Source organism: Hesperophylax consimilis, chromosome 28 (genome assembly GCF_061612785.1).
Source record: "Hesperophylax consimilis isolate HC1 chromosome 28, BYU_Hcon_1.0, whole genome shotgun sequence".
NCBI lineage: Eukaryota > Metazoa > Arthropoda > Insecta > Trichoptera > Limnephilidae > Hesperophylax > Hesperophylax consimilis.
This window is the reverse complement of record NC_142863.1, coordinates 7,092,724-7,228,641: the sequence shown is the minus strand read 5'-3', so window position 1 is coordinate 7,228,641 and position 135,918 is coordinate 7,092,724. Positions and strand designations below refer to the sequence as shown.

Here is a 135,918-nt window from a genome sequence, read left to right as displayed (position 1 = left end):
AACGTTTGAAATGGGTTTGTAAGTAGGAGATTTTGAAATTTTAGACAGTTTTCAAAGGCCTTTACATTTTTTTTCTGGGCTTATAAAAAGACTTATCTAAAAAATACTAAATAATTTCAACAGCCAAGATGTACCTATTCTACTCGCAGTATTTAATTAAAGCATCTGAGTCATTTCTAGCCGACCAAATTTTCAAACCAAATACACATGATTTTGCATTACTATCTATGGCATCGCCTTAATGAGTAAATCGGCATCGCATTTGAGTCCCACCCGGGCGTAGTGTGTTCAATTCCTCGGCTGGCTAAGTCCTCCATCACGACACAAGCAACATTTTCCGCTTACTGTGATGGTAGTAGAAGAATTTCAAATATTTTAAGATTATTCGTAACTTTGGAATATTTGTCTTTCTTTAAAAAAAATAATTTAAAAAACACCAAAATTAATCAAATAAAATTTACATGCGGACGCTGGGATTTGAGTCCGCGACCTTTATCCCACGACCACGAGCGCCGTCAAATAATAAATAAAATGACAAAGACGTACATACAATAGAAATAATATATTGTGTTAACTTCACCGTTTGAACACGAGCACCGAAATTAGTTTTTCCTGAAATGTAAAACCAAAATCTATGAACGCACACAGCTCCACAACTCCACGGCCCATTGTGATTCTTGATTACAATAATTCGTTCTACGTTTTCCTTTCTCATACAGCGCGCAATCCCACACACAACACAACAATAAGGGTTGGTTGGGGGGCTGAAGGAGGTGAAGGGAGGGGGCACAACGGGCGCCCAAAAGCGGCGTCTGTTCTGGAAAGGTGACGAGACGCCTTTGGAACGCCGATTTGGAACACTGCGCTGAAGTCAAAAGTTGTTTATTTATTATTCATGTAAATTGAAGAAAAAATCAGAGAAAACATGAATGCCGCCTGCGGGAATTGAACCCGCACCTTATGCTTGCCGGTCCATCAGGTCAGTTTTCAATATACATTTGTGTTTCAGGCTAATAATTATTGCTATAATAATTTTCTTATCCTTTGTGCTTTGCTTAAGAACCCTATCTTCTAAAAATATGTTTACCTTTTTAATAAATTAAAGCGATAAAGAATCATTCGTGACAGAGCGAGAAATAGCTTTGGAATTACCAGAGTGAGAAAAATAATAAACATTATGGTAAGGCCCCGTAGTAACCATTTAAAGATGGTTTGAAAGGAAGATATGTAAATACGAATGTTAGAGGGAGCGCGCTAATATTAAATAACGATAATAATTAAGCGAAATTATGTAGTAAAACACGATTCTTTTAAAATAGAGCAAAAATCTTTCGACAAATTCTTTAGTTGCATTTAAAGATCTACTATGATTTTTTGCATGCCTCTAACATATTAAATAACGGAAGAAATCATGTTTTTATTAATGAGTCGGGTCGAGAGTCAAAACAAGAGCGAAGAGTATATTATATAAGATGATGCATGAATGTAATTGAAGCGTGTGTGAATTTTTTTTTCTGTTGTTTTTTCGGGAAGTTCGGGAATTCACTCCTAGCGACTACTAGCGACAAAAACGTAAAGACATTTTGACAGCAGAGGAATTCCGCGTGACCTATTAGACCAACCTGTCTGATGCTCACTAGTCGAAAGGCTTTATGTTATTTGGCGGAGACTGTTTTGTTTGTTCAGTTTGTCACTTGTTCTGACCGGTGGGTGGCTGAGTTGACAAATGCGTCGGGTTTCCACCCATGTGTCTTGGGTTCAATTCCTTGGAGGTTTAATTGAAGTTCTCTATTATCACTGCACAAGCAACATCTTCCGATTTTAATGATGGTCATTCATAACCTGGGATAGTGTGTCCTTTTTTTAACAAAAAGATTCATGTGCTACAATCCTCGGAGATTCCAACTCGTGTCTAGAAATGTTAAAAAAGATTTGTGGGAATCAATTGAGAAAACATCATTTTAAAAATGTTAATATGAAGTAAAAGAAAACATTCTGAACATATAACACTGATACATTATCCTTCTTCTGATTCCTTCTACTATCGTAAGTCTATTATCATTAAGTCTATACAAGGTACCCGGAAACTCGTAGTACAAGCAGGAAACTGCTGAATCAATTACCAAAAATAAGAGTTTAAAAAACACTTGGTTCCAGGTCGTAACGACTTTTTTAAAATCGGATCTGAAAAATTCCAACTTTGGACAAGATATACACCAAAACGAAAGCTGTATTAAAGACAACAAAATCAACCGCAATTGTGATTTAATCTCACCACTTTTACGCTTTAATACGAGTTTTTGGACACCGTGTATAAATTAATATTATCCTACTTATCAAAAAAAAAACATTTATTTTGCCAATGGTACTTAGTTACATAATAATATATTTTTTCAATTTAATTAGTGACATAATAATATATTTTTTTAATTCAATCGGCGCATAGTCCACTAAATCATAAACACAGGACTTTGCCTTCGAAACCAGATGTAGTTCCTAACAGAAGGGGCGAGGGAGACGGCGGCAGTGACGGGCCCGCGGGAGAGAGGGAGAGAGGCGATCATCAAAAAGAAAATGGAATCCGCCGGGCAACGCTGAAATGTAAAATTGAAATGTTAAATACTTTTTGGGCAGAAAAATACATAATATAATAGGAATGTCGTCTGTTTTTCTAGTTTTGACATGACTTACAGCAATATATTATTAACCACACTTGTACTTACAGCAATATTTTACTAAACACATTTGTACCTACAGCAATATATTATTAACTAGAATTGTACCTACAGAAATATATTACTTACCACAGAGGTACCTACAGCAATATATTATTAACTAGAATTGTACCTAAAGAAATATATTACTAACCACAGAGGTACCTACAGCAATATATTATTAACTAGAATTGTACCTAAAGAAATATATTACTAACCACAGAGGTACCTACAGCAATATATTATTAACTAGAATTGTACCTACAGAAATATATTACCAACCACAGAGATACCTACAGCAATATATTATTAACTAGAATTGTATCTACAGAAATATATTACTAACCACAGAGTTACCTACAGCAATATATTATTAACTAGAATTGTACCTACAGAAATATATTACCAACCACAGAGATACCTACAGCAATATATTATTAACTAGAATTGTACCTACAGAAATATATTACTAACCACAGAGTTACCTACAGTAATATATTATTAACTAGAATTGTACCTAAAGAAATATATTACTTACCACAGAGATACCTACAGCAATATATTATTAACTAGAATTGTACCTACAGAAATATATTACTAATCACAGGTAAACCTGATAGTATCTATATATATAAAAATCACGTGTCTCCCAAATCGCCCAACCGATTTCAATGAAATTTTGTGAATGGTTGGTTCCAGCTTCAAACTTAGGATAGTTTTAACCTGATAGGTGGCGCTGTTGTCGAGATGTAAAAAAATTTCAACATTTTTTTTTTCAGCTTTATTATCCTATAACCACAAATTTCACCTTTCTACACCACCCCCCTCAATTTTTTATACGAAAAAGGGGTCGTAAGTCATTTTTAAGTTGTGTAAGCTTTATGTATTCATATTGGCAAAATACGGATTGACTAAAAATGCTATTCACCAAATCGCACTACATTCAATTCAAGTTCATTACTATATTAATTATTATTTTTTTGGTAAACCAATGTTTTTAAGACAAGATTTTTATGCATAGCACAAAGGGTAACAATTATTTTACAAGTAATAATTATTCGCCTGAAACACTCATCCACATTGATCCCGTTGGCGTCATGTATCTTTTATCAGGAGATTTTTCAATGTGGATGAGTGTTTCAGGCGAATAATTATTACTTGTAAAATAATTGTTTCATTACTATAATTGGAAACAACAATATTGTTTAGACTTAAGAATCAATCTTTATTTACCTCACAACATTTAATTTTTATCCATTATATAAGTGGAATAAAAAAAGAAAATATATGTATATATATATATATATATATATAGGTCCCACAACATTTATTGCGTCCGTGCGTAAATCCGTCTTTGGGCGTCCAGCACTTCTAGTTCTTTTTTTAAGATTTTTTTTGTGAATATTGCACTATGTTTTACTCACAATAATCGCAAATATCATATTTTTTTAATATTCATAATAATGCAGGGTTTGATGTTTATTGCACTTTCATACATTTCTAGCGTCACGTACATACTCACGTCCGGGTGTATATTTTTTGTATATTGAAGGTTCCTTTTAATATAGGTTTCACGTCCGTTCACTCTAATTTAATTGTTACGTCTTCCGTATATTTCTGACTATTCTAATAAAGTTTTCACGTCCATACTGAATAATTTATTCTGGCGTCCGAGTGTATATTATTTGTTTGTTACATGGCGTTTTGAAGGTCGATTTAATTTTTACGTCTTCCGTATATAAGGCCCTTAAGACTCTTGGATTTGTTTTGAGAGTTTCAAAAGGTACATTTAGGCCGTTGTTATGCCCCTTATATTATAAAACCCCTTAGGATTACATGACTTATTCTGATATGGGAGATATATTTCACATTCAATTCTTTTATATATCGAGACAAATAGACATCTATAATTTTTGCAATCTTTTGTTTATTTTGAATATCTACTTTTGTGAGACTTCTTATCATTTTTACCAATGTATCTTATTTTATTATACGCTTTTGTTGTAACATTTTTTTTTTCATTGTATTTTGTTTTCTCTATTGTTTTAATTTTGAAGAATTTATAACTGCGATACTCAACTATTAAACTAGAATGTAAACGTCTATTAGGTGTAATAAATAAATTAACAAATAAATAAACAACACGAAATATTTCTTACTTTTCTGGTGAAGTTTTCACGTTCATAGTGAATTAATTAATTAATTACAGCATCTGTGGTTGAGAGGTAAGACTCTCGACTCGCAATCCGAAGCCCGTAAATCTGACGGTCAAACCCGGCGTGCGCAAATAAATTTTTATTTGTTTGTGTTATTTCACAATTAATACATTAAACATAATATAAAGTGTGTTTGCAGCACGTTCCAGAGTGAAATATACTCTCAGTATCGCCCTGATGTGAGACCACCATTCCGAATGGAAACGTTATTTCTAAGCTTTTGCCGTGTTTGGTGACCAGATATAAATAGCCAGGTACTTTTCTACATTTCTCTTCCCCATCTTCTTCCCCCCCCCAATACCTTCACCCTAGTACTCAGATTGGGGATGCCACAGTCTCGCTGTTCCAGACGGGAGCGGTTGAGACTCTTGTGCGGTGTACCGGACAGCAGGTCGATGTACCTACATAATTATTAAAACAATTAAGGATATGGATATTTAATTTTATCACGCATTTAACGACGCCGAATCACCTTTGAAGCTTATCACCGGACACGTATCATGTGTCAAATGGGATTTAACCGTAGTAATTAAAATTTGGTTATTTTTCTTGGTTCCTTAATGTTCTCATGCATCCTGTTTAGAGATAAGTAATATAATTGCTGTACATTAACACGTGTTGGATTTGAACTCAATAAATATGCAAACAGCTGGCACAACCAGTCAGTTGTCCGACGACATTCGCAAGTTGTGTTTCTTTGAAAATCCTTACCTAAGGTACCCCTCCCGAGAGGAAACTGGCATTTACAGTCGATGTCACTGGCGTAGGTGTCCAGTACATGCGGTATATAAAAAATATATGTTTTATTTTTTGACATCCAGAAACACACCAGACCTGACAAAAAACTGTCTATTGATAGTGAGAATTTTGAATGAATATCTTGTTGCATCTTGTATACAAAAGTACCTACTGGGCGCAGGCGTGCGACAATCATTTTTACAACGATATCCTGAATAAAAATGTATCATTTTATTATTCGCCAGTTCGCTCCATTGCAGAGGGCGGTCGGACCTTTTTAGGTTGGGACATCAATTTACCGTCTACTGTAAACCATCTTACAAAAATGTCCACCCACGCAGGGTGATTTTTAATTCTGAGTGCTACGTGGCATCGTTGTAAATGAACTGAATGTTGCCAAATCTACCGTTTTGCTTCACCAAAGGCTCAAAAAATACATAACAATGTATATATTCGCAAACTGACACGAGGACGCAATACTATCGACGTAATGCGTGGACGCAGCACGGCCGTCGTTACGTATACAAAATAATATCTACTCGTAATCGGTCACGAGGATACAATACCATCGACGAAACACTTCCGTCGTTACGTATTCAATATAATAATATCTGTTTTTATATCTAACTTAATTAGTTCAACCTCAAATTGTAATATTTTAATTAATGAGTTAAACTTATTACTATCATTAAGTTAAAAATAAAAATATATATATTTTCTTAACATCTTTAGCGTTACAATATTTACTACATAATATTATGTAATATTTCAATCACTTTTCTGATAAATCAGATGCTTGTGCTTAGGAGAGGACAACTATATATTTTTACATATATTTATATTGCAAATACTATTACAAAAACTCTTAATAACCTTACAAGAAAATACAATAAAAGTAATAAAAACAGGTTAGATATAAATAATACCAAGAAATGATACGCAGAAACATAATATGTGGAGTTTATTAAGCAGAATTGATTTGAAAGTACATACCTACACGGCACACACGCTCATGTAATCTATTTAAAGAAAAACACTGTAAAACCAATTCAAATAAAAATGCTTGTCTTAGAAGAATATGTTCAACATATGTATAATAACATTCTCTCTGATTCTATCTTCAATGTAACCAAAATAAATTTAAAAACTCAATTTAAAATGTATTAAACGTGTACCAAACTGCATAAAATGTAATTATATTATGTAATGACTAATGACATATATTATGTTATAATAACCTCATGTTATAATAAGCTCCCTCTTGAATAACGTTATATTTTTTGCAAAATAAAACCGCACTTTGTTTTAAACCACTTTATATTTATTTATCACAATATTTGTGTTCAATCCAAACCGGTCAACGAAATATAAATTAAAATAAAAAACAAAGTATTTGTTTCATTTTGTATAATGTCAAGCTACAAAGTATTTGTTTTCTTCCATAAATTTTGTATTTTTTAGTTCTTGTAAGTATAGTGTTTAAATTTTTAGATGCATAATAGAATAGTATATTGAGGAAATCTGTAATTGGTTTCTTAGTTAGGTAAATTACACATGTATTAATGAACCACATTGTAAACTGTTGATTTCCCTGAAATAAAATAAATAATATCAAACAATAAGAAAAGTTATGAGGTGGTATTAGAGAATTTTAAATCAATTTTCTTTGCAATTAAATAATAATTTAACAATAACTTTGTAAACACCACTTTTATTTTTTATATTTTGTTTCGACCGGGTTTCGCTACCACCGAATGTTCTTCAAAAAACAATATTGTTTCGTTCTTCGTTCGATAATGATTTCAATGTAAAATAGTGTGTTTGTGTAAACTCCGCTCATACGAGTTTTGAAAACATAGTGTAGAGATATAATATAAAATAATAATCATCCTAGACATGAAGAAAAGTCAATAGGTGTTGCATATTAAGTAAAAATTGATAAATGTATCCAAGACTTTATCCAGATAGCATTTAGTTCGAGTTGAATCCGGCAATGATACATAAAGATAGCAGCCAATAAAAATATGCGTTAAGAAAATTAAGATTAAGTATGTTTTATTTTTATAGTGAATATCTCACAAGAGTCCCAACTGCTCCCGTCTGGAGCTAGTGAGACTATGGCATCCCCAATTGGGGTATATTGAAAGGGAAGAGAAAGGTGGGGAAGTACCTGGCTATTCAGATCTAGTTACTAAACACGGCTAAAGCCACTTGGAGCAACGTTTCAATTCTGAATGGTGGTCTTACACCAGGGCGATACTGGGAGTAACTTCCACTCTGTTGGTAATTCTTAGTCGAAGTATATTACAGTAAATATGACCGAATCAGATAGGGACACATTATCTCAGTTGGTAGGGTCACGGCTCGGAAACCCAAAGGTCCTGGGTTCGAGTCCCAAATGTGACAGTGCCTTTTTCAGATTTTTCCGTTTCAGATGTTCGATTGAGTTTCGCTAATATTGTCTTCATTAATTAAAAATAATACCTAATCTAGATCGGCCACGGGTACGCAATACTATCGATGTAATGCGTGGATATAGCACTATCATCGATATGTATTAAAAATAATATCTATTCGTGAACGGACGCAATACTACCAACGTAATGCGTAGACGCAGCACGATCGTCGTTATGCATTAAAAACCACGCAGGACGCTTCTTAGTTCTGAATGTGAAGCGGCATCGTTGTAAATTAACCCAATGTTGCCAAATCTGATGATTTACTCAACAAAACGCTCAAATAATAAATAACAATGCACTCGTGAATGGCCACGGGACGCGGTACTATCAAAATAATGTGTGGACGCAGCAAAACCGTCGTTATATATTCATAATAATATTTCAGCGTGATCAACCATGGGGACGCAATACTATCAAAGTAATGCGTGGATGAAGCACGACCGTCGTTATGTATATTAAATAATATCTACTCGTAATCGGTCTCGAGGACGCAATACTATCGACGTAATGCGTAGACGCAGTACGATCGTCGTTATGTATTGAAAATTATTTCGACCGTCGTCGTATATTCAAAATAATATCTACTCGTGATCGTTCACTGGGACGCAATACTATCGACGTGATGCATGGAAGCAGCACGATTGTCATTATGTGTTAAAAATAGTATATTCTCATGAGCGGCTACGGGGACGCAGTACTATCGACGTAATGCGTGGACGCAGCAAGACTGTCGTAATGTATTCAAAATAATATCTACTCGCGAACGGCCATGGGGACGCAATACTATCGACGTAATGTGTGGATGCAGTACGACCGTCGATATGTATATAAAATAATATCTACTCGTAATCGGTCTCGAGGACGCAATACTATCGACGTAATGCGTAGACGCCGCAAGATCGTCGTTATGTATCGAAAATTATATTACTTCGTGGACGCGGCAAGATCGTAGAAATGAATAAAAACATACACTGCTCGATATATAAATTGTGTAGCGAACCTGTCGGCAAAATGTCAAACGTTCAATATTCGTTTCCAGACATTCCGAGAGATTTTTTGCTTCCACAAAAATTTTTGCCATACGATTCTACATGGGGTAAGCATCGTTCTGGCCAATTTTGACGTCAAAACATTGCAGCGTCCGTATATCGGACGCTGTAAGTCGGTGGACGCTACAATGCTATGGAGTTTTTAGGGGTCGGACGCAACAAATGTAGCGGGATATATATATATATATATATATCCATATATATATTAATGCCAAATCACTATTTTGATTAATCTTTATAACGAATTGGTGTACATTATGAATACCAAAAAATATGCTTTAGATAAATTAAAGGTTTTCATATCGTTTCGCTTGAGTAGAATACAAATTGAAAAATAGATTACTCAATAAAAAATATAAATGCAAACTACTAAAAAAATATTTTTTCAATAGAAATGTATGAACGCATAATAAAAACAACTTTAAAAAAATACAGTATTATAGCTAAGATTATGTGCGAGAGTTTCACTTGATTTACTTTTTTTGCTTTCTTATAAAATTATTAACAAAATAAATAAAAACAAGTTTTGTGCATGAAATCGAACGTTTCTAGACTCTGTTTGTCAAGCAATTTTAATGCCTATCACCTACAATATAAGGTATACCAAGAATATACACATTTTTGGCTTAAAGTGTTTTAAGAGTATAGCATTTTGACTTATTTTTTAACGAACAATAATCACAATTTGCTGAAATGATCGATATCAAATGAAACGTCAAAACGATATCTACGATGGATGTGACTTGCGCATGTATTATATGTATGTCAAGTCATAAAATATCCGACAACAGATAAAAGGCAGCCAACATAAAATGAGGTCTATATAAAATGAGGTCTACGTAGAAGGCGGTCTATGGCAGGTAAACAACTGCCCGGGTCCACTAGTAGGTATATAAAAACGAACGCAACAGTGGTTCAAAATTTTAAAGCAATCGGTGCTATAATAATAACTTTACGAGATATAAGATTTTGAATAAACGAACATTAACATTTTTGTATTTATATAGACTTTTTAAAATAATTTTATAATTGTAGCAACTTTCTCCATTTAGAATTGACAAGTTTTTTAATGGTTTTAGCTGTGTTTGGTGGCCAGATCTGAATATCCTGTTACCAACCCCACCTTCACTTCCCTCATCTCCTTTCTCTCCCAACCTCAACTACATTCAGCCGCATAACATAGATCGATTGGGGATTCGATTGTATAACTGGTTCCAGAAACGATTGGATGCACTTTGGACTCACATTAAAAAAATGATTTGATTAAATTAGAGTGTAGGTAATACCGTAATACAGATATTTAAATAATAATTTTGTACATTTTCTAAGTCATCTGAGTCCACCCATAATAGCACAATATTTTTTTTAACCTGAAAACATGAGATTAGCAGTTTTCAATATATCATCAATCGACCTACTGATCATTCTCTTCAGGCGTCACATAGAGGGCTTTATCTTGTCAGGGTTTCTAGCATAGAACAACAATTATTTATTTTACTTTGAAAGCCGTTTTCTCAGGAAATATGGTGCTGAACGGACTGAAATTTTGGATACTTTCTGAGAAATATGGTTTGAAATGGAATCATTGACAAAATCTACAAAAAGTAGCACTTGTGGAAAAATCATCGTTCACACAGGAAGATTTTAGTTGATCAAGTCGGAGTTGAATGACACTTGAAAGCTAATCGACAAGTGTGGACAGCCTTTCAACAGAGTTGATCAAGTTTTTAGTTGAGCGACGAAAGATACGGTATTATTTTTTGGGGAAACTCGGTAAACGCTAAAGATGTTTTCATCATACAAAAGAGATGCATAAGAAAAATTACAAACTCTGATCGCTTAGATTAATGTAGACCTATGTTTAAAAATCTGAAAATTCTGACAGTCACAGACATATATATATTGGAGTTATGCATGTTAGTGCGATCATCTACAGACAAGTTCCCACTAAAAAACTCAACACATAAATACGCTACAAGGCTCACAGAAAACTTACTAATACCAAAAGCAAACAAAACAATATTCCAAAAAGGACCATACTACATGGCCATTAAAGTATATAACAACCTTCCATATAACATTAAACAAATACAAGATACACACAAATTCAAATCGTTACTAAACACTTTCCTTGTTAATAAATGTCACTACACGTTGAGTGAATACCTCACGTAAATGAAACACCTATTTTTATTGGTATATATATTTGTATTTTTTTATTTTTTCATTGGTATTTTGTTATTTTATCTGTATAAACATTGTAATTAAATAAATGTGGTTAGCTGGAAGAAATGGGGTCTACCCATAAGCTATACCTTTTGTAATTTTAATTTTACAATAAATAATTTTTGATTTGATTTGATGAAATCTACTTTTGTCGTTCAAGTATAAGTCATCTTTCTTACGGCCCTAAATGCAAGACTCGGGTTCAAATTTTGAAAGCCGTTTTCTCAGGAAATATGGTGCCGAACAAGCTTTTTTATTTATTTTTTTTTTTTTTATAGTGAATATCTCACAAGAGTCCCAACTGCTCCCGTCTGGAGCCAGTGAGACTATGGCATCCCCAATTGGGGGATGTTGTGAGGCTGAAGGTAAGTGGGGAAGGGAAAGAGGAAGGTGGGGAAGTACCTGGCTATTCAGATCTAGTCACTAAACACGGCTAAAGCCATTTGGAGCAACGTTTCAATTCTGAATGGTGGTCTTACACCAGGGCGATACTGGTAGTATCGTCCACTCTGGAACGTGCCGCAAATATACTATATATTATTTTAATTAATTAATTGTGAAATAACACAAATTAATCAAATAAAATTTATTTGCGCACGCCGGGTTCGAACCCGCGACCTTCGGAATGGCAGTCCAATGCGTTACCACTGGACTATGCCGGCCGTCATTATATTCTCACATATATTTGCAATTAGAGGCGCTACTTCGTACTAATATCTCATTAAAACTTGTTCCACAATTAGAACGCGATAAGCGGGGCACGTTGACCGGATTCAGTAGTTTTAGTTAGAGCAATGGAAGAGTTGAAGGTAAAAAAAGCGGAACCTATTTTTTCGCTTCGTGTCTCATCTAAATACAATACTTCAATGTTTTCTGACGAAATATGGTGCCGAACGGACTATGTTTTGAAATGGAATCAATGATAAAATCTGCAAAAAGTGACATTTGTGGAAAAATCATCACTATCAAATCCTAACCTATCCTAACCTAACCTAACCTAACCTATCCTGACCTAACCTATCCTATAATAACCTTCCTTTTTTTAAAAATATTTTTTTATTTTAAAACAGACCTAAATACCTTTATTTTACTTTTCAAGCTCGGTCAAAATAGTATCTACCTAGTATTTGGATAGAGTAAATGGTAAAAATTCTATCCACTCATATCAGGAATACCAACAAAAGAAAATATCATCAACAGAAATTATTCTGTCTGTCTCTTCATACAGCGAAAACGAATTTTCATTTTACGTAATTAGAAATTAAAATTCTAAAATTTAAAATTTCTCAAATGCAGTCGGATTCCTCATTAATATTTCGTATAATCCGTGGCCAGCGATTCCAAAATATTAGATTTTTTTGTTGGGAATCCAGTACTGAGAAATATCCCACACAAATCCATTACGAAATTGTAAGAAAATCAGAGTGAAATTTAGAGAACTAAAAATTTTGGGCATACTGCTGATTTTAGCACCTATAAATATTTTGTCTTGTTTTAATCAATTTCACTTGTGCCTTGGGAGAGGTTATCATAAATGACCTAATGAAAATAAAAGATGATAATTTTGGCTGGAAGGGTAAAGGCGGGAGAGATGCCACCATTTTGGGAAAAGAGTGCAAATAATAATTGCGAAATAAAATAAAAAAACTATTTTGCTATTGTAAAAACTATTTTTGCTATTTTGCTATTGTAATAATAATTGTTTAATTATCTTGCTTTTTAAATACATAACAAATAGATATAATGATGCCCTCAATGAGATCTCCCTTGCTGAAGATTTCATTTACGTACTATTAAAATTCACTAGTATGGATATTAAGAAGTAATTATAATAATATATTATGTAGTGTTTTTTTCTTAACTAATTTTAAATATATTTCATGGTGTTTTTAATGCAGTTGATTGGTTTCGGTTTCTGTTAGTATTTGGTGTCAGTGTATATTTTCTTTGTTTTGTATCAAGTTTTTTTGAAATTAATTAAATTGTTATGAGTTTTGAATGAGATTAGAATTCTGTTGTAGAAATTAGTGCTAAGGAAGCTTTTTGACCCAAATGTTGTTTTTGTAGTAGTTTGTTGAATTATGTTATTTCTTGTGTTTTGTATTTATGAATGTAATGAAGAATTGTTTTAGAAAGGAGTTATTTAATTAACATGTTACTTTTTTCGATGATCTCGTCAGAAAAAATTTCAATTTGGCTTTGTGGGTTTTAATGAGTGATTTTAGGATATTGTCATTTGCATTGGCTCATCCTATATTGGTTTTGAAAAAAATAGATTTGTTAAATAAAAAAGTATTATTTGAATTGTTAATGCGCTCAGTCCATTTAGCAGATCCACTTAGGTTTATTTTTTGTAAAAAAATAATGCATTTCTCACGTGTTCATCCTCTTCAAAGAATCCTGGTGATAATCAGTTTTTTTTTAAATGAAAGACAAACATTCCCGGGTTATGAATAACCAGAAAATATTTGAAAATCTCATAATACCACCACAGTAAGCGGAAAATGTGACTTGTGTTGTGATGAAGGACTTAGCTAGCCAAGGAATTGAACACATTACGCCTGGGTGGGACCCAAACGCGATGTCAACTCAGCCACCGACCGGTCAATTAATCCTTTTGGTTTCGCATTCTCAAGTATTTAGTTGGAATATCTTTGTCACAATTAATTGTATCCCAGATTGACAGTTCTATATCATTACAATAGAACACATTTTAGAAAGTTATATATAATAACAAATCTTATGAAATACCATCTCAAACCACAACTTGATCTACGTATTTTAAAAATAAACTACATTCAAAGTAAATATAATCGCTAATATCTCCGCCACATCAAAAATTATTACGACTGTGGCATCTCTCCCCCTGTGGTGTTTCTCCCGCATTTACCCCACGTCAGTGTTTGATAAAGACATTTATCAGAATAATTATTAACTTACGTTGTTGTGCGAAAACACGTCGACGCTTTTCAATACTTTCTTGTGCTGGGTCAAAATGTTGTTCCAGCCCTTTGCAAGCTCTTGTCTATTGTTTCTGGGTGAGTTGATTGTGTTACCTGTAAATTATTAGTTTTTTGAAACCAACTATCATAATTTAATGATCTATCTGTAATAATTCTTCACGTTTCTAAATAAAATTGACGGATATCATTATTGATACCGCAAAGTTTCATATAATATTAATATATGTACAGCTATAAGAATATTATATTCATTACACCGATAATACATAACACATCACCCTTCAGATTAATTTTCACGATAACAGCGCAACACTAGTAATTTGTCTAATAGTTTACAACTTATAAACAGTGACATTCCTCTTATTTTGAAGGTCAACTCGGCAAAGTTTCATCAATCTCGTATGAAAAACAAACCCATAGTTACTCTTCTTTATGTATTTAGAATAGGTGAAGTGAACCCGGCACTGTTCGGGGTTATTAAGGGTTTGGAGTCACGTTTTGAGGTTGTAAATAAACTGTGTGTAGTTTGAAGGTGTCCATAGTATTATTGCTGTTGTTTTTTAAGTATTCAATTCGCATGTCTTCCTCGAGCGTCCCTAACTTCTTCTATAATTCACTTCCACGTAATGTTATCTCGTTACATTCATTTCTTCAACCGTTCTTTATGCACAAACAATCTAAGCTTCAGGTAAGATTTGAGATTTTCACAGCGTTGTAGTGATTTATTTTGGGAGTATTATATTGTCTTGCGCTTGCCCCCTTTACCCAACTTTTCTGACAGAATTATAGTACCTATCCATCATCAGGGCATTTTATATATCCTATATATATTTTTTTCATGTTCTCGATTCTTTAGAATCATTTAAATTGAATGAATTTAAAGTTGCTGTTATTTATACAAATAGCGCCTCACAGTTGTTTATCTCAAATAGATGTTTAAAATGTTATCTGGCTATTACAGACATAGAGGCCTTGTATTTCCTTTAGGAATTATTTTTTACCTAAAAATTCTACTAAAATTGCATGTTTGTTTCGGAGCATCATATTCTTCAGCTTCAGCATTACCAGCAGCCAACCGATGCTATATACTACATACGTGTCTCTTTGTGTTATGTTGGGATTGGGATCCTTATTTTTTGGGAATTCCTCCACATCCTCCTGTGTAATAAGGCTGCGTAATAAAACTGCGGCTCATTTGGCCTTATTACTATTACCTTCTGATGGTTGTATTTACAATACTGATTTTACGTTACATTAATATGTTTCATGAGGAAACTTCTTAACTTAATAAAAAAACCTAATACAAATGACAGGGAAAAGAAAAAAATTATGTTCTGAACTTTTTACTCTATTTTGCCATTATGATTTACTGAATGTAAATATTTATTTTTTTAATCTTTGGGCTGCATATCTGTCTATCTAACTGCAGGGAGAAAAACATTTGGGAGAAAAACAGTATATGACATGAATAGGATACATTATTAATGATCTTCTTCTTCGTTGTCGCTGTCATCATTCTCATGGAACTTCGTGATGAGGTGTTTGGGCATCTTATGTTTGTAGTTGAAAGTGCTATCTGTTGTTGAGTTATAATTACCCAGTGCTTTAATTAACGGATTATCCGGATTTAGAGTGTTGTAAAGTCGTGATGTAAGTTGGTATGCGTGCTCCTGTGTGGGTATATCTTCTCGTTCGTGTAGCTTTTTGAGGTTTGTGTATCGCAGTGTGTTGTTATGCATTTGTTTTGTGTTACTTGATGTTTGTTATATATTGTGTGAGGTATGTTACTCCATACCGGTAAGGCGTGCGTAAGCGCTGGGCGAATTAGGCTGAGGTACAGATGAATTTTCTTTCTCTTTGCTAGCGAACTCTTTCTGTAGAATATTGGGCATATCGATCCTATTTCTTTCTAAGTCTTTGCTTTCGCTATGTCGATGTGAGCTTTAAAATTTAGTCGTGAGTCCATCGTGAGTTCCAGGTACTTAACTTTGGATTTCCGATCTAGTTGTTTTCCAACCATGAGAATTTTTGCTAGCGGAGTTGTTTCTTTGCGTTTTCGCGTGAAGGTTATTGCTTCAGTTTTTGCCCCATTTAATTTTAGCAGCCATTTTTGTAGTATTTAGTGAGCGTGTCGAGGTCTTGTTGCACGTACTTTACTGCCATGTCGGACGCGCTTGAGATATCATATACTGCCGCGTCGTCCGCATATATTCCCTTGTTGCAATTCTCATTTAGTGGAGGTATATCGTGGGATGAAAAAGTGTGTTTAGATATTTTTCTACTTGTAGATGTTGCATCGCCCACTTTGACTGAAGGTTCGGTTTTCTAAGTACGATTGCGCAATTCTGATGAAGTAAATTGGCGTGTTGTTTATGTACATTTTGTAGATGAGTCCTTCCATCCATACCGTGTCAAAGGCTTTTTCGAGAGCCAATGGCGCCATTACGGTGTAACGTTTATTATTAAATTCTCTGACTTGTGAAGTTGGAGGACCTGAGAATGTTTTTTCCGAAATTATTTTGCTAACTAACTAACTAACTAACCATCCCGCCGTTTCCCCGCAGGGGTAGGCAGAGAGGACGGACCGCCAAACAACTCGGTCTTGGCACACACTCCTTGCCTCATTCACATTCATACATCGTCTCATACATACTCTTCTATTGTTCTGACTCTTGACATGGCCCGACTCAAGTATCTGATTCACTTGGTCGTGCCATGTCTTCCTCGGGCGTCCCCGACTTCTGCTACCATTCACATTTGCATCGTATATTCTCCTTACACTCCTTTCTTCGCTCATTCGCTCTACATGCCCAAACCATCTAAGCGTCCCTTTCTTGATCTTACTCATTACGCTTACATCAGCCTTGCACTCTTTGCGGATATCCACATTCCTCACACGATCATACATGGTTTTACCACACATACGCCTCAGGGATCTCATTTCAACAGCATTCAATCTACTTTCATCCTTTCTTTGCCAGTTCCATGCCTCACTTCCATACATCAGGGTAGGTACCAGCACTCCATTGTGGACTGCTAACTTCGCTTCTTTGGACAATTTTTTTGTTAGAGTCAACTGCGTTCAGTCCTCCATTAATGGAGTTACCTGCATTTACTCTTCTTTCAATATCTCTGTCAGCCTTCCCATCTCTCGTAAACATGCTTCCTAAATACACAAATTCATCCACCTGCTCCAAGTATTCCTCATTCACAGCTATATTGCACACTGTTTTCGTACTTTCTCTTTCAAACACCATTACTTTAGACTTACTTACATTCATCATTAACTTATTCTTATTTTGCTAATTTGTTTATTTTATTTTGTCTTATTTTGCTTGTGGTTAGGTAGGTACCTATTAGCCTGGAGCACGGATGTATGAAAAAAAAAAATTTATGATTCAGAGTTCTAAGAGGGGGGGATTTGTGCCTTATGTTAAAATAAAAATACGTGGAATTTTTCATTTCATTTAATTAAGATCTTCTGCCTCCGCAGTGACCCCAAAAATTGAAAATTAGGGTAAAAAAGTTAAAAGTTTATAAGGCGATACATTATGATTAATTTAGTGGTAAGTAGGTGTTAAATGATAAACAATATATATTAAAATGTTTATTAAGGCATCGCTCTAAAAAAAAAATTGCAACATAATTATACATTTATTATTTAGGTTTAAAATCCTTTTTTAGTTTAAAATTTAGGTATTTTGTTCCGCGATTCCAGCCTGGCATCACCTAGCCGCGACTTTCTTGTACACTGAGAAATGGAAGCTTCTGTCGTAGTCTTTACAACTCTTGAAATTTGAAACAAACTTGAAAAATTATACGTTTATTATTGAGGTTTAAAATCCTTTTTAGTTTCAAATTTAGGCATTATGTTCCGCGATTCCAGCTTGGCATTTATGGCACCTAGTCGCGACTTTCTTGTGCACTGAGAAATGGAAGCTTCTGTCGTATTCTTTACAGCTCTTTCAACAGCTTGAGTATGGCAGGGAAGCCTTATAAACAATAGTTCGTTTTCTCCTCCAGATTCCACGATATTTTGAATTTCCTGGTCCGATAAGTTTTTCAAAATCAGTGGTTCGGTTAAGTTTTCCTGCCAATTTATTAAATCAATATATGTAGAAGCATTGAAATCTATCAATGGCACTTGAAACATTCTAGGTGTTGGAGGTTGAGCAGTACTGCGTGCCTTTAGTATGCGGCGGGCTGCCAGCTCTCTAACATGTTTTTTATCATCTGTTATCATCGCAATTAGAATCCCTTCAGGATGCGCAAAGTAGCCGTTTCTTTGGATAACAGGATCTTTTAGAGTTTCTGGCAGGTATCTGGAGGCCTTAACGATATTGAACAGATGACGCGTGCCATCTTTGCATGATGGTTTATTTTTTATTGAAAACCAAGACGGTGCGTAAACTTTGACCACAAAAGTAGCCAGAGTTTTCAAATTTTCAGATGGTTCTTCAGTAGATACATACAAACGTAGTATTCGGTTAGCACGCGTGATCCAACGGGCATGTGATAGTTTTCCTGGAGATTTATTGCCTAGGTCTTCTGGAAATTCACCTGAAATTACCGCCGAGACAATTTTATGCAAGTACTGTTGGTCTGAACTCAGATCTTTGGCCTTTTCTGGTAGCATTTGACCTTCGATGCGTTAAAATTTTTTAACAGGCAGCTTTTCACAGGTTTCCAGTGATTTTCCCAGTGGACCAATATAAGATTTAGGTCCCGAAGTACACCCATCGAGATGAAGAAACAAATGTCTCAAAGGCAGTTCATGTGAAGCAAACAAATTATCCACTGAAGTGGTTTTTGTAGCTTTTTCTCAAGCAGTCTTATAATTCCAGCATACTTTCCAGTATTTACATTCGTACCATCGCAACCAATTGCCATACTTCTATCTTGGGAAACTTCTTTATGTAACAGAAACCCTGTTATCGCGGTTTCTATTCCTTTTGCTGTCCCAACATCAGGTACCACGTATCCCATGTAAATGGATCCCGGCTCTTGAATTAGTGAGATATGTTCCTCCACAACCATAGTCCTGTAGCATTTACCACCCTTTTTAACAATATTCAAAGTTTTGTCTTTTTTCCCGTTAAAGTATAAGGCCAAGAGCTCTATAATTGTTGCATTTTCCGTTATTTTTTCTCTAGTTTTAGTTCTCTCTCTTCGTAACTTGTGCCGATCAATGACCTCAACATCAGACCCAATGTCGAACAAAACAGATGTTGCTATTGTTGCTGCTGCTCTGTCAGACACTCCATACCTATCACATGTCTTCGATAACGTAGGAAAATTAAGCGTCGATTTTTTTATTTTCTTTTTAATAACGCCTTTGATCATGAAGCAATCAGATTTTTCTGTCTCTGATGATGTCGCTGAAGAAATACTAGCATTTAAATCAGCTAACGTTGAAGTGCTTAAGGATGTGTTTCGGCGATTCTCTCGTTCATGGTTCCTTTTTAGAGTTTTTTGCATGTTCTTTGTAGCAGTTACGTCGATTCCGCTGATTACCATTATCCGAGACGTTCTTTGATCGGTCAAAAAAGTTTGCTCTCGTTTAGGAACCTTTTTATCCTTAGGACAGATACATTCAATTCTTTGCACTTGCATGCTGAAATATCAAAAAGTATCTTACTTCTTTGCTGAAAACTATTTAACTCGTCCGGGGAGAGCCTCTTGATAGATTTGAGTAGATTTTTGCACTTTAGATGATATGCTTTCAACATTTGAATGATCCTTGTTCGCGTCACTGTAGGAATAGATGCCGTTTGCCATATATTTTCAATTCTCGACGTTACTATGTCTGCTATCTCGCCAAAAATTGGTTCTTTTGCAGTTTCTAATTGCAATTTCAGTTGATGTCTCGTCCACTCATAGTATTTCACTACATCTTCATAAGTAGGTAGAACGTTTTCTTTCATCTCACAAACATCACCAAATAGAGGACATTTGAATACACTCCGAGTTCTTTGCATGGTTGCAACGAAAGATTATCGAACGTATTTTTAACGATAAACGAGCGTGCGACTGATCCGAGCCACGAACGATAGAGCACTGACGACGCGCGACTCGAGACGCGACAAGTGCAAGCAAGCTCAGTATCACCTCCCGCGCTTCCTCTCTCCCCTTATTTAAATTATAAAACACAAATTCGAACTTCTTTTTATTTTGTGTCAAATCTATATTATATCAAGTAAACTTTCTTGATAAAAATAGGTAGGTATGTTTATTCAAAAATATCGTACATAAACATTACTTCAAATTAGAGTGTAAAACCGATTATTTTCATAAATTCGATGCCGTTGCGGAGGCAGTTACCCTAAACCAAATGGTATAATATTTTACATGGCTTAAATTAAACCTAAAAGGCACCAAATTTTGACTTTTACATTACCGTCCAGTGAAAAAAAAGATTTCACTCCACTCTAGTACCTATTCAGGATGACTTGCTCTAGGACTTTGCTCAGTGTTGGTAATAAGCAGATAGGGCAATAATTTGACGGATTCGATCGATGTTTGTTTGGCTTGTGGAACGGTAGAACTGACGCATTTTTCCATAATGTAGGGAAGTGGTCGCGTAGTAGGCAGGCGTTAAATATTTTTACAATACATATTATTGCTCTCTGCGGTAAGGTGTCTCTCGGGGTGCAAAATTTTATGTCATCCGTATCGGTCTGCGTTTGTTGGTTCAGTTCTTCCACCGTTTCTGCCATCAGGTTGTTTGTTTCCATCCCGTCTGTTGTCGCAAATATTTTTTCGAATCCGAAATAAGTTCGCTATAAAAATAAGTTCGCTTTTTCTTCGTCTGAGAGTGCCAGGACCGGAGACTCGGGCCACTTCAGGGGCGGGGGGCTTTTTGAGGCTTTTTTTTGCCGACGTTTCAAAATTTGGTGAAAATGTGACACAGTATTATCATTGAATAAATTCTCTGAACGTAGAGCCACCTCCTTATCAGGTTGATGCTTCTCAATGTGCGAAGTGCTCTGAGAGGTTCCACAGTATTGAATTTCAACCATAATACCTATACATTCTACATTTTAACCTAATCTCCCTTTATAATTTTCTCAAATTACTTATATTGGGTTTTTAATAATCTTTTGTTATTTTTAACTCAACTCAATTTTTCACTTAAAAATGATTTCCTTTTAACTATCTTTCCCGAATTGTAATATATTATTACTTAAATAAATAAAATATACTTTTGATGTTTACAGGATTGGTACATGTGATCCTGGTGGATGGAGGTGCATTACGGGGGTAAATATTATGTCATTTATAATTTTCACTCGATCATCTGCTTGCTACGAAACCAATCTATATACTGACAACATGTGTGTGAATAGTTCCCCTAAATTATTCCTATAACGACCACCATGGCCGACCGTTTAAAAATCAACAAAAAGCCTATAAAAACAACTTAAGCCCTCACCCTCTGGAAAACAATGTTCTTACCTTTGAGGATATATATTATATTATATATATTTTTATTTTTTATTTTTTTTGATTTTTTTTTCTAACATATCTAAAATCACTTTGTAGTGTTAATTATTTTTTTTTATATAATAGCTTTGTAACGCCACTATTTCATCAAAAAGGAAAAACATGTTTAAAAAATAATAGTTTCTTCGTAAGGACAAACTTATAGTGAAAATTAAATAATTTAAAAATAATCAAACAAGAATACACAAAGATGCTTATTTTTCTACAGACAAGAGACCAAAATATTACAATAAACTGTGTTAGGTATCATTATAAAAAGGTTATATAAGATAAATTTAAGCATCGTAAAATAGGTCATTAACGCATTTACGTATATTGCGTACGTTGACGTATATGTCAAAAACTTTTATGCATTAACACAATGAAAAATTAACTTATAAAAAAATATTACTATCAGTATATGTAACAATGCGAAAACAAATTTAAAAGATGGATTTTTGTAATATTTGGTAAAAATAATATTAAATACATAACATTTTTATTTAAATTTTTAACTCTTTATTTATACCAAAAGTTGATTTGTGGTTGGCAAATTCAGAATAATAATTATTTTTTAAACTCCTTAGGTGTTCCTTAACTTTAAAATTTGTAATAATTTCGTACCATAACCGTTATTGATTATAATTAGTTTTATGATATTAAATTCTGTGTTAAAATTATTAAAATAAAAGAAAACAACAAATGGCCTTCTAAGCATGATAGGAATTTTTAAATTTATTTATAAAAGTTTTTTTACCTAAAAATAAACGAGTCACTTTATAAAAGTTTTCCAATATACAAAAATGCAATAATTAACTATTTCAGGATAATTTAATTTATTAAAAAAAAAAAAAATTAATCACCACTGTTTGTAATATTTTTAACCATATGTACTTATTTGTCTGTACTTGTTTGTCTATTTTTAAGTTTGTTATTTTTTTTAAATTCTGTGTTAAGTTATTTACTTTATTTAAAAATCCTACAACATAATGTATCCAGAATAAACATTGCTAATAATAATAATACCCAAAGACCCAACGATTTCCTTCAATAAAATAAGGGTTTGTTTCAAGTATGATAACTTTGCAGATGGGAGACTCAATGACAATAATAACATTTGGTTGTTTTGTTTTGCTCTATCGAAAAATAATTTTATACCATTCTTTTTTGTTTTCTGGCAAAAAAGTGTATTGTGTTGTGCCTTGAGGTTTCTTCTCCCTCCTGATCTTCCAGGAGTCACTTTTCGCTGCTGATTTCCAGATATTTATGAAATTTTTTTACTTATGCCATTTTCCATACTATTTATAGTTGTAGTTGTTTACTGTTGTAAATAATGGAGGGAATTTCCCTCCTGGACCCCCTACATACCGCCAGAACCCCCTCCGGACCCCCCAGACAGGGAAAAATTTAGAAATTAAACATTGATTCTGTTATTTTGACTTCTAACAAAAAAGGAAATTTACTCCCTCTTCCCCAAAAAACTTGACTCGCATTCGACTTCACAGTCCCCACCAGCACTTTCGCAACATCCTCCAACAAAATTTTATTCTCCCCATTCCCGTGGCAGGCTCATAGTATACGCCCAAAAAACTAAGCAAGGAAAAACTATACACCCTCTTGAATTTGGTAAATTTATATCAAACAGCAAGAACCTTTCAATCAAGCCTGGAGGTGTAAAAGACGAGGGTCGCTTTCGAATCTCCGTCGAATTCCTCTCAGGGTCAGCTGCCAACATTTTCATCAAATACATCTTCATTTCATCTATGTACTCGTAATTAGAAGTTCAAGTTCCCTACTTTCAATGTCACTCGCATGGGCCTGGTCAGAGGTATCTTAACTGATCTGTCCATCGCAATAATTCTGTCTTCACTTTCAACCCCTAAACACATAAAAGCCAGGAGGCTAAATTAAAAGGACTCTTCTGAGGATATATTTTTCTGGAAGCCCTCCCAATCTGTCGTTATCACCTTTGAAGGACAATCTATTCCCTCCCATATATATTTATTCTTCAACTGATTTCCAGTTGAAATGTATATATGTTTAGTATTTAAACAGTTTTTTGGATAATACCTACCATTTTTCCTATCATATACTATCCATCTCCTTCCCTAAAAACAGCCTTACCCACATTGGAGAAAATAAGAAGATATTTTTGCATTGTAAATTGTCGCAAGTCAACAGTCGAATTCGTGTCGTATAGCAAGAAGTTGCAATCTTAGTATCCTAGTTGTATTATTCACATGCTTTGTGCCAAATATCAAAATTCTCTCGTTTTTCTCGTTGTGGAGGAAATTTCACCCGAACAGTGCGAGTTCATCGAGAGCCCTATTACCCGGATTCATGGGAATTCAAGGTAGGCTGTTTCCTTCATTCCACTTTTCCCGTGATATATTCAAAACCAATTGACTGAGCTCTTTACTGTCGTATTTTTGTTATAGATTTGATTTACGGTTAATTTTACGTGTGATAGAACACGACACGTTACAGTATACTTATCCCACCACTCAATGCTTCAATTGCTGCCGTTTTGGTCATACCAAAGCTGCATGCAGATCTCAACCCAGATGTTTTAAATATGGAGAAAACCACGCAGCTGACTAAATTCCTTCTTCCTTCTAACCTAAATGTTTTAACTGCTCAAGCTCACATACAGCTATCAACTCTTCTTTCCCCAGAACAATCTCGCCAAAAAATATTAAAATTTCTGTGGCTTTACAGAACTTGTCTTTTCTGCAGGCTTCTAAACTATTCCCGCCTGTCAAAAAATCATTTGCTGAGGCTTTATCCAGCAACTTCTCATCCAACCCTCTTCCCTCCTCTACAAAAACTTCAACTAAATTCACATACAAAACCCTATCTCTAAACCGGCTCCTGGATACGATCAGCAACAACACATCTCACTGCTCTTAAATCCCAATGGTTCATCTCTTTCAAATGCCACAAATGGGTGTGCAGACAATTATAATCCGTCCTTAACGAACTCTCTAAAACCTTCTGAAAAACTTTCCCAAGACAATTATTCATTTATCTAAACTCTTATTATGCTTCTAATTGACCTGATTTCTTCCCAAACTAATCTATTGTCCAACTTTGCTTCTATTATTTTCACATTAAAATCATTTATTCAGTATGGCTCTTCAGGATGTCAAAATACTTCAGTGGAATAGCCGAAGTGCTATTTCTAACAAATCTGATCTCCTTAACCAATTAAATTCAAACCTTATTTCTTTGGCTGCTATCTCGGAGACGTAGTTTACTCCATCCACCCACTTTAATGCGGGAGGGTATTCCTGTCTCCGCGATGATCGCTCGGAAGGTACGGGCGACGGTGCTGCCCTTTTTATTAAAAAATCCATAACCTTTTTCCCAATAAATAATATCAAACCCCTCAATGCTGACTTCCAAATGGTTACAGCTAAAATAAAGGACACATCCTTTATTTCAGTCTATCTTCCCCCAACAGTCCACTTCAATAAACAAATTTGCTTGCAAATCGAAAGTCAACTAAGCCCTACTTTCTTTATATCAGGCGATTTTAATTCCCATTCCGTCTGGGGTTCTGCTTTCTCCGACCGAGATGGTCAAAGTGTGATGGATTTCCTATATGAATCCTACCTTTTCCTTTTGAATGACGGATCTCCTACTAAGATGAATGCTCATAACTGCAATAAATAAATCAAATGCTCCCCCTAAAACTAAATCTTTTAATGAACTTTCTCCAAGTCCCTGGTGGGATGAGGAATATTCCAAAGAAGTAAGAATTCGGAAAGCTAAATCTCTTTCCTATCGTTACAATGACTATGGAGAACTAACTTACATACAAAACGCCGAATCCAATGCCAAAAAGGTATTGAGGTCAAAAAATAGATCCGGGTGGTACAACTTCTGCAGTTCAGTATCTCCGAACACTCCAATTTCGGAAGTTTGGTCTATGATCCGAAGATTTCGATCCTCCTTCAGTTCACCATCTCCTCGAGCGTCTCATTCTAAATGGATAGGTATATGAATTCTTGCACAAAATTGTCCTCCCTTCTGTACCTAACTTGGTTGAAATAACGCCCATCTATAATACTCCTATGTGCAAGCATTGGCTAGACTCTCCATTCACCTTAATTGAGCAAAAAAATGTTTATCAACAGTCAAGGACTTATCTCCAGGCAGAGATGGTATACCTTACAGCATAATCAAAAACAGTAATTACAATGTTCTGAACCTCTTTTTAAGCATCTTAATTAAAACCCTCCAGATTGGCATAATGCCTGATGACTGGAGTTCTCAAATAATTATCCCAATTTAAAAAAAAAAAATAAAACACCAAATTCTTGATCCAACTACAAATACGCTCTTTCATCCACCCTCAGTAAACTTCTTGAAAAATTAATTAAAAACCGCTTAGAATTTTTTGTCGAGAGTAAACAGATTCTCTCTCCATCTCAATATGAAAAAAAAATCCTCTCAAGATAACCTTGCCATCATCAGCAATGAAATGTCAATTTCTAAACGGGAAGTTTGTCTTGCCATCTTTATAGATATAGATGGCACCTATGACAATGTTTCCATTGCAATCCTGAAAAATAAACTTCTAGGCCTTGGCCTTCCCCCCATGTTTGTCCAATCTATTAGTAATCTATTCGAATGAGGATCGGACATTCTTCCGTTCCTTTCCACCTTTTTAAAATTCACATCCTTGACTCCCCAGATTGTACATCCTTTGGTCTAGAAGTGGGAACTTTAGATCACATATTTTTTGGTTGTACCTCACAAATATCCTCTCTTCTGTCAAGCCTTGTCCAAAATGGCCTTCCCTCCATTCAACATCTCATCTCTTCTAATTCTGAATTTGACTCCGTTTTTCATTTTAATTTTGAAATTTGACTATTTAAATAAAATTAATATTTAAGTTTACCTTTCATTTCTCCATAATTTTAAATGATGGCCAAGAACACCCTTGAAGGGTAAAAAAAACATAGATGGTTTCATTTATTCAATGATTTCAAATTTATTGTCCTTAAACATATCTAAGTGTCACTCGATTACATTCACTAGAAATAAAAACAAAATCATCTATCCATTCCTACAACTTGAATAACAAACCTTTACAACCTATGTCTACGTGTAAAGATCTAGGTGTTTACTTAGATAGCAAATTAATTTTTGACAAGCACATTGAATACATTATTTCAAAATCCTACAGAATGCTAGGTTTCTTATTAAGAATATGCAAAGTTTTCAAAAGTGCTAAGACTCATTGGTCAGAAGTCCACTGGAGTATGCTTCCACAATATGGAATCCTCAATATAAGGTATACATAGATTTAGTAGAAAGTATACAGAATAAATTTTCGAAACATTTACTCAAGAAATACAACAAAACTACAAATAATATGTTAACTTTACAAAAAAGACGCACATTGTCAGACCTGTTGTTTCTACATAATCTGCTAAATAATAAAATAGATAGTCCCGAATTGCTATCCGTCATTGGTTTAAATGTTCCAACGAGGCGTACCAGGCACACTACACTATTTCATATTGAAGCCAACAATACCAATGCAGCAAACAATTCAGTTATTACTCGCGCAATCACAACATACACCCATTACGAAAAATTACTACATTTAGACATCTTTCATGATTCCTTTCTAACATACAAAACTAACTTATTTAATTTCTAAGTATGACATATTTCAAAAATATTTTCACATCATTTTTCAAAACTCCTATGTATTAACAGTCAATTACAATTCGTGAGCTTATTATAATTCTTGTTTTCAATTCATTTATTATTATCTATCCACACACTTCCTTCCTTTTATAACAATCACAGGCGAAATTACGTAATGATATTTTATGGACATGTGTAATAGGTACTACAACTATGTAATAACTAAAAATATCTAACTTTATCTTATTGTACTGTGTATGTCTTAACAAATAAATAAATTAAAGTCAATAAAACCTGATAGGTTTTTTTTTTTATTATTTTTTTATTTTTTATAGTGCATACCTCCCAAGAGTCCCAACTGCTCCCGTCTGGAGCCAGTGAGACTATGGCATCCCCAATTGGGGGATGTTGTGAGGCTGAAGGTAAGTGGGGAAGAGAAAGAGGAAGGTGGGGAAGTACCTGGCTATTCAGATCTAGTCACTAAACACGGCTAAAGCCATTTGGAGCAAAGTTTCAATTCTGAATGGTGGTCTTACACCAGGGCGATACTGGTAGTATCTTCCACTCTGGAACGTGCCGCAAATATACTATTTATTATTTTAATTAATTAATTGTGAAATAACACAAATTAATCAAATAAAATTTATTTGCGCACGCCGGGTTCGAACCCGCGACCTATAAGTTTTTATTTTTTTTTATTATTAACCTAAGTGTAAGATAATTAATGTTTTTTTATATGTAGAAGAACGTGCATAAAATACAATAATATCTTTTCACATGCTGATAATTTTCATTTTTCTCAATTTACTAAATGTATATTACAAAAACATAAATCTGTGGTAAGATCTTTAATTTATTTTCTCATTTTCATTGTGTTGTTTATCCTTCTATATTTAATCTTTGTTTGTTTTTTTTTTCTATCAACTCCACTTTATGCTTTTCTTTAATCGTTTATGTTTTCTGTACATAAATTGAATTTCATGTGGAAAATTCAATGGTTATTGCAACTACGTAACATATAATTAATTTAATAAAATTTGTTTAACTGTTTATTTCCCTCATTAACTAAAATTTAAAAAAAATATCTGTTGTGTTCAATGTGGTTTTTCATTTTATTATTATAAACAAATACCCTATAATATTAATAATACCTCGAACTTGTGACGTTTCCTGTAAATTCCCATGGCCACATGCTAGACTAGAGCTTCCTAGCGGTAGGAGTCGTGCTATTTGGTTTTCTCTCATACATTTGAATGGATTTTATGTGAAATTTACATTATTAATTTTAGGTTAGTAAATTATCGAAGTCGAAAAAAGTTAGATATCCCACTTGTGACCTAACTTTTTTTTGCTGAAACATAAAAAAATATTAAAGCGGCTATTAACTCTGTCTTTGATGGTTTAGAAATGTAATAAAATGCTAGTTTAATTGTAAGATATTTTCCAAAAAATTTCAACATCTTTAATAATATGAATGTAAAAAATGGTAATTCTTTACCTACAACTACCGTATTTAATAACAAACATTTGATTCGACGGGTGAAATGCAGATCACGCCAAACTCTGGGAATTGAATAAAAATGCATTTTCTAGATGAGAAAAGTGTGTAGAAACTCATTAAAAAAAGAATTAAGGCGCGGAAGAATAAATTGAGGGAGATACAGCCGATCAAAGTTTAATAAAATTGCACTTCGCGATCTGAGGGTAAAATTCGGTTTATGGGAGTATAACCGAAATTGAACTTGATTTCATTTTCATTGTGTTGTTTATCCTTCTATATTTAATCTTTGTTTGTTTTTTTTTTCTATCAACTCCACTTTATGCTTTTCTTTAATCGTTTATGTTTTCTGTACATAAATTGAATTTCATGTGGAAAATTCAATGGTTATTGCAACTACGTAACATATAATTAATTTAATAAAATTTGTTTAACTGTTTATTTCCCTCATTAACTAAAATTTAAAAAAAATATCTGTTGTGTTCAATGTGGTTTTTCATTTTATTATTATAAACAAATACCCTATAATATTAATAATACCTCGAACTTGTGACGTTTCCTGTAAATTCCCATGGCCACATGCTAGACTAGAGCTTCCTAGCGGTAGGAGTCGTGCTATTTGGTTTTCTCTCATACATTTGAATGGATTTTATGTGAAATTTACATTATTAATTTTAGGTTAGTAAATTATCGAAGTCGAAAAAAGTTAGATATCCCACTTGTGACCTAACTTTTTTTTGCTGAAACATAAAAAAATATTAAAGCGGCTATTAACTCTGTCTTTGATGGTTTAGAAATGTAATAAAATGCTAGTTTAATTGTAAGATATTTTCCAAAAAATTTCAACATCTTTAATAATATGAATGTAAAAAATGGTAATTCTTTACCTACAACTACCGTATTTAATAACAAACATTTGATTCGACGGGTGAAATGCAGATCACGCCAAACTCTGGGAATTGAATAAAAATGCATTTTCTAGATGAGAAAAGTGTGTAGAAACTCATTAAAAAAAGAATTAAGGTGCGGAAGAATAAATTGAGGGAGATACAGCCGATCAAAGTTTAATAAAATTGCACTTCGCGATCTGAGGGTAAAATTCGGTTTATGGGAGTATAACCGAAATTGAACTTGATTTAGACTAATTTAGGGCTGGGGAATCCGAATCTGAAAGAATTAGGTGGGGGTCGGCACTATTAACTGAGTTATAGGGTTTTGAAACTTCGTACGCGATACATAGAAACCATGTTTTATTTATCAATTATGACTTAAGAAAATCAAATTAACAACTATTTACTTTTGAAATTTCAGTAGTGCCAACCAAAAAAAGAAAAGTGTTGCCATATAATAATAATATTTTTTTACAAAATAGGTTAGGTTTTTAGTTTGGGTTAGAGTAGGCAGAAGAACATGGGAAAAAGGTATTAGAATTAAATCACAAACCAGTCTATACAAACCTAGCGTAGCCCACAAACTACTTGAAAACTGGGATATAACTCTAAAGGGGACGCGAGCAGGCGTTATTAAAGGGGCAATTTTGTGTAACAGGAAATAACATGGAAAAAAGGTATTAGTATTAAATCACAAACCGTCTATACAAACCTAACGTAGCCCACAAACTACTTGAAAACTGGGATAAAACTCTAAAGGGGACGCGAGTGGGCGTTATTTTTGTTATAGAAAATTGTTTTGTTATAGAATTTTTTTGTTATTTTTTTGTTATAGAAAATCACAGTTAGGTTAGGTTATATATATACATAAATTAAGTATTTACAAGATTTTAAATAATAAACTACCAATCTGGCAAATGATATTTAATTTTCAGAATTTTCCATGCATTGATATTATTATATGGCAACACTTTTTATTTTTTGGATGGCACCACTGAAATTTCAAAAGTATTAAAAGTTTTTAATTTGATTTTCGTGACAAAATATGGCGGCGGACTGTCCGAATATGGTGATAATATCAGATCGCGAAGTGCAATTTATTAAACTTTGATCGGCTGTATCTCCCTCAATTTATTCTTCCGCGCCTTAATTCTTTTTTTAATGAATTTCTACATACTTTTTTCATCTAGAAAGTGCATTTTTATTCAATTCCCAGAGTTTGGCGTGATCTGCATTCCTCCCGATTCGACTTAATGACAATAACTTTTTGCATTAACGATTTTGATATTTAATATTTTTTACGAAAATAATAATTTACGCGAAAATTTTCCAACCGACCCACCATTTTGACAGAACACCGATATGAAGTTCGTCCGTAATTTGCGTTTGTTTGTAGGCGGTTGCCAACCAAACATAAAAAAACATTATAATAATAATAATAATAATAAAAACGTTTATTTGACAATAATTTTTTACATGTTTGCATATAGTTTGTACACATACATTTAGATGATTATATTGTCAAAAGGGCAACTGCTCAGCTGTACATTCCGGATTTCTCCGGGAATGTAGCTGGTTTTCAGCAGTGCCTTATTATTAAACACAATCGGAAGCTAGAAACGCAAAAATCTTAATATAATTAATAATAATTGATTGTAAAATTAGGCAACAAATCTCTTATCTAATATTTACTTATATGTTTAATAAAACGATCATTTTGCCTTTTATACATTATTCATTTTGGTTAGGTGTTATGGTTTCAAATACAAGTTTTTTATGAAAAGGGCCGCCCTGACGTTCCTATTTCCTATTATTGTGCCGAGATATCCACGGTGGATTTCTGACGTTTGTAACCATAAATAAACCAATCACTAGATTGATAACTCCGAGCTTTTGTAGGGAGAAATTTTGTCCACTATTATTTAACCGATGACGTCATTACAGCCTTTGATTTCATAGACAAGGTAGCCGAAACAATAAAAAAAGGCGCAGCCATAGACAATATGATCTTTCCCAGGTAGGCACCTAGGGAAGATCATATTGTGCCATTCATCAGCCTAAAATATTATTTTAAAAATAAATGTTAGAAATGTTAACAAATTCTCTCAGGACTACAAGGCTCCAACTCACAAAGTGCGGTCCTGCAAAAATGAGCTATAAGGTATCTTTCCTTACGGCACATTTTCTCAGGACGGCGCTTTGTAAGTTGAAAATCTGTCGTCCCGAGGCCGTCTTAAAAATAGCTTCAAATTACTTGAAATTTGAATTCCTTTACTTTAAAAAGAAAAACATTTTCAAACAATGATTGTGCTTTTCTACGACAGTATTGAATGTTAACATTTCTCTGTTTATCAGAAAAATGAAAAACTTTGTTACATGTTGTGAAGTATTTTTATTTTATTTCACTAATATGACAGAAACGAGAAACACAAATAAATTTATTAGCACAAAACACATTTTAAGTGTGTACCAAGTCTACGACCGAATCTATTTCTGGTTTAAATATTTATTCGAGTCACTAATATTGTTTTAAATGATTAAATATTTCAATTTGAGGTTTTAGTCATAAAGTTATTCAAAAAATAATGTGGATATCACAGAAACAGAAATGCTAGGATATATAAGCACAAAACACATTTCAAATGTGTGCTGAGACAATATAGAACACAGAACAAGAAATACAATAATATTGAAGAACAAAATACATTTTTAAGAAAGTGTTGAAAAACATTCATTAGGACGTTGAGTAATTAATTAAAAAAAAACAATATATTATAATAATGACAAATAAAATAATTAAGACAGCCATTTATTTCTATATTTAGAGTATTTTAAATGACGTAGAACGGCCATTATCCTCATTGAGTCTGATCCATTATACGGTCTTGTATCTTTGCCACATATTTTTTTATTGATATCTGTGCACCAAGAATTACTGATGACGGGCACAGTGAATTTAATAATTGCATCGACCAATTTTTGTTTTGTGTCTTACAATTAATCCAATCAAAACACACATATTTGGCAATTGTTTCGTTAATTAAGCGGACAAGATTTAAATTTTCACAATTATACTCAACAACATAATGAATTTCCAGAACATTGATAGAAAAGTTTTTAGTCAGGTAATTAAGGTAGTCTCTCTGTAATATAACACTGTATTCACGCGATAAAATTTAAGAATTCATGGGATCGTATGGATCACCAATGCAAGATGATTTACAATATTTCACTAAATATTTCAAGCCAATGATTAAATTATTCAAAACAAATGAAAATAATAATCAAACAATATTACACTCAATATTTCAAGCCAATGATTACATTATTCAAAACAAAAGAAAATAATAATTATAACAGCACCCACAAGAGTATCTGGCTCGTCTGTAAGTTGTATTGATCAAGTTTTTTAATAATGTAAATTAAAAACTATATCTCTTATATACCAATGCACTGTCACAGACCACTACGCTACCATAACTCCTCTTTCTTACAAAGTAGATAAACCACAACCGCATAAAATTCCAAAAAATGAAATATCCTATACCAAACTTTTTGAGCTTGTCTCACAAGAAAATTGGTCAAATCTTTACAAACAAAATGATCCTAATTTAGCCTGCGAATCTCTTGTCGAAACACTGCATAACCACCTAACCAACGCTACATCCAGCACACCACACAAAACAAAACATTTTGACACTAAACTCAAACCTTGGATAACTGTAGATATCCTTCATTCTATACGTAAGCGTGATAAACTCCACGCACTCTGTAAAAAAAATCCCAACGATCATGAATCCTACATATTTTACAAGAAATACAGAAATGTTTGCAAAAAAATTACCTCTCAGGCCAGAGAAGATTACTATAAAAATCAAATCAAAAACGCCGAAAATGACAAGAAAAAATATGGAGTATTATTAAGGACATATCCCACACTAGACAAAGGACCACACCCATCAATAAGATTAAAATTGAAGGCCGATCATTAACAAATACACGTAATGACTCCGTAAAAATCGCAGACCATTTCAATGAATTTTTCACCTCAGTTGGATCTAACCTTTCCAATAATATTCTAACTAGAAATAATGTTTCGGAACATGACCTTGCAAACGAAATAACCCTGGCTCATCTCAGTTATACTCCATTTATGTTCACACCTACCACAGAATTGGAAATTACAGAAATCATCTCAACATTAAAAAATAGTCACTCAACAGGAATAGATAAAATCTCTACTAAACTCACTAAACATTTAAAAACCCTTATTGCCAGCCCTCTCAAACATGTTATTAACTTAAGCCTCCAATCCGGTTTATTCCCAAAATCACTTAAAGATGCCTCTATCATTCCTATTTTCAAATCAGGTGACAGATCTTCCCTTAATAGTTACAGGCCTATATCGCTATTGAGCACTATATCCAAAATCATTGAAAAAGTAGTCAAAATAAGACTCCTCAAATTCCTCGAGGACAATAAAATCCTTTCAAAAAACCAATACGGTTTTCGCAAAGACTGTAGTAGGTACTGCTGATGCAATTGCAACCTTTACCAAGATAATATAATCGTTTCAAATTACCCTACCATTGCAACAATACAGGATCTAACGCTGAACTAAATTCCATAATGAATCGCCTACATGTACTTGGTAATAAATATGTTTTGGATGAATCCATAAACATTGCTAGTTTAACCTCATACAAACACTACCTAATTAAAACTGTATGTCAGCGCTTCTCTGATTGACTATAACCAAATACAGTTTTAGTATAATTTATCCGAGATTAATTGTAAATGAATTGTTTATATATTTACATATACATATTGTTGTATTGTATTTATAATAACTATTTCTGTTGTTCTCTTTTATGTATTTTATATTAATATTTTTTTATCTATATATATTCTGTATTTATAATAAGTAAAACAATTGTTATTCTTTTGTAAAAGCCGCTATAATCGGCGTTAATAAATAAATAAATAAATAAATATCAGATAACCTCGATAAAGGCAATAAACCTCTTGCTGTCTTTCTAGATTTGTCTAAAGCCTTCGACACTATTTCCCACCACATTCTTCTAAAAAAACTGCAACAGATTGGGATAGAAGGTACTGCCCTGAAATGGTTTAAAAACTACCTCACGCAGAAATCACAAACAACCATCATCCACTCCGATCAAGAATACAGGAGTAATTGTTTACCCATCTCCTACGGCGTACCCCAAGAAAGTGTTCTAGGCCCGCTCTTATTTCTCATATATATGAACTCCTTGTTGAATTTGGATATTGAAGGTAATATAATATCTTTTGCTGATGACACGGTTATCATTTTTACTAGTAAAATGTGGAGAGCAACAATTGAGAAGGCAAATTCTGGACTGAACAAAATTAAAAAATGGCTGGACTCCAACCTCCTCACCCTAAATATTAAAAAAACACAATATATACATTTTTCAATCCGAAAATTAACTCTCTCAGAAAACCTTCCTAAACTAATTATTCACACTTGCCCACAAAATGTAGACACACCCCGACTATCTCTTACTACAAGCTGTTCATGCCCAATTATTAAACCGTCAACTGAAATAAATTACCTAGGTGTCATTATAGATAACCATTTACGCTGAGGGGCCCAAATCAACTCCATAACAAAAAGACTCCGTAAGTTATGCTATATTTTGTATTCTCTTCGATCAATCCTTGATATAAAAACACTCAAAAGTGTTTATTTTGCTCTATTCCAATCTATAGCTACGTACGGCATTATAGGATGGGGAGGTTGTGCTGCATATAGTGACTGTTCAAAAACTTTTGTTAAGGATCATCTTCAAATGTTCCCGTTCTTACCCATCTGAGCCACTCTTTAAGAAACTAGCAGTCCTGGACATTCGCCAACTATATATTAAGATAGTTCTCATCCATATCTGGAAAAATGGTTTGATAAATTATACTCAAAAAGATATACATACACGCTACTCAACGCATGGAAAATACACAATCCCCATAACAAAAACCACTTTCTCACAAAGACAATACACATACATCGCACCAAAAATATACAATGCACTAAATAACGACATCAAAAGATCCAGTACACTTACTCATTTTGCAGCCGGTGTCCAAAAATGGATATCCGGAAAGGGTCGAAACTTCTTTAAAGAATTTCTTTGAGGTATTTTTTAAAGAACGTAGGTTATAAAACCAATAAAAGTTTTTGATTTTAAAGAAATATATATATATAATTACTATAATATTAATAACCGAAAGTTTAAAAACTTTTTACAAAAATTAATTAAAACTGTTTGACACCACTGTACGGCATACAAGTTCCATATACCTACTGTGCTACCTTTATGTTAATGTATAGAAAATCGACCACCATAACACGGGCATGTGCCTAGCATGGTGGTCGAAAAATCCTAAATGCATGTAATAAATAATTTCAATGAATAAAGAAACATAAAAAAAACAAGAAACTATAAATATTCTTACACAAGGTAGCATCGTTTTTTCGTGTGGCGACTGAATTATTACCGCTGGGTCCTACAGGAACACTTGAATCTGAAAGAAAAATTATCTTTGAGGTCGTAGGAAAGAAATTAAAAGATCTGAATAATGGATGAAGAAATTTTAGAATATTTTCAAGTAACATAGAACAGATGTTTACCTTCATAATCTTCCTTAATCCTTTTGGAAGAAGGATTTATATCTCGCAAGACGTAATATGGTCTTTGGTGACATCACACGGTCCTGTAGTGTAGGGTCCTGGCGGAACATGATTTGCACCTGTATTTTCGTCACAACGGGTCCGATATTGTCGTAAATCCGGATAACTACCAATGCCGGGAAGATTTAAAGTCGGCAGTGCGGAACTTCGAAGTGATCCATTCGGCTTTTTGTTTCTGATGGTGAAATGGCAGCCACAAACGAATATAGGTTAAGATACGAATTCGATTCTACAGGCCCATTCGCGGAACCTGCGTTCCTCAAAGCTTCCGTGTTTTGGGTATTTATGTCGAGTCGATTGTCTATCAGCACAGCCCTTCACACAACACGGCTTGATAACTTTACATTCAGACATTTTCACATAACAAACAACTCAAAACAACAATATGAACTGTCAAGATGGCGTCACATCGTCACGTGGTTTCCGAGGGAAGTGGAGCCATGGTGGAGCATAGCCTCTCTTTCTGTGACACGGGTCTTATGCTAGAGAGAGTGAGAGATCAAACCACGACGGCTTTTCATTGGTTAGGGCTGTTGTGACGTCATTAAAGAACCAAAAAAGTATCGGAGTTATACTCCCCTTCACCATGGATTCTCTCTTGTTCACCCTCACTTTTCCCGGTTTTATTGTATTTTGTAACATAATGACCTACTAAAATATTTTTTATTCATCTGGCAAGAAAATAATTTATCATATTATTATTCTGAAATTCTCGCTTTGTCAAGTACAAAAGTATTAATCTTAAGAGGAATATGAAAGCCAAAAGTATTTTTTTTCTTACCCCTTCCATAATAATAATCACGAAACTCAGATTGTACCTCTTGTCTGCGCGAGGCAAGGAATTGTTAAATAATTAATACATTATTGCCGTGCGCTGCGAACCTGCAATAGGTAGGAAGCGCCCGGCAAGATCTTGTTCCGTAGACCCTTCCGCACGCTTGCTAAAACCCTATTCAACTGGTGGACGCATACTGCCGGAGTTTTTTTGACAACTCAACAACTTTTGTAAACAGCCAACAATTCTCCAACTTTAGAGATTACTGATTAATATAATTACACAGTTTTTTTTATTGAAAAGCTGCATTTAATTTTTTTGAAATATTTTTTTATGCATTTATAATCATTACAAATAACAGGAGCCTTATTAACACGAAATATGTGTAAGTCAATTTTTAGTAATTTAGTGATGTTTTGTTTGTATAAAATGTATGTATTTACTTTTTTTTTTTTCATGCACAAATCATTGCAAAACAAACGAAAACTTCCGCATCTCGCCCGTTCTACGGGTTTATCCACAGTTTCCTTTTGATAAAATATTCTTACATACAAAAGACAAGAAGTTGAAGAGTTGTTTCAAATTCATTAAATATATACATATAGTATATAATAACCCTAACAAAGAGATTATTATAAAATTATCGTAATTATTATTTTTTTCGTAAACTAATGTTTAAGACAAGATTTTTTATGCATAGCACAAAGGGTAACAATTATTTTACAAGCAATAATTAATATTTAATATTTGACAAGTTCTAGTATCTTCACCAAAAAAATGTAGACAATTTGTCTCGACGCCATCTAGTGAGAGAGTTAGCACTTACAATGCCTTTCTCATATAAAATAAAGTTGGTTGTTTTCAGGTGAAAAAATGTAACAAGCAGTAATTGTTGAATGAAATACTAGTAATATTGAATTATTTCGCGGATAAGAGACAAGCCGCCATAGCTCAGTGGTCAGAGCTGTCGACCGGAAATCGAAAGGACACGGGTTCAAGTCCCGTTGGCGTCATGTATCTTTTATCAGGAGATTTTTCAATGTGGATGAGTGTTTCAAGCTAATAATTATTGGTTGTAAAATAATAAAATTATCGTACAGAAATGCATATCTCGCCATTCAAATAGGACCGGAGTAAGAGGTTTAACTACCCTTCCCGCCGAAAGTGTTAATTGTAATACTTTTAAAAATAGACAAACATTCTCGAATTGCAAATAACCTGACAATATTTGAAAATCTCCTACTACATACCATCACAGTAAGCGGAAAATTTTGCTTGTGTCACGATGAAGGACTTACCCAGGCGATAAATTGAGCTCACGACGCCGGGGTGGGACCCAGCCGCAATGTCAAATAAGCCATTGACAGGTCATACCTATGTTTAATATATTTTACTATAACTATTATATTATATTTTCTTTGTATTTTTTTATAAAAAGATGTGCTGCAGAAGAAGACCTTAAATAATCTTAGTACATAAAAATCACGTGTTACTGTGTTCGTACACGCTAATCTCCGAAACCGCCCAACCGGTTTCAATGAAAGTTGGTTCCAGCTTGAAATATAGTTTAGACCCGATATGTGGCGCTGTTGTCGAGATCTAAAAATATTTATTTAACGACAATTTAATTTTTCAGATTTCTCATCCAAAAACACATACAAACCCAAAATTTAACTTCCCTTCATAAAGGCGGTCTGTGGCAGAACGTACGTCTGCCTCGGCCCACTAGAATCATTATAAAAACCATTTTACAAATGCAATTTAATCTAACAAATCTCAGTATTACCGTATGTATGACCGACATTTATTGCGTATATTAACTGTAGTAATGTCATCCAATTTCAGATAAATGCGTATATGTCCACTTATGGGCCACCAAAATGCATTATTTTCGACAACGTTTCTATCTGCCGAGTTTCAGCTCGATCGGATATTGGGTTAATTTCCACTTCCAAGAATCCACTTCAGTGATACATTCTTTCAAGAAAACGAAATTGAATTTCAAATAGATGTATTGAAAAGGTATAATATTTTGGTCACGAAAAATAATAATACACAAGCTTACCCTCATGGTTTGATAACTAAAAAAATACTGCTAGCGAAAGTTATTTAAACACGGAAAAAACCGGCACAGATCTGACGTCTGTTCGTTTCCACTCTCCGCGGTCTTCTGACGAAATACTAGAAATCAGTGCATTTTTTCACTCAAAAAATTATTACGTAAGCGCCAAAGTGGATTTTATTTTTTTTTGAATAATTTAATAAAAACGGAAAAAAAGTTAATCAAGTCAAGTGGTAGCAAATAAGCATAGACATATAAATGTATTTTTGTTAAGTTGTTTCTTATACGAGTTCGTAGTGAACTCTTGAAAAAGAAATCTATTTAGTAGTTTACGCTGATATTTTTTATGACGTAATTAACAATTTTATTTTAATTCTGATCAAGCCAAGCGACAGAACAAGCTTCAATGTATCCATGGTATATTTTTGGTACTGATAAACTATATCGATTTGTAGTAATTAATCTAAATAGTGATTTCACTTATAGCTTTACCTTAACTGAAATTTTACATTCGTGAATGCGAAAATATTTAAGATTTTAAAAGTCATTTCTGTATTTATTTACAGGAAAGTCTCATCCAATTTATTTTTTATTGTAAAAATTACTTATTTTTCTTTATGAAAAATATAAACAAATAATATTTTTAAATTTTTAACTTCAAAACGTATTAAAAAGGCATTTTATGTGAAACAGCTCAAGACTGTCAAACTTCTCCCAACCGTCTGGAGCCAGTGAGACTACGATATCCCCAATTGGGGTGTGTTGTGGGGCTGAAGGTAGTAGGGAGGGAAAGGTGATGGGGAAGAGGAAGGTAAGGAAGTACATGGCTTTTTAGGTCACCAAACACCCCAAAAGCTATTTCATGTCTTACACCAGGGCGTTACTAAGATTATTTTCCACTCTGGAACATGCCGCAAATATAATATATTAGAAAATCAACAAAACAACAGTTTTATCAAAAACAAAAGACTATAGATGAAAACTAAGTTGACAAAATGTAAAATGTTGTTTTTTTTATAAAATGTGTTTTTCATTCTTTCTCAGATCTAAATGCGCCTTGCCAAGCTACCCATCACACGGGAAGTTCACGGTGTCGGGTCCTAACAAGAACTTGCTGCCAAAGACTATCGTTGAAGAGTTCACCTACATCACTTACTCTTGCAACAAGAATTATGATCCTTCCACAGAAAATGAGTTCGCCGTTTGCGAAGCCGGCGAATGGAGCCGTCCACCGCCAACTTGCAGGAGTAAGGATTTTCTTTGTGACCGTTATTTTCGGAACCTCTTGCAAAATTTCTTAAATTAAAACTACCAACCAACTGTATCTGAAAAAAAATGTGGATTGTTATTTAAATTAAAATGTTATTGAACGTAGAATAAAGAAGAACGCAAGAAATAAATGCGTGCCTGTTTGGTGAAGCAAAAGTCTGATCGTTCTTCATCATTATGAAATTTTTATTTTGATCATATGAGATGGCGATGTATTATTATGTCAGGCCTCCCCGGGAAACATCTATTAGATAACAACACCTTTGCCATAGGTCAACCCAAGAGGTTTGCTACGATTGATGACTTAACAGGGGTGCCCTTTTCGGAGGATGCGACTGCTCATCAACTACGTATCGAGCCAGATCAAGAGAGTCTCGTTGAGCGAGACTCTTACGCCTGTCTCTTTAGACCCATTGTCATTATAATTTATATATATCCATCACTCCTGGACACACCGACCCCTAGAATCCTATACACCCTGCTTACCCTTTTCCTCCCCCGAACTTCCTCTCCTTCTTTTCATTAAAAATACCTTCTACACAACATCATCAAATATGAGATGGGCCCTGAGAAAAATTATTTTCCTCAGCGCCTCCTGTGTCGAGTTGATGTATAAAAGGCAAGTGTAATAAATAGAGAGCGCGGACTAATTGGACTAGAACCAATTAACCCAAGAAGTTACTTAGTCAATGGAGACATTTGCTTTCATTCAAACCTACGTGGAAGGCATTTATATTTCCTATCTATGTTTATTACTAACCCTTGTGTACCAAAAAAATGTGCAAGTACATAGTTTGCAAATTATTTTCATGCGTCTTTTACATTGTACAATCCAGTGTTCCCACTACTGCGGCTGGGTCAGAAACGTAATGCTTTATATGCATCAACAGTCTGGGTAGTTCATTGATACCCATACACTTTTTTAGAAAGATGTCATATGGTCCAATCCCTCACTGTGGACTTCAGGTGCTACAAATCGGAAATCGAGATGGACTGTTCCAAGCATCTGCCTTATGGATCCGTGATTACTTCAACTTGCAAGTCCGGGCACTACCATCCCAGCGATGACCTTGAAGACATGACCTGCATGCAAGGCGGGAGTTGGAATTACCCTATTCCAGATTGTATCCCAGGTGAAGTATTTTGTACTTATTTTTCTTGCTCTTTGAAATGCCGAATAAACCCTTTTACCCTGAGACTTAAATGGAACATTAGACAGAAATTTCAGAGTCTAAGTCATAAACTTTCTTTCCGGTTTCTTTTGAGCAAAAACTGGCAAGGTCTCTTTGTAGGAAGGACATAATACTTAACGCCACCCTCTTCAAAATATTGTACACAACATAAGACATTCATTATGTAAATATTTCGTAAATAAAATTCATGAAATTCTAGTGCGAAAAAAGAGTTAACAAAACAGTTTTTTTGCAGATTGCGGTTTAGAAAAGGCCTTGGGCGGAGTACAAATTGTACATGGGACCACTGTTAAAAAAGACACCTTCCCTTGGCACGTGGGGATCTTCCAGTTGGACGAAACAACAAATACCGTCACACAGATTTGCGGAGGTTCCATTATAAGTGTTAATCTTGTAATCAGTGGTAAATGTTATTCAATAATATATTTCGTATCATTATCTATCTAGTATCTCTAGATTACTTCCTTCCTTTTAGAGTACTCTAAAACTAAGTACTCACTACCGTTCATGCCCGACGGTAATACCGAGCCAACCGCTCGATGCAAAAAAAGTTTAAGGGACCGTAATTGTTCCCCGATGTTCGACAAAAAATTACAATTTGTTTGAGCGTCATATTTTTATATCTATGACGTCTTGTGTAGAGCTGCTCGAGCATGCAGACGCAATCATGAGCATAGTTCCAAGTCAATATGATCGATCGAGCCAAACCGTCGAACATGAATATTTGTGTATACGTAGCTTAAGCTTTACCTCGTTCAATGCAGTCAGTCTCCTCTAGCTAGTTACGATGACGATTTACAATGAATTTCTCATTTTAAAATATTCTCAGTTTTGCCAAAATAAATCATATATGTTTTTTTTTCAGCCGCGCATTGCTTCTTTGACCCGGTTAAACTAGTAAAGATAGATGCAAAGTATTATAAGGTGGGGGCCGGGAAGTACTTCAGGTCCTGGGACAACGATTTGCCTGAAAACGTAAAAGTGGTCCAGAAATCAGATGTTGGTGAAATTTCCTTTTATGTTATAATTACTTTTATATTCTCAGATAGTATGGTGTATGGGAAAGGATTAAAATTCCTCATTGAAATATTTAAGTACATTGAGAACAGAGAGTATTTCTGTAAACTTTATTGATGAGATATTATGTCTCAAAACTGAGGCTTGTAAAGATACCGGGAGCAATTGTATCAGCAAAAGTACTGCTTTATGAAAACTAGCAGAAAAAATACTAAATTGAATACATGTATTAATTAAAGCGCTAAGTGCCAAAAACTAGAACTGCTTGCTGTAACAAAATACTGATTTGTCTAATAAAATTATATGTGGCCTACCCTTTGTAAAAATGTTACTTAGTAGTATGGAACAATCTCGACGGCTTCCATAATTTAAAAGCATAAATTAATTTTGCATTTCTACAAAATAAAAGTTTAAAACGGACAACGACGGTTTCGGTAAAGCTCCACAATAAGAATTTTATTTAATGCTCTAAGTGCCAACTCAGGGGCTCTGGCAGATCTAAGTGCACAACCTTCACATGGGGAATAGGGATGTGCATATAAATAAAACAAATCACTTATTTGTTTAATTTAATAAAAAATTATTCTGATGTACAAGTACATATTTATTTAAATGATTCAAACACAATAAAAAGTGTCGGTGTGTGAAAATTAAACATAGGAATATAACTTTTCATAAAACCTTTAGACATATTTTAAAAGGAATACAGTGTTTCGAAAGTAGGTACCGCTCTACCAAACAAAATGCAAATTTTAATAAACAGTTTAAGAAAATAATACAATACCTACCTACCAAAATGTATGGAAAAAGCATAGATAATTTTGTATTTGACATTTGGTTGACACTCTTCACCGATGGCGACATCTACAATTAGCTTTGCGTGGCCAACCCCATTATGTATGTATGTATTTTGACGGCCGGCATAGTCCAGTGGTAACGCATTGGACTGCCATTCCGAAGGTCGCGGGTTCGAACCCGGCGTGCGCAAATAAATTTTATTTGATTAATTTGTGTTATTTCACAATTTAATTAATTCAAATAATATATAGTATATTTGCGGCACGTTCCAGAGTGGAAGATACTACCAGTATCGCCCTGGTGTAAGACCACCATTCAGAATTGAAACGTTGCTCCAAATGGCTTTAGCCGTGTTTAGTGACTAGATCTGAATAGCCAGGTACTTCCCCACCTTCCTCTTTCCCTTCCCCACTTACCTTCAGCCTCACAACATCCCCCAATTGGGGATGCCATAGTCTCACTGGCTCCAGACGGGAGCAGTTGGGACTCTTGTGAGGTATTCACTATAAAAAAAAATAAAAAAAATGTATTGTGAAAGCATACATTTTGATTAATAAAAGTTCGGAGGTCATATCTATAAAAAAACAGCGCTTTATCTATATGGGACGTGTGGGATTGCATTAACCTCCCCACATCCTGGAATAAAATATTATTATTATTATTATATCATTAAATGCATGTTTTTATTAAAATTATTGTTATCAACATCACGAAAGACCAATATATCATTGGAAACGGCTTTATGAAACATAACGACACTAAAAAACTTAATTATTATTTTCCATGAAATAAGTAGGTATAATAAATTAAAAGTTACGAGTACATACGAAAAACAGTGGAATTAAAAGAATTATCTGTTTACAAAATGATTGGATTCGAAATTAATATTTACAATATTTTTTTTTTTTTTTTTTTTTTTATTAATGCAATAAACAACATAATATATTATAATTTTACTGGTCTTCCATTAAAAGCCTTAGCTTGTGGATGGAAAAATAATAAAATTAAAAAAAAATTAAAAATTAAATAAAATAAAAATAATAAAATAATAATGAATGAATAATATTATTACGACAGGCATGCATGCATGAATAATATTATTATTACGCATGAATAATATTATTACGACATCACAAGCGCGTCAGTACCAAAAGTAACAAAATGTACAGAAAAATAATATTATACACATACCTCAGAATGTGGTGGTTTTTTGGCAGGAATGACTTTATTATTTAGTGTGGAATACTCTTGGCCACTGGTTTTTAGTTTTTTTTCGCATTTTGCACATTTCCTTTACCTTTTTGATGGCGTTTTACAAGCAACCTCGCGACTGTCAACACATCATCGCCGGCCATTTTATATGGAATGTCAATGGAGTTACAGCGATGCCAGACTTCATCAATTTATTGTATTTTTTGAACTGCCTGAGGCACTTGGATCCTATTTAGGGTTATTGGCATCGGTACATAGAATACATTTCTGTAAAAACATCGTTTTAGATTTTTTGGGCACTTAGCGCCTTAATTAATACACGTATTCAATTGACTAATTATAAAATAAGTAAACAGTACTTCTCGAGCAGAGACGAGAGTTCCATTGAAACTGTTATATTAATGCAATGATGGATGATTGTCGTAATAATAATCCGGATATTTGAAACATTTAGTTTGTTAATAAACGCGTACAGTGATTATGGATTCGTGTGGTTCCAACTGATAGCTGGGTTTTGAGAGAGGGAGATGAAGCCAATACGCTTGCTTATATGCTATACAGCACAATACATTTTATCTATCTCGCTCCATACTGACGAGTCAAATTAAATACTTTCTATTACCACATCCTTCCTTACTTACTTACTTACTTAAATTATAGGTGCTAACCTGAGTCACATCATAACCTCGCAGACTACGCTCAATTCTAACATTTCCGTAATTTAGTTAAACGTGAGATAAGAGACTCTCAAAAAAATTATTTAAACTCCATCGAACTATCATTAGCTTCAGATTCCAAACAGTTTTGGACTTATGTAAAGATGCTTAAAAAATCAAATAACGCATTTAAATCTATGACATTCGATGGCAATGAATTAAATACGTATGATGATATTGCATACAGCTTTGCAGAATTCTTTTCATCCGTCTATAATACTAAACAACCAACTCTTGACGTTAACGCCATCATAAACCTCGAGCAAATAGGTCAGCCGTTCGACTTAGTCAAAATCACAGAGGAGGATGTTAAGACGGCAATATCCGCACTGAGTAAGCCCAACTCAATGGGACCTGATAATATACCAACATTCATTCTTAAAGGTTGTTCTGACTTTTTTATTTCACCATTGTGTCATTTTTTAACACTTGCTTAAAAACTGGATCTTTTCCGGATATATGGAAACTTACCAAAATAACTCCTATACATAAAAAGGGTGATAAATGCGATATCCGTAACTACCGGCCGGTTGCAATTCTTTGCTCTGTAGCGAAAATATTCGAAAAAATCCTTCATCGGTATTTGTACAGCCATGTCAAACCTCTTCTTGACGATCGTCAACATGGGTTTAGACCCCAGATGTCAGTATCATCAAATCTACTATGCATTTCCGACTTACTATCAAGAACTCTCGACCAAGGAAATCAAGTACATGTTACATACTTTGAACTTGAAAAGGCCTTTGACAAGGTCGATATCGATGTCCTATTAAAAAAAATAGCTACGTTTGGCTTTTCCAAAATAATTTTATTACTTTTTGCTTCATACTTCACTAATCGCAAACAATACGTTTTTTATAAAGGTTCTCGCTCTGCTGAATTCCTGGTTTTTTCTGGAGTCCCGCAAGGATCAATTCTTGGACCGCTATTATTTTTGTTGTTCATCAACGATATTGGCTCAATCATCACTCATTCCTCTTATTTATTGTTTATTGATGACCTAAAACTCTACCGCATAATAAAAAATCTCGCTGACTGTATCCTCCTACAAATCAATGTGAACTCTGTCGCAAACTGGGCAAAAATTAACTGCTTAAGCTTCAGTGCACCTAAATGCAATGTAGTCTCTTTCACAAGGGCAAAACAGACGATCATATTTGAATATTCAATTAACGATAAAATTTTTCATCGCTTTAGCCAAATAAAAGACCTAGGGGTTACTTTTGACAAATTACACAAATGACTTATGCAACAGAGCATATAAACAGCTGGGCTTTGTCATTCGCAATTCACGCTCATTTCAAAACCCACTAACAATTAGGCTTCTTTACAACTCACTGGTGCTAAGTGTACTGGAGTCGAATTGTATTATCTGGGCCCCATTTGAAGCATCCTATATTTTAAACATTGAAAGAGTTCATAAAAAAATCATTTTTTTTTACGCCTCTATGCAACATATCCATATTTATATCCATCGAGATTTATTCTAGGTATGACTAACTACCATTCTCTAGAAACTCGTAGATGTTTTGTGTTGCTAAAATATTTCTTTCAATTAATCAATGGCCTCGTCTCTAACGGTGAGATTCTGGCGCAAATCAATTTATTTGTCCCAGAGTCTCACTCTGGGGCACGTCACCATAATATATTATATCGCCGATTGAGTCGTACAAATCTGTACCCGAATTCGCCCGTGGGAAGAGCGATACGCTATTTAAATATATTATATAAATATTTCGACATATTCTTCGGAAAATTCAATGAGTTTGTAAGGTTTTTGGCACTACATTCTCACTGTGAAAATGGTACTTTTACAATTAGTTAGATAACATATCTGTAATGTTGTAAAATTTTTTGAACAGAAATAAAATAAAATTAAAATAAATAAAATTACATTATTTTACTGAATTACTTTACACTATTCAAACAATAATATATTTTAGATTAAATAATTTTAAAAAATGGGTGCGTTAATACTCCGGCGTTCCTCCTTCTGCCTCTCCTCTCTCATCTGCAGAGTTTCTCACCTCGGGTGTAAACTTCCTTGCCATGGTTTGGACCTGAAACATGGAGAAACAAGATTTGAATACTCCGATTACGCAGCATCTCTGTGAAATTGAAATCACCCGCAGCCGGTTATTTTGTCTCAGATGCGTTAAATCTCCTTATTTTTCTTATGCTAAGGAACGTGCTATTCTTTCACTTGACCAAATATCATTTCCCAACCATGTTTGAATTATTTATTTTAGTCTAATAAACGTAGTACCTACCCCTTCCACCAATTATTATTCTTAAAACCTATAGCCTATTTATCTGAGATCTAAAAACCCTAGTCATTACCTTCTGACCAAACTTTAAACTTACTTTCTTTCTACCTTTACATTGTCTCTTTTCGTTGAATTGACTTTTGTTTTACATTATTTAATATTTTCCTCTTTGTACAGAAACTATTCTTTGAAATAAATAAATAAAAATATCTTTTTCTTTCACATTTTTTCTACAAATAAATGAGTCAAAAACTGATTTAATCTTCCTTCCGATTAAAAACAGAGATTTTTCAAAATCTGTTAATCTGTAATCTGTCAGAAAAATACATAATTTATTTGGTTATCTATTGGAAACTTATTCTGAACACAAATTTTAATTATTTTTTTTGTCAATAAAAAAAACGTAGTTAAAACATGTAAAAAAACTTTTATAACAATAATAATATGTGGATAATTTATATAGCGCCGTTTTCGTGAGAAATCACCTCAAGGGCGCTATGATCTGATCACTCAAACCATTTTGATTGTGAATCTACAATCAACACTATTTGTATTATTGTGTAAACTGTCATTATCAATACAAACATACTTCAGATTCATATGGCCTCAACGTTTTTTTCCTGATTTCTCTAACTTATTTAAATGTAAATTTTTTTTTTACTAACACAAGGTTCAATTTCTTCTTTGCTAATTTTATAACCCAAAAACTTAATAACGTTCATATTGAGTTCACATTTCTCACAATTAAGAGGAAGCTACAAGCCAAAATGTGTATATTCTTGGTATGCCTTATATCGTCATGCGTAGGCATTAAAATCGCTTGGCAAACGGAGTGGAAAAAAGCTCAATTTCAAATGTAAACGTGGTTTTTATTTATTTTGTAAACAATTTGATAGGAAATCAAAAAAGTTAATCAAGGTAAACTGTCACAGATAATCTCAGCCATAATGCCAGCGCCCTTGAGGCGATTTCTCACGAAAACGGGGCTGTATAAATTAACCAAATATTAATATTTAATTTTTTAAAGTTTCTTTTATCCGCTCATACATTTCTATTAAATAAAAACACTTTTTAGTAGTTAAGATTTGTATTTTATATTGAATCAATAAAATTTTTATTTGAATTGTACTCAAGGGAAACGATAGGAAAAACTTCAATTTATCTAAAGCATATCTTTTGGTATTCATAATGTAAACCAATTCGCTATAAAGATTAATCCAAAATAGGGATTTAGCACTAAGCTTCGCCTTAATTGTTAAATTATAACCTCTCTAAACAACACATACGTTTTTCTCTTCCCTAATAACAATAATATCATCGAGATAGAACGCCATACTTTTCAATCTTCCCAGGCGACTTGCCATTGCTTTAACAAAATTGTTGGCGACGAAGCTAACCCAAAAGTTATACCGAACTAAACCAATTGTGTATTAATCGTAGTGAAATGCCTCCTCTCTTTAAATATAAACTGATTCTACGCTTGTTTTAGACGTAGATCAACCTTCGTGAAAACTTTTCCGCCACTTAATTTAACTCTTCAATCTTCGGTAACGGAAATTTATCTATTAATAATTGAGGGTTGATTGTTAACTTGTAATAGCCACAAATTCTAATATTTCTATCCTTTTAAAGAACCGGATCAATAGCACTAGCAAATTCACTGCACAAATCCGGTTCAATTATTCCTTCCGAAACGAACCTTTTTAGTTTCATTCCATTTGTTTAATTTTTTTTTTGATTTTATATTTATTACAAAATTGTTGGTTGTGAAGCTTTTTAGCACATTTTTTGTTGCTAAAATTTCACAAACTTCAATCATCGGAAACACTCAGTGAGAAGAAAGAGTTGCAAGAGCGAGAAAGAATAGTCCAGCACGTTTCAATATAAATAATATTTATTTATCAATTCATTTACACCCTGATGTGCTAAGATACATATTTTACCGCATAAATAAACAAAAAAAAAAAAAAATAGGAATTAAGAAATTTTAATAACTAAAAACAAACTCCGCTCTACCGCCCGTATTGCAACTTAGCCTCGTAAATTGACATACATTGTATTTTTCATATTACTTTCTAACACCACAATAACCATTAATAATTTGTAGGTGATCGCTATTCACCTTCCCTTGATGTATGGCGGGGATGAGCAAAACCATCAACATGACCTGGCTCTGCTGCAGCTGGCGACTCCCTTTAAGTTGGCAAACTCTGTCCGGGCCGTTTGCTACGACATCGTCAATGAGGGGTTAAACTCCCTTCAAACATCACCTGGAAAAATCGGCAAGGTAACAACATGTTTTATAATGAATATTTGCTTGGTGTATCTCAGGCATAAAATGACACTTGATCTTACACATCTCTACGTTAGAATCGGTAGTCTTGATAATTTAATCATTCAATATGTTTTATTTTTTTGTCCAAAATTCAGATCCCGCAGTGAAACCATCGAAATTTTTATTATTCTGTCAGGAGTGCCCCACGTAAATTAAATAAATCTTATGCACAGAAATAATAACGGGAAAAGATGTCTTTGAACTCCCAAACTTTGTTTAGAGTAGATAATATATTATAAATAATCATATCAAGTACACTGATAGTTTGGACAAAATGCTGAAAGTTCTCAATTTTCTTAATGATGAATGCAAAGACAATATTAGCAATTCTTAAACGAATATTTGAAACAGACAAATCAAAAAAAAGAAACGAATAAGAATTTAGAATTGCTAACATTGTCTTCAATTTATATATAACATTTATTTGTTGTTGCAGCGAAAACGAAAGTTGTCTAAAAAAATCTGAATCCTAAGCTTTATTTTTTATGGTTTTCAAAGTAGTTTTAACTGTGATAAAAGCACCAGTAATATACATAATATAAATGATTGAGTTTTTGTAACAAACAAATTATATTCCTGGTAGGTAGCTGGCTGGGGAAGGACAGAGAACGGAGAACCATCAGAGGAACTGAAGACCCTGGATCTGCCAGTCATTGGTTACGAGGAGTGCCGCATAGAGATGTCCAAGTACAAGTTCAGCAAGTATCTCACGACGGATAAAATGTGCGCTGGATATCTCAATGGTAAATACTATACAGGGTGTCTTTGGACTTGCGACTTGACCTTGACTTTAGACGACCATCTTGCTACAATTTTTTACTGATTATTTTTGTTTAGTAGAGCTGCATTTTTAATCCAATTAATCCAAGAGCTCGTAATGCTTTACGTAATTTTTTTTACGTTAATATTGTTACGTAATACAGTCTCCCTATACAATTAAAAGGGGCTTGGTTACCCCAGCTTACCCGCAGCTGGCCGCCGCGTGTTCGGCACGGACCACACACAGCGTCTTCGGCTCAACACTGGTCACTACCGGCCGCCCCCGCAGTCCATACCCGACCTTGGTCACAACAACAGTGTCTCTCGCGGAAGCAAACTACACGCCAACATGACGTGCATAATTACGCGATATTAGACGCGATCTCGTTCCAGTTTTCTAAACTAGATGCTTTGCGCTACCAATTTCCAATCATGTTTATTGTTGCGGCGTGAATGGACTGTAATTGCGGTATTTGTGATATTGTTTGATCGACTTACCAATGTCTCCAAGCTGTCAGCACCTTTCCACTTTGCACTGCGGTAATCACCGGTGGGGTAATTGTTAGTATTGGAGGAGGTCAAGGAAAGGAATAGTGATATTGGATTTGCGAAATGGTTCAATGCGTTATAGATTGCTATTTTTATGCACTTTTCACGGCGTTCTTTGCGGTATAACATTTGCCGTTTATAGCGCGGCGCGGTGGTTTTAATAACTCAAGATAGGTTATGCGGAAGCGGTCGGTTGAACCTTGCGGGCGGCGCGATACTTTAACAACTGACTCATGTAGGTAAAAAGTGCGGAACGCGGGTGGGAAACAACAGAACCAAATACTATGCAACAATAACTGGCCCAAGCATTTATTATCTCAGCTCGAACTGAACTCAATGGAGTCTCGTTTCCGGGTAGATTCCGAGTGCATATCATCACCTCAACAGTACCGCCGCCCTTGCAGGCGCGGGCCATGCCCAGCTCGATACGTCTTGCCGCCAGCCATCATCAGAACTTGGAAACCCGTAAGCTTTCTCGGCATACCTTTTCTTGTGTTCAATAGTTAACTTCATGTAAAATCCACGCTTCATCCTGTCGTCAGTTTAGAGAGAGAGTAGAGATCTATGTCAACCCTGTATTTCTCGAGATGATTAATATACCTTGTGCCTTTTTACCCATGTGTTATTATTGTGTGTCAGCCTTTCCAACCTCCTAACCGATGGACGAGCTGATGATTAAAGGAGCTGCTCACCCCTGATAGTACACGAGTCATCTGCTTACCCTTTTACTGAGCTAGCCAATTCATAACCTGGTTCGATTCCAGTTGGTACCATATCGTAGCACTGACGCAAACGTGGGTTTTCTTTGGTTATTAATCGTCCATCGGGAGGTCAAATTGGAAACAACCTTGTACTCTTTCACTGTGTTTTCATGCCTTGTTTGTATTAACCATTGAATAACTATGTTTTCTTCCAATAAATCATAGCTGTTCTACAAACCATCGCGTCAAATCTAAAACAACCGTGTCACATTAAAACTATTCTGTGTTAAATTATAACTTTTACGAATCGTCACTCGACAAAATTTTATTACCGGTATTCTATCACAAAGTGCGCAATCGACGTTTACTTCTTTTCGGACATCTCAAACATCACATAGTGATCCAAAACCATGAAGGTTTACTTTCCGAGTACAACTATTAGAGAGAACGAGCTACAATAAACAACAATTCAACAATTTCAAATCTTGTACATGATACAAAATAAATTTCTTGTTTGCGGAATTTATTAGTCAGTTCGTCTGCACATGAACACAACCAAGGAAATTAAAGCCCTTCTGCCATTTGACAATTTCGTTTTATATGTAATGAAGGTGGGTAGAGTATCCTTTTTAAAAAAAGTCTAGAAAGCCGATTCACTCTTTACATATAATTGAGATTCGCGATTGACGTAAACCCCCGACTCTCGGCGCTTCTCCGTGAAAACCTGTCGTCGTCCAGGGAAAGGGAATCTTACGAGTAAATAACCAAACACTGGTTCTGCCTAAACTCAGACAATTTGTCACGAATCACAACAACCCTCCAATAATTGTTGAAAGAACAAACAATACTCCCTCGAAATCTGTATTCGGAAATTTTTCGAAATATTATTTTTTTTTTCTTTTTCGAAAATTTTTTCAAAAACGCACATCTCAGGGACTTTTTCACTAAAATCCCAGGGTAACCCCTCGCCGTTTTTTTTTTCACAAACCAAGGACTTAGAAATTTTTCGAAAATTTTTTCAAAAACGCACTGTTCAGACTTTAGCCAAGAATCAAACCAACGAAAATGCCACTTGTATCTGTATTGAGTAATTGAAATATCCGACAGATGTCTCCCCTAAGGGCAATAATTGTGATTATATATACCAATACATTCAAATGAATTAGTTTATAAATAGGTTTGCAAGCCCATTTTCTTCCTCTTCTCTCTCTAAATAACGGATCAATAACAACCATGAAATAATTAAGGAATTCGAGGGTCGTTGTTTTTTGTTACCAGTGATGTGTGTTCTAAAGAATAAACTTATCAATTATATTTCTTGGTATCATTAATTTAACGAGGCCAATATTATAACATATGGTCCAATCGAGCCGCATCGTGCACCAGAAAGAGCCGAAATATGAACCAGCAAAAAACCAAGAAGATGCAGATCATCATCAGATAAGTATCCCAATGCCATCCTATCAAAACTGTGACCGAATCCCGAATCCTTCCTATTTCAAATTATCCCAAATGAAATATTTAAATATGCAACAAAGATTGAAAAAAATTATTGTTGTTTCTGATTTTTCAGTTGCATAAAATTTTAATAGCTACCTACATTGCAAATTGATACGATTATTGTTAAATGAGCATCTCAATTGTAAGAGTTTTGTCATTGGATTTATTTAATTAAAAATAATTCACGCGAATATTCAAAATTACCGGGTAAAATCTCGCTACAAAATAATTTCAGCGAATTTCTGATTTAAAAAGTTGTCAGTGGTGAGTGGTTGTGCTGATTTAAAAGGTTGTCAGCCCTGGTACTGACAAGCATTTTTACTAACACCGCCGTGTTTTCATTCGTAAACTGTCAGTTGTTTGAGCTTAAAAGTTAAATTGTTTATTATTTACCATTAAAGATGGAAAAGTTAAAGCAGTTAATCAACAAGCGTGGAGTTTTGAAAGCGAAATTGACAAGGTTTAATGATATTTTAAAGACACTCGATAAAACGGAACTAGAATTACGTTATCAAAAGGTCGAAAAATTGTTAGATGACTTTGAAAAAATTCAATCTCAAATCGAAGAACTTTCGGATGACGAGGCAGAACACGTAAGTCAACGTGAATCCTTTGAAAATCAATATTTCTCTGTACTTGCATTAGCAAAAGGTTTATTGAATTCAGTAAATCATGAAAAATGTGAAATTAAATTACCAACTTTGAAACTTATTGAATTTCATGGTGAAATTACTGACTATGCTAAATTCGCTGAGACCTTTAAAGCATTGGTTCATGAAAATAATACGTTAAACAATTCTCAAAAATTCTTTTATTTACAATCGTGCCTTAAAAAAGACGCAGCTAAATTGATTGCCTCCTTGACCATATCGCACGACAATTACGAATCTGCGTGGCAGATACTGCAGGAACGTTACGCGAATAAAAAAATAATAGTTCATAGGCATGTTGCATCTTTATTTCAGTTAAAAGATATGAAACAAGAATGTCCAGTCGCGTTAAGGCATATTATTGATCAGGCTAATATAAATTTAGAAGCGTTAAAAAATCTAGGATTACATGTTGATTCCTGGGACGCGATTATGATATATTTAATATCTAATAAATTGGATGGATCAACTCGTAGATTTTGGGAAGAGCAGCCAATAGATGGTGCACTCCCAACGTTGAAAGAATTTATTACATGTCTAACCAAACGTGTTGAGGTACTGGAGTTCACAAATTTGCAAGAAAAAAGGCCTACCTACAAGAATGTTACAACACGTGATGATCGCAAGAAAGATTTGTCTGTCTCATTGATAGCAACCAAACACGGATGCATCCTATGTAAAGAAAATCATCCAGTGTATTATTGTAAAAAATTTCTCAAATTAAATATCCAGGGAAGATTAGAATTTTTAAGAAAGGCCCGAGCCTGTTTCAAATGTTTGAGGGTAGGACATTTTACACAAGATTGCAAAAATAAATTCAAATGTAAAATCTGTGCAAGTGATCAACATAATACTTTGATACATGTTAATGAATTAAATAGTGAAAACACAAATGAAGAGGCACACAGCTCGACATCAGTGGCAAATCATACGGTGTTAAATAAAAATGAAAAGATAATTTTATTATCTACAGCGATCGTGAATATCGTAGGTAGCGACAACCGTTTGCACAAAGCGAGGGTATTATTGGATTCAGGCGCCCAATCGAATTACATAAGAGAGAGTTTTGCAAAAAAATTAAAATTAAAAACAGAAAAAATAAATACGCCGGTGTCTGGAATACAAAATCGCATCACACATATCAATCGAAGAGTTACAATTGACATGTTAGCAGTGAATAGTGATTATAATAAGAAAATTTCTTGTTTAGTATTGCAGGCTATAACAACCGACCTACCCCAAATGACCTTCAGGAAACAAGAGTTGAAGATCCCATCTGGCTTGCAACTAGCGGATAAGGATTTCAATGTCACGTCTCCAATTGACATCCTGTTGGGTGCGGAAGTTTTTTGGGAAATAATGAATAATGATCGAATACGCTTAACGGAGGGCGGGCCAACTATTCAAAGGACTGAACTCGGTTGGATTGTTTCCGGAGCGATCGACATCATCACTAAAACAAGGCCAGTATCAATTAATTGTAATCTAGCCATTAATAAAATAGGTAACCAGATGGAAAGATTCTGGAAACTAGAAGAGGTGGATGCCATGAAACCTCAGAATTTTGAAGAAAAGGCTTGCGAAGTCAACTTTACAGAGTGTCATAGTAGAGACACGGAGGGCAGATTTACGGTAGCCTTACCAACCCGCCCTTGTATAGACCAACTAGGGAGTTCTTTGTCAATGGCTGAAAAAAGGTTTCATACATTGGAAAGAAAATTTTCCACCAATAAAGAATTGAAATGTCAATATAGCATGTTTATGAGAGAATATTTACAATTGGGTCATATGGAAGAGTGCCGAAAATCCGAATGCGATGCGAGATCATATTTTTTACCACATCATGCGGTGATGAAGGAGTCAAGCACCACTACTAAAGTTCGCGTGGTGTTCGATTTATCGGCAAAAACATCTTCTGGTATTTCCCTTAATGATGCTCTGATGGTCGGACCTAACATACAAAAGGATTTAAATATGCAAATTTTACATTTCAGAAAACATCTTGTAGTCATAACTGCGGACATAGAAAAAATGTACCGTCAGATAAACGTGCAGGAAAGCGACCGCAATCTACAGAAAATTGTTTGGCGCTTTTCACAGGATGAGGATTTGAAGCATTACAAGCTAAGGACAGTGACTTATGGATTAGGACCGTCATCTTTCCTGGCGACAAGATGCCTGAAGCAAATAGGTATTGAAAATAGACTTTCATTTCCTATAGCAAGCAATGTCATTAAAAACGACTTTTACATGGACGACCTATTAACGGGAGGAAAGGACGTTGAATCGTGCCACCTTCTAAAACAACAGGTAATCAGTTTACTAAAATCTGCAGGGATGAATCTAAGAAAATGGAGATCGAACGTGGCAGAATTATCTTCCGAACCAGGTCAAGATATGCAAGGATTGATATCTAAAGAACCCCAAGAAGAAAAAATACTAGGATTAATATGGAACAGTGAGTTTGATTACTTTTCATATGTAGTGAAAAAACCAGTATGTACCGTACAAAGCAAACGGCGGATATTGTCAAGTATCGCCTCAACGTTCGATCTTTTAGGACTGCTAGGACCAGTAACGGTTGTAGCAAAACTAATTATGCAGAGATTATGGATATCTAAGACTTCCTGGGACGAAGAAATACCCGAGGGAATATTAAAAGATTGGTAAAATTACATGAAAAATTTATCTCAAATAAACCTGTTGAAAATAAAGAGAAGAATCTTGTGGGGTCAAAACGGCCTACAAATCCATGGTTTTTGCGACGCATCGGAAAAGGCCTACGGAGCCTGTGCGTATCTAGTATCCAGGGACGCCGAGGGTAAGATGCACTCTCAGTTAATATCTTCCAGGTCCAGGATAGCGCCATTAAAAAACATATCCCTGCCAAAATTGGAACTTTGTGGTGCGGTGCTGTTAACGTAATTATTAAAAAACATCAAAGAAGCGCTCAACATGGTTGAGTTGGATACATACTACTGGTGTGACTCTACCATCGCACTATGCTGGATAAGAGGACAGCCAGCTAGATGGAATACCTTTGTGGCCAACAGGGTTGCCGAGATACAAGAGGCCGGCGATCCCGCCCATTGGCGACATGTTTCATCGCAGGAAAACGCCGCTGATATTTTATCAAGAGGAGTTACAGCAAACAAACTATTACAAGCAGATATTTGGTGGAAGGGTCCAGATTGGCTAATAAGAGAGGCCGATCACTGGCCGAAGCCAGAAAATTCCTGTATAAATCCTCCAGAGATAAAAACCAAGGCGGTATGCGTGTCTACTAATGTCACGGAGTGGGACATCTTTTCAAAATTTTCCTCTCTCAACAAGCTAAAGAGAGTAACTGCATATATATTGCGTTTCTTTAATAATTGTAACACAAAAAACTGTAAATTAACCGGGAGGTTAAGCGTGCCGGAGCTGGACAATACATTGCATCGTCTAATAGCAATAATTCAACGCTACCATTTTAAGGATGAGTTCAGGGCTTTGAGTAATAAATGTTCACTGGATAAACGTAGCGTTATTTTGTCGCTTAATCCATTTATAAATAATGGATTAATTTGTGTCGGGGGCAGGCTAACAAAGGCGAAACATTTATCATACCAGCAACGACACCCAATAATTTTACCAAAAAATAATAAGTTAGCAGAATTAATTATTCGACATCTTCATTATGTACATTTACATGCAGGGACACAAACTTTGTTATCTCTAGTGAGATTACAGTTCTGGCCGATTGCCGGAAAAACCACTGTTAAGCAAATATTACATAAATGTATAGTATGTTTCAGAAAAAATCCAGTAACCAGTCAAGTTATCATGGGTGACTTGCCGGAAAACAGAATAACACCTAGCAGGCCGTTCGAGGTTACCGGGATTGATTACGCAGGTCCTATCATGATGAAAAGCGGTATCACCAGGAAGGCTCCATTGGTGAAATCTTATTTATGCATTTTTGTTTGTTTCTCAACGAAAGCTGTGCATTTGGAACTGGTAACGGACCTCACCACTGACAACTTTTTAAATTGTTTAAAACGTTTCATTGCGCGGAGGGGCAAACCCTTTAAAATATATTCAGATAATGCGACCAATTTTAAGGGAGCATATAATCAACTGAGAGAATTGTATGATAAGTTAAAGAAATCTGATGACAAGATTCAAAAATATTTAGCTGATTTGTCAATACTGTGGGGATTTATTCCACCACGGTCACCGAATTTCGCTGGACTCTGGGAAGCAGCAGTGAAATCCGCCAAATATCATTTAAAAAAAATAACCGATAATTCAAGTTTAACCTTTGAACAATTATATACTTTATTGTGTCAGGTAGAATGCTGTTTAAATTCACGTCCGCTCACTCCTCTGTCCAACGATCCGACTGACCTGAATCCTTTGACTCCAAATCATTTCCTGATTGGCGGAGGGATAGCTTCTATCTCTGAGAAGGATGTTCGGGAGATACAATATAATCGATTGAATCAATATCAAAAATTAAATGCACTGATTCAAACATTTTGGTGCAGGTGGAAACTGGAATATCTTGCAGAATTACAAAGACGTACCAAATGGAAGGAAGACAAGGGCCTCAGGACTGTTGAAAGGGACGACATGGTCATACTAAAGGAGGACAACCTGCCGCCTAATATGTGGAAACTAGCCAGGATCCTAGCTACTCACCCTGGAGCTGACGGGAAAGTGCGGGTGGTTACCCTCAAAACCGCACAAGGAACATTGAAGAGACCTATCAGCAAAATATGTTTATTACCCATGGAAAGGGATTCAAGCATTGCTACAGGGACGCCCGATGTACCCCCCGGACTGAATAAATAAGTTCCTGCAGTCATAAAAAGGAGAAGAATTAGCAACCTACCTCAAGGATGACCTTGGACCATCAAATTTTTGCTAGCAGTCATAAAAAGGAGAAGAATTAGCAACCTACCTGAAGGATGACCTTGGACCATCAAATTTTTGCTAGCAGTCATAAGAAGGAGAAGAATTAGCAACCTACCTGAAGGATGACCTAGGAACATCGAATTAACTTGTTCATATTATGATTCTCTTATTTTAGAACTTTTTGTTCATATTCATCTCATGATTGTTTTTCAAATTAATTTGTCCATATTTATATTATGTTTATTTTTCAAATTATTTTTGTTTATATTATGGTTATTTTTAGAAAAAAAATTTTTTTGTTTATGTGTAAAAAAATAAATTCTTCCGTGCCCTGGCAGCATGTTCAGACTTTAGCCAAGAATCAAACCAACGAAAATGCCACTTGTATCTGTATTGAGTAATTGAAATATCCGACAGATGTCTCTCCTAAGGGCAATAATTGTGATTATATATACCAATACATTCAAATGAATTAGTTTATAAATAGGTTTGCAAGCCCATTTTCTTCCTCTTCTCTCTCTAAATAACGGATCAATAACAACCATAAAATAATTAAGGAATTCGAGGGTCGTTGTTTTTTGTTACCAGTGATGTGTGTTCTAAAGAATAAACTTATCAATTATATTTCTTGGTATCATTAATTTAACGAGGCCAATATTATAACATGCACATCTCAGGGACTTTTTCACTAAAATCCCAGGGTAACCCCTCGCCGTTTTTTTTCACAAACCAAGGACTTAGAAATTTTTCGAAATTTTTTTCAAAAACGCACATCTCAGGAACTTTTCCATCAAAAACACAAGGAAACCGCTGGCCATTTTTTTTCCATATTGGGACTTTGAAAAATTTCACAAAATTCTTCACCCATCATCACAAGCACATCTTTTTTTGAAAAATAACCAGCCACACACTCTGACAATTCCTTTTTCTTCTCACAAAGTCTAACTCGACTTCCAAAAAATGAATCCTCAAAACAACACCTTAGGCATAATAGCCAACATCTGCTCTCAAAGTACGCAAAGTTTAGAAAAAGAATTAAAAGACAGGAATATTTCTCCTTTCAACAAAACCAAAAACGTCCTGATTAAGTACGCAACATTCTACAGCAGGAAATACATAAAAGGGCTGGAATTTCAACCCGGCAGTATAATTGCTGACACAAACAGACACAATTTACGCAGGAAACATGTTACCTTAAAGGAAAACGACACAGTTTGGAGACGCAACAACACACTCTCACAAGGTGCTTTGTACTTCTCTGCAAAACTAGCTCCTCGCTTTGTTAAAGCAAAAGTGCTGAGAAAAATCTCAGATGTAGTATATACCCTATCGGACGCCTCTGGTAAACACATCGGTAACTACCACTTGAAAGATATTGTCAAACTAGGAAGTGTGGACACAACGGACACCACCTTCACTAGGTCACTACACTCATAATTAACAAACTTCTAGCTCTACCTTTGTCCCACGAGATTTGGCCCTCGTGCAGACAAACGGCATGTCTTATCGCGTAAGTTTCATATAAAAACTCGCATTTCGACCTCTGCAAGGTAACCTTCTCATTTTTCTAAAAACACAGAAGTGTCAACTGTGGTTTTTTAATCATTTCTCACCCATACATGTACAACTATGCTCTTTTGTATAAACCTTTTGTTATTTTTGTTTCTTTGTCACACCTCACCGTGTAATGTATATAATTGTACTCATATTTTGTACGTATCTTCTCTGGAACTGATCATTCCAGTCAAGAGACTTTTCTGCTTCCCAAACAATGGATGCTCCCGGAGTCGCGTCCCTGGACATCAATTGTTAGTCGTCACCATTCCGACACTTACGACACTAAATACATAACTATTTTTTGTCATAACTACCACAAAAAGTCACGTACAACATTGTATGTAAATGTTTTTTAATTCTCTTATGTTCTTTGTCCTTCACATTGTTTTTCACATTGTTCTTTCACATTTGTTCGTCACATTTGTTCCATTGGGTTCCATCGTACATAAAACAATGACCCTTTGCAACATACACCCAATTGAGGTGAATTTTCTACCCCTGTAATTTGTAATCATAATGCGTGTGTAAATTCCAGCTCGGTATCGTCATTTGATTCAAATTACACAGGTGTAACAAATAAAAGTTACAATTACCTTTGTTTAAAGTTTTTTTCAGTTTTTTCTAAAAAATTGAATGGCGCTCAACATTCCCATCTGCTCTAATTTGCTGTTTTTCAGAATTTGATATTGACACGTCAATTCTGAAAAAGGTTGTTCTAAAGGAAAACAAATACCGATTTGTCCTCCTCATCAATAACAAAGTATCATACATAACACCTTTCGGTCACATTGAGTATGTTAAATCTTAAGATCTCAACTTCCTGACCCCAATTTGTTATATTATGTACTATTTTTTGACTTAAATAGCATTAATTTGCCTTGTCAAATACACCAAGCCAGGTCACTCATATTAAGTCATCCTGTGTCTCCAGGTGCCTTTTGTATCAATTTGTATCATAAAGTTCACAACATTCGTGTTCGTGGCAATTTTGGCAACACCACGTGTGTTTCCCTGTTTTTTTGTTTGGTCATTTTAAGTAAGTAAAACCCTAAAAGGTCTTAAATAAACCACTACAAACCTTTTTGTAAGCAAAGAGTTAGTAAAACCAATAGGTCTCTTCTGCTATACTGTGTGTCTTGTAAGACATCCTTAGGCATATGTCTTGTATTATTGCCAACTTAACGCATAAACCCAACCAAAGGTTATGCCATCATAACCTTTGGTTGGGTCGTTATAATTACTTTTTTACTGGCTTACATACACTGTGGCCAAAGAGATAATTTGTTCCATAAATGGTTATAAATATCTATGTTGTACCATCCTTTCAATACTAGGGTTCTTTCGTAATTCGTTCAATTTCTACATGAGACGTGGAAACGTTATAATATTTACCATGATTCGTGCGAACGATACAATATCTTGTTGTTGTTTTCTTTAAATAAGTTGACACTATGTACTTGTTCTACCAGACGTAGATCATTTTACCCTGACTTGTCGCCCTTAATTGGGACCCTTTTTGTATAACTCATGACACTGAGGGAAATGTCCTTCACTGTAGTGAGAATTTTTGTTCTCTTCAAACAAACATGAAGCTGTGCATTAGGGTGGTTACAAGGTATAAGGTGAAAAAATATTTTCGTCCTAATGGCGGCCTGACCCCCCTAACATTTGCTATTTGTCTAGAAAATAAGATTTGGAAAGTTTTAGCTCAATTGGATAATGTTAACCTGTGCCTCATCGAGATTAAATATGAAAAAACGATTTTTTGCCAAAAAAATTACTTAATTTAATCACCCTTGATCAAATTTTGTTTCCTTTGAACATTATACATTATCAACCAAATAATAAACAACATCATATTTAATAAAATAATATAATATTTAATAAAACATAAATGAAACATTTTTTTCAACTTTAAAAATGTTTTTAGGAATTGCAAGTTAATGGTTATTATCTGGTTTATAGTTATATCCCTTAAAAGGTCGAAGTTGTTACAGAAGAGCTATTGCCAAGGGCCCTTTCTTTTTTTTATATTTTAGAAATTATTCTCAAATCAGTTTTTGATTTAAAAATGGGCACAAATACTGGACCCCACTCAAATATTTTTAAAAAACTTTCAGACTGGGTGGTCGAAGCTAGACAAGACAAAATACAAAACTGCTATTGAAGATAAAAAAATTAGACATAAAATAGGGAATTCAGATGAAATATCAATTTTTCTTACAGAACAATTAAAAAACCAACAGCCAAGGGATGATTACAAAGAATTAATTCAACTTTCGTTAGTTGTGTTAGGACGTACTCCCCCAAAGATACTTTTTTCAAAGTTCCTGGTGCCATTCATCACGCTAGATGGATGGCAAAGTTTATTGTATAAAAATATCAATTAACATTAACAAATTTAGAAAAAAAAAGCTATCACTGACATTTGTTTATTTTTAATAAAAATTCATGTAAAAGCATGGTTCAACGCCGCCAAACCCACTTTGGCCCCCAACCAAGACCCACAATTTTTAAAATCTCTTGTAATATATAAAGAAATCGATAAAGAACTCGCAGACAAGGCACTGTCTAAAATGATAAATCATCTGTGGTACTCAATTCTGAGCAAGTCGCATTTTCTTTCTTCGATGAAAATTTAGAAAAAAGTGTCAAAACAAGCATGGCACTAAAAAGTCTACAATTAATTCCAATTGAAGAACAAACATGTGATAGGAATGTGAAAGCAAAATTATTGGACAAAGATATCATTTTTTTTTGTTTCTCATCAAACTCTAAATTTTTTCAAAAGATTTGAAATTGATACAGAATTTTTAAATACGTATCCTAATATATGATGTGAAAATGCACATTATTTAAAAGCAAAAATATAGTGAACGGTTTCAAGGTTGTCAGTGACACAGCTGAAAGAGGGGTAAAATTAATCCAAGACTTCAATTCCTGTTTGACAAAAGACGACGAACAACGACAGTTTCTGTTACAAGTTGTATCTTAATGTCGAAAATTTTTTCCTGACTCTTCAAAAGCCACGTTATCTAAGCCATTATCACCTTAATCTGATAGTTAATTGTAAATGTAAATAATAATAATAATAACTTCTTTCTTTCATAACGCTTTCTTTTGTATATTTTAAATAATAAAACTTTGAACATTATTTCTTCTTGTTTGTTTATACCTTTTTGCATTTCTTTTCTCGTAAATCCATCATTTTCAATTTGGATTGTGCTGTATTTACTTTGGAAACAGTTTTAACTACACCCTTTTTATGTACCAATTGAGAAAATAAATAAAGCAAAATTTGGACAGCACATGTAATTAAATCTTGCAATATTGTTACGTATTTTATAAAAGAAATAAATTTTTATATAAAGTTAAACTTCAACCTTGATGAGGCACAGATTAACCTTATCCAATTGAGCTGAAACTTCAGTAATCTCATTTTTTAGCCAATTGGCATCTTTTAGGGGGGTCAGCACAAAAAATTCCAACATTGATTTTTTGCAACCACCCTACTGTGCATTCAGCAATTTTTTCGCTAACTGATACCTGTGGACTTCTTGTCAGCGGACCCAAGAACCATCCACTATCCATTGACCATGGACTAGCCATCAGCTTCACTGTTGGTTATGAGGTATCGTGTCGTGGGAGTTAATCGAGACAGTGACACAAAACCACCTAAATCGTTGTCTGGGAGACGAATAAGAAAAACTCTCAGGTTTGTTAAGCTTGAGCAAGGGTCTGTCATGTTCTCACAAACTGTAGAAGATTAAAAACGACCCCTAATCTTTCACCAAATACACGTGAAAGATTAGATTGTTATTACTATGTATTCTCCTTCACCTTTTCATCAAATTCATGTATATTTGTAAAAAGTTAGGAAATTTGCTGGTTGATATATTTCGTCCTCACATAGAGATCGAATTGAGAATTAGCTCAGTCACTATCAATTTTCGCTACTCAACCCTCCATCCTTCACCCTTCCATCAAACTCATGTACATTTGTAAGAAGTTAGGAAATCTGCTGGTTGACCACATTTCGTTCTCTGAAAGAGATCGAACGGAGAATCAGCTCCATCACCAACAGACCTTCTCGCTCAACGCCATTTTTTTTCTCATCCCTCATTATCCTTGAGGTTAATTTCTTGAATCTGGAAGGTGTACCCTACACACATAGCGTATCGTCTGTCTATAAGACAATCTTTATCCATGAAATTTGCTTCAAAAATCTCCTCCTTCACCCCATTCCTAGGTAATCAACACATTTCTTGTAATTTTGAAAGTCGTAAGTTGTTATCGCTCAAGCGCTAACACCGGCCATGGAAGGCCAACTTCTTTCAGAAACTTGGTGTTACTACTGTACAACCACCTACCTATACCTTGTATATCAAATAGGTAACCTCACGCCAGTCGTGATAGTTTTTTTTGTCTCCCCAATCTCGCGATACTCATGGTATAGTCAGCATATTAGATCTCTCTACTCTCTCTCCTCTCTAACCAACAACGTTTTTTTGTCTTTTTGTCTTTTCTCTTGAACACAATTTGTTTCTCTCCGAACGTTTTTTCATCATTGGTCTACCAGGCAGGTAAACTTCAAGAATTTTGGCTCTAATAATAACCTGTCCCCGGATTAAAAAGAAGACCAACAGCCCTCCTCATCACCTGCAAGCTGAGCTTCACTTCTTTGCCGCCTTCACTTCCATCACTCACTTCTCTCCAATCTCTGCGTACCAAAAACACCCGACCACACCCAAATTAGGTGTGAGTCGTGCGTGTAGTAGCAAATCAAGTTGTCTCATCATTCAAACCACATTCAAAAGAACCAACCTCAGAGCATGCCAGCTCAAGGTTAGTTATTGTTCCTGCAAATCAACTACTTGCCATTGTGCAATCAACCACTTGCCATTGTGCAATCAACCACTTGCCTTTGTGCAATCAACTACTTGCCATTGTGCAATCAACTACTTGCCGTTTGTACAAATCAACTACCTGCCGTTTGTACAAATCAACCACTTGCCATTGTGCAATCAACTACTTGCCGTTGTGCAATCAACTACTTGCCATTGTGCAATCAACCACTTGCCGTTGGGCAAATCAAGTACTTGCCGACGCGCAAACTCAACATAATAGCCATTACACGCATCAATCATCAATCAACTTACTGGTATTACTCCATGTTATTACCAACTTCATTTCACCTTGACAACTACTGCTCCACCACATCAGCACAATGGAATTCACGCTGGTACAACAACAACAGAACCCGGATACTTCTGCCCCTCAGCATCACCATCTCTCAACCACAACCAAGAAGCACAGTTCAATTTCTATGGCCCTCGTGATACTTGAGTGCAATCTCAAATGGGTCAAGTTACAGTGAAAATGTAACTTCAATAACTTCAGTGAAATTACGTCTACTTGGTACTCAACGAAACACTACGCTCTTCAAATTTAGCTTACAGACCAATGAAATTTTAGAGTCATGTTGTCTTTTCATCACTGCATAAACTTGTATGTTTGTCTTTTCATCACTGCATAACCTTGTATGTTTGTCTTTTCATCACTGCATAAACTTGTATGTTTGTCTTTGCATCACTGCATAACCTTGTATGTTGTCTTTTCATCATTGCATAGCCATGTATTTGATTTTTTCTTTGTTTTTTTGTAAATCAACACTTTTTTTCTCTCTCTACTTCCCTCACGACAAGGTGAAGAGGATTTTTTTTGCGCCTAAAGCTTCATTACCACGTCGCCTTTTACTGGCGGAGGGAAGAATGTGTTACGTAATACAGTCTCCCTATACAATCAAAAGGGGCTTGGTTACCCCAGCTTACCCGCAGCTGGCCGCCGCGTGTTCGGCACCGACCACACACAGCGTCTTCGGCTCCACACTGGTCACTACCGGCCGCCCCCGCAGTCCAGACCCGACCTTGGTCACAACAACAGTGTCTCTCGCGGAAGCAAACTACACGCCAACATGACGTGCATAATTACGCGATATTAGACGCGATCTCGTTTCAGTTTTCTAAACTAGATGCTTTGCGCTACCAATTTCCAATCATGTTTATTATCTCAGCTCGAACTGAACTCAATGGAGTCTCGTTTCCGGGTAGATTCCGAGTGCATATCATCACCTCAACAGTACCGCCGCCCTTGCAGGTGCGGGTCATGCCCAGCTCGATACGTCTTGCCGCCAGCCATCATCAGAACTTGGAAACCCGTAAGCTTTCTCGGCATACCCTTTCTTGTGTTCAATAGTTAACTTCATGTAAAATCCACGCTTCATCCTGTCGTCAGTTTAGAGAGAGATTAGAGATCTATGTCAACCCTGTATTTCTCGAGATGATTAATATACCTTGTGCCTTTTTACCCATGTGTTATTATTGTGTGTCAGCCTTTCCAACCTCCTAACCGATGGACGAGCTGATGATTAAAGGAGCTGCTCACCCCTGATAGTACACGAGTCATCTGCTTACCCTTTTACTGAGCTAGCCAATTCATAACCTGGTTCGATTCCAGTTGGTACCATATCTTAGAAATATGTAGAATTAGTTACCAAGAGAGATGAGAAGTTTTGATGTTGCTATAAACGATTTTTCTTAAGATATTTTAATTCTCATCAAGCCAAGCGATAGAACAAGCTTCAATGTATACATATGTACTTATATTTTTGATATTGATTACCTATACCGATTTGTAGTAAATTATTAATTAAATAATGCTTTCACTTATGGCTTCACCTTAAGGAATGTTTTTTATAGCTGACGTGCACCCGACATTGCTCGGGGCTTTTAATGATTTTTAATAATGTTTTGAGGAATTCTAATGTACTTGAAAAGTAGGTGCTTTTTTATGATGGAAATATTCTTAATATAATAATAAAACTTGAAAAAAAGTATTTTTAAAGTATTTGTTTCACTAGATTGTGTCACGTCTTCTTCTGGCTTCCTTAACTTCTTCTAACGTTCACATACACGACGTATATGTTCCTTACAAATCTTTCATTGTTCACAAATAATTATTTGATCCATATCTTCCTCAGTCCTTCCCGTCTTTTCCTACCATTCATTTCTTATAGTATCATAAAATCCACATCGTTACTGTTCGAAATCGACTCCATTTCTCACTCCGCAACAGATATAACGTTCAAGTCTTCCCGACATTTTACACAATTTACTATTGTACAACATGAAAAAAAACTACATTATATCGTCTTTAATTTGACTCCATATCTCATTCCAGTGCAGAAAAAATGCGTCTTTATCGAACGTTTCCTTCTTCTGCCATTCAAACAACTCTCTGATCATTCCTGGTACTAATAAGAACGATCTTTAAATTTTTCGGCGAAATCAGTGGAGTTGTTTTTTTTTTGTGTTTACAGGAGACAAACAAAGAAGCAAACATATTTTTGTATATATATATAGATTAATTAATTTCTTACGTTTTTCAGGAAGAGCCATGTGCCAGGGCGACAGCGGTGGAGGATTGGTATTTCCTGTACAGGACATAGAGGGCTCCACCCGCTGGTACCTGCGTGGGGTGGTGAGCAACGGGCCTCTCAATGATGGAAGAACTTCCTGCCGATCCAACACTTACACGGCTTTCACCAACATCTTCAAGATGAGAGACTGGCTGAAGACAACTATTAGAAATGTGACACGACCCACTATTACTGGTAAATGATTTCCCCAAACAATGCCCTGTATTTAAGTTAATTTAATTCTCGTGAACCTTGAAAGCTCGCGGTTAATAATCAAATAATAATCGATATTTTGTATTAATTTTCTGCGAATTGGTTCTATTAACGATGGTGGGTGAAGTTATTTTAGATTGAAAACCTTTTTGTTGATAAAACGTGATATTTCACATTTGGTTTAATTTTGCCGGATTTTGTAGTTGTTTCTAACTGATCAAATAATACTAATACATAATTTTAGACTGTTTATAACGACCCCGTGTTTCCTCAAATCGCTTAATTTCTGATATATGGTCGCTCGTTTTACAACAATAGTGCATAACACTGCGTGTACGAATGAGAAAAAAAGCGTGAGCCGAACCACAAATTATGGGAAAGTATCCCATATTATATTTCCTGTATCTCGAGAATGAGAATTGGCCACTGCTTTAGGCTAAGGAATTTATCGTTTGCTTATTAAAATCACCCATCAGTTTCCCTTTATTATTCCATATTTGCTGTCCATTAACAACTCTCGCGTATATTCCATTCTAGTGCCCGATGAGGAGGATCTCCCAGGATGGGTGCCCAAGAACTACATTGAGAAGGTGGTGGCAATCTACGACTACTATGCGGACAAGAAAGATGAGCTGTCCTTCCAAGAGAGTGCCGTGGTGTATGTGCTGAAGAAGAACGACGATGGGTGGTGGGAGGGAGTCATGGACGGAATCACCGGACTCTTCCCGGGGAACTATGTCGAACCTTGCGTTTAATTACAATATTGTTGTAAACATACTATACATATAATCGAATGTAGACTTTATATTATGGATATTGATTTTCAACCTTCAATGGAATGTAGTAGAAATGGGATCCGTAAGGATGCCGGATTGTAACCTTTAATTTATGACCTAAGAATTGTTTCAATCGTAGTGTAGTTTTTTTTTAAAATTTACATTAGCTTCACACAGGGGGCCCCGAGGGAAATTATTTTTCTCCTATGTCATCTTTGGGGATGCTGTGTGTAGGGTATTTTTAAGGAAAGGAAGTTCTGGAAGGAAAAAGGTTTGAGGGTGGGTAGGAATCTAGGGGTCAGTGTTTCTAAGAGTGACGGATGTATGAATCCATCTCTCCCACTGCGGTGCAAGGCGATAGGTCGTAAGAGTCCAACTGGAGAGGTCGAAGGGTCTCTCTTGACCAGTCTCTCTCGATCCGGTTTGCTTGAAATCTAGAGTGTTTCTATTTTTTATACTGTGAAGTTTTGGTTAACACAGCTTAACCGTTTTAGTGCTAATTAATTTTTGGAAAAATAAATGTAAATTGCTAAACACTTATTGATTAATTTAGAGGAAAAAATAATTGTGTCAAATAAAACACTCTAATTAGACAAATATCAATAGATTTTTTAAATTTTTTTTGCATTATAAAGAAAAAATGTTTATTGATATGAATATGAAAAAATAAGCATAAAATATCAATTATATTTCTTTTTGAAATTGAAATTGATCATTTGTTGCTTTAGAAAACACTTTTGTCGGAGGAATTTTGGCAAAATTTGGTGTTTCTTCGGTTTCTGAAGATGAAGATGAGATAGAAGGCTCACTTTCAATCCTCAATCTTTTTCTTCAATGCATTATAATACTGCTATCGTCACTATTTGTATCTGTTGTTTCACCTCCCGTAGAATCACTAGGAATCGAATCAACGTTCGAAATAATAGCACGTGACAAAGTTATTTTTTTTAAATAATATAAAAAAATGGAAAAAAGTTATTTTTAAATGTATAAGAATGCAGTCTCGTTACAAATTACGCGCGAGGTTAGCGTACGTCCACTCCCGCGGAGCACCAAAAACACACTGAAACTCGCAGCGCTTCTGCGCTGCGCCGCAATTTTCAATAAAAAACAATCACAGCCGAGTTCAACATATGCGGGTTTCAAGATGACACAAACGTTCGCGGTAAGATGCAACGATAACAATACTCCTTGTCTTTGGGCCCGGGTCAAGGAAAGGGGACAAGGGGCAAAGGGGGGTGAAGGGTACACATTTAAGGCTATTCAATTTTAAACCTCACGCGCAACTATCCCCCCGCCTTGAAAGGGTGCGAAATCACCCCTTTTAAAACCGCATTGTCATGGCATTTTTTTTATTTTTTTTATTTTTTTTTTTTTATGTGACACCTCACAAGAGTGTCCCTGCCTGTGCAGTGCACAGACTATTATATAGGTCATGACACAGACTATGATAAATAGAAGGACATGACACAGACTATGATAAATAGAAGGCCCTATTTATCATATAAACAAATTAACATAACCTACAGTTATTCTAAATTTCCTAACCTACATTGACTAAACCTAATGCTACTAAACTACTTAATAATTTATCAATTCCCCGGGAAAGTACGCTCGTTGTATTTCGCGCAATATCTTAAGCTCAACGAACTCTAAATCTGACCCACTTATATATTTTCGATATGGCAACACCTTAAGAAAACGAAATACGTAAACCAAACATCGTAATAATTTATTCCACGAGGAAAAGCGCTTTGACCGGGTTAGAATATCATATTCTTCTAAACCAGAACTCATTACTAACGAAATAGACTTAGGTTTGGGTGGTTCTGTTACCATAGTAACATCAAATGTGGTAATGGGCCACCGATCAGGCCTAAATTTCATCCACGGTGGGCCATGAAACCATAGCGGGTGATCTAAAATTTGATTGGGGGTAAGCCCTCGTGACAGACAATCAGCGGGATTATCTGTGCCTGCGATATGATTAAAACAGGTAGCCGATAGTTCAGATTGAATTTTAGCAACTCTATTAGCCACGCATGTCCCCCAACGGTGCGGAAAAGACTGAATCCAACAAAGTGCTACAGCGGAATCAGTAAATGCGTATATATTTTCAATTTTCAAGCGTTTTTCTAAGGTTTCTACTACGTTATGCATTAAGTTTGCAAGTATTAATGCAGCGCAAAGTTCTAATCGTGCGAGAGAAACAATTTTCACAAGAGAAACCTTTTTATTTGCACAAGCAACATGTACTGAAATTGCTTCATGATTTTGGACATGGAAATACACTATACCTCCATATGCCTTTTCGCTGGCATCTGCGAAACCAACAATGGTTACAATGCTACAGGACGTGATGCCAGTATGGCGCGGAATTTGTATTCTATTTAGTGAAGAAAGTTCCTCACAGAATTGCGTCTATATCCTTACAATATCGTCGGGAGGCTCATCATCCCAATCGCATTTGTGTAGCCACAATTGTTTAATTAAAAGCTTGGCATATAAAACGACAGGCGCGATGAAGCCCATAATATCCCATATTTTTGCGACACAAGACAATATATTTCGTTTTGTACAACCTGTTTTAGGTGTAGAAGTGACGAACGAGAATAAATCGGAATTTGGTGACCAGTATAAGCCCAATATTTTATGCATGCTCACTTCATCAAATTCCTTTATCGCTGATAAGCGATGCGAATCTGGAATAGATTTCAGAACATCTTGCGAATTGCTGGTCCACTTGACGACGTCAAATTGGCCAGTCTTCAATAATGCGATTAACTGAGAGGACGTTTCCTTTGCACCCTCTTCAGTTTCCATGCTATATACAAAATCATCCATATATAAAAATTCTTCAATAATTTTCTTTGCCTCAGGAAAAGCTTCTCCTTCATCGGAGGCCAATTGCCTGATAGTGCGTAAAGCTTGAAATGGGCTGGATGTAAGACCAAAACAAACGCGGTTAAACTCATAAGTTTTAATATCTTCGCTGGGCGAGAAGCGATACAAGATTCGTTGATATCTCCGATCACTATCTTTCACTCCTATACACAAAAACATTTTGCGTATATCAGCTGAGAGAGCTATTGGGAATACACGAAAATTCATAATTATATTAAATAAATTTCCCTGTAAATTTTCCCCACTATATAAAATATTATTCAATGACACGGAAGTGCTTGTTTTTGCGCTAGCGTCCAGGACTATTCTCAAACTGGTCGTGATTTTATCCTCTCGTACAACTCCATGGTGCGGAATTATGTATGAAGGCATCTCACTTCCTTCATTTGAAGTGCTGAGAGTCAAATAATCCTTCTCTAAATATTCATTGATAATATTATTATAAGCTTCTCTTAATTTTGGAGAGGCTTCCAATTTACGTTCAAGGCATAAAAAACGTTTCTTTGCCATTGCAAATGAATCCCCAAGAGTTGAAACATCCCCTTTAAATGGCAAAGTTACTATATATCTTCCATTTTCAGGATCTCTTGTGGTTGTTCTTTGATATATTTCCTCACATTCACGATCTTCAGGACTTTTAATAGACGGTACGTTTACCTCTTCTAATTCCCAAAATCTTTTGAGACAAATATCATCTGGTTCTTCTAGCATGGCACAACAAGATACGCTAACATTATCCTCAACCCGAGTTGGTGCTGATCCCAAAATAACGTATCCTAGAACTGTTTCTAAAGCAAGTTTCTAAACCCTTTTTGACAACAGGAGATGCGGGAAGAGCTGGGCTCCTAGCAACATGTCAATTTCTCCTGGTTCTCCATATGACTCATCCGCCAACGGTAAGTCATTCAAATATGACAATGAAGGTACATCAACTTTGACGGTAGGTAAGCGCTCTGTAACTTTATTCACAATCAACGAAGTAATGTTATAATTTATTGCTCGATTGAAACGAGAGTAAATTTCGGTCTGTATGGAGCCTGTAATGGGCTTAGACGATCCTCCAATACCCTTAACGGTGGAACAAGACGGGCGTTGATATTCAAAAAATCCTAATTTTCTACAACAATCCCGAGTAATAAAATTGCTCTGAGATGCGCTGTCCAATAAACACCTAACGAGATGTTCATTTCCGTGTGCGTCTATTATTCCCACTCGTGCGGTAGCCAGCAATACAGTACAATGAGTCTTTAGATTATGAGATCGAACAGTTGAAAAAGTACACAAAGCTACATCAGAATCGGAGCAGCCCGGTTTTGGATCATTCGATTGATCAGCTTTCTGGTTTTCAATTCTTTGGGCATTTTGAGAGTCTGACTGCCCCTTGTGTGATGCACCCTGTTCTTCAAAATGTAACATTGTATGATGAAACTTGTCATTACACTTATGACAATTTTGATTTGAATTGCAAGTCCTAGCCTTATGTCTATCACTAAGGCATCTAAAACAGAATCCCTTGCTTTTGATAAAATTGAACCGTTCCCTTACATTCAATTTTTTAAATTCTGAACATTTAAACAAATTTCCATGCGATAGATTATTGCAAAGTAAACATTTAATAGGCTGACGATTTTCCTCACTACCAGCGCTCATATAGGCTTGCGTCGATCTTTGTGACCGTTTTGACGTTTCACCTTTTTTTCCATCGATTTCCTTGAAGAACCGGTTCTTTGCAAGATCTTAACTTGTTCCCGCACAAATTTCACCAAGTCTTCAAACGAGGGGAATTCATTTTCCCGATTGTATGTTTCGAATCCTTTCACCGAGTCCATATCCAGTTTTTTCAATGCAATGTGTAAGAAAATAAAGTCACACAAATTATCTAAATTTACATTTTTAACGGCTGCCACAGCTGACGCAAAATGATCAATGAAGGATTCCAGATTATTAATATTGGCAACAGCAAAGGATTTAAAATCCAAAATTTGATCGATATATGCAGAAGATATTACTCTTTTGTCGTTATATTTATCGATCAACGAGTTAAAAATAATTTCGTAATTTTCCGGCGATAAAATGATCCCGGCGAACGTTGATTTAACACGGTTACTGATTTTTCCCAACAAATAATATAACTTTTCTGAATTCGAAAGTGTATCGTTATTGTGTACGGTGTTAATAAAACTTAAATAAAATATGGGCCAATTTTTTATTTCCCCATCGAAATATGCCAATTCAATCGGTGGGAGTTTTACACTACATTTTTTCGGTTCCCTAACCACCCATGAAGTGTTTTCCCGATTTAATGGTATTTTTCTTTTGATATGTCCTTACATATCGTCGAACTTGAACCATCTTTCAAAATCAGGTTCAAAGTTTGAATCGATTTCCAAATTTAATATATTTATTTGTTGAGATATGTCCTCATACTTACTTCTAGTCAAGTCTAGAGTTTCAACTAACGAAAGAAACTCTTCTAGAATACTCAAGTCGGAAATTGTATTTGATAGTTCAAATAACTTAGTAAGACGTGCATCTAACGCATCTCGCTGAGCCGTCAGTAATTTCAACTTTTTTTCTTTAGTTGCCATTATTTAGCAATAAATAATTAACCCAAATAATTAATTATAATTTAAATAACGCTATAATTTAATTAACGCTAGCGTAATTGATCAAAGTAAACAATTCTTCTGATATGTGTTTCCAAATTAAACTCAATAACAACTGAATTATTATTCTTGTTTACTATCTATTATTAGCGGTCGTTAATACATACCTACGTACTTAACGCTAGCGAAGTATGTACTTGTATTAGAATTGAGTATTGAATACAAGTACCTACTTAGAATACGATTCCTTGCGTTAAACCACACGATTACATTATTAAATACACGATTAAATTATTGTCAACCTATAATTTGCCACGAGGAATTAAATGTAATTCGTTTTTAATATAGCTATTTGACGGACTAAATTTTAACCCATTTATAATGCAAATGCTATGATTTTGGTACAAATAATGATTATAGATTGCAATTGCGAACGAAAGTAATACAATATAATCCGGTTCGAAATTGGACCAATTTGATGGTGGTGCGCAAATCTTTCGTTCGCAATTATGCGGGGGGTGCGGTGCGGTAGTGCGATATAGACTAAGACAAACAAAAAGAACGAATTGAATTGCCTTAGTGTTTTCCAAGAGGAAAATGAGTAGGAAAGGCCAAAGACTTACCCTGGTCTCGTTCTCCTTAGCCGCTGGTTCTTTACACTTTTAGCTTGCATACAATTAACATTTGGTCACTTAACACAAAACAAAAGGACAGTGACATTCACTGCTGCGGGTAAAACGTTTCACTGGACGATGTGTGCTCCAAAAAAACAATCACAGCCGAGTTCAACATATGCGGGTTTCAAGATGACACAAACGTTCGCGGTAAGATGCAACGATAACAATACTCCTTGTCTTTGGGCCCGGGTCAAGGAAAGGGGACAAGGGGCAAAGGGGGGTGAAGGGTACACATTTAAGGCTATTCAATTTTAAACCTCACGCGCAACTACATTCTATGTAAGTTTATAAATTTTAATATATGATATGTCTTGTCCCCTCATAGATCCTCAACAGTTTAAACATATATCTGAACTCTAACGGTACAAAGCACTCTTTTTAGGGTGAATTGTCTAATAAAAAAAAAAACTTTTTCTTTTTAACTTATTTTGAAAAGTATATACTCATTAATGTAATATATCATTGAAGAAGAAGATAATACTAATTGATCTTAACAAAACATGAAATAGAACAAGCCACAGAAAAATGACAAAGATAACGGTCACAACTAGGAATCGAACCCAGGATCTCTAACCGAGACAGGCGTCTTAACCAACTCAACAATTGGGACCTAATTATTAAACGTCATATGTTAAAGAGTGTGATAACGTTTAATAAATAGGTCCCAGTGGTCAAGTGGTTTAAGAAGCCTGTCCCGATAAAACAAGAGAACCTGGGTTTGATTCCTAGTTATGACCGTTACCTTTTTATTTTCCTGTGTCTTGTTCTATGTCATGTTTCGTTTAGACTTATTAGTATTATCTTCTTCGTCAATGATAATGCATTTATTTTGTAACCCGTTTTGAGGTATTTCATAAAATACAAATATAGAATTACTTCTTGTATGTCATGTTTAATCTTACGTAGGTAACATTGTATAACATGTTATCGCTGTTAATCACTCGTTTTAGCAGAATGTCGTTTTTAGTGAGAACAGAATATACCGCACAGTGTCTTGGTGGCCTGAGTGAATGTTATTGTAGCACATCAAAATAGATTCGTGTCTCCATCATCTAAGCGTACATGAAAAATCACAACCGAAGAGAAGTTTCACCATTATAAGATCCTCGGATGGTTCATATTAACCTCGCTCAAAAATAGGTTAATATATTTAAGGGTATTAGTCGTCCAGATGCAGAACGGCTGTGGTAATGCAAAATGGCTGGCCTCGTGCTCTAGTGATCAGAATACTGAATCCGTTTCATGAAGTTTGAAAATAAATTTAATTTATAATTAACATTTGACTCGGGTATAAGTTTTTGAAATGTTCCATCACATAAGCATTCACTTTTTGGTTTTTTGTTGTAAAGGAATACCACATTCAAGTTTTGCCATGATAACAGTTAAAGAAAAATTATAACTTGGCAAACTTCCTATAGTTTTTGGTCAAAAAGTGTCCGTTTGGACAACATTTGATGTAGCATGTGACCTGCCTGCCATAGGGGTATCTGAAGTATGAAAATCTGACATATTGAACTTATTTAAAATACTGTTTACAAAAAGCTCTTGATCAACAGTAATACAATCTTTTTGAGCATTCACTCTCATTCCTAGACACTGTTTAATCTCACCTAAATCTTTTATCTTAAATTTATCGATAAGTTCATTCTTTAACTGTTCATAATAATTTTCTGAATTATAGAAAACAAAGAAATCATCCACAAATAATGCAACAAATATTTTAACATTATTATTACTTTTTATGAAAAGACAAGGTTCATATTTGGATTTTTTATATCCTAAGTTCAATAAACATTCTTCTACTCTAATATACCAACTCCTAGCAGACTGTTTGAGACCATAAATGGCTCTTTTTAATTTCAATACTTTATTTTTACAATCAACAAAATGAGAGTATTCTGGTATTTCTGTAAAAACATTTTCCTTAAGAAAACCATTTAATAATGCTGTTGGTACACCAAGGTGGTTCATATTGAGATCAAGTTGTACACTCAAGGCAAACAATAATCTAAGAGTGGAATATCTTAACACTGGTGAGAAGGTTTCGGTAAAATCTATTCCCTTCTTCTGAAAAAAACCTTTTGCAACAAGTCTTGCTCTGAAATGCACTTCACCATCACTTTATATTTCTTTTTAAGAACCCACTTAATTTTTACCACTGTGCCGTCCTTTGGCCTGTCCACTAGCTCCCAAGTGTCATTTTCACTAAAGGATTTTAACTCCTCCTTTATTGCAATTTGCCATTGCACTTTCTCAGGTCCAATTATAGCCTCAGCGGGAGAAATCTGTTCACTTGACACGTCTTCTATACACATGTTTGTGTAACCGTAATAGTCTGGTTTACATTTAGCTCTATTTTCTGGAACAGTATTTGTATCAGCGGGAACAAAATTTGTGTCAGCCGGGGTCAAAGTCTCATAAAGACTGTCATCTGACTCACTTGTCGATTCAGCAGGAACATATGTAACATCATTCACATTATCTTCTTCGATATATGTGCTATTCAACTGACTGTCTCCTGTGTAATCTGGTTACTGTTTTTCTTCTACGAAAATAGTTGTTGATGAACTGTCATTAATATTTTCCATCACTACAACATCTCTGCTGGTCATAATACGATTGGTCTTCGGGTTGTAAAGCCTGGAACCCTTAGTGTTCTCTGGGTAACCAATCGGGATATGTTCTTCAGCCTTTCTGTCCCATTTAGTCCTCTTTGCTTTCGGAACGTGGACCATCACAGGACTGCCGAATATCCGAATATGGCCGAGATCTTGTTTTTTACCACTCCATAGCTCATGTGATATGATGCAGTTTTACTGAGATAATACAGGCGGAGACCTCTAGCGGCAGAGTCGAAAAATAAGTAATTACAATCAAATGGATGGGTGGATGAAGCTTTACAGGGTCGAAGGCAGATGTCTCTGTGAGGTAGAGAGGTGGACCAATCGTAGGCCTCGATTTAATCTCCCACCAATCAAGAGGATCCAGAGGATGCGAAGCGGCAAGTGGGCGTGGTTTACCGAAACAACAAAGGAATGGACTTTGAACCGGGAGGGGCTATCTCGATTTATTACAAGAAAAAACGGGAACCTTGGTAGAGGGTAGTGCGATGACGTCATGGGTTTGGAATGCAAGGGTGTGGCGAAACGGGATCGTAAACCATCGACGAACGAGGGGGACGTGTTGCAAGAAAGGTAAGAGACATAACGCGAAACGAACTGGGGACTGAGAGAAATTGGTAGAATCCTACGTTAAGACATACCGGAAGTGGAAATCATTGGGGGAGAGGGCAGTTACACGCGTCACTTAAAAGAAAACAACAGAAATAAGGGAAAAACAGGCAAATTACGTAAGAAAAGTGGAAAAAAAAAGCAAACATTGAACTCCTATCGTAAGCATGACGTGGAACCGCAAAGAAACAGCGTTGAGGTTACAGGAGAATGATGGCGCGAAGTTAGTTGCGAAAGGGATACCAAGGGAAAAAAGGTTGGCGATGTCAGACACTTGAGAGCGCTGATTTTGAAAAAAAATACGGACATGGTTTTGGGCCATTAGGACGCTAATAACGATCCAACGAGGTGATAAAATTAACCCGCGTCTTATGGAGACGAAAACACATTAAAATTAATGTATAAACAATTAGTGGGGAAATTATGAGAGAGTACATTCGGGTTTGTTGTGACAGATACTTAAGGGCTCAGATTGATGCGAAATGACTTGGGGGATAAAGACAGGAGATGGGCGTTTGGAGGTACCACCCGAAGTTACACCCAGAATTACAGAGAGGGGTTGTAAGAATCCAGTAATAATTCTTGGGATAAAGTTGGTCGAAGGAATAGGCAGGGTATCAAACCGATGCGGACTAAAACGTGGAATAAAAATATAAACGAGATGATGTAAACTGGGACGTCTCAACTAAAACAAGTATCGATGGAAGCCTTAAATAGAAATAATCGGTGGAAAAAAAAAATGGAATAGCTATATTAGACCGTTTGTAAGGGAAGAGAACAAAATGTTAGAAGTAGGGGACGATCGTACGCGGGATGTTTAACATACACCGTTTGAATTGTCGGAAGTAATTGTTTGGAAGAAAGAGGGGGAAACGGACGTGTACACCGTTTAAATTGTCGAAGGCAAAGTGAGGAAGATCAAAGCTAAGCTCGTGAAAGCGTTAAAAACAAAGCGTATCACATCATAAACGACGGCCATTAAATAAATTGTGCGGACACGATAGCATTTAAAATTAAAAGGCCCGGAATTCACATTACAAAAGGACAACTCGCACTAGAGCGTAATATAGAAAACGCCGTATGGGAATACGGGACCGCTTCCCAGTCCGCGTCTGATCTTTCTGTCACATGAGACGAATGCCAGGGTGTTAACTTTCTTGAAATGATCAGAATGGCCTAATTAGCATGATGCGACTATGGACTAAATAGAAAAGAACATACGAGTCGATAAAGGTTAGAATAGCATGTATTTGACGTGATTAATGAGGAAACGGGACTATAAAAGGGCTGAGTTTAGAAAAACGGGAAGTCTTTTCGTGAATTTTGAGAGAGTTGAAAATCGCCGGGAACCGTTCAAACACGTCGCGCTGCTTGGTAATTATTTGTGGACTTAGAAAAATTCTCTAGTCAAAAACATACAGTTAGATTCAGTGTTTGAAAAAATAATATCGGACCTTAGAGAATTCTAGAACTTCAAAGAATTAGTTAAACACAGTATTTGGCGTGATAATAAATTGAGGTTGAAAAATTTAATTAGTTAAATTCAGTGGAAAAAAAAAAAGATTAGAAAACGACACTACGGTGTCGCGTTATAAACCGAGTTGTTAATACAAAGTGTTGGAAGGAGGAAAACGGTTATAATCCGAGATTAACGCGATCCTTCGTTGTAAGGAATTTAAACGAGAAAAAATGATAATAATAATAATTAAAGATAAAATAATATTAATATCGGATCCAGAGATTTTCGAACTTCGGAGAATTATTTAGATTCAGTGTTCATGACGATTTACGAATTAAAACTAGAAAAATGATAATAATAATAATTAAAGATAAAATAATATTAATATCGGATCCAGAGAATTTCGAACTTCGGAGAATTATTTAGATTCAGTGTTCATGACGATTTACGATTTTAAACTAGAAGAATGATAATAATAATAATTAAAGATAGAATAATATTAATATCGGAACCAGAGAATTTAGAACTTCGGAGAATTATTCAGATTCAGTGTTCATGACGAATTACGAATTTAAACTAGAAAAATGACAAAAATAATAATAATACATTTAATGCTGGTATGAAAAGGGAAAAATTAAATCGCTTACTCGATTAACGTTCGATAAATGATAACCATACCTCGTTATAATGAAATAGTAAGAACCAAAAAATAGCTGAGATTAAAGAAATAAATTCAGGGGAATTATTGATAGGTGGATGAATGCATAAGAACAGGTTGTTTGCCGTCGCTATCCCGGTGGATTAGAGGAGAGGGGCTCAGGTAAGTAAATTGCACGAATATAATATATTTGCAGGACAAAGATGGAGGCTGCTAATCCGGCAGTTATTTTGAAGGCGCCAGTTGGGACCGTAATTATGTACGTATTATCAAATAACATATGTATGTGTATGTACGAATGAATGCATAAGCTGATAAAATAAATATCATTTGTTCCATGACAAAACAATTATCAATTATTACGGGGACTAGGACCGTAATCGGAGTCCGTCATTAGGGCCCATTGTAGGTAAAGTACCTATTTATCGTGGAGATATTTCAAATAAGTGGGTACGACGCTCGTAACACGATAATACAAAGGGAGAAAAAAAAATATATCCATTTCAAACCGGCTTTAAAATAGACAGGGCATTGACTCGAGTTGTGCGGAGGACAGGTTGATTTATTAGGGTCTGAAAGGGCAAACGGCCTTGAAGATTAAATGGGACACTAGGAACAGCTGAGTCTGGAATGTGGGGTTGGTTTCAAAAAAATACGGCGGATGAATGAATGGCGGCTTGGGTAATAAAGACTTGCTTCGAGGGTACGTACATAGCTAAAGTCATTCAACGGGAGGAACAAAAAAATCAGACGGTGTCTGAGAATAATTAAAGTAATTTTGAGCAGCGATTGAGGGTCTACGAACATAGCTAAAGTCATTCAACGGGAGGAACAAAAAATCAGACGGTGTCTGAGAATAATTAAAGTAATTTTGAGCAGCGATTGAGGGTCTACGAACATAGCTAAAACCATTTAACGGGCGGATCACAAGGTCAGACGGTGTCTGAGAATAGTTGAAGTAATTTTGAACTGCGATTGAAAGTCTACGAACATAGCTAAATTCACTTAACGGGAGGATCCCAAGATCAGGTGGTGCCTGAGGGAAATTGAATAAACAGGGCGGCAGACAGGAGACCGGAGGAGTCTGGGGACATGGCTAAAGGTCATATCTGAGTTGGTGATCTCTATAAATAAAATCATCAAACAAACAAAACCGTAATATATTATGTGTATCGTAATTATTAGCATTTATATTAGTATTTATGTATCAAGCGAACTGGTTGGAATTCACAACTCCTTCTCGGCGATGCTTGGTCTGGGATGTACTGTATAAATAGTACATTGCAGATTATAAAACAAAACAAAGTAAATTTATATATATTTCTTCATATGTACTGTCTGCAGGGGGAATGTATGTGGTCTGGTAACTATCGGGATGATACACTACGGCTGCATACACGTCCTCTCAGAGGATGGGAACCAGCCTAGGAAACTGCTTTCCACGAAAACCGCAAGTATATTTTTGCATATAGAACAAAACCGGTTCGTACTAAGTAGACGTAATTCTCGGAGGAGTTGGAATCTGGGAGCGTGAGACTCTGTTTGAGATCTGGACGTAGTATGTGACGGCCACAGGAATGGTCGACTAGGACACGGTGACTTAGGCACCAACTAGGAGATTGGGTCGAGTGATCATGCCAAACCCAGATCGATACGGATCATTTTCACGTCTTGAAGGAGGCAGAAGCCAGATTTTGCTAGCAAAGTAATATTCCGAGTTCGTCATATATGCAATAACCGAATCGTACTAACACGCTTGAAATTAGTTCCATGTTATCCCATCTAGTAGGAGAGGTCGGCGATCCAGAGGTCCCGGAGGACAAATTATGATTGTAATGTACTAACAAATTATGTTTGACTTTCGTTTTGTGTATTAAGGTTTTATGACATGTCGGGAGGGCGGCTTAGATGAACTTCTAAGGAGATCAGATTAGGGAAGGTAGACAGTATGGAGAAAGCGGGGGTTTTAGGTATTTTGATCCAATTTCGATTCTTTAACTTTGAAATTAACAACTCTGACTTCATCCCTGTCCTAAAGAGAACTAGGGGTTACCGAACAAAGTAATTAAAAACCCGATACCATAAAGCAAAAAAATCACACAACGTTTGGTGGGATTTAATTACAACTAAATACGAGGGAGTTACGTTGAAGGTCGTAACCGGCGTATTAATTAACTAAGTACATTTGTCTTTATATAAATGTATATATATTACTTGAGAACCATGAGTAGCCTTCGTAGCTACCGAAGGGAGAAAGAGTTCTAGGGATATTTTAATGCCAGTGGCCTAAGGTCACTTAGGTATTACAAAAAAAATTAAATTCAAAGGGTGAAAGGAAGAGTCATCTCAACTGCGGCCAACATGACCAGGAGAATGGATAGGCATACCTAGTGTGGGGAAAGAGTTGTTAATGAAAAAAAAATAACGAAAAGGAAGTTGGAAAAAATATTACGAAACAGAAAATAAATCACTGATAGCAGTACACGTCTAGACAAAAGCGACCGGGCTGCGAAAAGTATAAACAAACCATAAATTAAGTTTAGGGCCCAAACATAACAACCATAAGCGTGCGTACCGCTTAAGAAAAAAAAATAGGGTTTCGCAATACACAAGGAAAGAATGTTAGGACTTCTTACGAACACTGAAAAATAAATTTTGCAAATTCAAGATAGAAATCGCGCAAATATCATGATAGGGATACGCCTATTAAAAGAAAGACGTTAAAACGTAGATAAGGAATTGTTAGTGTTCAAACGGTAAATCACGGGATATTCGTTAGCATCGCGGCAACAACAATCATTAATAATAATAATAATAATTGGATAATTTGTGGAGCGTCGTTTTTGTGAAAAATCACCTCAAGGGCGCTGTACAATTTATTTCCTAGGATTGCGAGTCGTATCCAAAGAAGATTAGATACATTCATTCGGAATTTAAAATACCTAAATAGAGAGATGGACTATTTAAGAATACGGTCGAAATTCGGATTGATTAGGTATCGTTAAATAGAAATATAACGTGTTTATCGGGGAAGAGCTTCCCATACATATAACTGTGTAAAAATAATTATATATGTGTATAGATATATATGTGTATGTATACATACATATGTATGTCCTGTATACGAAATCTTAATATCACTTATCATCATTTGGAAAAAAGGGAATATATAAATAAATAAATAAGAAAGAAAAAAAATAGTATTAGAAAGGCAACAAAAAATGTAAACACGGTCGAAAGTGATTTGGGCCAGAATAGCCTTTCAAGTCTTGAAGAAAAAATAACTACATTTGTAGCCGAACTTAGTTTAGACACGCAGGGGAAAGAGGGTTTGCGACAAGTATTAAGCAAACATAAAAAAGTGTTTATCGACCGGCCGGGGCTGACGACATTATACACACATGATATAAAAATGATAGATGAATCACCGTTTGTAAAACGATCGTACCCTGTGCCTTTCGCGTATAGGGACAAAGTCGACAAAAAAATATCCGAATTAGAGGAGCTAGGTATCATTAGCCGTGAGGCGACGCAATTTGCAAGTCCTTTGACGTTCACGATGAAAAAGGATGGAGCCGTCCGGATTCTCCTGGATGCCAGAGAATTGAACAGTCGAATGGTGGGAGAGGTAGAGAAACCGCCGCTAACCTCCGAAATATTACAACGATTTCACGGTGTGAAATACATAACAACATTGGATCTTAATTCAGCGTACTTTCAAATACCGTTAAGTCAAGATAGCCGAAAGTACACCGGATTTGTGTACAACGGGAAATCATTCGTATATAAGGTACTACCACAAGGTCTGAAGACATCGGTAGGGAGCTTTTCGAGAGCTATGGATAAAATATTAGGCCATCAAATGCGGGACTTTTGCGCTAATTACCTAGACGATTTAGTAATATATACATGCGGGGACCGAGACGAGCATTTCGAGCACGTGGATGCGGTGTTGGAGCGTCTAGAAGCGGCTAATATGACGTGTAAGTTGGAAAAGTGTCAGTTTTTATTTACTGAAGTGCACATGTTAGGGCATATTATTTCGCCATACGGAATTCAAATGGACCCAGGAAAGATAGCTGCCATAAAAAATTTTCCCGCGCCAAAGAAAGTGAAACAGGTTAGAGCATTTTTGGGTCTCTGTAATTACTACCGGAGGTTTGCAAGTAGATACGGAGAAACTACAAGCGTTCTGTGCGACCTACTACAGAAAAATCGAACTTGGAGGTGGACGGATATAGAACAAAGGGCGTTTGAAAACGTGAAGGCGTCTTTTCTAGCTTCAGTAATTTTGCACCACCACGACCCGAGCAGCACGTATTATTTACAGACGGATAGCTCTGGGTTCGCAATTGGAGGGGAACTCTATCAATTGGACCACGATGGAAATCATCACGTCATCGGTTTTATAAGTCGAGCGTTACGAGGCCCCGAGTTAAAATGGACTACTTCAGAGCAGGAGCTGTGTGCAATAATCTATGCACTACATAAATTCGAAACATATCTACGGGGGGTGCGACTAATAATTCGGACCGACCATCAAGCGCTGACCTTTTTAAAAAACTGGAAAATGTACAGCGGCAGAATAACGAGGTGGATCCTTTATTTAAATCAATTTGACTACAAAGTAGAGTACGTGAGAGGGAAGGAAAATATCGGACCTGATATTTTATCTCGGTATTCGCATGAAGCAGTGAACGTACAAGAAGAAAAAGCTGTTTATCCGGAGGTAGCGAGCTTCGCGGTGAAGGGAAAGCGACAGATACGGCGCCACTTCGAGAATATTGTAGAATTACAACATAAAGATGATTTTTTGGGTGAGGTGTTGGGACTCATAAAAGGAAAACAATTCGGGCCGCCAACACGGAGTGTCAGTAGATACCTGAAAAATTATAAGAAAATAGGTCGGACTCTGTATTATGCGGCGAGAGGAGATAGAACACTTCTAGCCATACCTCAAGGATTAACCGAAGAACTAATTAGAATGGTGCATTTGGAAATTGGACACGGAGGTGTATTTAAAACGGGATCGGCGATCAAAGACAGGTATTTTTGGCCCGGTATGCACAAACAAATAAAACAAAATGTGCGGGTTTGTCACCTATGTCAAATGGCGAAGCGCGAAATTCGACCAACTGTAGGGCCTGGCAGGTCTATCATTACTCGAGAGGTGGGGGAATTAATCATGGCGGACTTATATGGGCCACTACCGAGAAGTCAAGGAGGAGTACGGTTCATATTGGTAATACAAGATACGTTTAGTAGGCTAATTAGATTATACCGGTTAAGAAAAACTACCACTAGAACCGTTTTAAACTGTGTAGAGAAATTCCATAAGGAAATAAAGATCGCCGCCATTTTAACTGATAACGGGTCAGTATTTTGCTCAAGACAATGGGATCGGACTTTAGAGAACATGGGAATCCGGATATTACATACTTCAGTGCGCAACCCGGGGCCCAACATCACAGAGCGGGTGAACAAAGAGCTAGGTCGCATTTTTCGTATATACTGCCACGAGAGTCACACGACGTGGGGGCACTTTATAAATGATATTGAACAGACATATAACAATACTGTACATTGCTCTACGGGTTTTTCTCCGAACGAGGTGGCCTTTGGGAAGGTTCCAAAATATAGTTTAGACAAATATACGAAGGGATGCAACCGGCCGGCGCGAACAAAGGAAGAGGTACGAGAAGCAGTCCGGAAGAATTTAGTGAAAAATGCGGAGAGACGGCAACATTATTATAATCTAAACAAACGATTAGTGACTTACGAGATAGGCACCTTGGTAAAACTCAAGAAGGTTACGCAATCAAGTCTACTGAAGAGGCAAATAAAGAAGTTCGCATTGTTATATGAAGGGCCGTATGTGATAGCCGCGGTGAGGTATAGTAACACATACACATTGGCGGACCCGATAACCCGAGAGATAAGAGGAGATTACAATGCAATCCATCTGGCAAGGTACTACATGGAAAAAGAGACGCGTAGCCCGGGGGTGACAATCACCGAGATGCAAGAATAAATGGGAAAAAGGGGGAACACCCATCGTTCAAGAAAAAAAAAAAAATCTTTTGAAAATTTTCTGTTGAGGCCCCAAGCATGCTAGGTAAGGATGCGACAAATTAAGTTCAGTAAGAAAAAAATTCTAACGTCGGGAGAAAAAAAAATAAAGAGATAAATAAATCCTTAGTTAAGAGAGTTTTAGAGCTATCTAGATGTAGGGAGTTTGTAGGGATACTGTTAAGAAGTTAGTGCGTTTCATTAGGATTAGAGATTATAGAAATTAGAAAAGAAAAATGTTACAATATAGGCAGATCCAGGGGGGAGGAGATGCTCAAGTAAAATTTAGAGGTGGATGGTTATCCGGCTAGGTTTAGAAAAAAAAAAAAAAAAAAAGTGTTACCAATGTAGTGTTTAGAAAGTCTTTTTTTAGTTTGTGGATTTCAAACGTAGGGTTAAGAAAAGCTGCTGCAACTAGGATTTAGGAGAATTTAACAAAAAAAAGCGGGGCATGATTGAGTGAATGAACGATTAGTTAAGAAAATGAAAAAAAAAAAAAAAAAAAAAAAAAAAAACAAAGCTAGACTCAACCATGTACACCGATTGTGTGACGGGAGGGCGCGGTTTGTACGAACTAAACATTCATGACAAATTTAAATTCAAAGTAAATGTGTTTGGGAATACACTTATATACCATCAATAGGTTGTACACCAACGCCACCCGTCATCCAAATGGTCAGATAGGAACCGCGAGATTGAATATCAATCTTTTGATTTGAACCATTTGTAAGGGAGATCTCGGTTCAACCAGGTTGGAGATCACCACAACACGCGAGTCGAGGGGCGTGTTCTCAGAAAAAAAAAATTTTAGATTTGCAATGGGAGAAGGGTGTCTCCTTGCGTTCATGAGGGCCTGAAAAAGGTTGCATTGGCCAACAAACGAAAATAACGTTAGAATCAACGCGAAAAGAAAAAAAAAAGACAATAAGGTTCAAATTCAGAGATTGCGATCAGTCCAGAGGAATGAGGAGGGGGAACAGGGGAAGAGGGCGTAGGTGAGGACAGGAAAAGGGGATGAGGAGGGGGAACAGGGGAAGAGAGGTGAGAGGGCGTAGATGAGGACAGGAAAGGGGATGAGGAGGGGGAGTTTAGTTTTCTCTAGATGTTGTCCCAGTTTCAGTGTCTACCACGAAAAAAAAAGGGGAGAGGAGAAAGAAAAAAATAATAGAAAAAAAAAAAAAAAAAATTTAAGAGAGAGGAAAAATGGTGAGAGGAAAGCGAAAGAAAAGTGGTATACACGGCAAACTGCGACAAGAGGAGGGTGTGATATGATGCACTTTTACTGAGATAATACAGGCGGAGACCTCTAGCGGCAGAGTCGAAAAATAAGTAATTACAATCAAATGGATGGGTGGATGAAGCTTTACAGGGTCGAAGGCAGATGTCTCTGTGAGGTAGAGAGGTGGACCAATCGTAGGCCTCGATTTAATCTCCCACCAATCAAGAGGATCCAGAGGATGCGAGGCGGCAAGTGGGCGTGGTTTACCGAAACAACAAAGGAATGGACTTTGAACCGGGAGGGGCTATCTCGATTTATTACAAGAAAAAACGGGAACCTTGGTAGAGGGTAGTGCGATGACGTCATGGGTTTGGAATGCAAGGGTGTGGCGAAACGGGATCGTAAACCATCGACGAACGAGGGGGACGTGTTGCAAGAAAGGTAAGAGACATAACGCGAAACGAACTGGGGACTGAGAGAAATTGGTAGAATCCTACGTTAAGACATACCGGAAGTGGAAATCATTGGGGGAGAGGGCAGTTACACGCGTCACTTAAAAGAAAACAACAGAAATAAGGGTTTGGCTTACGTGTTGTGGGTGTATACTTACCTTATAACTGCCAATAAATGTGTATAGTGTAGGTTATGATAGAGTGAAACAGATGTAGTTGATAATTTAAGTTTATTGCAAACACGTTACACTATTACACGATTAGAATATCAGAAGGATTTAGTAGGAATCAAGAAATGTCGACCGCCAGGTCAGATCAGAGAAACAGGAATGCTCGTCGGTAATGGATTGGCAGCGAGCTCTGTTTCACGTCGGGTTGCCATCCGTGAAACAGTGTTTCCGTATTAAAATATTATTTTAGGCTGGCAGACAGTTCTTGCCCCCACATACCTTCCCCCCAGTGTCAACGATACATAAAAGAAAAAATTAGGGGTTCTAGAAAAAATATATACATATCACAAAATTTGCATGACGTCGGTTACATAATATAAACAAATTCGGTGTGTGACGTCATCGCAAAATAACATAAGCCTATGCGTTCAGAAAGATATCTCTTAAATGGTGAAGTTACTTTATGAACAATACATTTATATGTTTGTGAACGCATAGTCATGAACAAATTCCTAATAATAACATTATTTGAAAGTTAAATCCTTTTTTTTAAAATGTGTTGATATAATTACATGTTCGGAGCATGTACTGCATCTACGAACTGTATGTTTTTCTTGGAGCATTTACTGCATCGACAAAATTTTACATTTATAATTGGAGCATTTACTGCATCGACAAAATTTTATATTTATAATTGGAGCATTTACTGCATCGACAATTGTATGTTTTGTATTTATTTTCAAAACCAAAAGTTGCAAACAGAGTGCATTTAATACTTTAATGTTTGAAAACAATAAATGGTATTACAACATTTGACACAAGTGGTTATTATTTAACTTATCTAAACCTTTTTATATGGTAATGCATCTACGAACAGTGTTGTCGGAGCATATTATGAAATTAAGCATAAGTTAATTATAAAATAAAAAGTAGGAATCTATTTCCATTTGTATATATTTTTAATAATGCGTCTACAAACAGTGTTCGGAGCATGAGTTGTCAATTATTGAGTTATTTTAAAGTTGATTATTCTAAATATTATTTATTACATATTTAAATAACTACAAATTTGTCTTATAATATAGGAACATGATATCAATGTATAAAGTATGAACATAAGTGTTTCTTCAATCTTTGAACAAAAGGAAACGACGATTAATGTCACTATATTATAAAATTATTTATATCCGTGTTATGGAAAAAAGGTGTAAAAAAGGAAAAAAAAATACATATTTAAATGTTTTTGTAAATGAGAAAAGTGTAAAAAAAGAAAAAAAATACATATTTAAATGTTTTTGTAAAAGTACATTTAGCAATAGCATGGCTGTGAGTACATAAATCTAAATCTTTACTTTGGAGGTTACAAGATAACTAAAAATATAACAAAAAACAACTGTCATATGTTCGTAGAATGTGTTTGTATAGATAATATTATTAAAAGGCTATGTTTTCTTACGAACAAATGACAATGGTTCAATTCTGTAAAAAATTAATAATAATACATATAGGTCTCAACGACATGTTACATCAGAATGCGTGATCAGTACATTTGATCTAACATGGTTAAAAGCATTTATATTTATAACAGAGTCATCACATATAGTGGTAAGTTATTTCTGAACAAGATTTATACAGAAGTTGTCGCATATAGCGAAATGGATAATTATCCTAGAAAATATATGTACATGAGTTTGCACTATAATATGGTAAGTTAAAAGTTAGCTAGGTAACTTTGTGCGATTACATGGAATTACTTCATGGTTTTAAGGGATGAAAGTATTCATCGTAATAAGGTTTTTTATAAAATGATAAAAAACGTAGTAATTTGCAAAATAATTATAATAAGAAAGGTCAGGTTTTCATCAAGAACTTGAACGCTTAAATATAATGTATGTAACATTAATTTAGAGAATATAATTGTTGGTATATGGAATTCAATCTTTAAATCGATAGCAAGAGTAGATTCTTAATCAATGTTTCTATCATGAGTTGCAGAAAATTTATATGTAAGAAAAGTTGTGTCTTTTATGCATTAGTATGTACCGTAACTTATTGGAAAATGGACTTGACGACCTGATCTTGTTGTTGTTTTTGCTTCAGGTTGGTCTGGAACAGATGTATGATTATCGCAAGGAAGTCTTCCATTAGTTAGTTCGGCTGGCGAACATTTCAATTCCTCGCGAACAGTAGATCTCAGGCTGGTAATATAAGTGGGAGGGTTTCCATCCAGTTTTGCTCACCACTTGCCATGAAAGATGCTTTTAAACTGGTTATTGCTTGTGGGTAATACGCGGTAGTCGTGCTGAGAGTTGATGTGACATATATAGAATTCTCCGGGTGCGGGCGATGGTTTGCTTTGCGGTTTGTTGGTCAAGCGCGGGTCAGTGTGTCGACGCCGGGCGCTGGTGACCGGACTCGATGATGATCAGGCACTGGGGAAGAACGTGGTTCTTCAAGTACGCCAGTGCTGACGGAAAGGCCGAAGGTACAGTGGACCTTGCAGGCGATTGAGCGGGAGTTGTTTGGACCAGTGAGGATTTTGCGTGTCCTCGTTGTGGTCGCGATGTATGGATGAAGCGCTGGTCAGATTGCTGGAACCAGGGCGTTCAGATCCGATGTAGGCTGGCCAGGGATGATTCCCGGGACCTGGGCGCTACAATGATGTCCCGATGGAGTCCATGAGCAGAGCCGGGAATATTGTCCTTCGCGCGATGAAGATGCGCGGATTATTACTTGTGTTTCTCTCTAATTGATGACGGCTGATTGATGACTGTTTTGATTTGTTTCATCTGAAGGGGAAGCTTTAGTATTTTTAGGTAAAATACATGATGTATGTTTGCTTCCGAATGTCCTGCGCGTTGGTCTTCCATATTGTTCGACTTTTCTTGTGAAATTGTTGCAGGTTCTTGAAACGATGAAGGTATGTTTGTTTCTTCCGATGAGGTCATTTCCAATAATATGTTACGGGTATGTTTGTTTCTTCCGATGAGATCATTTCCAATAATATGTTACGGGTATGTTTGTTTCTTCCGATGAGATCATTTCCAATAATATGTTACGTAATACGTTGTGCAAGACATAAAAAATCCAAAAAAACTAGAGAATACTGTGTAAGAATCTATTCCATCTACCGGATATCTTAGCAAGTTATTAGCGAGTTCGCGTTTGTATTGTATTTTAGTGAAGACGCAAACCGCGTCACGTAAGTTATTGTGAAATACCGATATGCAAATATGGCGCTATTATTATATAGTGCAATAATAATTTAAATTTGTTATTACAAAATAGTATGATGTTAAATTACCTCAAAGTAAGGTTTGGCAATTATTGGACAATAACCTTAATATCACTACAATAATGTATATCTAAAACATGATTATGTAGGTATGCTGAACAATTCATTGTTTTGCAAAATGGCAATAAGAAATCGTGATATAGGTTACTTGATTGAGATATGTGGGTAGGTTGGCTTGTTCAACTGCAGGTTGTCCACGTGGATTGTTGCGTCATCTTCCTTGTCCGGGGAGTAGATGCTGCCGTTGTAGGTTGTAGTGGGTAGGTTGTAATTCATCGCAAGATTATGATGCCATGGTTAGCCACGTTGTTGACAGCCTGATTTCAGGATCGTTCTCACTGAAATTAATTTTAACACGCACTTAATTTTCATAAAAATAGTAAAACATTTCAAGCTAGGGATTGATTGACAAAATAGGGTATTGATGGGAACTATACCACGTGTATATTTCCTTAAATTACCGGGACATTTACTAGCATTTATATTAAAAAATTGATTTGTAAGAGATATATGAATTGGATTTTACTTACTGATCTTGCCCGGGATTGCTGTTTCTCTTTTCTGATCCTTGGCGGTGACGGAATGTTGCAAAATGATTTTAAAATACTAAAGTCGGTATATTGTTCTGAGTCGATGGGTCACCAATTTGGCTAGCGTGTAGTGCGTGTACTTACCTTGTAACTGCCAATAAATGTGTATAGTGTAGGTTATGATAGAGTGAAACAGATGTAGTTGATAATTTAAGTTTATTGCAAACACGTTACACTATTACACGATTAGAATATCAGAAGGATTTAGTAGGAATCAAGAGATGTCGACCGCCAGGTCAGATCAGAGAAACAGGAATGCTCGTCGGTAATGGATTGGCAGCGAGCTCTGTTTCACGTCGGGTTGCCATCCGTGAAACAGTGTTTCCGTATTAAAATATTATTTTAGGCTGGCAGACAGTTCTTGCCCCCACAAGGGAAAAACAGGCAAATTACGTAAGAAAAGTGGAAAAAAAAAGCAAACATTGAACTCCTATCGTAAGCATGACGTGGAACCGCAAAGAAACAGCGTTGAGGTTACAGGAGAATGATGGCGCGAAGTTAGTTGCGAAAGGGATACCAAGGGAAAAAAGGTTGGCGATGTCAGACACTTGAGAGCGCTGATTTTGAAAAAAAATACGGACATGGTTTTGGGCCATTAGGACGCTAATAACGATCCAACGAGGTGATAAAATTAACCCGCGTCTTATGGAGACGAAAACACATTAAAATTAATGTATAAACAATTAGTGGGGAAATTATGAGAGAGTACATTCGGGTTTGTTGTGACAGATACTTAAGGGCTCAGATTGATGCGAAATGACTTGGGGGATAAAGACAGGAGATGGGCGTTTGGAGGTACCACCCGAAGTTACACCCAGAATTACAGAGAGGGGTTGTAAGAATCCAGTAATAATTCTTGGGATAAAGTTGGTCGAAGGAATAGGCAGGGTATCAAACCGATGCGGACTAAAACGTGGAATAAAAATATAAACGAGATGATGTAAACTGGGACGTCTCAACTAAAACAAGTATCGATGGAAGCCTTAAATAGAAATAATCGGTGGAAAAAAAAATGGAATAGCTATATTAGACCGTTTGTAAGGGAAGAGAACAAAATGTTAGAAGTAGGGGACGATCGTACGCGGGATGTTTAACATACACCGTTTGAATTGTCGGAAGTAATTGTTTGGAAGAAAGAGGGGGAAACGGACGTGTACACCGTTTAAATTGTCGAAGGCAAAGTGAGGAAGATCAAAGCTAAGCTCGTGAAAGCGTTAAAAACAAAGCGTATCACATCATAAACGACGGCCATTAAATAAATTGTGCGGACACGATAGCATTTAAAATTAAAAGGCCCGGAATTCACATTACAAAAGGACAGCTCGCACTAGAGCGTAATATAGAAAACGCCGTATGGGAATACGGGACCGCTTCCCAGTCCGCGTCTGATCTTTCTGTCACATGAGACGAATGCCAGGGTGTTAACTTTCTTGAAATGATCAGAATGGCCTAATTAGCATGATGCGACTATGGACTAAATAGAAAAGAACATACGAGTCGATAAAGGTTAGAATAGCATGTATTTGACGTGATTAATGAGGAAACGGGACTATAAAAGGGCTGAATTTAGAAAAACGGGAAGTCTTTTCGTGAATTTTGAGAGAGTTGAAAATCGCCGGGAACCGTTCAAACACGTCGCGCTGCTTGGTAATTATTTGTGGACTTAGAAAAATTCTCTAGTCAAAAACATACAGTTAGATTCAGTGTTTGAAAAAATAATATCGGACCTTAGAGAATTCTAGAACTTCAAAGAATTAGTTAAACACAGTATTTGGCGTGATAATAAATTGAGGTTGAAAAATTTAATTGGTTAAATTCAGTGGAAAAAAAAAAAGATTAGAAAACGACACTACGGTGTCGCGTTATAAACCGAGTTGTTAATACAAAGTGTTGGAAGGAGGAAAACGGTTATAATCCGAGATTAACGCGATCCTTCGTTGTAAGGAATTTAAACGAGAAAAAATGATAATAATAATAATTAAAGATAAAATAATATTAATATCGGATCCAGAGATTTTCGAACTTCGGAGAATTATTTAGATTCAGTGTTCATGACGATTTACGAATTAAAACTAGAAAAATGATAATAATAATAATTAAAGATAAAATAATATTAATATCGGATCCAGAGAATTTCGAACTTCGGAGAATTATTTAGATTCAGTGTTCATGACGATTTACGATTTTAAACTAGAAGAATGATAATAATAATAATTAAAGATAGAATAATATTAATATCGGAACCAGAGAATTTAGAACTTCGGAGAATTATTCAGATTCAGTGTTCATGACGAATTACGAATTTAAACTAGAAAAATGACAAAAATAATAATAATACATTTAATGCTGGTATGAAAAGGGAAAAATTAAATCGCTTACTCGATTAACGTTCGATAAATGATAACCATACCTCGTTATAATGAAATAGTAAGAACCAAAAAATAGCTGAGATTAAAGAAATAAATTCAGGGGAATTATTGATAGGTGGATGAATGCATAAGAACAGGTTGTTTGCCGTCGCTATCCCGGTGGATTAGAGGAGAGGGGCTCAGGTAAGTAAATTGCACGAATATAATATATTTGCAGGACAAAGATGGAGGCTGCTAATCCGGCAGTTATTTTGAAGGCGCCAGTTGGGACCGTAATTATGTACGTATTATCAAATAACATATGTATGTGTATGTACGAATGAATGCATAAGCTGATAAAATAAATATCATTTGTTCCATGACAAAACAATTATCAATTATTACGGGGACTAGGACCGTAATCGGAGTCCGTCATTAGGGCCCATTGTAGGTAAAGTACCTATTTATCGTGGAGATATTTCAAATAAGTGGGTACGACGCTCGTAACACGATAATACAAAGGGAGAAAAAAAAATATATCCATTTCAAACCGGCTTTAAAATAGACAGGGCATTGACTCGAGTTGTGCGGAGGACAGGTTGATTTATTAGGGTCTGAAAGGGCAAACGGCCTTGAAGATTAAATGGGACACTAGGAACAGCTGAGTCTGGAATGTGGGGTTGGTTTCAAAAAAATACGGCGGATGAATGAATGGCGGCTTGGGTAATAAAGACTTGCTTCGAGGGTACGTACATAGCTAAAGTCATTCAACGGGAGGAACAAAAAAATCAGACGGTGTCTGAGAATAATTAAAGTAATTTTGAGCAGCGATTGAGGGTCTACGAACATAGCTAAAGTCATTCAACGGGAGGAACAAAAAATCAGACGGTGTCTGAGAATAATTAAAGTAATTTTGAGCAGCGATTGAGGGTCTACGAACATAGCTGAAACCATTTAACGGGCGGATCACAAGGTCAGACGGTGTCTGAGAATAGTTGAAGTAATTTTGAACTGCGATTGAAAGTCTACGAACATAGCTAAATTCACTTAACGGGAGGATCCCAAGATCAGGTGGTGCCTGAGGGAAATTGAATAAACAGGGCGTCAGACAGGAGACCGGAGGAGTCTGGGGACATGGCTAAAGGTCATATCTGAGTTGGTGATCTCTATAAATAAAATCATCAAACAAACAAAACCGTAATATATTATGTGTATCGTAATTATTAGCATTTATATTAGTATTTATGTATCAAGCGAACTGGTTGGAATTCACAACTCCTTCTCGGCGATGCTTGGTCTGGGATGTACTGTATAAATAGTACATTGCAGATTATAAAACAAAACAAAGTAAATTTATATATATTTCTTCATATGTACTGTCTGCAGGGGGAATGTATGTGGTCTGGTAACTATCGGGATGATACACTACGGCTGCATACACGTCCTCTCAGAGGATGGGAACCAGCCTAGGAAACTGCTTTCCACGAAAACCGCAAGTATATTTTTGCATATAGAACGAAACCGGTTCGTACTAAGTAGACGTAATTCTCGGAGGAGTTGGAATCTGGGAGCGTGAGACTCTGTTTGAGATCTGGACGTAGTATGTGACGGCCACAGGAATGGTCGACTAGGACACGGTGACTTAGGCACCAACTAGGAGATTGGGTCGAGTGATCATGCCAAACCCAGATCGATACGGATCATTTTCACGTCTTGAAGGAGGCAGGAGCCAGATTTTGCTAGCAAAGTAATATTCCGAGTTCGTCATATATGCAATAACCTAATCGTACTAACACGCTTGAAATTAGTTCCATGTTATCCCATCTAGTAGGAGAGGTCGGCGATCCAGAGGTCCCGGAGGACAAATTATGATTGTAATGTACTAACAAATTATGTTTGACTTTCGTTTTGTGTATTAAGGTTTTATGACATGTCGGGAGGGCGGCTTAGATGAACTTCTAAGGAGATCAGATTAGGGAAGGTAGACAGTATGGAGAAAGCGGGGGTTTTAGGTATTTTGATCCAATTTCGATTCGTTAACTTTGAAATTAACAACTCTGACTTCATCCCTGTCCTAAAGAGAACTAGGGGTTACCGAACAAAGTAATTAAAAACCCGATACCATAAAGCAAAAAAATCACACAACGTTTGGTGGGATTTAATTACAACTAAATACGAGGGAGTTACGTTGAAGGTCGTAACCGGCGTATTAATTAACTAAGTACATTTGTCTTTATATAAATGTATATATATTACTTGAGAACCATGAGTAGCCTTCGTAGCTACCGAAGGGAGAAAGAGTTCTATTTATTTATTTATTTATTTATTTATTAATTTACGGACAATATGTCCATTAAAACCATAATATTGACACGAATAAGAAAACATAGATGACAGTGAATGGAGAGTACATGAATGTGAAGGGCAAAGACAATGTAAAATAGAAAATGTTCATATAGAAAATAACTACAAGTCATAGCATCAATAACGATTAAGTTGTGAAAAATTACACATTACGTATCGCTTTTTGGAAGTCATTTAGACTTACACCAAAAAATTCAATGCTCTGACTTGAGTTTACAAGTCTCGACATTCTAGACAAAGAAGAATGGTACCCATAGTTAGTTGAATGGTGATTGAGGAACAACAATTCATTATTTCGGAGTCTACGGGATGGGGTGTTGAATTGAATGAGTTGTAGCAGTTCAGGTGAGTCGGTTATACTGTTGATTATTTTAAATATGCAAATTAGATCGGAGTCTTTTCTACGTTTTTCTAATGAAGATAGGTTTAAAGTCTGTTTTTTTCCTCATATGAGTAATCGCCTCTTTCAAGTCCTAACCTCCAAGCAATTCGCCGTAGGAAGCGATGTTGGACAGATTCGATGTGACTAATGTGGACAGCATAGAAAGGAGACCAAATGACACTGGAATATTCAAGGTGAGGACGAACCAACGAACAATATAGAGTTTTAAGTGTTCTTATATGTTTAAAGTCTGAGGTAATTCTATGAATGAACCCGAGTAGCTTAAGTGATTTATTTACGATGTTATTTATATGATTTCGAAAAGAGAGATTGCAATCAAGAGTGACCCCAAGGTCCTTGATGGATGTGACAGTTGATAGACAAGCACCATTTAGTTTATACTCAAACTGAATAGGTTTATTGGCTCTGTAAAAGGACAAAACTTTACATTTATCAACATTGAGTTCCAAGCAGTTTAGTTTGCACCAATCGTTAAATGAATCAATATCAAGTTGAAATAGTAAACAGTCATGAAAGGATTTAATTATCTTAAGGATCTTATTATCATCAGCAAAAAGCCAGAAGCGTGTGTGCGAAAAAACTTTAGTTAAGTCGTTAATAAAAAGGTTAAAAAGAAGCGGTGCCAAATGGGCTCCTTGGGGAACACCGGACGTTACATCAATGTTAAAGGATTCAAAGTTATTTATTTTAACTCTTTGTTTTCTGTCACTCAAGTAAGATTGAAAAAATGATAACATAGGGTTTCTAATACCTAAAGCATAAAGTTTGGCCATGAGTATTGAGTGATTTACTTTGTCAAAGGCTTTAGAGAAGTCGGTGTAAAGGACATCAGCCTGAGAGTTGTCTTCTAAAGCTTTAACAATGATGTTTGTAAAAGACAGTAAATTAGTTGTTGTAGATTTCGCTGATCTAAATCCATGCTGTTCCTCAATAAGAAGTTCTAGGGATATTTTAATGCCAGTGGCCTAAGGTCACTTAGGTATTACAAAAAAAATTAAATTCAAAGGGTGAAAGGAAGAGTCATCTCACTCATAAGGTGTTTTTTGTAATCCTGATGCCAAAGTTCTGTTTCGTAAGTAGACTGCAGTATTATTCAATGCTTCAGCCCAAAACTTCTTATGTAAACTAGCCTCAAACAGAAGTCACCGAACTCTCTCCACCACTGTTCTATTTAGTCTTTTACACAGGCCATTCTGTTCCGGTGTATGGGGGTTCGTCATTTGATGCACAATACCATTTTTATTCAAAAAATTATCAGATTCTAATAAACAAAACTCTCCACCATTGTCTGTTCTCAGTTTTTCCTTCAGTTTTCTGCCTGTCTGTGTTTCAACCAGAGCTATAAACTCTTTGAAATACTTAAACACCTGATTTTTGGCCTTAAGGAAATAGACAAATGCCATTCTAGTATAGTCATCATATTATTCATATAATGTCCGATTTGCTTACATTTATAGCAGCGGATTGTTTTGACAGAATTCAAAGATGGCGGCGGTGACTCTTTCGATGACATAAGATTGACATAAGCAGGGTTGCCATTTTTCTTGCTATTTCGGAGCTGCCAACCTTTTGACAAAAAAGCACTATTTGTTCCAAAGCTGCCAACTTCCAAAATCATGTCCAACAATTTCGACTTTATAACATCCGTGCTGATGTGCAATCCACTGTGCTCTATGGCCATTACCAAAGGAGCAAACCTGTCTGTTAGCCCCGCCAGTAATAATGACCCGATCCACTCGTCAGTGATTTGGAAGCCGGTACCTTTAAGTTTCTGTGCGGTATCGACCGTTTGCGTTACATAGGCACCCATTGACTCGGAGTCTTCTAGTCGAATAGATATTAGCTGACGAAGTAGACAGATGCGACGAGTGAAGCCACAATCATCATATATGGCCTTCAAACGCTTCCATACATCTTGTACTATTTGCTCATTTTTGATCGTCATAATAAATTTAGCTTTTGCCTTTTTACCATCCGAACTTGTACAATCAGATGATTCTGGCTTGTGAATATCCACACCATCCATCATCAAAAAATGTTCAGCTGCAAACGCCCACTCATCATAATTTTTACGTCCCTTCAATTTAGGTACATTCACTATGTAACTTCCCGCCATATTGAAAAAAACGCACACCGAGAACGCTGTAACAGATTGTCGATCACAAACAACAGTTTTTGATATAGCGGTCACTGATTGTCCAACTAAATAGTATTTTAGGCAGGAAAACTTTGATTTAACACAAGTTATAGCCCTGGGCCCATAACCTAATGAAACGGCAAGGCTGGTGGAGATCGACTGACGTTTATTTAGTTTATAGAGCATAACCATGGCAGCGATGATTTTGTTACTAGATTGGCGTAGTCTGCGCCATAAGCTTCCCATGTGATGGCGGAGAAGCGCTCTGAAAGAGTGTACTCGTCCCTCCAGGAACATTTCCGTGGCGCTGCAGTATCTCGGTAGGCAGAATAGTTGGCGATATGCATTATTGTAAGCAACTTTTATCTTTTGCCATTGGGATGAAGTGTAATCCACCCACAGTTCTGACGTATACAGCGAATTGCAAAATGCATTGAAAAGTATCTTTTTCACGTTTGTACTGCAGAGATAAAAACGCCTTGACAGCATACCTGCTCTAACGGATATCGCTCTTCTTTGCCTTTCCATATCCTCGATGTCTTTCAGGTCGTCTGTGATAATATGTCCCAGGTATTTGACGCTACGACTAACATCCATTTTCCTTCCATCTAGCCATACTGAAGGTGTTAGCATGTTTTCGTTTTTGCATTTGAAAACCATAACTATTGATTTGGACGTATTATATACAAGGTTATGATTTTTTGCAAAATCTTCACATTTTTGGAGTAGTTCAATCAGTGCGCTAAGTGACGGTGCTAGAAGAACCATATCATCTGCGTAGTTAATATTGTTTACACATACTCCTTGAACAGGGCAACCTATCTTACTGTTATAAAGTCTTTGAATTAGTTCATCAGTATATATATTAAACAGTGCTGGAGACATGCTTCCTCCTTGCCTTACGCCACTTTTCAAATAAAATGGGTTGGAAAACTCGCCGGACCATTTAACCACATTTTCTTGCTGCGTGTGCCAAATTGAAAGAATCGCTATTATATGACAAACACGATCAAACGCTTTGCTTAGATCTAGAAAGCAGGTATAAATTGGCGTTTTTCTTTGTTTATAGTAGCTAATGGTTTCTTTTAAGGAATATATTGCCATAGATGTTGATAGTGCAGATTTAAATCCGAACTAGTTATCCTCTGTCATAGATTATACATTTATTCTTCCGCGTGAGATGGTCGTTGACGAAGATCCTCTGGTCAGCTCCAACCATCCCGATGGCCTTGGTATTGATTCCTTTTCTTTGCTTGATGGCTGCGACAAATTCATCCTTCTTCTTGCGGGAGGTGAATTTGGCGATTATGTTACCCGGACGTCCATCTGTCGTGGCTTGTGTACGATGGCGCTTACTGATTCTGCTAACGTATTCAATGTCGCTTTGATGGAGAGGGCATCCAATGACTGTTGCGATATTCGACATCATGGTAGGTAGATTCTCGTTGGTGGTCTCAGGCATTCCATGTATTTCTATATTGTTGGATAGAAGTTCTTGGTCCCTTTCGTTGTTTCCCATCTCTAATATGTAAACTGTTTGTTTTATTTCTGAGACCTCCATTTCTAGCTTATCTATTTTAGCTAATTTTTCGTTTATAGATTTCATATTACTTGAAAAATCTTCCATGATATTATTATTATAAATGATGACTTTTTCGAATTCTGCCATTTTACTGCTCATTTTTTCTATTTGTAGCGCCATTTTTCTAATCTCAACAGTTGGGAGTACGTTGCTTTGATCTGAGGAGCAGGATTGGGTATCTAAATTTTCCAGGGTTTGGATACAATTATTGCACTCCCACGCATCCTTTTTACCTTACGACATGCGTTTAAAAACACTTGCCGGAATATCAGCGCATTCGAAATGGATGGTGCATTTGCAGGTTGAACACTTTATACACTCAGCCACTTTTAGCTGCTTAACGCAATATTTACATGTTATATCCGTCTCATGTTTGGCTTGTGGCTGCAATAGGTTACAATACTGTAGGTAGCTTGAAGATTTTTGAAGAATAACTAAAACTCTAGACTTAGCACTTTTTACACTCCAGACAAGCACTCACTTTCGTATTTTAATGCACTTCTACAAATATTATCAGCTGGTATAAAAATTGTAGGATAAGGGTCGATATTTTTAGAAGAAAATATAAGATTAATAGGGAACGAAATGACAAACGTCAGACTTGTGATGATGTTGTTGTTGAATTTAACATCATATAACTTGGCTATGGTGGAATACATCTGTATGAATTGGAAACAGTGGTACAATAATAATAGTTCTGGTTTTTTCCATTTAAGGCAGATAAAATCAATCAGGAGATGCCTTCCCTCTGATGGAGCAAAGTCACTCATAAATTCGTTCGTCGTCTCACGTATGGACTATTGCAATAGTGCATATGCCGGCCTACCTCAGAAACAAATCAATAGAATCCAGTCAGTTTTTAATGCTGCGGCAAGAATGATTTTTGGTGAATCTAAGTATTGCCGTATAACCCCACTTCTAAGGGATCGCCTTCACTGGCTTCGATGCCCTGAAAGAATAGAGTTTAAGATCTGCTTAATGACCTTCAAAGCATTGCAAGGAATGGCGCCAGCATATATATCGGAACTATGTATCCGACAAAACTTAAGCAATAGATAGCTTACTCTAAGGTCAGCAGATCTAGATATTAGTAATCGTCTAATCGAACTTTCTAGGTCAAATCGAGCTGTTTACTATGATCGTTCTTTTAGTGTAACAGGCCCTCTCATCTGGAATAGACTTCCCTCAGCTCTTACTAATCTCCAGAATTTGGCTGAATTTAAACGAGCTTTAAAAACAAAATTATTTGAAAAATCTTACCATTTATAAATTTTAACTTCTTTTCAATATTTTATAATAAGCCATATTCTAAAACTTCCGGTAATTGTTTGGTTTCGGTTGTCTCCTTATTGTACCTTTTTAGTGTCTGCTCAGAAAATTCTCATTTCTGAGCAAAAACTGCCTCCTGTTTTATGTTATGTTTTAGTTTTAATATTCGTGTTTTGTCCTGTCCTACTGTTATTGTTATTCTAAGTTTTGTCATCACTTTGTATAAACAGTGTATTTAGTGTTATAATATTAGATCTGTATTGGGTAAGGCACACTGTAGGAATAATTTTAAGAACTATTAACACTGAATTACCATTTTTTTAAAGTTTGTTATACGAGTAGTTAAGCGCACTTGAAGTGAAATGACACTAAACTGCGCTATATAAATTCCATGTTATTATTATTATAATAATTATCAATGTTGCCAGTTTGTCAGAAAAACTGTTTGATATACTGTTCATAAAATTTTCAAAATATGTATGGAAATCGGATGCATACTTTTTGTTGATCTACCCAAATTGGCATACTTTTATGGATCTCATATACACATATATCCGTCACTCCTGTACACACCGAACTCTAGATTCTTAACTACCCCTCACACCTTTTTCCTTCCCAGAACTCCCTATGCAACATCATAAAGCCCTGAGCGAAATTATTTTCAGTTATTAAGTCATTTATTGTGTCGGGTTGATCTTAAAAAAGGCAAGCATAGTAGAGAAAGAGCGCGGGCTAATTGTACTAGAACCAATAGTCATATTGGTTTTTTTTTAGACGCATATTAATGACTGTTTACATGTACGGTCATACTTGATATGTATTATTTATTTATTTTTATTTTATTGATACATGATTTAGAGATTACATGTGGTTTTTTGTGATATTTCACCCTCCATGTTAGGGATGACCCTGTGTTATGGCTTATTATACTTTGCCATTTCAAGTACTATAATTTAAATTCGACATTAATTACAGCATTGGGATTTTGCCATTACTTATTAGTTTTTTTTTTCTATCATTATTTTTCTTATTTTTTTCAAACATTTATTTTCATAATACATTATCAGTATATTATACATATATTTTTATATACCTTACGAGTAAATTATTTTCCTGTTTTCAGTCTTACTGGTTTGCAACAAACATGAATAATTGTATGCATATACGAATGTACATACTTACTTCATATTTTAAACTTTGCTTTATTTACAATATCAGGTGTTATTATTTGGATTTGATGTTAATCTTAGTATTGGCATTTGATTTTTATTTTTTTTGTGTACAGTTATGCTATTATCCATGTATTATGTTACACTTTCATATATAAATTGTCAATTTCCTCTGTTAAATGAATAAAAAATAATAAAATATATAATAGCGATATCGGTTTCCAATGTTTCCATTCAAACTTACGTGGGAAGCATCTGTATTACCTAACTTTGTTTATTACTAACCCTTGTGTAGCTAAAAATGGCAATAGTGTGCAAATTATTTTCATGCGTCTTTTACATTGTACAATCCAGTGTTCGCACTACTGCGGATGGGTCAGAAGTGTAATGGTTTCTATGCAGCAAAAGTCTGGGTAGTTCATTGATCCCCGAACGCATTTTTTTAGAAAGATGTCTTATGGTCCAATCCCTCACTGTGGACTTCAGGTGCTATAAATCGGGAATCGAGATGGACTGTTCCAAGCATCTGCATTATGGATCCGTGATTACTTCAACTTGCAAGTCCGGGCACCACAGTCCCAGCGATGACCTTGAAGACCTGACCTGCATGCAAGGCGGGAGTTGGGATAACCCTATTCCAGATTGTAGACCAGGTGGAGTATTTTGTACAAATTTTTCTTGCTCGTTAAAATGCCGAAAAGCCCTTTTTAATCCGAGGCTTAAATGAACATTATACTATAGATTAGAGGGTGTAAGTCATAAACTGTGCTATGGAATGGTTCCTTTTAGTCAAAAATTGGAAAAGACTCTTTGTAGTAAGGACATAATACTTAACGCCGCTCTCTTCAAAATATTTTACAAAACATACGACATTCATTATGTAAATATTCCTTAAATAATATACTGTTCATGAAATTCAAGTGCGAAAAAAGATGCTTTCTTTTTGGAAGTTAAGAAAACTGTTTTTGCAGATTGCGGTTTAGAAAATTCCTTCGGTGGAGTACAAATTGTACATGGGACAACCTTTAAAAAAGATACGTTCCCTTGGCACGTGGGGATCTTCCAGTGGGACGAAACAACAAATACCGTCACACAGATTTGCGGAGGTTCCATTATAAGTGTTAATCTTGTAATCAGTGGTAAGTGTTATTCAATAATATATTTTGTATCATTTTTGATATCTAGATTCCCTCCTTTCCTTTACGATACTCTAAAACTAAGACTCACGACTATTCATGCCCGACGGTAATATCTAGCCAACCGCTCGATGCAAAAAAGTTTCAGGGGCCGTAATTGTTCCCCGATGTTCGACAAAAATTAACAATTTTATTGAGCGTCTTGGTGGTATATCAATGACGTGTTGTATAGAGCTGCTCGAGCATGCAGACGCAATGATGAGCATAGTTCCAAGTCAATATGTTCGATCAAACCAAAGCGTCGAACATGAATATTCGTGTATACATAGCTTAAGCTTTACCTCGTTCACTGCAGTCAGTCTCATCTTGCTAGTTACAATTAATATCTTATTCAAAATATTCTCAATTTTGCTAAAAAAAAATGACATATGTTTATCTTTTCAGCCGCGCATTGCTTCTTTGATGAGGTTAATCGAGTAAAGATCGATGCAAAGTATTACAAGGTGGCCGCCGGGAAGTTCCTCAGGTCCTGGGATAACGATTTGGCTGAAAACGTAAAACTCGTCCAGAAATCAGATGTTGGTAAAATTTCCTTTCACGTTATAATTAACTTTATTTTCTCAGTTAGTATGGGATATGGAAAAGGATTAAAATGTAGATTCCGCAGTTCAATATTTAACCACATTGAGAACAGAGAGTAATCTCACAACTGAGGCTAGAACAGATACCGGGAGGAACTGTTGTAGTAAAAGTACTGCTTTACAAAAACAAACAGAAAATATACTAATTTTAAAATACGTAAAAAGTACTACTCGAGGGGGGCGACAGTTCCTGTAACTGTTATATTAATGCGATGATGGATGATTATCGTAATAATAATCCAGATATTAGAAAGATTTAGTTTGTTAATAAACGCGCACAATGATTATGGATTTGTGTGGTTTAACTGAGAGCTGAGTTGTGAGAGAGAAAGATAAAGATAATACACTTACTTATATACTATACAGTTTATCTATGTCGCTCTATACTGACGGAATAAAATTAAATACTTTCTAATAGTACATCCTCCCTTACTTAAATTATAGGTGCTAACCTGAGCCACATAACATTATTGTACTGAATTATTTTACACAATTAAAACAATAATATATTTTAGCTTAAATAATTCAAAAATGGATACGTTAATACTTCAGTGTTCTTCCTTCTGCCTCTTCTCTCTCATCTGCAGAGTTTCTCACCTCGGGTGTTAACTTCCTTGCCATGGTTTGGACCTGAAACATGGAGAAACTAGATTTGAATACTCCGATTACGTAGCATCTCTGTGAGTTTAAATTCGTCCGCAGCCAGTTATTTTATCTCAGATGCGTTAAATCCCCTTATTTTTCTCATGCCAAGAAACGTGCTAATTTTTAACTTGACCAAATGTCTTTTCCCTACCATCTTTGAATTATTTATTTTAATGTTGTCGTTTCATTTATCATGTTGTACAAAACCCTTGTTAGATGCCAACTAGAGTATAACTCTACGTTATGGTCTCCTTTTTACAATATTCATTCCGATAACATTGAAAAGATTCAACATAAGTTCCTGAAGTATATAAACTATTAATTGCATATTCCTGTAGAAAACATTGATTATAACTACTTACTAGATAAATTGTCCCCATTAAAACTTTCTGAAAGAAGAATAAACACAGATTTAATAGTACTACATAAAATACTTCATTACAAAATTGACTGTCCTGAGTTACTCAAATTAATCAGCATCCACATACCCAAAAGATCTTGCCGAAATTTACCACCCTTTTATTTTTACAACACCAGGACACTGTCTTATCGAAATTCCCCGATTCCAAGACTTCACAATCTCGGAAATAAATACTCTGATCTGGGAGATATATTTCAGCTTAAAAATAATCAATTTAAATATTTTTTATTTCAATTCTTTATACATATATCGAGACACAAATAGACATCTATAATTTCCGCAATATATATATTTTTATTTTTATTTTGAATATCTATTTATGTGAGACTTCTTATCATTTTTACTAATGTATCTTATTTTATTATATGCTTTTGCTGTAACATTTAATATTTTTTTCTTTTTTCGTTGTATTATGTTTCCTTTATTGTTTTAATTTTGTAGAATTTATAATAACTGTGATACTCTACTGTTAAACTTTGTAGTGTGTAAAAGCCCATTAGGGCGTGTAATAATAATAATAAATAATCCAATAAATGTAATACCCCTTTAACCAATTATTATTCCTAAAACTTATAACCTATTTACCTGAGATCTAAAAACCCTAGACATTACCTTCTGAGCAAACTTTAAACCTACTTTATATCTACCTTTATATTGCCTCTTTTCGTTGACTTAACTTTGTTTTACAACCTTTAATATTTTCCTTTTTTGTGAAGAAACTGTAATATTATCCCTTTCTTTCACAACTTTTCTAGGAATTAATGAGTCAAAACTGATCTAATCTGAAAATGATTTTCTTTTCTGATTCTGGGGTCTTCAATCTTCGGCAACGGATTTATCTATCAATGATTGAGGGTTAATTGTTTACTTGAAATAGCCACAAATTCTTATATTTCCATCCCTTTAAACAACCGGATCAATAGCACTAGCAAATTCACTGAACGAATTCGGTTCAATTATTCCTTCCGAAACTAACCTATTTAGTTTCAGTTCATTTGTTTACATTTTTCATTATTGTTGTAAAGCAACTTAATGCAAGTAGGGTGAGCTCCCCACCAAACGCCAGATAATGATCTGATGATATTTAAATTTTTTTCGCATTTAGTAACTAAATTATTAATATGGGAAGACCATTTAAGTTTCCTATCAAATGTTACTCCGAAAAATTTTACTTCAAAAGCGTTGGGGATTGGAGAATTTTTAAATAACATTTGAATGGGGGGGTTTTTATGGCGGTTTGAGAAGGTGACACACTGAGTCTTTTGAATTGAAAGTTCAAGACCATTCAAGGTGAGCCATGTGCAAAGGGCATTCATGGCTTCGTTAAGATATTTGACGGCGAGAGGGATGATTTTGGATGATAAGAAGAAAGCTATGTCATCTGCAAACTCAATAACTTTTACTTGTGGGGGAATAGTGACATGCATATGGTATGTGTATATATTATACAGTAAGGGGGACAATACATCGCCTTGTGGTAAACCCTTCCAAATAGACCTACTACTTTGAGGAGAAATATCTGGAAGTTCAATGAAAATTTTTCTATGGGAAACATGGGGGAAAGGCCAAAGCCTAGAAGTTTTTTTTCAGGATTGGGATGGAAAAATTGTCAAAGACGCCTTCTATATCTATAAAGACGGCAAGACAAACTTCCTGTTTAGAAATTGAGGTAATTATTTACCTACAACTACCGTTTTTAATAAGCATTTTTAAAAAATACAATCATTTCATCAACTTAATGACAATAAATAACAACTTTTTGCAACAACATGATTTTGAAAAATATTGATATTTAATATTTTTTACGTAAATAATAATTATCGTAAAAAATTGCCATACACACACCATTTTGACAAAACACCGATATGAACATAAATTAGATACGAACATCACGCATAATTCGCGTTTGTTTGTAGGCAATGTAGAAAACGTCAAAGACATAATCGGCATAATAGACAATTATTATTCTACATCGCTGTCCACGCACCCGTTAATTATTAGGCGACCAAATTTGGTCCCAAACATCATATGCATTTAGTTTCTTAATATTCAAGTATTCTTTTTCTCTGGAATAAAGAGAAAATGAAAAAAATGCAAATACTGCAAAATAAAGCAATGCGAATAATACTTAAGCGCAACATATACACACGGATAAGAGACATGTTAAAGGAGCTGAATATTTTGACGGTGAAGCAAACTGTGTATTTGAATGTACTTATTTTTATACATAAAATTAACTTAGGGATGATGTCTAAGGAACTGAAAAGAAAAATAAATTACAATAACGAGATACACGGACACGGGACGAGAAATTCTAAGCAAATTAAATTGCCAATAAGAAAAAAAACAAGCACCCAAAAATCTCTGATGTACCAGGCCGTTCAACTCTATAACAAAATCCCGAAGGAAATTGCTGTGATAGAAAATATTAATAAGTTCAAAAATGAATTAATAAAATATTTCTATCTCAATTATTAATGTTTCTTTTTTTTGTGACTTTAGTGAAATATTTAAAGAAAGATTATGTTTGCCAAACAATGTACATGTTTATATGTTTATAAAACTATTAGCACACACGAAGAAGTGAGCTAACTTAAGATTAATAAATATAAATATAAATAAAGGTGTTCTACGATTTTTTATTAAATAAAACGTTTTGATTTTAGGTTACGTTGGGTTAGGATAGGTTGGGTTATTATAGGTTATTACAGGATAGGTTAGGTTAGGTTGAGTTATTATAGGTTAGGATAGGTTTTTTTCCCTTAGTGTTCTTTCTATTTTTGACCTTGCTTATTATGTGTCATTAAATATAGGTACATCGTGTATCGTTAGTCATATAAGTTGACGTTTCACTCGTTTAATATTTCCTTCATTGTGTATTGATATCATGTTCGTGTTGTCGGTCTGCCTATGTAAGATACGGCCAGATTTTTCCCATGTATATTTGAAGTGATGATCTCTAGCATTTTTTTTTTGTCTGGGCCAGTAGAAATTTGCCTTTTGCAGTTATGTGTTCCGAGATGTAGATTCGATTTCTTTCCTGCGAGTATCCGATATCTACTGTTTTAAGCTTGTTCAGATTGCTATTAGTCGATTTTATATATGATTTAATCTTGTCTAAAAAGGTGTCTCGTGCTTGAGTGTTATTGAATGTCGCTATAATGGATCTCGTGGTTTTGTCGGATGTTTTTTGTCCAGCTTGTTTCAGCCTGCAGATTTTTGTGATTTCGGTATTCAGAGGAGAGGAGGTGTTGTTGGGTTAATAGTTTTTTTTTATATTTTCTTCATTAATTCCATGTTATTTTCAGTGGTTGTCTCGGGAACGCCTTTTATGTCGATGTTTCAGAGAAAGCTTTGATACTCCAGTCGATCAATTTTTTCATCTTGTTTGGAGATCATGTTTTGTAAGGCAGCATACTGATATTTTAATTCGATTACTTCGGAGTTGACTTTAAAATTTGATTTTTCGACACTATCTAAACGGTTCTTCATTTCTTGTTGTTGGTCAGCAGCGAATTGTATGGATTTTATGATTTCGTTGTTCTGTAGGACGATTGCTTCATATTTATTTATAAAAAAATCGAATTTTTGCTCTATAAGTTTCATTACTTCTTTTTGTAATGTTTGTATTTTCAATGTGAATATTTCTGTAGTTAGGATGGTGCGGTGAGCGCTGGGTATGATACTTTCTGTGTTATTGGGCAGAGCAGTTTCCAGTTTATGTGAAAAGTTGAACGAGAAGAAGTTATTGTAGAGGAGGGACGAGGGTTGGATGAGGAGTTGCTGGATAAAGCCTCAGCAAATGATTTTTTGATAGGCGGGAATAGTTTAGAAGCCTGCAGAAAAGACAACTTCTGAGAGGCCATACAAATTTTAATTTTTTTTGATGAGATTGTTCTGGGCAAGAAGTTTTGATAGCTATATGCGCCTGAGCAGTTAAAACATTTATGTGAGGCGGAAGAAGGACATTGGTCGGCTGCGTGGTTTTCTCCACATTTAAAACATCTGGGTTGAGATCTGCATGCACCTTTGGTATGACCAAAACGGCAGCAATTGAAACATTGAGTGGTGAGATATGTATATATTTCAACTGGTAATGATTTGAAGAATAAATATATATGGGAGGGAAGAGATTGACCTTCAAAGGTGATAACGACAGATTGGGAGGGCCTCCAGGAAATTATACCCTCAGAGGAGTCCTTGTAATTTAGCCTCCAGGCTTTTATGGGATTGCCAATGTGTTGGGGGGTTGAAAGTGAAGACAAAATTTCTGCAATGGACAGATCGGTCGAGATACCTCTGACCAGGCCCATGCGAGTGACATTGAAAGTAGGGATATATGCCTTGAACTTTTTATTAGATAAAATGTATAAATTTTTGATGAAATTGTTGGCAGCTGACCCTGAGAGGAATTCTACGGAGATTCGGAAACGATCCTCGGCTTTTACACCTCCAGGCTTGATTGAAAGGTTCTTGCTATTTGATAGGAATTTGCCAAATTCAAGACGGTGGATGGTTTTTCCTTACTCAGTTTTTGGGCGTACAATATGAACGTGCCAAGGGAAAGAGGAGAATAAAAGTTTGTTGGGGGAAGTTTAAAAAGTGCTGGTGGGGACTGTGAGGTCGAATGCGAGTCAAGTTTTATTGGGGAAAAGTGAGTAAATTTCCTTTTTTTGGTAGAAGTCAAAATGACTCAAAATGAATCATTGTCAGAAATTTCTACATTTTCCCCGTCTGGGGGTCCGTAGAGGGATCTGGGGGCTTTATAGGGGGTCCAGAAGGAAAATCTTACTCCATTATTCACAACAGTAAACAACTACAACAATAGTATGGAAAATGACAGAAGTAAAAAAAGTTAATAAATATCTGGAAATCAGCAGCGAAAAGTGACTCCTGGAATATCATGATGGAGATGAAACCTCAAGGCACAACAGACTACACATTTTTTTGAGCAAAACAAAACAAATGATGACCGTCAAATGTTATTATTGTGATCTCTATTATAAACTTGTTGTGTTATTTGCTGATAGCTTATGATAGAAATAGAAGCTTTTTACCACATTTTTTCTTGCTAATATTTCACAAACTTTAATCATCGGATACACTTTTTCGATTTTCACGGATCGTAAATAGTTTTTCACCCACAATCACAGTGGTGCTTTATAATTTCAGAATAAGTCAGTTACATGCTATATAACTGTTTTCATTCAACAAACATAGGACACAAAAATATTTTCTTCTGTTGGTAATTTTTTAGTAAATAAGTGTTGCATCAAGAATTGGATGCTTGAAGTGATTTGGAGTTTCATGTGCTTCGCGTCTTAAGATAATTTGTTTTAACGGAAGTCAGCAGAAAGGTTGTAAGAGCGAGAATAGTCCATTACGTGTCACCATAAATAATAATATTTTATCAATTAATTTATTTATTTATTCATTAATTAATGAAATATTTTATTTACTAATTAATTTATTTTTAACTAACTATATATTTATCCATTTATTTATCAATGTATTAATTTATTAATTAATGAATTTATTTATTTTTGTATTAATTTATGGTTTTATTTATTAACTTTTTTATAATAATTAAGGTATTCATTAATTTATTTTAATTTTAATGAATTTATTTATTGATTTATTTATAAAATATATATTTTTTAAATTAACTTTTTATTTATCTATTAGCCCTGATGGGCTAAAACACTCTTTAAACGATACATTTTTTACTACTCAACAAAAGTTACTTAAAATACTTGGGAGCTTTATTTGCACATAAAAGAATGTTTTTTTTTTAATTTAATGTTAATAGCGCTACCTGATGATGTCTTCGCAGATCAATATGATGATGAGATTTTTAAACATTAATCATATAGGGATTTCGAAATTTTAAAAACTAAAAACAAAACTCTGCTATAACGCCTGTATTGCAGCTTATCCTCGACGTACATTGTAATTGTTTTATTACTTTCTAACACCAAAATAACCATCTATAATTTGTAGGTGATCGCAATTCACCTTCCCCCGCGCTATGGCGGGGAGGAGCAAAACCAGCAACAAGACCTGGCTCTGCTGCAGCTGGCGACCCCCTTTAAGTTGTCCCACTCTGTCCGGGCCGTTTGCTACGACATCCTCAATGAGAGGTTTGACACTCTTCAAACATTACCTGGAAACATCGGCAAGGTATCAACATGTTTTATAATGAATATTTGCTTGGTGTATCTCAGGCATAAAATTACACTAGATCTTATACATCTTTATGTTAGTATCGGTATTCTTGATAATTTCATCATTCAATATGTTTATGCTTTCTTCCAAAATTCAAATTCTGCAGTGAAAACGTTAAAATTTTTATTATACTTCTTCAGGACTGTCCCATGGCACTATTTTGGGACGATTATTAAATTAAACAAATCTTTTGCACAGAAATGATAACAGGAAATGATGTCTTTGAACTCCCGAACTTTGTTTACAGTTGAGAATATTTTATAAATAATCATATCAAGTGCACTGAAAGTTTGGACAAAATGCTGAAAGTTCTCAATTTTCTTAATAATGGTGAATGCATTCATAAAGACCGTGTTTTTCGCAGAAGTTTTTTAGAGTAAGGGAAAATTCAGTAAGAATGCCTCTATCTAGGTAAGAAGATATTCACTAAAATAACGTTTATTGTTAGTGCAGCGAAAATGAAAATCGTCTAAGAAAATAGCTAAACTTCAGAATCCTAAGCTTTATTTTTTGGTTTTCAAAGTAGTTTAAAACTGTGATAAAAGCACCAGTAATATACATAATATTAATGATTGAGTTTTTGTAAAAAACAAATTATATTCCTGGCAGGCAGCTGGCTGGGGAAGGATAGAGAACGGGGAACCATCGGAGGAACTGAAGACCTTGGATCTGCCAGTCATTGCTTACGGGGAGTGCCGCAAAGAGATGTTAAAGTACAAGTTCAGCAAGTACCTCACGGCGGATAAACTGTGCGCTGGATATCTCAATGGTAAATACTATATAATGTGTAACGGGGTGTCGTTGGGACTTGCAACTTGATGTCTACTTGAGACGACCGTGTTGCTACAATTTGTTTTTATTTATTTTTGTTTGGTAGAGCTGCATTTTTAATCCGACTAATCCAAGAGCTCGTAATGCTTTTCGTAAAAATTTTGGCATTGATGTGGAGTGTTACTAAGAGAGATGAAAAGTTATAATGTTTTTTTTTATTTATTAACGCCGATTATAGCGGCTTTTAAAAAAAATAGCAATTGTTTTACATATGAATACAGAATATGCATAGATAAATAAAAAATATAAAATACATAAAAGAGAAAAATATAAATAGTAGTATCAACTTAAAAAAGTACAATAAGTAGGTTATTATAAATACAATACAACATATTATAAATCCCAGATATTATGTAATGAGTGTTAAGAAATTAATACTTTAAAACTGTATTTGATTATAGTCAATCTGAGAAGCGCTGACAGACAGTTTTAATTTAGTAGTGTTTGTATGAGGTTAAACTAGCAATGTTTATAGATTCATCCAAAACATATATATTTCCAAGTACATGTAGGCGATTCACTATGGAATTGAGTTCAGCGTTAGATCCTGTATTGTTGCAATGATAGGGTAATTTGAAACGAACTGATCGACTAGGTACATGAAAACATATTAAGGAAAGAAACGATTTTAAATAAATAAAATAGGTCTGAATAAATTCTTCTTTCTTTTAATGTATCGAGTCCCAATAATTGTATCAGAGAGGGGTAATTAATGTTTTTGATGAATATTCCTAATTTAAAATTAATATAACGTAAAAATTTATGTTGGACTCGCTCAAGGGAATTCTCATGTACACTGTAGTAAGGACTCCAAATGGTGGTGTTAAATTCTAGTTGGCTTCTAACAAGTGAAGTGTAAAGTAATTTGTAAGTTTTTAAATTTTTAAAATCCTTTGAAATCCGTAAGACAAATCCTAACATTTGCATTATTTTACTGGTTATATTATTATGTAATATGTTTAATGAATGTTAATTTAGTCTCAAAGGTTATATATACCAAGGTCTCTTATTTCATCAACAGATAATAAGGTTTGATTATTGAGAAAGTAGGTGAACAACAATGGGTTTTTTTCTGTGGAATGTGTTGCTACAAACTGTTTTCTTAAGGAATGTTTTTTTATAGCTGAGCTAGCTGACGTGCACCGGGCGTTGATCGGGGATATTAAAGATTGGGAATAAAGTTTTGAGGTTACGAATTCTAATGTACCTGAAAACTAGGTGCATTTTCAAAATGGAAATATTAATAATATAATAATAACACCAGAAAAAAAGAGTTTTTTTTATCTATTGGTTTCACTTTGCTACGTCTTCTTCTAACGTTCACATACACGACGTATATTCTCCTTACAAATCTTTCTTTGTTCAACACGTACGCCTCATTTTATTACAAATAATTATTTGATTCAAGTCTTCCTCAGTCTTTCCCGTCTTTTCCTACCGTTCATTTCTTGTAGTATTATAAAATCCACTCATTCTAGAACAGAGATAAAGTGTTAAGTCTTCCTCCGGCGTTTCCGACATTATCCACCATTCCCTACTGTACACCAACTGTAAAAAAAAAATTATATCTCATTCCAGTGAAGAGATAATGCGTCTTTCTCGGATTTCTTCTACAATTCAAACAACTCTCCAGACATTTCTGGCAATAATAAGAACAATCTTTGAAATTTTCAGTGAAATCAGTCGAGTTGTTTTGTGTGTCTACAGGGAACAAACAAAGAAGCATACATATTTATATATTTAAATATACATGTTTAACTTTTATTGCGTTTTTCAGGCAGGGCCATGTGCCAGGGCGACAGTGGTGGAGGATTGGTATTTCCTTCACCGGACAGGAATGGCTCCACCCGCTGGTATCTGCGTGGGGTGGTGAGCAACGGGCCTCTCAATGATGAAAGAACTTCCTGCCGATCCAACACTTACACGGCTTTCACCAACATCTTCAAGATGAGGGACTGGCTGAAGACGACTATTATGAGTGTAATTTAATTCACGCAAACCTTGAAAACTCGCAATTAATAATCAAATACTAATCGATATGTCGTAAGAATTTTCTGCAAATTGGTTCTTAGATTGTGGAATAATTTAAAGCTATTAACGATGGTAGACAAAGTTATTCTAGATTGAAAACCTTCTTGTTGATAAAACGTGATATTTCACATTTGGTTCAATTTTGCCAGATTTTGTGGTTGTTGCAAACTGATATAAATAATACTAATACATAATTTTAGACTGTTTAAGCAGGGTATCGCAACGGATTTTGTCAAATCGCTTGATTTCTGCTACATGGTCGCATGTTTTACAACAATCGTGCATAATGCTGCGTGTAAGAACCATAAATTATGCGAAAGTAAAGAAGCAAACGGCGCGAAACAGCAAAAATATATTTTCATTTTATTTTTATTAACGAATACATTTTCCACAACGATTTAAATTGTGGTTTTTAGAACAATGGACATATAACCATACACTTCTTTGACTATATTCATAGTTTGTGAAAGTACCCCCATTCGTGGCACGGCTCACGCTTTTTTCCTCGTGTGTGTACGCAGCATCATGAAACGAGCAAAGGCTTTATATTAAATTTCTCTTTTACTGGTGTTCTTCTTTATTTTAGGTTTAAACATGAATACCGATTATAAATTACTGTCGGCCGTTTTCGCTAATTTAGCGTGTATCCAGCCTGGTTTTAAAATTCATAAAGTATTACACATTTAAATTTGTATGCATCAATTACTTCTGCATTCATCCTTTGGCGTAGCGTATCTCATCATTTAGCCTATGTTCATTCTGTTAAAATCATCATTTAAGAGCATAAATAATAAATGTATTTATCAGTCGATTCCTCAAGGATGCATTTACGGAACACCTTTAAATGTTAGCATTACCCATGAAATTTTAAAATAAATAAAAACTATTTTATAATTCTTCTTTTGTTTTAATAAACTGTTTACGTGATAATCGACATTTATTTTTGTACTTTATTCACGACACTTTGAGTCGTTGGTGATTATTTTTCTAGATCTAAGTAGTTGTCTACCTCCGTGGATGTCTTTAGAGTCAATTTACAATAATAATATTAATTATGAACAGACAAACTAAAATACTTTAACTGAAGATTGAACATTCCTGCTCAGGGACACTTAAGACAAACTATAATTAGATAGTACCGACATTTATGTTGTATATTAACTGTAGCAAAGTTTTATTTATTAAATATATCATCCAATGCATGTGCGTGTGTGTGTGTGCATGAATGCTACCGATAGTGCATTGTCATGGACAACGCGTCTATCTGACGAGTTTCAGCTCGATCGGATGCCAGCAAGTGGGTTAATTTCGCTTTCAAGATCTCAATGAATTAATTCATACATTTACTGGAGAAAACATAAATGGTTTCCAAATAGACGTTTTTTAAAAAACTATCTGTAGTTTAGCGTTGCTAGGGATTTAGGCAGGGTTTTTCGAATGCTGATGTAAGCAGTGATTTTTCTCTTGTTTTGAGGGTCCAAGCTGTGATAGGATGCTCGGAAAGGATGGCAATGTACCAGGCCCGTTGATCCAAGCTGTGATAGGATGCTTGGAAGGGATGGCAATGTACCAGGCCCGTTGATCCAAGCTGTGAAAGGATGCTCGGAGCGGATGGCGATGTACCAGGCCCGTTGATCCAAGCTGTGAAAGCATGTTCGGAAGGGATGGCAATGTACCAGGCCCGTTGATCCAAGCTGTGAAAGGATGTTCGGAAGGGATGGCAATGTACCAGGCCCGTTGATCCAAGCTGTGAAAGGATGCTCGGAGCGGATGGCGATGTACCAGGCCTGTTGATCCAAGCTGTGAAAGCATGTTCGGAAGGGATGGCAATGTACCAGGCCCGTTGATCCAAGCTGTGAAAGGATGTTCGGAAGGGATGGCAATGTACCAGGCCCGTTGATCCAAGCTGTGAAAGCATGTTCGGAAGGGATGGCAATGTACCAGGCCCGTTGATCCAAGCTGTGAAAGGATGTTCGGAAGGGATGGCAATGTACCAGGCCCGTTGATCCAAGCTGTGAAAGCATGTTCGGAAGGGATGGCAATGTACCAGGCCCGTTGATCCAAGCTGTGAAAGGATGTTCGGAAGGGATGGCAATGTACCAGGCCCGTTGATCCAAGCTGTGAAAGGATGTTCGGAAGGGATGGCAATGTACCAGGCCCGTTGATCCAAGCTGTGAAAGCATGTTCGGAAGGGATGGCAATGTACCAGGCCCGTTGATCCAAGCTGTGAAAGCATGTTCGGAAGGGATGGCAATGTACCAGGCCCTTCTTTACATACGTGCTTCGGATGCGGCGCATCTAATGTTCTAGTCAAAAAGCTTTGGACTTTTTTCTATCTCTAAACATGGCAACGGCTTCCGTGGTCGAGGGTAAAGGCTCTCGACTAGTAAGCTGGAGGTCGCAGGTTCAAATCCCTGCACGCGCAAGTAAATTTTATTTGATAATACATAGTATATTTACTGTACCTTCCAGAGTGGAAGATACTCTCAGTATCGCCCTGATGTAAGACAACCATTGTGAATTGAAACGTTACTTGAAATGGCTTTGGCCGTGTTTGGAGCCAGATCTGAATAGCCAGGTACTTCCCCCACCTTCCTCTTCCTCGTTTCCTTCCCCTCCCCACTACCCTTAGCCTCACAAATTACCTCAAATGGGGATGTAAAAGTCTAATTGACTTTAGACTGTTGGGAGCAGTTGAAACTTTTGTGCGGTTTCGCATAAAAAACTGTAAACAATAGCAATGCTGCAATTTGTAAACGCAGAGTAATACACACGACGCGTGGAGCATACATATATATTTTAATGATGAGAGACTGCTTTCAACACACACAATGACGCACGCGAGCACTGCCCGTGGATAAAAAGCTGCGAAGTAATCTAATTATTCAATCTCGCCCGCCTCAGTCTGTGAATGTTAAATACGTATCTCACGATAGCATCAACAATACTAAAAATGACTGGGAATAATATAACAAATCAAATGGTTTAACCACAAATCGTGTGGATTTTTTTGAGTGTTTGTGTTATACGTTGTTGACGGTGCCCCGACAGTTGATCTCCCGACGGTTGGCTCCCTGACAGTTGGCCCGCTGACAGTCGATCCCTCGGACAGTTGACCACTCTGCCAGTTGTTCCTTTAGAGAATTGATCTTGTAAAAGATTATTCATTGGTAAAGTAAGTATGCAAAGAGGATATGCAGCCGTACAACAAAAAGTCGAATTGTTGACGGTACTGGAGTCGTACGATTATACGATTAAGCTGGGGAGCTGAGAACCGTATTGAACGAGCTGTACCAGGCGAGCACAGTATGCTCATTGTAGTCTTTGAGCTCACTGCTTCCGTGCGATTGAGCCGTCGTTCAATCGGGTCGACTCGTTGAATCGTACTAAAAAATTGAGCTGGTACCACGACTCAAGCTCTTAATGCAATGATTCATAACCTATCATTAATACAAAGTCATAATGCTTTTGTCGTCGTGTTCCAATGATTCATAATGAGATAGAAAGACCTGACTTTGATTTTTGATTTTATTATTTTAATAAAAAATAATTACATTACACAATATAGTACAGTTATTAATTACATAATATAAGTATTTGATGTACCCCCATAAATGAGCAGGGCTTGTGTGTATGGGGGTGTTGTTATATTGGTTTATATTTGATATGATTCAGTTCAACTGTTGGGAAAAATTTTTAAGGTGGCTTTTGAATTCGTTTATATTTGCATTCATGTTTCTAATTTTTTCTGGTAATGAGTTAAAAATTTAACTCCGAGATATTCATGGATGAACTGTCCTATTGTTTTTTTACATTTAGGAGTAGGAAGTATGGACGTTTGTCTAAGATTTCTGTTATTTTTAAAGGGTGCAATTTTATTTTGAATATTGTTTTTATAAATTTGTAATGTTGCATGTTAGAAGTATAATGCACTTAATTTTCTGACCTTAAATTGTTTGAATAAAAGTTCGGACGAATATGAATAGGGTTTTTTTTTATGGTTTTTATTATTAGTTTTTTGTGATATGTAAATTGTTTGTGTTTGATTTTTATATGTACCGCCCCAGCCTATAATGCCGTATTGTATAATTGATTGACAGAAAGCGAAGTATGTGATTCTAAGTAATTTTTCGTTTAAAATATCTCTTAAACATCTAAATATATATGTTTGTTTCCTTATTCTGTTGTTTAGGATATTTATATGTGGGGACCATTTTAAACGCTGTTCTATTGTTATGCCTAGGTACTTAATATATATTTTTTATTGTCATGGTAATAGCGTTAAACGTTGCAGGAAATGTATGCCTCATTGTTCATTTTCCGTTTGAATTTTGTGATTTATTAATATTATTTTTATTTATTGGACAATTTTTATAGCGCCGCTTTTGTGAGATATAACCTCGGCAATCATGCCTTTACACGGGGAACAGATTCAACAATTCAACAAAACGTTAATGGAATGATTCATGAGTGAATTTACTGTTAAACAAGCACACACATATTATAACACAAAAAGGGCACATAATATAAATCCAAAATTAATCCTGACTAGTTGAATTTAAAAAATCTATCTCTCATTTTGGTTTCGTCTGGCAGACGTCTGTGACAGGCTTTTAAATAGGCACATAATGGGCAAAGGTTTGGTGTACGCTTACATGAGATGTTCCATGAATGCGGGGTTGCTAGGGCCAGCGAGGAGTTACTTCCAGAACATTATAGAGTGGAAAACAAGGTGTTGCTCGTCCACACGTGCTATCGAGCGCGTGTTAGGCTGGGCGATGTTCTGCGCGCGCGGAGAGCGTAATTTCGAGGCCGAGTCTAAAGTTGAAGTGTAAGATGGCTAACACCCACTTCAACCATATTCAAAAAATTCCCAGTGTTGAAGATTCAAAATTTTTAAACTAAACAAATACTTACTTTCCTTTACAATAACCTTAACACATTTAAAACTTCACAAATTTCTCGCAATACCAGAACAAGACATGCACACCAACTCCTAATACCAAAAACCAACACATCCTTTGGACAAAAACACTACAGATTCCAGGCTATAAAACTATACAATTCAATTCCAACACAATATAAAACATCTAATCTTAGAGAATACAAAAACCACATATGGAACTGGCTACAATCATTTTAATATTTAATTTTTTTTATATTTCACATTTTTTTGTTGTTCTAACTATGGAAAAATCGATTTTATATTTTAATTTTTGTTTTTTCTCTGTGTAACTAACTCCACTGTATTGTTTTAGTATTATATAACTTTACAATTGAAAAAGTCCTCCACAACACAGGTGAACTCCTAGCGTGGAGGACAATATACTATACCTTTGTAATACAAATATATTTAAGAATAAAAAAGTAAAGAGAAAACATTATATACAACAGTTTAGAAAGTTACAGCAAGTGAGTTGTGGAAAGGATCGATAAATTTATAGAAAAAGCGTTTCAATATCTGCGTCATTCATAATAATTTTACCTCTTTAAACTATTCTATCGTTTTATTTATCATTTGAGTTTGTAGTGGTAGAAGGTTAAATGTACGAGGACCAATGAAACTGCTATGTGTCTGCATTAATTTAGTATTGGTTTGGGGGGTATAAAATATATTATTTGTTCTTTTGCTCATTCTGTTTTCATTTATTTTGAAATTATTTTTGTTCTTAAATAAATATTTCATAGTTTGTAATATAAATAATTTACGAATATTAAATAATTTAAATTCTTTGTACAATAGGTCGGTCGAGAATATTTTATTATTGTTATATATGACTTTAATTATGTGTTTTTGAATTATTTGTAGAGGCTTAATAAATATATCAGGTGCACCACCCCATCCTATTATGCCATAAGTGATTGCAGATTGCACCAGGGAAAAGTAGATCATTTTCAATTTTTCAGCGTTTAAAATTTCCTTGAGTCTATAAAATATGTAGGTAAGATATCTTAGTTTAGAAGTGGTTTGATTAATATGTTATTTCCAATTAAGACTAATATCTATTGATACTCCTAAATATTTTATATTTTTGACATTAGCGAGTTCGTTGCACAGGAAGCACATTTATTGATTGCAAGTTGTATTATGGATTCTAATTTTAAAGTTGTCTTTTGGTTTGGTTTTATGTTTTTTATAAAAAGGTAAGTAAAATGTTTTGCTGTAGTTTAAGACAAGTTTTTTATATTTTAACCATTTTGAAACAAGTAAAATACATACAGTTGCGTTCGAAAAAGTTTCTGTCCAATTATTACCATCCACTATTATTGCCGTGTCGTCGGTGTAAGAAACAATTTTATTAGGGATTACAAAATTACATAAATCATTAATATAAATTAAGAATAAAATCGGGCCAAGCACAGTTCCCTGCGGAACTCCGTTTTTTATCTGTGTCACTGAAGTATAATTATTCCCAATTTTTATTTTTTGTGTTCTGTCTTTAAGATAGTTTGATATTAGTTTTAGTGTGTCTTTTTTGAAGCCCAGTCGAGTTATTTTTTTAATGAGTAAATTATGATTAACGGTGTCGAAAGCTTTTCTTAAATCTAGGAATATGGCAAGACATTTCTTTTTTTTATCGATAGATGTGTAAATATTTTTTGTCAATTCATATATGGCATCCTCAGTGCTTAGATCTTTACGAAAGCCGTATTGGTTTTTCGATGGAATTTTATATTTTTCTAAGTGTTCAATGACTCTAAATTTGATGCATTTTTCGAATATTTTTGATAGGTTTGAAACAAGATATATTGGTCTGTAATTGTTTAATTTATGCGTATCCCCAGATTTATGAATAGGTATTATACATATTGGAGATTTTAATTTTTTCTGAAAAATGACCATCTTTGAGGCATATTTTAAAAATATGTCTCAATAGAGTTAAGACATGTTATTTTTTTTAATGTATCGCATGATAGTTCATCATTTCCCTTAGAGTTGGATGGTTTGAGGCTATCAATATATTTTTCAATTTCATTAAATGTAACAGGAGAAAAATATTCTATTGAGTTAATTGAACCGTTATAATAATCTAATTGAGAAGATGTCTCCATATAATCATCATTAACATTAATGCACGAAGATTCAAGTACTACGTCTTCTATATTTGTAAAGAAGTTATTAAAACTTTGTGCAATGGTCGATTTGATAGTTATTATTTCATTATTTATTACCTCGTTTACAATATTTGAAGACATAAAATAAACAATAATATTCAATGACAGCTGTCGTGTTTTTTTTTTTATTTTTATTTTTTTTTTTTTATTTAGTTACTTTTTAAAATAATTAGGTACATTTTTGTATGGCACATGAAATAAAATATATAAATAAAATTAAAACAGATCATTGAAGTCCTCCTCACTAGGAGATCCTGTGCTGAGGGGGACTATATATGTTAGAATACGTTTTCAGCAACTAAGATGATGTTTTAAATATATTAGTTAGTTCTTCTTCCGATATTTCCATAAGCCAAGATTTGATGTCCTTAATGTAGTTATTTTTCGTTTTCCTTTGTTTGATGTTGAGAGGGAGTTTATTATATAATTTAATTGCTAAAAATTCAGAGTTTCTTTGTCCAAAAGTAGAATTACATTTAGGAATATTTAGCATGTCTGTTTGCTTGGCTCTGGTTTTATGATCGTGAGAGGGGTTTGCCTCTGGTTTATTTTTTAAGTGATGAACTAGAATATTTTTAGCATAGATTTTTTGTAAACTTGGAACATCAAACAGATTAAAAATATCAGTAGTTGGCGTCCTTACGGGGAGCTTTAATATGGTCTTTATGATCCAATTTTGAGTTTTCTTTAGTAGTTTAATATGGTTTGATGATGCTGAGCCCCATCCTATTATTCCATATTCCAGTAGAGAGTGGCATAGCGCATAATATACTCTCTTTAGATCTGTAGTTGACAAGATATTTCGTAGTTTTTTGAAGAAATAGATGAGTTTTGTTAGCTTTTTTGAGGTTCCTTCGATGTGTGCATCCCAATGAAGTTTGTCGTCAATTACGATCCCAAGATATTTAATTGTTTTAGTTTGGACTATATGCGGGCAAGAACATTGCGGATATTTATTAAGACATTCATGTAATTTGAGTGTATGCTCATTCGTTGGTTGACCTCTGTTGGTTTTAGAGAAAGTTAGATATTTAGTTTTACTCACATTTAATGTAAGGGAGTTTGCTTTTAACCAGTTTTGGAGTACAGTCAGACCTTGCTCCGCTTTTTTATGTGTGCTTGTCCAATTTTGTTCATAGAATATAATGACAGTGTCATCTGCAAAGCTCATTATGTCTCCTTCAATGGGAAGACTCATAAGGTCATTAATATAAATGAGAAATAGTATTGGACCCAATACGCTTCCTTGAGGGACACCGTACTTGATTGATAGTGTTTTGCTACTTTTATTACCAATTTGTACATACTGCTCTCTTCCAGTTAAGTAACTTTTAATTAGATTTAGAGTTGTTTGTGTTATTCCATTTTTTTTTAATTTAAAAAATAGTATTTCATGGTCAATTGTATCAAAAGCTTTTTGAAGGTCAATAAAAACTGCCAAGCATTTTTTACCTTCATCCAGTTTTTTTATAATTGTATTTGTTACTTTAGCTATAGCATCACCAGTACCCAGGTTTTCCCTAAAACCGTATTGTGTCGTTGATAATATTTTATTTTCATCCAAAAATTTAACCATTTGTTTTTTTATTACTTTTTCCAATATTTTCGATAGTGTAGGTAATAGACTAATTGGTCGATAGTTAGATATATCATTTTTGGGACCGCTTTTGTATATTGGAATAATCGTAGCAACTTTAAGACGTGTGGGAAAAATACCTTTTCTTATTGAAAGATTTACAAGGTACGTCAGTGGGTAGATTAGCTCATTTAGTAGATATTTAATTGCTCTGTTTGATATCAGTTCATTTCCCGATGAGGTATTTGTGTTTAGGGAGGCTATGGTATTTCTTATATCTTCACTTGTTATCTTGACTATGTTAAGGGAGTTTTCTTGATTGACATTTTCATTCCATACTGTTTTTTCGGCAGTAAATGAAGATTGTTTGATTTTATTCGCTAAGTTCGAGCCTATATTGCAAAAATAGTTGTTTGCAAAGTTGAGAATTTTTTCTGGATGTTCTGCAAAAGATGTTGGTATCCTGTCAATGTTTAATTCTTTAATGTTTTTAACATTGTGCGAGGCTTTAGCGTTTGTAATTTCGTTTATAATCTGCCAGAATTTCCGGGAATCATTATTACATTCCTCGATTTTCTTTTTATAGAATGCTTCTTTAGCATAACGGATTACATTTTTACAAATGTTACGATATCTTTTGTAGAAGCGATGTAAATGGATATCATAGGGGTGGTTTCTTACTTTTCTGTGGAGTTCGTCTCTTTTCCTGATTGAGTTGATAATGTTCTGACTAATCCAGGGTTTAATATGAATATTTTTATGAGATATCTTTTTTTCTGTCGTTATGGTGTTTGATAGAATAATGTTCTGAGTAAAGTCAATAAAATAATTCCAAGCAGCATCAGTATCATCATTGCCAAGAAGGTTTGACCAGTCAGCAATTTGTAGCTCGATTTTAACGTTTTCCCAGTTTGTTTCAGACTTTGCTATGACAGATTTCTTTTTTTGATTTATAGATGTATTTTTATTATTAATAGATAGAAGTATTGTGTAGTGATCAGTCAGTGTAGAAGGGTAAATAATGGTTTGAGTTAATTTATCAGTTTTACTTAAAATATGATCAATGCATGATTTGCTTTCATTCCATACTCGTGTAGGTTCATCAACCAGGCTTTTAAAACCATGGTGAGCTAGTGTATGTATGTAATCATATTTTTTTGGATTTCCATTTTCCAGGATATCAATATTTATATCTCCGATAATAAAAACATTCTTAGTATTTTTGAGTAAGTTAAGCTCAAAATGTAAGGAGTTTAAGAATGGCTCCAGATTTTTTGTAGAAGGTGATCTATATATTGCGAGAACTGTTATATCCTTACCAATTGATATCCTTAGACAGTTTGCGTTATTAATATTGATCTCTTTGACTTCAACTTCAGTGTCTTCTTTAATGTATGCAATAACACCATCACTCTTTGTATTATTCATTAGTGTGGAGTAAGAGACATATTTATCAATTTGTAGAGGGTAGTGTTTATCAGTTAACCAACATTCAGTAAGTATAATTATGTCCCAGGTTAAATTTAAACTTTTAATTAATATTTGTAGCTCGTCAAAGTTTTTGTTTATGCTTCTAATATTTTGATGCAGTATGTTAAAATTTTTGTTCATTGTTGATAGGTTAGGTAAGTTTGCTCTTTTTGCATTAGGTTCCGTGGTTAATGTAGTGTCAGCCATTTTTAATTTTTGTTATATTTGTTATTTTGAGCCATTTTATTTATATGATGTTTTTCAAATCGTCTATATGTTTAACGTAAATTATTTTTTCGTTTGCATTTCTTCTTGCCATTATTTTTCCCTCTTTGTGCCAGACGTATGCATAGTTTTTTTCTTTTGAGATTTGTTTGGTTTTCCAAAGAAGTTCCTTATGGTAAGGGCTCAGTTCTTCAGCTATGTATATTGTTTCAGTTGAAATATCTTTGATCGCAGCATAATTGATGTTTTTTCTATTTGCAATAAGCTTGTCTCTGGTCAATTTATCTGAAAATTGCACTAGTATTTTAGGTGGTGCATTGATTCGCCTATCAGGTATCCTTTTTACCTCTATAATTTCGCTGTATTTTAGGTCCACTCCTGCCGCCGCTGCCACTTTTTTAACCACTTCAATTTGCTGTTCCCCATTTTTTTGTGGAATGCCAGCTATTTCAATATAATTAGAGCGGGTTTTGTACTCCATATCTGAAATTTTTATTTCTAATTGTTTAATTATAGTATTTTTCTCCTGGTGCTCTTTTTTTAGGTTTATAAATTCATTTTCAATTTTTTTGTTTTGAACGATTGTTAACTCTAGTTTTTTAATCAAATCATCGTATTGACTGCTCATAAACTCCATGCTTTTTTGGGTGTCCTGTTGTTGCTTTTCAATTTTTGAAATAATTTCTTTTTTTATAGCATCTAGTTTTTTTTCGAAAATCAGTGTAATTTTTTCTATGCTGAATTTTTCTTCAGGTTCAATGTTAGCACCCTTTCCTCTAGTGTTAGCCATTATTTACTGTTAAATGTAACAACCTGCCCCGGTTTTAGATATTGAAGTAGAGGTACAATACCGGTGATGACAGTTAGAAGTTTTATTTTTATCTATGGATAACTATGGAGTGACAGTTTTATAAGATTTATTTTCAATTTTTTTTTGTAATCACTTTAGTTATCCGGGATTACGGATATTAAATCGATTTTTTGTAATCTAACTCACAGTTTCGAGCACCTTTCCACACAAATCACTCACTTTCGGTATAGATATTATAAATAATAGCAGGATAACTTATTTGCACTTGTATACGTATTTGTAGTCCATAGATATTTTGATGTTTTTATTTCACTCTTGAAATATCTCAAAATAAAATAAAAAATTCTAGCTAAAATCTAAATATCTATATTTTAATAGCTTTAATAGTGAAGTGAAGTTATACTAATTAATATTTCGTGCCAAAATGACTACACGAGCAACTGCAAAAACACTAAATACTACGGACACCCAACTCCTCCAACTTCTTGACAAAAAGTTTGAAGAATTTAAGGTACAATTTCTGGAAATCATCAGAAACGAGTATAAAGAAGAAATCGAGGAATTAAAAAATAAAATATTAACTCTAGAAAAAAAAATTGATACGAAAAAAAACAACAACCTTGAAAAAACTCTGGAACAAAACGCCGTAATACAAAGTGAATTTAAAGAATTACAAAAACAATTGGATGCTAACGAACAACACGCACGCATTAATAACATAGAGATCATTGGGATACCAGAAAAAAAAACAAGAGAACCTGACGGAGATTATCAAAAGGATCTATTCAGAATTAAATATAGTAAGCGACGACATTGAATACGCCACCCGAGTCACCCCCAAAGAGAAGATTGAAGGAAGACCGCGGAATATTATAGTAAGACTAAAGGGCAGGAAACAGAAAGACGAAATCATAGCAGCAATCCGGACAAGAAGGGGCCTAACAGCAGAGGATATTAACTTTAATGGAAAACAACGGATCTATATAAATGAACATTTAACTCAGCGCCCTTGAGGTGATTTCTCACGAAAACGGCGCTATATAAATTAGCCAAATATTATTATAAAAACAAAGTACTCTACAAAAAGGTCAGAGAGTTTACCAAAATTAATAAATTCAAATTCTGTTGGATCAAAAATTGTAAAATTTATGTAAGACTTAATGAAAACACAAATCACCATTGCATAAATAATTATAATGATCTAGAAAAACTAAAAACATACAATATTTCCATCAACTAACTTTCCAGCAACTTTATATTAACTGCACTATATACTTAATACAATGGAATCTTTAGAATTATACTATCAAAACTTAAGGGGTCTTAGAACCAAGACACATATTTTTCTTCAAAATGTATTATTAAACAACTATGACATTATATGTCTCAGTGAAACATGGCTTAGCAATTCAATCTTTAATGAGGAACCATATTTACAGACGAGATAGAGATTATCATAACCTCAATCAAAATCGCGGTGGTGGAGTTTTAATTGCAGTCAAAAGTAAATTAATTTCTGATCAAAAACTAGAATGGGATTCTGAAGCGGAAGACATATGGGTAACTATATCACTTCCTGGTAAAAAAATTCACATATATACTTCGTACATCCCACCTGACAATAAACATCTTATAAATATTACTTCTCACATAAACAAAGTATCACAGATTATGACGGATAACAATAATGACAGTTTCATTATAGTGGGAGACTACAACCTACCTCACTTACTTTGGTTACCAATAAATGACAACTGTGATTATATGTACACTGAACCCATCAATTCTTTAAATCCCGCCCATTTTAACTTTATAGAATTTTTATCATTTAATAATCTGCAACAATATAACTCTCAGAGTAATAATATAAATAATCGCATTCTTGATTTAGCTCTAAGTAACATACAACTGAAAATTACTCACAATAACATTTCATTAGTACCAGAAGATGTTTATCATAAAACACTGCTAATTTCAATTCCTATTAAAAATAAAAATAAAAACCTGAAAACTAACACAAAGCAAGTATTACAATTTAGAAAAGCAGATTATTCAATGATAAACACAAAAGTAAACGAAATTGATTGGGATCATAATCTGAACCATCTGAATACTCAATCCGCAACTGACGTCTTCTACAACATATTGAACAATATTAAAATAAATTACATACCAACTAAACCAGCAAAAAATTATAATTATCCGCCATGGTATACATCATCTCTCATAAAAATAATTAAAGAAAAAATAAATATCATAAATATTTCAAAAAATTTCAAAATCCACGTGACTACCAAACGTTTTCACTCTTAAGATCTAGACAAAAACGAATTGCACAAGAACTCTACATTAATTATATACATACTGCTGAAAGTAACATGAATAGTAATCCTAAACTCTTCTGGAATCATTTCAATAATATGAAAAAAACACAATCGTCCCTTCCAAGGACGATGCATCTAGATGACAAAAAAGCTGAAAATGGCCAAGATGTATGTAATATTTTTATGGAATATTTCCAATCAGTTTACATAAAAGATAATAACCTACCAACATTTGACATACCAGAAAACACAAATAACATAAATATCACCACGGTTAAATTCACACGAGAAATAGTCTTAAAAGAAATAAAAGCTCTTGACATAAACACAAGCGCGGGGTGTGATGATATTCCGTCATACTTTATAGTTAATTGTGCTGAAACACTCGCTAAACCTCTCTGCATTATATATAATAAATCAATGAACGAAGGCACGGTACCTGAAATATGGAAAAGAGCATATGTAACACCAATCCACAAAAATGGCGAAAAAATAATGTTAAAAATTATCGTCCGATTTCAAAACTAACAATATTCAGTAAGTTAATGGAAAAAATTGTTTACCAATACCTAAGTCCACAACTCAATCACATCATAACAACAAAACAACATGGTTTTACAAAAGGCAGAAATGTGGAAAGTAATCTCGTTCTTCTTACCGAATTCATTGTTGGTCACATGGACAATCGCACTCAAGTAGATATCATTTATACAGACTTTGCCAAAGCATTTGATAAAATTAATCAAAAATTACTACTAAGAAAACTTTGGGCATTAGGTATACGTGGTAATTTATTTCGTTGGGTTACATCTTATATACTTAACAGATCACAGGCAGTAGCAATAAAGGGCTTTGTATCAGACTTCAATCAAATTTCCTCAGGGATCCAACAGGGTTCACATCTCGGACCATTATTTTTCATTTTATATATTAATGATTTGGTCAATGTTGTAAAAAACTCTGAAATAGAATTATTTGCTGATGATGCTAAGCTATACAAGCCAATAAAAAGTCTAAACGATTGTATTAATTTACAACATGATTTAAACAATGTAGCTACCTATTGCCAACAAAATCAATTATTTCTAAATGTTTCAAAATGTCATCACATTGTCTTTTCCAGAAATAAAAATAAAACATTATTTAATTATTCTTTAAATAACATTAACATTGCAACAGTCTCAAATATTCGTGATCTTGGAATAACTCTTGATAATAAACTTCAATATAACCTTCATATACAACAAATCACAAATAAGGCTGCTAAAATGTTAGGTTTCATCATTAGAAACACAAAACTTTTTAATAACGTCAATATCATTAAGCAACTCTACTTTGCCTACGTACGAAGTCATCTGGAGTTTGCATCAATTGTTTGGTCTCCATTCTATAAAATCCACATAAACAAAATCGAAGCAATTCAAAACAAATTCCTAAAATATATCTGTTACAGGTCATTTGTAAGATTTAATAATTATGCAGAGGCAGCTTCGTACTTTAAAATTGATTCATTAAGTGTACGAAGGCATCATGCAGATACTCTATTCCTATATAAATTAATTAATAATAATATTCAATGCCCAGAGTTGCTAAATAATATTAAATTTAATGTGCCTGCACGTTTAACACGGTCTTCTATCCTGTTTAAAATCGACCAAAGCAAAACGAACTGTAGACAAAATTCTTGCCTGAACAGAATATGTAATAATTACAATAACATATTATTCAATATCGACATCTTCAATTGCGAATTTACTAAATATAAAATGACCTTAAAAGAGTATTTCACTGATGTTTCTTGAATTGATGTTTCTGATGTTTATGTTTCTAGTATTTATATATTTATAATCCTGTTATGATATGATTTATATAATTTATATGCACAACATTGTCTTCTTATGGTTATGGTTATGATATGATTTATATGCACAATATTGTTTGTATTCTTATGGTTACCAATGTATCGATAATCTTTTATTTTATATAAATTTTAGTTTTTTTTCCCCTTTATTTTTGTTGTATTATTTTTTTCTATTATTTTATACAATTCTTTTATTTTATATAATTATAACTTCACATTTCTCATAAATTTAATTATTTCTTCTAATGCTGTCTTACGTAAAGTCACAAGGAGGAAATCCGTAATTGGTTTTATTTTGGCTATTTTACTTATGTACAATCTGTAAAAATGTAAACTGTTGATTTCCCAAAAATGAATAAATAAATAAATAAATAAAATAATTTTTTTGTTGGCAATTTCATTTATTTATTTAATATCAACGGTATAAATATACCATAAAGAATGATAACATGTCACAGTTAAAATCGTAGAAATATTTTTAAAAAAGAATTACAAATATATGTGGCATTTGATTGTGAAATGACATTAGAGAGTATGTAAGTAAGTAAACAAGAGATACAAATACATAAGTTTCTATAGTGCAAATAAGGTAGAATTAGATTAAATTAATATTGATTGAAAAGATTTGATAGCATAGCCCTCTTGTACCTACCTTGCGTGCAGTTAAATAGATCTGCCACATCTGCGTATCTATTACTAACTTCATGCAACCTAGGTACAAGCGAGTGTTTGGAATACTCAGTCCTGATATTGTTGCATTTAAACAAAATTTTAGATCGAGTAGCTCTCGTGGGTATATGAAATTCAATGAGGTTAATTAAATCAGAACTGTCTATACTACCATTTACAATTTTGAATATAAATATTAAGTCGGATATAATTCTTCGATCTGAGAGTTTTAATAAATTTAGATTTTTCATCAAGTAATTATAATTTATATTTTCAATGGGAATACCGAGTTTAAAATTAATGTGTCTTAGGAATTTATGTTGAATTTTTTCGATTGAATCTGAATGTAATTTGTAGTGGGGGGACCAGATCGAGGAGTTATATTCGACTTGACTACGAACCAGGGATGTATACAAAATTTTTAATGTTGAAATATTCTTGAAACCTCTGGAATTTCGAAGATTTATAATATTCCAAGTTTTTTTAGTATTATTTTTAGCATTTTCAATTTGTTAACAATAGTCTTTCTTTTTCAGTTTAGTATCAGTCTATTTAGTAAGTTTCGATACATTAGATATTTTGTTTTCAGATAAGGCATTGTTCTGAGATTATTCCTTTGGCAATCCATTTGATATTTTAACATTTCTCTATATAATTTATCCCTTTGTTTAATTGATATAATTAATCCAACTGTAATCCAAGGTTTAATTTTATATTTTCTCTTTGTGCTATTTTACCTTCACTTTTTAGAATATGATCTCTCAGAGTATTATAGAAATTCTCTAATACTAAATGTGGATTTTCTATTGATATTACATTTTCCCAGTTTTATGACTGAAGTAAAGAGTTTAGAGTTTTAAAATCAATGTCTAATTTTTCTAGAGTTTCAGAATTTCGGTTTAAAGGTGTATTTTTGAAATGGTGTCCATAAAAGGTTGGGTAATGATCTGTGATATTAGTTTCGAGAATCGAAGAGATAATATTAGCCGCCTTGTGCGATTTGACAAATATGTGGTCTAAACATGCAGAGTTACGGTTACTCTTGTTAGTGAGCTAATATATTACATATGTAGCGTCGAGAAAAAACTAGATTAAATAATTAATAATAAACCGCTCGACCTACTTAGCACCTACTCCCGAATTATGTACCTGCAATCCAAATCGCATCGTAAACAGAACAACCTACGTACTTCAAACACCTACTTGTCTACCAGGTGACAATACGTCACGGGCCGTCCTACACATACGATAACTCGCCAGAAGGAACGAGTCTGCCGCCTATGCATAATTGCCGCGCTATCGAAGGTTCCTGAAACATACAGTCTGTGCGAGTGCCTAGGATTTAGTTGCCATCCACCTACCTACTGCCGCCGTCGGTCGTGTAGTATAAATATGCCCGACGCAGCGAGTCAGTCATCTATCAGCCGTCAGTCTACAAGGCTCAACGAGTGATCACCCGCGCTCTTCTTACTAGCGCGAAGGACAACGTACCCGGCTTCGCCCGTACCATCATGGACTCCATCGGGACATCATCATAGCGCCTTGTTCAGATCGCCGTCCCTGGTAAGCGCTACTCGGATTACAAGCGCCCTGGTTCCAGTGTCTCTGACCAGCGCTTCTTCCACGCCATCATGACCACCACGAGGACACGCAGCATCCTCACTGGTCACGCCGCTCCCGTTCAACCGCCTACAAGGTCCGCCGCACCTTCGGCCGTCTCGTCAGCACTGGAGTGCCTGAAGACCTACGTTCTTCGCCAGTGCCTGACCTTCATCGAGTCCCGGTCACCAGCGCCCGGCGTCGACTCACTGACCCGCGCCTGACCAGCACATCATCGCAGCAACCGGATATTCTACATCTGTCCTACATCATCTCCTCGTCACGGCAACTGACCCAATAAACACAGTGACCTTCACCACACGCTTTTTATTTCGTGCCTCACCACTGATCCCCAAACATATATCCAGAGCTTGATAAACAATCTAGATACTCATTTTGACAATTTACCTTTTTATTGTTATCATTAATATTTAAATTAATGTCACCTGTAAATTGGAAAAAGTAAATTTGTTTCTGTCAAGATTTCTAACAAAAGATTTTAGTTCTTCTACAAATAAAAAATCATTTAATGATGGGGATCTGTATATGGCTAGTATATGATATTTATAGTTGTTTTGACAAAAAGTTAGTTTTATTGCATTGTCTGACTTAAATTCAATAAATTCAGTGGCAACATTTTTCAGAGTAGTATGACAGAAGACAGTGACTCCATCATGACCAATGTGCTTACAGGCAGAGGAAGTTGTTGTATATTCTGGTAAGTTATATGGAATAACATCTTTCATTTGAGTTTCAGTTAAAAAAATTACGCTTGGAGAAAAATCTAGGTTATTAATAAGGATACAGAGCTCATCGAAGTGTTTCCTTAAACTTCTAATATTCATGTTTAAGATCGAGAAATTAACATTTTTAAAAAGAAGATGTAGTTCATATGGGTTTTTACATTTTTAATTTTCATGTATATAGTTTTCTTCAGCCATGTTCAAGGTTGATAGTTGTTTGCTATGTGGTTTTATTATTCTTTATTCAGAGGGAATGTCTTCTGAGGTTCTTATTTGTAAGATTGGAGATGTTTCATTTTTTCTCATACATATTTTTCCATTTTTTGCCCAAATAAATATGTATCCAAGTCTTGACGATTTAGCTACATAAAGTAGGTGTTTATTAAATTGGGTCAGTTGTTTTTTTAATATATATTGTGTTGTTTTCTTCAAAATTAATGTTTTTTTAATATAAAATACCTTTTTTTATGTGCTATGATTACGTCTTTACTATCTTTGTTTTTTGGAGAAACTACTATGGGAGGATTTTTGTTCGGGTTTTTATTTTTGCTTATGAAAATATTTGCCACTTTAATCGTTTCTATCGTTTTAATCGTTATCACATTTGAGTGTTTCCAGTATATTATTAAATACTTTTGTGATATGTTCATTATCCTTAAAAGGATCACCCTGTGTTTCGAAGTTGTTTTGTTATTCATTTTGCTCCATTTTATTAATATGTAGTTATTTTTTTAATTTTTTTTATTTTTTTTTATTTAATATTTGTATGTTTTTTACAATAAATATACAATTATACATATTATACAGTGTTATCAAGGTAAATAATAATAGCTTTTCCTCACCATAAAGAGACAAGGCTCTTGTGTTTGGTGAGTGAATCCTAGCTCAATTATATGGAATCATGTAAGTAAGTAAATAATATATTTGCAAAACCAAAGGGATAAGTAAGAAATAGGCAAGATTTATCAATAATAATAATAATTATATTTATATTTCTTAATTTTTTGCTTGAAGTTGTTTGATCAATATTTCAATGTTTTTGTTTTTTTTTTAGTTTCTCACAACAAAATTCGACGGACTTCTAAGTTCTTTTATTTGTTCAATAAAAGTTTTCATAAGTTGACTGGTTAATTCATTAGATTTTTTTTCAATGCATTTGATCATTTTATTAGTCATTGTGTCTTCTTTTTCTGAGTCGCTAGATGGCGCCTTTTTTTGAGGTTTCTTTTGCTCATTCATTTTTAAGAAAGGTTCGATGATAGGATATTTTTAGTTTAAAAATAAAAGTAAACGAATTTATAAAATAAAAATTTTCTTTGGGCTTCAGTAGGATTCGATCCAATTTCGGTGTTTACCACTGTTTATACCATTACGGTGTTTATACCATTTACTGTTTATACCATTACGATCACCTTACGGTGTTTACCACTGTTTATAAGGTGATCTGTGAATTTATCAGATTATAATGGGAACCGAGCAGCAAAGAAATAAAAATAGTTGTTTATTGCTGTGTTCATTGATTGCTGTTAATTTTGTTTTAGAGAGATGATTCCTATTTCACTGATTTAATTACACTTCGTATGATAATTTAATTATTGTTAGCTAATTTTATATCAATAGGATTTGATGTATATAGCTA

The 135,918-nt window shown here is 34.9% G+C and overlaps 3 protein-coding genes across 4 annotated transcripts; all 3 read left to right on the top strand.

The window, feature by feature from the left end:
• The first annotated feature begins 14,350 nt into the window (after positions 1-14,350).
• Positions 14,351-70,643, top strand: LOC149410108 (phenoloxidase-activating factor 3-like). Its single transcript, XM_089648599.1, has 10 exons — positions 14,351-14,440; positions 21,583-21,625; positions 40,511-40,713; positions 41,662-41,868; positions 42,164-42,331; positions 42,794-42,927; positions 50,046-50,225; positions 50,857-51,016; positions 68,336-68,560; positions 69,116-70,643. The coding sequence occupies exons 1-10, from the start codon at positions 14,398-14,400 to the stop codon at positions 69,331-69,333; spliced, it is 1,581 nt and encodes a 526-aa protein (XP_089504725.1). The 5' UTR covers positions 14,351-14,397; the 3' UTR covers positions 69,334-70,643.
• A 33,544-nt stretch (positions 70,644-104,187) lies between these two features.
• LOC149410107 (modular serine protease-like) lies at positions 104,188-112,975 on the top strand. 2 transcript variants are annotated; one of them, XM_089648795.1, is made up of 4 exons: positions 104,188-104,608; positions 104,927-105,094; positions 105,536-105,673; positions 112,799-112,975. In XM_089648795.1, the coding sequence occupies exons 1-4, from the start codon at positions 104,413-104,415 to the stop codon at positions 112,888-112,890; spliced, it is 594 nt and encodes a 197-aa protein (XP_089504921.1). In that variant the 5' UTR covers positions 104,188-104,412; the 3' UTR covers positions 112,891-112,975. The 2 variants fall into 2 exon arrangements, with proteins under 2 accessions (XP_089504921.1, XP_089504920.1); XM_089648794.1 differs by lacking the exon at positions 112,799-112,975 and having other exon boundaries at positions 105,536-106,433.
• Positions 112,932-115,843, top strand: LOC149410106 (CLIP domain-containing serine protease B4-like). The gene is made up of 3 exons (XM_089648942.1): positions 112,932-112,973; positions 113,633-113,792; positions 115,632-115,843. Exons 1-3 carry the CDS (start codon positions 112,932-112,934, stop codon positions 115,841-115,843), a joined length of 414 nt encoding a protein of 137 aa, XP_089505068.1.
• The last annotated feature ends 20,075 nt before the right edge of the window (positions 115,844-135,918 follow it).

Coding starts and splice junctions, on each gene's coding strand:
- LOC149410108 (XM_089648599.1), top strand. CDS start 14,398: ATGTTGTTCCAGCCCTTTGCAAGCTCTTGTCTATTGTTTCTGG. Junction 40,714..41,661: donor TCCACCGCCAACTTGCAGGA/GTAAGGATTTTC, acceptor ACACTTTTTTAG/AAAGATGTCATATGGTCCAA. Junction 50,226..50,856: donor CACCTGGAAAAATCGGCAAG/GTAACAACATGT, acceptor TATTCCTGGTAG/GTAGCTGGCTGGGGAAGGAC.
- LOC149410107 (XM_089648794.1), top strand. CDS start 104,413: ATGGTCCAATCCCTCACTGTGGACTTCAGGTGCTATAAATCGGGAATC. Junction 104,609..104,926: donor TATTCCAGATTGTAGACCAG/GTGGAGTATTTT, acceptor CTGTTTTTGCAG/ATTGCGGTTTAGAAAATTCC. Junction 105,095..105,535: donor TGTTAATCTTGTAATCAGTG/GTAAGTGTTATT, acceptor TTATCTTTTCAG/CCGCGCATTGCTTCTTTGAT.
- LOC149410106 (XM_089648942.1), top strand. CDS start 112,932: ATGAGAGGTTTGACACTCTTCAAACATTACCTGGAAACATCG. Junction 112,974..113,632: donor AACATTACCTGGAAACATCG/GCAAGGTATCAA, acceptor TATTCCTGGCAG/GCAGCTGGCTGGGGAAGGAT. Junction 113,793..115,631: donor GTGCGCTGGATATCTCAATG/GTAAATACTATA, acceptor TGCGTTTTTCAG/GCAGGGCCATGTGCCAGGGC.